This window comes from Rhamphochromis sp. 'chilingali' (assembly GCF_963969265.1).
Source record: "Rhamphochromis sp. 'chilingali' genome assembly, chromosome: 6".
Lineage (NCBI taxonomy): Eukaryota > Metazoa > Chordata > Actinopteri > Cichliformes > Cichlidae > Rhamphochromis > Rhamphochromis sp. 'chilingali'.
In genome coordinates, this window is record NC_137933.1 from 15742606 (window position 1) to 15862557 (window position 119952).

The following is a 119952-nucleotide window of genomic DNA, read 5'->3' on the forward strand; positions in this document are numbered from 1 at the left end:
TCTGTTTCAATCTAAGAGCAGCGTTCTGCTACTCTCACTAAAATATTAACTATCACCTCCCCTTCTCCAGACAGCTGTGTTTCCTCAGGCCAGACACCGTTTATACAACAATTCCAACTTAATCCTATCTGTACCGCCATTTGCAGGGCAGCAGTCTTTCCTGATAGCTCTCTTTCGAGCGTGGAAACCTTTTCTGTGTTTTTTACACTATGACATCAGATGTAAATAAGGACACCGTTAACAGGGCAGCAAATGTCTGTTTCCATTTCGGCAGTGAGTTGGTGTCTTTGTGTGAGAGAGTAAGAGACAAACTGGGCCTGATCAAGAGGACCTGTGGTCTTCTTTAACCTGTGTCCTCATGCACGCCATCCACAGCCAGGCCAATGTGAATCACTCCACGTAGAAAGGAGAAGCTGACTTCCTTTGGGGTTAATTTGCCCAGACTGTGCCCGTTATTTTAATAAGGCTGATGGGAAAAGTCTGCATCTTGTTTACCCACTGGAGTGAAAAAATAGCCACTTTGTTAGGGTTGCAAGAATGAGCTTCACAGACAGGCACAGAATTTGTGACCCATGCGAAAGTGTCTGTCCCTTTTCCTGTTGTCACACCAGCTAATAGTGATTAATTTGTTCATCACATTAATGAACTCGTGATTCTGCCGCCACTGAAAAGGTGATGATCTTCACATGGACAGGGCACATTTCCAAAAGACTTGCAGGAAGCCCTAAAGGCAGCGAGGTAGAGAGTCACTCAAGCCTGACCAGTTACTCACACTGTTTGGTGTGTGTCTGCAATGTGCGTTTGTGTGCGCACCGCTTGCCGCAGCTTGCTTGCTTCGTCATCTCTCATGGAGAAGGAGGTCCTCAGAAGATGCTGGAGGAAGCAGACAAAGAAGTGCTTTGAGTGGTCAGGACTTTTACTGACCTCCTGGAAAAGTGTCTGAACAGACCAAGAAAGATTCAGATGTGCTGCTGAGACAGAAAAAAAACACACACAAACACACACAGGCAAACACAAGGATGGCATTGTTGCTAATGAGTAAATATAGTTATTCCATTCTGCAATAAAAGCTCATTTTGCTCAAATGCTGATTGTTTTACTTTTAAAACCTTTAGATTTCCACTATTTTCTGTTTCACAATGTGTTTTACTAGTCATAGGGTTTTATTTTCTAAATCGGAGTAGGCCAGTGGTGCATACATAACATTCAGCACCTTAGAGTGATCCAGGTTTCCTGTCTGCATCCTGAAGCTTTCCACATCCACCACGTAAAGCCTTTTCCCAGTGTGAGCCCCACAGGGCAGCCAAAGGAAGGTTTGCAGTACCTTCATAAGTTAAAAACAAAGTATTTCAATCTTATCAGATCTCTTTCCTCTGTGTGTTTTCTCATTGTCTGCTCTCTGCCTATGTTCATTTTAATGCATAAAGATGACTATTCCCTCAACTTTGTGTGCAATAAATACCCAACATCAAGGATTTTTTTTCAGCTGTACCATGATGATGCAAACACACTTTCCAATCCTGTTAGGGGAAATGTCATTAACTGTGTTCCTTTTCTTAAGCATCACCATTAGTCACTCTCCTGTCTAGACAGCGGGGACATGCCAGCTCACCTGGGGCCGTATGGCGAAGCAGGACTACCTGCTTTATCCCAGGTGAAGTCAGCCTACGTAGGAAAATGTACGACATCAGTGCTGCATGATATAACATGCAGCACTGTGGCTCATAACATTATCAGCTCACAGAAACAAGTACAACCAGTGGAAGGTATGTCTGTTTGGCGTTTGCATGCTCTCACCTTGTCTGTTCTGGTATCCATCAAAACCATGACAGGTAAATTGGCCTGTTAAGTGCCCCTGACCAAGGCATACGCTCAGTGCTGGAGCTGTTCTCCATGACTGCCCACTGCTCCAAAAACTTGGCTTACAAGTCTGGTTAAAAGTTTACATACACTCGCCATGGGCATGAATGTCATGGTAATTTTGGGCTTTTGATAAATTCTTTGAACTGTTCTTTTTTCCAAGTGGAGTGATTGTACATTTACTTTCATGACCTTAAAAATAAGAATCGAGTGAACAAGTTAATTTAGGGGGGATCCACACAGGATCAAAACTATACATACAGGCTCAAATATAATAATATTTGGTTAAATGCCCTTTAGGAAGTTGCAACTCAATCAAACACTTTGGTAGCCATCAACAAGCTTCTGGCAAAATTTATAAATTCAGAAATGGTAGAGTTCATTCAAGTTAGTTGGTTGGCTTTGCAACATAGTCTACAAATTTTCAATAGGTCTGAGGTCAAGAACATAATTCCAAAGGCCTAATGTTAGCCTGCCTTTTCCATTTCAAAAAGCACGAGTTTTTATGTGTGCTTGGGATCATTGTCCTGTTAGAAAACCCAACTGTGTCCAAGTTTTAACCGTCTCATGCTGATTTGGCATGAAGTTGAAAATTTTTCTTTTGTTTCTTTTTTTTTTTTGCCTGTCCCATTTGGTTCTTTAGCCGTCAGAATTGTTGTCTGAAGACCAACAAGGATACCCAATGGATTTATTTTGCCATTGGCAAAATAAATCCATTGGGTATTGGTCCATAAATCCATGGACCAATACGGCAGTGGCATTGCCGTATTGGTCCATGGATTTACAAGCAAAAAAAACCCAAAGCAACATACTAAACACAACACCATCGCATTAATCTAGCTAAGTGTAAACAGCAGTAAATACTAAATATTCAATGTTGTTGTGCAGCACGCAGGAAAGTTGAAAAATTTTTCAAGGTATGCCTTCTTCATTATACCATCCAGTTTGTGCAAGGACCAGTACTACTGGCAGCAAGACAGTCCCAGAGCATGAGGCTTCCACCGCCATCTTTGACCATGTATGGTGATTTTAAGATTGAAAAGCCTCGCCTTTACTCTTCCAGACAAACCCCTTGTTATTGTGGGCAACTGCAAATTTCAGTCAATTTCAAATGTGTCAATCAAAGTTTGTGTCTTTTTCCAGACCTTGGCCAAGTGGTGACACATCAGAATACCTTGTACTTTTGGCAAATAAAAACTACCAGGTATCCTTGGCCTTGTCAAGTTAAAAGATACTGTAGAACCTTCAGCAGCACTTGTTAAAAGACTGAAACTAGTGCATATATATTTGAGCCTCTATGTCTACTCCTTACCCTAGATTAGAGAAAATTCTAAATAAATTCACATTTCTGCACCCAAGGATCAAAAACTGGACTAGTTTGAAGTAATCTTACTTTTCTGACTCTTTACTACTCTCCCAGAGGATGTTATACAACCTCCCTGATCCACCCAAGCACTTTCTTCTATGCTTCAAGTGCTTTCTATGTAGTATTCACACTCCAATGAATGCATCAGAGAGTTAGTATCCCAAGGATATTTGGCACACAGTGTGGGGCAGCCAGGGATCGAACCACCAACCCTTCTGATCAGCAGCTGACCTGCTCTACCTCCTGAGCTACAGCCATGTCTCACATTGTGCAGACACACAGTGTTTGCATTCTGTTTTGACACCACTACTTGAAATAATTCACTGGCTTCCATATCTGCAGTGCCAGCGTGGGCTGCTTGATTCAGAGATGTTAAAGAGAGGTGAGAGCAGAAAGGGTGTGGATGAGCAGTCTGCTGTAGTTGGTGAGTGAAGCTTGGATCACAGTTCACACCCACACAGTGATTTTACCAGTGGCTAACAGTGGGGATATAATGGCATCTCTTCAGCTTTGGTAGGGTCATGAGGATGTTAGGACTGTAAACTGTGACCTCTCATGCAAAGAGAATCACAATCCTATTTCTAAACCAGAAAGTCAATATTAAAGGAGTAAGCAAACTCGGATTTGGTCAGTTCTACATTTCTATTGCATTTATTTCCACCACTTTTGAACGTCTTTCTTCTACAGTATTTGGATATGGCATCTAGGGTAGTGTTAAACTAGAAGAATTATGGCTGTGAGCTATGGTTTAGGTGAGCTTGGTTAATGTTAGTGCATTATGCACAGAGAAAGTTTGTGATTAAGGGAAATTAGAAGGTGCCTTCGAAGATAGAGGCTTATCCACCATCCCAGCCTCCACCCTTCTGCTTTTTAATTGGATTCTTAAAGGAATTATGTATTTAATATTTAATTGTTTATCAACACAAGGAACAGTGTTAAACACCAACTACAAATTGCCCCTGTTACCTTTTTTTAGTCTGAATTGCTTTCAGTAATTAGAGTAGAAACTGGAATCATTTGAGGGGAAAACTTTCCACAAAGAACTACTAAAGCAGACGGCAAGATTGTTCACATTTCCCTGAAGTGGTTCAAGTCCCATTTATAGAGCAGAAAGTAATTTGTCCCATGTTTTGTCTAACTTACACATTCAAAAGGAATATGACGTAAAGCAATCTCCCAGGCTTTTATTCTTGTAATTTCGTTACGTCAAATAGTTCAAAGAACACTCTGAAATCTCATGTTCTTAATGTGTGATTTATCATGAATGCAACAATAAGGTTCTAAGAGGACTATACCTTATCACTATCAAGATAATGATAAGGTATCAGGTGATGAACACATAATTTCTTTCCATAATAGCTTAATGGGATGTTGGAGGTGGAAGGAAATGTGTTATTTATTTATTGATTGATTTGTTATGATATTGTTGATTTGTTAGGATTAAATGTCCTGCCAGCAATTCACCTGATGTTATAAGCTTTCATCACAAAAAAGCAACATTATGAAAGCTGGTAGATACTTAAGATTTCACCAAGTGCATCTTGGTCTGCTGTACGTTTCACGTTTGCTTTGTGGGGCAGTCATGCTGCATGTAAGTTTATTATAAACTTGTTTTTGAGTCAGGGATTTCTTTGCAGTTTCAAATTATTTGTATTGTGATTTCAACTTACTGTTACTTATAATTATGCATGTAATTTTTGGAAATGTGCTTTTGTGAATACTTTTAAGAAATTATCGGTCCATATTTTAAGAAGAGGGTAAGTTTGTTTGAAGATGTTGGTACTAACAACAGTATTAACAATATTTGCTGAGCGGGCTTAAGACCACCATTTCATCCATTTCGTACATTTGTGTGGCAACTACATTCCCGGGGAAACAGTAATGATAACTGTAGTGATTTAGTGATCCGAAAGTTGATTCTGAGTTTATATTTGGAAGTATTAAATCAAAGAAAACTGGATTTACTGGATTCGCTTCGGAAGAACTGGGCATGATTTATTGACATAAAAAATTCATCAGTTTAAAAAATTAAACTGATGATCCATCACATCAGAACAGAATCCCAGCGGTGACAGGAATTAGGACAACACCCTCAAAGTATAGGCGCTAGTGGTGGTGAAGATGAAGAAAGAGACCTGGATGGCGCTCTGAGTGACCAGGGTGAAGCGGAGAGGAGGTGGGTTCAACAAATGAGAGCCTGAAAGGGAAAATGACAGAAGAGCAGAGAGATTTAAAGTATACAGAGTGGAGGCTGATTGGCTGAAACAAGGGGGGAAAGAAAATTATAGTCAAAGTGATGTAAACAATCTCACAAGCTTCTTTTTTTCAGCCACATAAGTTGCCCCTTTCTGACATTTAAATCCATCTATCCATTTTCTTCATCTTATCCTATTATGGGTTGTGGGGGAGCTGAAGCCTATCCCTGCTGTCGTAAGGTGCAACCTGGACAGGCTGCCAGTCTGCCACAGAGCTAACACAGAGAGACAGAAAATCATTCATGCTCACATTCAAAATTTGGAGTCACCAGTTAACCTAACATGCATGTCTTTGGACTGTGTGAGGAAGGAAGGAGGAACCCACGCAGACACATGCCAGGAAAAGTGTTCGACCTAAATGGTCCTTCAGACCATCAATGGCTCAAATAGCGCTAAAGCAAACAGAAAGTGATGACGCAGTAGCAGCAGCATCATCAGGGAATAATTTAATGTGGGCGAGATATCATTCCACCTTTTCGTGTTTTATCCCTCCTTGTTTTGTTTTTTTTGTTGTTGTTGTTTTTTTGCCAATTTCACCATCCCCCACTCTCCTCTTCCCTTCTTCACTTACCTTTTTTGGTCTCAGTCTGAGTATTCCTCTCCATTTGGCTTCACTGACTGCACCGCTCCTCTGACCATTTGCCGTAGTGCTGTTGTCTGAAGGAAATCCCAGAATGTTTTACTGTCTGTGGCACAGAGACCCAAACTCTTTAACCACAACACACTGAGCTCACAGAATGTTTTGTACTTGAATGTGACTATTAGTTGGTTTACCGGAGCACATTTTCTGATGTCCTAAATAGACAAATAAACCAAATTTACTGTAATAATAAACTTTCATTTGGGTAACGATAAGCTGCAGCAGGTTTGCTATGACTCACGTGTATGGCAATGCAGCATGGCAAAATCATAGCCAAGCTGCGGGAGAATGACTCACAGTCTGTGGACGGGCACATTGACGGTCCTGATTACATTATTTCCCAGCAGAATAATTTTTTGCATGGAGAAAACATTAAGAATGAAATGAAAAGAGTTTCCTAAAGCTTTCCCTGTTTGACACAGCACTACACTTCACCACAGCAGAGTGGAGTTACAAGCCCTTTAAAAAGCCTCACTCTCTTGGAAAGGAAATTCTTTCATAATGAAACTATAACAAGCAACAACACAATGAATCAAACGAACAAACGAATAGAGGCCTTCCTAACAACATCTGAACCCTGCCTCACATCCACCCTCCCTTACTTTGCAATTATTTTTCAGACACAATACAAACTCACAGTCTGTCCCACTGCACAGCTTTGAAGGCTATTAAACAGATGAAGATAGGAGCTCGGAAAAAGCGTGACATCATCTCACCGTGTATGCGCATGCATTCGTTTGTTTGCACCGGTTTGATGTCTCTCTCCCTTTCTTACTTCCTATAATTACAGCTCTTGTACCTCCTGAAGACAAGCAGCAGATGTTAACATCATCTGACCATGAGTCATGTTATTTATTTCAAGGTGAAAAGTTGGAACATCTTGACTTTCTCACACATTAGACTGGTGTGAAGCATGGATCCAGGTAATAAGTCATATATAAGTGATCAGCACATGCTCCAACATGTAAAAAAAACTTTTGTCCTTGTGTTTATATCGACACAGTTATTCAGGCTGAACTACATTTGACCTAAACACTGCTGAAGTTGCAAATGGAAAACTACATCTTTGCTGCATGCATATATATATATATGCATGCAGCATATATATATATATATATATATATATATATATATATATATATATATATATATATATATATATATATATATATATAGTCAAATGCAATTAATTCACAGGTCAGGTGTTGCAATGATCTTAAAAGCACCATGAATAATTCAAGATCCCACCAAATTCATCCCAAGGTTAATGTTGAAATTCATGATCATACAGTTAGAGAAAACAGACAATTATAGCTTGCTAAGGTTGCCTGGAGAAAAAGGAACATTATAGCACCATGTTCCTTTTAGGTTTGCAAAGCTGAATCTGAAAAAACGAAAGGACATCTGAAAAAATGGCATATGAGACCAAAGGGGAGATGTTCATCTATAATCCACAGCAGCAAAAAAACACCACCAACAACAAATGTCATGTCAGCTCACACCTAGCACCGTTTGTTTCGCAGCCATGGGACCTGGACACCTGTCAGTCATTCTGTTGATCATGAATTCCTCTGTATACCAAAATATACTTGACTCAAATGTGAGGACGTCTGTCTGACAGCTAAACTTGGCTGAAACTGAGTCATGCAACATGGCAACGATCCCAAACATTAAGATGTTGATGTTTGATGGATGAATAAAAGTAAGTTCCAAAAAAAGAAAAGAAGAACCAGGTACTACTCAACTTTAGGGTGTACTTAGTTTTTCACACACTGCTTCTGTGTTTTGGTTTAGTTTTTGTGAGATAAATAATACGGTGTACATGGTCATATATGTCATGTGTTGTGGCTTTATTGTGTCCTCACACATACAACCTCAAAACTGGCAGAGATCATTGTTTCTTTTTGCCATGACTGTAAAAGATGGACATAACCTTTGGGTCTGAAAAATGAAGCCAGAGCAGCAGTAAACATGTGCCTGGTCATCTCAGAAAGGAGTTTATAGTTTTAATAGCTAGTTTCAGGCTAGAAGTCCATTTTTCAAAGCTATTTTAGTGGACAAACAGAAAACTAGAAGATAAAGCAGGGTGTGGTTTAGTGAGTAGCATTCACGGTCTCATCATTAGCTTTCCCATTCTCTTCTGTTCATAAACTAAAGCAGTGGTGGGAGAACTGGTTTTCTCGACAGGAGCATGATTAAATCTGACCCTGAATGCAACTGGGAGAGAGTGATGTAGGTTATGTGGAGTTTAAATTTTGAATCTCAGCTGTACTTCTGGGAAAACTCAAGAGGTTGTTTCTGAAAGAGACAAGAGGTGTTGATATTTTCTAACTACTGTTTTTTTAATCCTCTTCATCCAAACGACTCTATCAAAATATTCAGAAAGCATACAAATGTATTACCCAGCATATCACATGCCACAGCATCATTATCTGGCAGAAATATTAGGCTTAATAAATCCATGCACTGACATTTTAGATCCACTTGATCTGTGTAACAGAAAACTTCCCACCAGTGTCTCCAGACTTCCCCGAAACGACCATAAGCTGTTAGGAATTCCAGCTATATAATAAAAACTACAATATTTCATGCATCTAACTCAGAAGGACTTTTCTTTATTTGGCTGTACTTCCACTGATATCTTAAAAGAGAAACTTGTGTGCGTGTGTGTGTGCAGGAATATGCGGGAATATGTCACAAGTTCATTGTTGACTTAAATAACACCAGCCCAGACGGTGAGTCCCTGAAGGCTAGACCAATGAAAAACAGCACCTCTGTTTTGTGGTTCTGTTCGGCAGACCCTCTTCTCTGTGCAAACGCAGCTGGTCCGACTGCACATACAAAACCCACGCACACCCACTCACTTCCCCTCTGCAGGCTCTGTGCTGTGGTGGAAACTCTGTGGACGCTGACATCATCACTCCGAGACCACTGAGGAACATTACAGACAGAGAGTGGAAATATAGTCCCAGGCAACGACATCACACTACGGTTACTGTCATTGCTGTACCACAGAGATGGAAGCAGAGACTGCAGGATGCACCAATCACGTGCCCACCCCACCCCCACCCACCGTCCTCCTAAGGACCAGCGTACACAAACAAAGTGCAGAAATGCAGCCTCTAAGGTCCTCACTGCTTCTTGCTTCATGATAAAACCATCTAGAAACGAATCATCGTTGCTGCTTTAATTGCATGTTCTTATGACAGCTCCGGATGGCTTTTGTGTACTTGTTCACTATCGAATCCCTCCCTAACAATCATTTGTCCATCCAGTATCTCGAGAGGCACCTTTAAACAAACACTCCGGTGGGGGTGAGCTATTCCCTGATGTGTTTATCTGCCTTGAAAGATAACAGTTTCTGGTAAATTCCTGCACTTATTCACTCTCTCCTGTGGATTGGAAGCATATGGCTTCAAGGGGGAGAAATGACTTCACGTTATTAGAAGAAGGAGTAGGTATGTAGGCTCCCTTTGTGAATTTTAAGTTTGGCCATTAATCTTATGAGTATAACCTGATCTATTTTGCACATGTCTGAACACAAATGAAGTCTTAGTCAGTGTTTCCGTTTCCAGGTAATTGGCAGTTTAAAAAAAGCCCAGAGGACAAAGCATTCCCCATCAAAGTAGAACGAAAACAAATCGGGACAGTAACAAAAAGTTTAAGCCAAAAATTAGTCTCTAAATGTGACGTCGTTCTAACACAGATGGTTAAACATAATAATTACCATGTTTGCCTTTTGGTCTGGTCTGCTGTTACACCACTTCACTAAATACAGACCAGAAGCTTCATTTACTGGATAAGTATATTTAAAAAGAGAACAAATTCAAACAATTCAGTGTTTACACTGAGTCTGGCATAACACTTGAAGCATTTTTTATGTTATATTTTTAAACCTTGAAACATTCACATCATTTGCTACTATGGCCTTACTTTCCTTCTTATTTTAACCAATGTTCTGCATAGTACCAGGAGCACAAGCAAATCTATCTGATTTCATTCAGCACTCACAGTCCTTAATGAAAAGATCTAATCAGCCAATCAAACGGCAGCATCTCAATGCATTGTTCACTTCAAAATTCTACACAAAATACTAATAAATAATGACAAAGTGAAAAATGTTAGATTGAAATAATGCAAATTTATTAAAACCAAGAGACAAACATATAACATTTACCTAAGAATTCATGGCCTTTGCCACAACACTCAAAATTGAGCTCAGGTGCATCCTGTTTCCACTGATATCTGTCAGATGTTTCTTCAACTTGCCTGGAGTCCACCCATAGTAAATTGAGTTAATTGGACATGATTTGAAAAGTCTACATAAAGTGCATGTGAGAGCACAAACCAAGCCATGAAGTTCAAAGGATTTTCTGTAGACCTCTGAGACAGGATTGTATCAAGGTGCAGATCTGCGGAAGTGTATAGAGAAGAGTCTCCCAGAGTCTCGGTGCATAGTGGCCTCCATCAGTCTGTAAATAGAAGAAATTTGGAACCACCAGGACTCTTCCAGTATGAGTGATTAAAGTTAAAGTGTGTCAGACATGGAGGTGACCGAGGAACCAATGGTCACACTGACAGAGCTCCAGTCACCAATATTTCTGCAGCACTCCACCAATCAGGGCTGCCTGGTAGAGTGGCCAGACAGAAGCAGTAAAAGGCACATCACATCCCAGCTGGAGGTTACCAAAAGGCACCTGAAGGACTCTCAGACCATGAGAAACAAAACTCTCTGGTTTGATGAACTAAAGATTGAAGTCTTTCGAATGTGAAGCATCATTTCTAGAGTAGACCAGGCACTGCTCATCACCTGGCTAATTCCTCCCCTACAGTGAAGCACGGTGGTGGCAGCGTTATGCTGTTGGGATGTTTTTCAGCAGCAAGAACTGGGAGACTAGTAAGGGTTGAGGGAAAGATGAATGCAGCAATATACAGAGACATCCTTGATGATAACCTGCTCCAGAGCACTGTGGACTTTGGACTGGGGTGAAGGGTCATCTTCCAACAGGACAATGACCCTAAAAGCACACAGAGATGAATGGCCAGAGTGCCTCAAGCTGATACAAAGCCAACAGTAACTCAAATAACCACTTGTTGCAACCAAGCAAAGCGAAACAGTATCTCTGAACTTATAGCACACTGAACCTTGAAGCAGATGCGTTGTAGCAGCAGAAGACCAGACTGGCTGCTAATGTCAGCTAAGAACAGGAAACTGAGGCTACAATTTACACAGACTCAGCAAAATTTTTCAACTGAGCATTAGAAAAACTTTGGCTGATCTGAAGAGTCTGGGTTACCCCTGCAACATTTGGATAGTTAGGTCAGAATTTGGAAGAAATAAGGGACGAATAAAGTCATAAAACATGAATCCCTAGAGGTAGAATAACTACTTGCTTCCATCTTTGCAATTCATTTGATCTCTCTTATGCGTTTTGGTGAAAGAGGCTAGAAGGCAGGTGGTAACTGATGGTTTAAACTATGATCATTTTCTCTCTGACTTTGATTAATTAAAAGCTTAAGAGGAAGATAAACAGGGCTGAAATTTCACTAGCAGAAGTCACTGATGTCTGCTTTGTCAGAATGTTGGATGAAGCCAGGTTCAAACTTCTGCTTCTTTTCACTGACGCATTAGAGTCAAAGATCTAATTTATTTATTTGCCTATTGTGTCACATTATTGCTTAAAGTCCATAAAGTATAGCCCAGAGATGTAATGCCTTGTTCTAACAGTGGCAGGTACCATCTATCACATCCTGTATATGTTTGAGAGAGAACACTGCAGGTACAAAGCAGCCTGAGCTGAACTAAACAGGATGATTTAAGAGTGAGGCTCTGTTTATTTCTTGGCTGAACAGATTTGCTGAGAAGGGAAGGACCTTTGCAGGTTAAGGGCATTCTGCCTGGAGGGGCAGGGTGCACAAGAACAGACACCAAGCTGACGTACCACAGCTGTCTGACAGATTGCATTGCATTTAAAACGTCCAAATGTTTCACATTTACTCTGAATCATTTAAAAGATGAAAATGGAAATACAGTTGGGATTGCTCTAGGAAGACTCTGGAAAATCAGATCTGGGTTCACGGGCGGGTCCTTATCGCCTCAAAGAGACGCTCCTCCAGATGTGCAGACCACTGGCCAAACTTCACAGCTTCGTGCAATAACGAACAAGTAGAAATATTTATTCACACCTTCAGCATATTGTGGAGATCTCCACATGTGGAAGACAGAGAGAGGGCCCTGATATCACCCAAAGCTTCAATCGCTGGCTGTTCTGGAGTTTTTCTTGTTTGTCATGAAAAGGAAAATGATGCTTTTCTATCCGAGCACTTAAAGTAACTCAGTTTAGAGCTTAGTGCTAGCAGCTCTGTGAGGTTTTACAAAGGCTGCGCAACACTTTGTGCTGAATGTCAGCCTAATACCAAAAGAAGCAACATGATGCTAAAAGAATTTCACTGTGTAACAGTGGAGGTGGTAGAAGTATAACTTCCAGGCATAAAAAGACCTAAAACTTCACATTGGTGCAAACTCAGCAGTGTTTGAAAATAACTGGACATTTCAAAATAGATGACACAGTCACAACCTCCGTGCTAACTGATTGTGCAATTTAACATACCAGCATGTGATATAGGAGGAATTAACTCAATAAACCTGTACACATGTACACAGTATATATGGATCAATAATGTGATATTTTTGTGTCTGAACGCATAATTATATAGGTTCTAAAACGTGTAAAATATTTTCAGTGCAAATAATGTATATTGTTTTATATTTTGCTATCTAAAAACCATAAATATAAGATCACAAATTAACTTTGCTTCTCAGATTTTTTTTATTGTTAAAATAGTCCCATATTATAACTAATATTAATTCTAAAGATATTGAGATAATTTAATGTTGACCATCACTGTATGTCCTCAAATGTCATGGTGGCACAACCATAAACATGAGACTTTTATTATGAAGCAAAACAAACAAAAAAAATCATAGAGAGAACTCTGTGAATATGGATTAAAAAAAAATACCCTGCTGCTTCTCAGGTTGTAGAAGCAGTGTAAATCTGGGAAACCATCAACTTACCGTAAATATCTGTGTGTTCTTTCTGCCAGTCACGAGCCTTAATACATGTGTCCAAGTAAAATCATGTTTAAACTGAAAACAGCTGCCAAACTCAGGCGGCACAAGTGCAAGAAATGCTGCTTACATAAATCAATAATGTTATATAAACTCTGAGACGATCTATTTGGTTTCTAAAACATATAAAATATGATCATTTATCGAAAAGAAACACCTACAGATCATGAACTGAATAATTTCATTTAAACAGAACAGCTGCACTCAGACATTATCGCACCAGTGAAAAACTAAAAGTATTAAGCAAAGTCAAATCTTCCCCAATGCTGGCATGAGATCAAAAGCCCAAGAAGTTTATTGCAATTTATTGTTGAATGTGTGCACTAAATTTAATAGCAGCCAAGCTGGTGAGATATTTTACTAGAAATTCTTAGTCGTGCTGGAGAAAAAGGTATTTCAGATTTATTATCTGGAAACCAAATATGTCCATATCACAGTTTTTGCCCATTCATCAAGATTTTTCCCAATTTTCCAGAATCAGTAAAACATTCGACCTGATATTGGCTGGATGAAAAGTCCCTGGAGTCATCGTCTGCAGATGGTTTTGGCAAAGTTTTATGGCAATCAAATATTTGTCAAAATATTTCTGATTGGATCAAAGCGGTGAGTAACTGAACAAAAATCCTAAGAGCCATTCACGAGTATGGCTAAAAAAAAACGAGGTGAAGATCATATGAGATGATGAAAACCTCCACAAACCTAATAAAAGTTAAAAGTTATGAGATGTGATTTATTGATTTATTTGTCAACAGCATTTTAAGAATTTTTAAACTGTTCACAAAAACTTTTTTTTTGTTGCTATAATTTAAATTGTCCATCCGGCAGAACCGGGCAATTAAAAAGCTTTAACTCTGTCATCCTTTGGCTCCGGTCCACTAAGGTGGAGCAGAGTGCTGTGTGCTTGGCCGTGGCCCCATGGGAGTAATCTGTTTTCTTGAACCGCACCAAACAGCTCCAGCATTTATTAAAGAGCCTGCCTTGTTTTACGCCTCCCTCTTTAGCTCATCTCTTTGGAAGTCCTTTGGAAGCAGGGAGAAAAACACTTTTTTATGAGAGATACAAAAAGATGGTGTCTTTTCAGTTTCCTTGTAGGAGAAGATGTTGTTAGATTTGAGGAGGCAGAGAAGATGATGTCTGACCACGAAGGATCAGCTGCATGAATACTCAAACATGGAGAGGCAGCAAACTTCCCAAGTCTTCTAAGAAAAAGAAAGCAGACTTTTCTCATTCCCAGAAAAAGTGTCCAACAACAAATACGTTCAGCTCAGACTTGAAGTTTGGAAGTTTCTGGAGGGTGAAGATAACATTGTGTTGTTGTTATGGCTGCTGCTCCGTGCGCACGACTGGTTTTGTGCTGTAATCTCAGGGAGACATCTCCTGACATTTGCAGAAGAACATGTCTGAAAATGCTTCCAGTGCAAGCTAGCATGATTCAGCACTAGAAATATGAAGGTACACTTTGTACCTAAATACACAGACTTGCTGCATGTGAATTGGCCCTTCATGCTGACTATGTTTTTAGGTAAGTGAAGCATGAGTTATTTTTGAGATATGGTGATATCCATCTGTTTATACAAGAGAATCCATTATAATAAACTCCACTGAAATGCAAACATGTTATTACAATGTGATAATAATGCAATATTCATACATTTGAACTAATATTACAAAAGAAGCTATGCTTCTATGACTTATATAAATAGTAATTAGGCATTTTATTGCTACTTCTGTAGGCTTGTATTTTTGTTTCTGAATGTACGTTGTGGTGTAAATACACTGTGGTTTACAACATTGTTATCTGGAACTATAACTATGTCTTTATTGGGTGTGGAAACATAATATTTTTACAAGATGGTCTCTGTTGGTCTAATAGCTGATGAAAGATAAAAGCTCACCAACATGAACCTCACAGTGTAGCTTACATCGGAGGTCTCTTACGGAGATCTTTCACAAAAAGTAAACATTTTGGCCTGTTGGTGACATCAAAGATCTGAGAGAATCTGCGTCAGTAATCACTGATGTAATGTTACGGTTCATCCTCCAAGCACTAAGGAAGTTACCAACTGAAATCTTTCACCCTAAAGCTGTCAAGATGTTTGGTTGAGTTCCAAAAAATGGTGCACTACATGAAAGCGTGAGAGTCAAACACATTCAGTAAAAAAAAACTAGATATTACAGTCCCTGATAATGCATTGCTTTAGATGGAGAGACTCTTGAGGGATGGCTGTTATGAGGAAAGGCAGCCCAGAAACTTTGCCAGCAGCGCACGTTGTTGTGTGCCTCAACTTTCAGTCTTTTACCCAGGCTAATCTGCCATTTTCCTTCCTTAGTTAGGATTAGGGATTAGAGATCTGATCTAGCTTATCATTTTAAAATTTGGGACACATCGTCAGTAGTGGACATTGTATTCATCGGGTGTTTCGACCATTATCACTAGACACCCTCATCCAAGGAGGCCCTGCCAGGGTTGATCAGGCCCTGGACTGTGTCACTGGTATATGTTAACTTGTTATTTCTCTTCTTCTTTCTTCTGTTTAGTTTCCTACAGTTTATTTTCTATCTATTCACTGTAACTGAGAAATAATACTTACCTCTTTAGCATTTATGGAGCCTAATTTCTGCAAAGGGATAGATAGGCATAGATTCAGTAAGGTGATGGTAACATATCCATGTCCATATTGACATGACAACATCACACAGTCACTGTGTGTCAACTGCACCCATGGGATGCTCTATGCTATGGGAAGCAGCCATCAATATGTATAATCTGCATTCATAATGAGATGGTCATGGCATCTGCTTCTGCTTCTGTCTATTTCAGTTATTATTGCCTTTCTATCACCTCTAAGCAGTCTGGGTATTCTCTTCTGACCTCTGACCCTCATCAACTGCTTCTCACTGGATATTTTCTCTTTTTAAAATCGTTCTCAGTAAACCTTAGAGATGATGGAAAATCTGAGTAAATCAGCAGTTTCTGAAATACTCAGAACATCCGGTCTGGTACCAACAACCACGTCACGTTCAAAGTCACTTAAATCAACTGCACTGAGTTACTGCCATGTGATCGGCTGACTTGATATTTACATTAACAAGCGGTTCAATAGAGTGCTGAGTGTGTGATTGCATCAAAATAACCCCATGAAGAATTTCAGGAAGGGAATGACAAGGTAACGTTTATAACCAGGGATTATCATCCTTCCACATTGTTACATAAACTGACACTTTGAAATGTTTATAATTTTATACATTTACAGAATGTTACTGATAATTTTGATGTTCGCAAAGCTACAGCTTGAGTCGTTATCAATTATTAAGAACGCCAGGCTTTTACTGATTTCCTGTTGGCTTTTCATTAATTTTTCATTAATTTAGGTCAAAGATCTTGAAAGGGTACTCCAGCTTCCTCCCACTATCCAAAGATATTCAGTTAGGTCAACTAGTGTGTGTGCGTGCGTGCGTGCGTGCGTGCGTGCGTGCGTCCTATGATGACCTGGTGACCAGTCCAATGTGTGCCATGCTTCTCACTGTATGACAGCTGGACGAGGCTTCAGTTCCCAGCAACCATGAACTGGACGAGCAGTTGAGAAAACAGATGCTTTCCAGTCATCTGCACAGCTGTAAAATATATCTTGGAATATTATGTTTTTGATATCAAACTCTTTTGAATTATGTGTGGGCTTGCTCTGTCATTTCCAAATGTCTTTGAGTGTGCTGTTTAATTGAACAGCCCTTTTATAAAAAAAATCATTTTTCACAGCTTTGGGTTGCAGAGATTTTGGTGAGGAGCAAAAATGACGTAGCCTGAAATACCTTAAGGTTGACAGAAGGGCAGGAGACCGTGTCTGTCATAACTATCTGTCCAGTTAGTATATATTAGATGGAGAGGAGCGAGACCATATGCTCCACGTTCTTCGCCATCACTTGAGTTGATGTGATATATGTTGTTTGGTTGGCTGAGATCCTGTGAACCCATTGTGTCTTTTTTCCCTTTTTAATGAACTAAGACGAGCATCGGCTGTTAGGCTCAGCTTTTGCTGTTAGAAAATGAGTTCTCCCACACATAAACACGCCTTTGCATAAGCTGAGAATGAGGTCTTTGTCAAGATGCTATATGTTCAGCCATGTAATTTGTAAACTTTACAGTTCGAGCAGCCTCTCAGTTCACACCAAGGTCTAGTAATACATCCATCCATCCATCCATTCGCTTCCACTTCTCCTTTTCAGGGTCGCGGGGGGCGCTGGAGCCTATCCCAGCTGTCATAGGGCGAGAGGCGGGGTACACCCTGGACAGGTCGCCAGTCTGTCGCAGGGCCAACACACAGGGACAGACAACCATTCGCACTCACATTCATTCACACATTCACACCTAGTGGCAATTTGGATTATCCAATTAACCTATCCCCACAAGCTGCATGTCTTTGGACGGTGGGAGGAAGCCGGAGTACCCGGAGGGAACCCACGCAAACACGGGGAGAACATGCAAACTCCACACAGAAAGACCCCGGCCTGATGGTGGAATTGAACTCAGGACCTTCTTGCTGTGCGGCAACAGTGCTAACCACCGTGCCACCGTAAATGTGGGCTCATTGTGCTAACTGTAGCTACTTGTACATAATCCTTTGAAAAGAAGCACAGAGTCACTTGAGACATGAACTAAAGCATTTGCAATTTGATAAAACCAATGAGAAATGACATTCTGTTGTGAACAATTGCAAGGTGGTTTGGAGATCTGTCCATGTTATTTTGAGAATGTCATCTCGGTTTCAAGAAATGAGCCAAACCAATCGAGAAAAACTGTAATACTGAAGGTGGGGCTATTGGCCCTGTGGCATGAAACCCTGTCCCCATCTAATGGTCAAGAGAGGCGTTACATGAACATAGAGAGTCCCTGCTGAGTCAGCTCAGTGATATTAGAAGCTTTGGCACAAAACAAAGTTATTTGCCCTCTGCGATGTCTGTAAAATATATTCTGATAAAAGCGGTAACTTCATGGTAGCTTTTTTTTCCACTTTTTGTTTTAAGCTACTGAAACCTCCAACAACGGAAAACATCTGGCTGCTAATACTTGAATGTTCTGTAAAAGCTACAGTTGACCATCAGGAGTAAGGTGGTCATGTATATTGTGCTGGCACTTATTTATCAAATGTTCAGAGTTGTTTTTACAATCTGTTTTAGAATAACTGATTAATAGACTGCACTGCTTGGTGCAAACAGTCAACCGGACTCCAGTTTCTGACAGATTACATCAGCTATAAAACCTAATCTGACGTTTCTGGTTCTTTCCAATAAATAGTCGGGTATGTTTTTGCTTATTTACAAGTGGGCACTTTTTGCGTCGCGTCATCTGACAGGTTACTGTTCTTATATTTGTAACATTGTATTGGATTAAGCTTTTCCAAGTGCCCTGCGTTAATTAAACTAGATTTCTCCCTGTGGTGTATTTGCTGTGGTTCAACTTCCTCCAGTAACTGTTAACAGTTACTGGAGGAACAGTTAACAGTTAACTGTTAACAGTTACTGTTAACAGTTCACTACAAGTCAGTCCAGACACAAGCACAGGAATTACTGTCATACATACATTTATTTTATATAAAAGAAAACAAGGGTTGTAATATTAACAGTTATACACACACAGCCCAATCACTGGAAAACTACTGTATCCAACATGGCAGCTAGGCACTGAACAATGTTGGATGTCATTAAAACATCTACGTGCTCCTCCAAGTGCCTCTTGGGATCCTGTAGATTAAATAACAAAAAAGTTTTAAAAAGATGAAAAATGTAAACCACAGGGTCAAGATTTTCAGATCCTTTTTGAGAATTCCCTGGTTTCAATAAAGTTTATAATAAATACAAACAAAAATCTACCTGTTTTCCAACATTCTTGATTGCCAGCTGCTCAGGGGTCATTTTGTCCTCTTCTTCAACGGCCTGAGGTGGAAATATGACAGTATGTCAGTATTGTGGAACAGTATGGTAAAAAAAAATAATTAAAAAATTTAAAAAAATTATCTGCTGCTGAATTATTTCAAGTCGCACCTTATTGTAGTTCTTAGCCAGCTCCAACATTTCTTTGACGATGGTCTCATTGTGCTTGCAGTGCTCGCTGTAGTCCTGCAGGGTCAGACCCTCCATCCAGCTCTTCTTATGCAAGTTCAACAGCATCTGAATAAGAAAAGTCATGTGTCATATGTTCTACCACAAATTAACAAAAGTATTAACTCTTTAATAGGTTGTGAGACTCAAACCTTCTGCTCCAGCTCATTTTTCCTGTAATTGATGGTGATGGAGTAGTAGTGTCTGTTGAGTCCGTGAATCAGGGCCTGAAAACACAAGAAACATCAAGTTTAGCATTTTTTTTTCCTTTTTGGATAATGTCAGCAAACATTGCACAAAAAAAATCTCTAACACTGGATTTGTTTTGAATTTTTACAAAAAATCCTCTTTAGATCTTTTACACTGATTTAGTTTCAATACAATGGCTGGAAATGAAGTGTGATGAATGGCAGGGCACACAGCTGTTCCTGTTCTTCACGTCTCTCTGAATGCAACCTTACTAGTGCCAACTGCCTCAGGTATATGCTGTTATGCAACGATTTAACTGCATGTAAATAAAGTTAACTGAATTGTGTTTGTTCATGTTATAACAAGCTGATTGTTGAGGCTAACTGAACACTAACAACAAAACAAACAGCTGGTGTTGTCTGCAAATATTCAAAGAAAACGCTGAACATAATTTTATGGAGAAGCATGAGTGACTATTACTTTGCATATGATGTTCAGAAACTGGAGATAACAATACACGTTGCTACCATCTGTTAGGAGATTTTAAGAAAAAACCCATGTTCTAAGAACACAAACAGCAGGTTACCTGGATTGAAGGCTTGTTCAGATGACCCAGGTTGGATGTGGTTTGTCTTGGTTCATGACCCAACACCATCATGTTGGCATTGATCAATCTGAAGGCATCAATAACAACCTGAAGATGACAGTGGAGGAAAAACCGTTTCACAATTAAACGATCATCATCACTAATTCATTATGAATTCTCACTTAATAACTGATCTTGTGCGCTGCACTTGAAATAATAAGAGGCTGATTAGAGGGTTTCTCCTTGGTACCCACTCATCCCTACCTTCCCTTTGACGCTCTGAATTGGATCAACGACCACTGCGACAGCTCGCTCTGACAGAGCCTCAAAGCTCTGCTGTGTGTTGATATCCACACCAGATAACCAACAACCAAACCCAGGGTGACTGTGGTACCATCCCACCACCATCTCTGGTCTGTTAAACAGCACAGGAAGAGGACAGCAGACATATGTGAATATGATTTTAGAGACATTTAACGTAAATTTTTTCATAAAAACTTTTCATTTTCTCTTCTAAGCCTTCACTTTATGCATCAATTACTAGCTAAGCAGGTATTTGATCAAACTATCCTTTTGAAAATGAGTTTTTATTCATTTTATATAGTCTCAAGTGTTACCTGCCGGTCTGCTTTAGCATGTCCAACATCTTGGCCTGAAACACAGGATCCACTGCTTCGACACTCACACCCTGTGAGGCACAAAATTGTGATTTTGTGAAAAAGTATAAAGTCAACATTAATCATCACAAATTTATTTCAAAATTGGTCATATCATGATACAAACAAGGTGTTTATTATCCAACTGTGCACTCCTTGGTAATCTACAGGAGGAGATTGGGACAAATGAACTTACCGTTCCTGACTGCGGCATGGCAAACACATCAATCACTCGCACTGTGTAGTCATCAACAAATTCTCCCAGCATCAATCCCATGACCTCCATGGGTACACCAGCACGCCCGTGTTTCAACATCTGAGGAATAGCATGAAAAGTCATCGAGATGTTTTTTTTTTTATGGACATCACATATTTACTGCTGATGATGTGGTGCAGAGGTGTTACCTTGAGCAGGGCAAGAGAGGAGATGTACACCTGCTCTGCTGTGTCCACAGCAGGTGCATCTGTTGGGGGGCCCTGAGGAGCAGTGTTTTTTTTATTAGTTCAGGCTTTTGTAAGACAGCAGCAGCTTTTACTAATCACCACATTCCAGGTATCAGTTAGAATTTTAGAGCATACAATGTGCATATGCATTATATTTCTTTCTGTTAATATTTATTTAATGGCAGTAACCATCTGATAAAACCTGCAGCACACAAGCACTCCCCTTTAGCAAGTGTATTTTTTATGTAATGTAGTTATCTTTAGGTTACCTGGCCAAGACCTGGCATTCCACCTCCGAGCCTAAGCAGCCGGTCCATACTGAGATGTGTTAACTGTGAAACAGAAACAAACAAACAAAAAAAAGTTTTGTTAAACTCGTGATCAGGACATGGTTTGTGAAGATACAGAGTTATATGTAATAGTTCCTTCAGTCCACATTTATTCAAAGAAAACTTATAGAGATCAGATTTTACTCTGTTTGGACAATCTCCAAATTAATAAGATCACCCTATACATTATTTAAAATTATATTTAACTGCTAACATTAAAATAAATGTACCTTATGCATATTTTATTTTAATATTTTGGTTATATTTTGTTTTTATGAGATTAGACGTTATGTGTAGTCACAGTGTACGTAGGCCTAACGAGTAAACTCGAGTAGAAAATTCGGACTATTTCTAAGCTCTGTGTGCAGAAAATGAGCTAAACTGCACTTCCAGTAACACAAAAAATTACATTAATTAATCAAATAGCCATATTCCACAGAAAGGCTAATGACAGTTAGCTTCAATGTGCTAATTCACCCATAATCGTCAAACGCAATACGGCAACATCATAAGCCTGATAAAACATTATCGGCTCGTATGTTTTAGTTAATGTATCATTACATGCCTGTGGCTGATGACTATAGTTTTAGCTTGTTTACTGTTTTGAGCTGCTTTTAGCTCAGTTCACGGACACAATTAGCGTGATGCTAGCGCTAGCCTGTTTGTGCTAACTTAGCCTGCACCGTTTAGTACAAGAAAATGATTAACAAATTGTTTACAGTAATCCCCTTTCATCAGATTTAATGACTTCTGTGAGCTGTGTTGAACGTCTGCCTCCACTTACCTGTGTGGTATTCAGAAGAGTTTGTTTTTCTGGTCGTAGCCGAAACAAACCACCCGGCTACAATGAATCAGCCAGAATCGTCTTTTTTCCACAGAGTAACTGTCGCACTAATGACGTATATTGGTGGAGCCCGACTGGCATTTGCAACATTGAGACACTAGAGGGAGCCACAGTTATGCATGTTAAGTCATTTAGGACAACAAATCGATTATGTAAAGAATTCGACAAGAAGGAGAAGAAGGAGAAGAAGAAGAAGAAGAAGAAGAAGAAGAAGAAGAACCAGATTTATATCAAAAGTCTTTATAATTTATTATTTGTATTAACTTTTCTGTTAATCTAACCAGTTGAATTATGGGTACTTATATATCAGCTCTTTCTGTCAATATATACATATTTTGAAGTCATTTACATACCCTCATCATGGACATGACTGTCATGTTAATTTTGGACAACTCGGCCCTTGTGTATGCTGTATAGTTTTCCAGGGAGGAATGATTGTACAGGTTACACATTTAGTGACTCAAGAAACAATAATTGGGTGTACAGGCTTGAATTTATTTTGCATTTTCTCTAAGTCACACAGGGTCAGATATAAACATACACATCAACTTATATTAAAATGTCTATCAACAAGCAGCACCTTGACCAGATGCTTTTGCTAGCCATCAAGTCAACCCAAACTAACAGTAACCAAGTTTGAACTGTCTCACTGTTTTTGATGCTATTTGATTTGAGGTGAAGTGGAAGAATTTGGAGGTAGCCCTTCATTATTATTCTTCCATCCACTTCGTGCAATTTACCACTGACAGCAAAACAGCCCCAGAGTATGACGCTACAACCACCATGCTTAACAGTCAGTCCAATTTTTTTAGTTTGAAAGCCTCACCTTCACTCCTCAGTACCTACATACCTCTTGCCACTGTGACCAAATAGCTTAGTCTTTAGCTAATCTGACTAAAAGGCGTTTTGCTTGCTTTAGGTTTTTTGGAGCAGGGGCTTCTCTCTCTCTCTCAGCCCATGGCCATGTAAAACTAGCTTCGCTGTGGACAGTGATGCTGGTTTTCCAGCAGTTTTCAGTTAATAGAAGGCGTGAGCCTTGGTTTCTGAACATCCTAACCTATTTACTCTCATCTGAGGGCGAAAGTTTCTTTTTCCAGAACTTGCCAAAGTGGCGACACATCCAAATTACTGATGATCCTGGAATCTGCAGCTGTTTACAAATGGCCCAAGAGACCTCCCCAACTTGTGTAACTCTAGAATTCTCTTTCTTAGATCTTCACTGAGATCCTTGGATGTTCCCATTGTTCTAAGTGTTGATCAATCCAGTGAGTGCGGTCAAACAAATCCTTTTTATGTATTTTCTAAATGTAATGAATCTAACCAGTTGCCACCTCTAGCCCTCACATCAGTATCATTTCTATGGAAAACAGAAGTGTATAAAGTAAATAGTATTTTTATATAAAGGCTGAAGACTGCTGTGATGTTTTCATGGTTTCTCCTTTTTCAGCAATCAAGCATTTCATTGCTCCCAAAGGAGCCACAAACGCTGAGCCAAACCACACCATTACTGGAGTTGTGAAAAAGCTTTTCTGTTTGTTTCCTGTATTCTAGCCAGACAGGAGTCAGTTCTACAGAACAACTCGTATGATCTCACCCAGCACCGTTACTAGATACACTGCGATGCTAGATGCGTCAGCTGCCACGCTGATGGCGCCAAGGGGGTATTTCAAATTCCCTTATTCTTTGGTGGATGTGGACAGAGCAGATAATCATCTACATTCCTCAGCCCCTCCCTCTTCAAACCCTCAGACCCCCCCGCTACATCAACACAGTTCAATACACTCAGCAGTCTTAACCAGGATGTGCTTCCTTATGATGGGTTTCTCTGACCTTTGGGATCCAGGGCTAAATTAGTAGGGCGTACATTATTAACTTTGCCTCAAAAGTACATTGTTTCAGGGCTTTCTGCTGGCTTATTTTTTGTTATAGTTTTAATACATACAGTCATTATTCTACCAAAAATGATGAGAGAAGCAATTCTTAAAACATCTGGAGGAATTATTCAGAAAACTGAAACTAAATTCTATGGAACAATCGACCTACTGGATATTTTAATTATTTATAAAGAAGAGCTTTTAAAAGAAATAATTTAAAAAAAAAAGTAGAATGAAAAAATACAGAGATTTGACTCATCTACATTTGAATCTTTTGTGAAACCTCATCTGTCACCAGCACATTGGATGTATTGGATTTATTAATCAAACATGGCCTAACTTCATAAAAACAAGTGTACAAACACATTTATGAAAACAAATGGTGCAGCTGACTGTTCAGATAGGAATCATTGGACTTTTCAAGTCACATCAGAAGTGGCTTGTAACTCAAAACCAGCATGAAACCTTAATCCTACCAGCAGAGGAAATAAGGAAGAGAAATTTGATGCTTTAAGAGCTTCCCTGCACCCTGATGGGATTTGGATTTAGAGCTGCTTTATAAATCTCCAGCAGGACTTGCAGCAGGATGACTACTAGAGGAAGGCACTGCTTTGAGCCTTTAAACATTTGTATGTGAATGCAAAATGAGTGTAATTAGATCAAAGTAAAAAAGGTAAAATGGGTGCTCTAAAAGTTAGAACCAACAAATCCACAACACACATCTACACGTGTGTGGTCTCTGATACCATTTCCTCCTTTTTACATGTGTGAAAACCTCTTGGTAATGGTTCAGCTTGGGCCCAGGTTTGTATGCCATCATTTTCCTATTATCCCTTCATAATAATAATAATAATAATAATAATATTAATAATAATAATAATAACGATGCTAAAAATATAGCAGTTTCCTTCTTTAGAACCCCCCCCCCCCAAAAAAAGAGCATCATACCGTTTTTTTTATGTGTTTATTAATTATTATTATTATTATTATTATTATTTATTCCTTTTCTGTAGCAGCTTGTTTCTTTTCTACACTGAAATCTCCTGCATCGTTTGCACAGGTGAAAAACTCAAACTTAGTCCTGAAAAGATTCTGATGACCTGCACACTGCTGTGGACTCGTTTTCTTTCACAATTAAGGCAATGCACTGTGGTAAATGTAGTCATTTTGCGGTACTGTACTTACTATTTATGTCAAACTAGGCTACCATGACTGTAAATTGACCAATGTTTTGCTGTGTGGATCTGAAGTTTATTTGTCCAATAAATAAAAGATTTCTTTACTCAAAATTTCAGATTTTTGTACAGATAGTTTGGTTTTGTTTGGTTGTTTTTTAGAATAAAATTATCGCCCTTAAAGGTAGGAGACGGGGGACGGGACTTTTAAAGCGCTTGGTCTTTAAATAAAGTCTTCAATACACAGTGAAGCCGCTGATGAGAATCTAGAAAGGTACAATTCCTGTTTTCCCATCATTCAGTGAAGTGGTTAGTGTTAAAACGCACTTTTACGAAGGGTCCATGAACTCATCAATCTTGTAAAGCCGTTAAATTAAAAAAAAGTATTTCTTCTTCTGACTCATAATTATGTGATATGAAGTACACGAAGCCTTCCAGAAAACATCAATAGCATGTTTTTGTGTGTTTTGAATTCAATATTTGCTCTGTGTTCTTGCCTCCGTCCCACATTGTGCGGTTTACAGGGAAACTGTGACCTCGTCTCGGGGCCGGTGGCGACTGCTTATATATCACTGCATCCTGACTTCTGTGACATGTACTAGCCTATGTTGGACGGGGTGTGTGTGTCGGGGGGAGGTGGGGGGGAGGGTACAAAGAGGAAGAGGGTGTGTGTGTGTGTACAACTCTGTGTGTGTGGTTTCAGGAGGTGGGGGTGAAGAATGCTTGGTATGTGCGGACGACGACAACATGAAAGGCGGCGAGGGTTGAGCCCAAACTGATTGTGCTTCCCAAAATCAAACCCAAACCCGCTTTGTGTCTGAATTTCGACCGAGCCTCAGACACCACACGTCCGTTTATCGCAATAAGCAAGCGTCCGCTGCGAGTTTTTAGGTGGCGGCAACGCAGTTTATTTGATGTCAAACACCCTGCAGAGGCGGAGATGGTTTAGTCTGTAGTAGGTGGGACTGCCGAGCGGTCTGCAGCAGGACGTCGTAGATCAATGAACCGGACCGGAGGGCTGGTCCATCGCCTGGTGTGCATCTGACTGTATAGATGTAACAGTGTACCTATGCGGGACCGAGGGTTCTTTTTTAAAGTGTCCAGCAGCCGTTCATGATGCGGATGTTATAAAGCGACTGGGTATTTGATAGGCTCCCGAACCCCGCTCGGATTTCGTCTCTATAGTGGCTCTCATCGGTGCGATTTTTTTCCCTTTTTTCTGGGGGGGAGGAAGTAAAATCCATCTATAATCTCCAGGATGATCTTTGCAAACACGGGCAACCCGCCGAAGACAGCCAATCGTAAGCAGGTAGGCCAAAGACACACACATACACACATTGGGTTTAACCCCTTTCTTCCTACTTTTTTTTTTTAAATCACACTTTGAGGGGAGAAAATGGGGTGAATAATAGCACATGACATTGGAAAGCCATTTCAGGATTTACATGCGTTCACGCCACATTCTGGTAATAATTAAACCCCGTTTGGAAAACAGATCATCTGCTCTCAGCACTTGTCAAAAGGGGAAACCTAATAAGATGAAGATATTAAATAAAATAAAGATAAAATCCGAGCCGATCTGTAGCTGTACAACCGATACTTTAATTATTACGTCCGTATAACCTTGCTGGCCAACTCTGGTCAATGTGCATGACGGTTGTAGTCCATTTTATAGGTTAATGCATTCTGGTTGGATCCAGAGAGGGAGAGAGAGAGAGCTGGGATGAATGTCAGTGTGCTGGCTGAACTATGCAGCCTGCCTGCCTGCATTCTTCTTTTTGACCTCTCAGGTGAAGAGAAAAGGCTGGTCTGAATGAAGGCCGTGCCCCTGTGCTTTTCCATCTGAAGATGGAAGATGGAAGGAGAGAGGCGGCGGGTGTTTAACCTCTGCCGCTGACGGAAATGTGAACCCTGCTTCAGATAAGGTGGAGCGAGGGTTCAATTTTCTTGTAATATATATTCATCGGAAGGTACTGCACGTTACTTTGAGGACGGGGATGTGAATCCGATCTCCTATGAATCCCTTCAGGGGAAGAATGAGTCTTCAGTGTAGGTGTTTAATCAGCTATAAGAGGGCCCTGCGAGTAAAATATACCATAGCTGCCCTCTAATGGAGAAGCTTTGATGGGCTTTTTTTTTTTTAGCTTTAAGTTAAGCTTTGTAATTGCACACCAACAAAAGTGTAAGGCCTCTACTTGAACACATAAGAGACCTAACAGATGTTCCTGTGGCAGGAATCAGGTCTTCACGTGTGAAAGAATAATACCTGCTATGAACATTTAGCCATAGTTGGCCTTGTTTGGCCCATGTGCACAGTTTTGGCTCCTAAAATGTGGATTGTATTTCGGTTATGGACAGATGGTGTTATTTTGCCACGCTTTGTCTTTGATCTGAACTGGAGAGGGTTGCGGTGGCTGGTGGGGGGATTTTAATGAATGAGTAAAGGGAAGGAAATGCTTTGCAGGGCAGTGGTGTGGTTTGGTGTGCAAGTAAGAAAAAAAAATGGAAGTGTCTGTCTGATGTCAGACCCAAAGGCCCACCTATAAGAATGCAAAAGAATGCACAGGAAATTTGTCTTTTTACAGCTAAGGGGTTAAAGGGCAAACCTTTTGCTCAGTTTAAGAAAAGGTAGAGAATTCAAGGAGTTCCTCTGTGACCCTAAGTCAGATAAGCGAGTTAAGAACACGCATGGATCGATGGAAATATGGAAATGTACAAAATTATTATAAGAACATATTCAAGATGTAGGAAAGCTGCTTTTAGGCTCCTGTCCCTTTAAATAATTTAATTTGTTTGACTGCTTAATTTTAGGTACCTCTATGCACAACTGGGTAGTTAATTAGTAACATTTGTTAATATTTGTTGAGTTTTCTGTGATCGGCATCACTGCAAACTCACCAAATGTTTAGCATGCCTTATTCTTTAAAATGAATGTGAGTGGCATACAAGCAAATAACCTAAAAGCAGCTCAAAGTTGGCCAATCCTTGAGTCCTTCTTCTGCTACCACCGGACCTGTTGTGGTCTCAGGTGTGTCTCGCTGTAGAAAACCAACTGAAATGCAGCTCTTTAGCGAGCAGTGCTTATTGATGTTAGACGAGTACTGCATGGACTAGTGCAGACAGCGTTTTCCCTGTGTGTTTGTCACACTGATGAAATGTTCTTGTGATCACGCTTGACCTGAGTTTAAATTAGATTATCCAGCTCCCGTACATTTCCTAACAGTGTGTTTCCTGTGTGCAGTCCTACCCCATGACTCCGTCCAGTCCCAGCAGCAACAGCAGCAGCAGCACAGGCCTGGAGCAGCTCAGCAAAACTAACCTTTACATCCGTGGCCTGCCTCCTGCCACGACAGACCTGGACCTGATCAAACTCTGTCACCAGTGAGTTCGTGCTCATATACGCGTATGGCTGTGCAAACGAATGTTTTGTCACTTATTGTACTTTGCAAATGAAAGGGGTTGAATAGTAGCTCTAAAAAAGGACAGCAATTTTTAAAAAATACATTTTAATTGAAAGAATATATGACAAATTCAGGCTCAGATAATGGCCCAGAAAAGGCAAAATATAAGTAGTTTGCGCTAAAATAACTCACAAAATTGAAAATTATTTCTTAATTTTTTTATGTAAGGGATTTGTTATGGTACACGAGCAGCACTTCAGTGGTTCACCAGGTTGATAAGCCCCACACACTGGGAATCACTGATCCACAGGTTACTGAAGTCCTGCTATTGACCCATGAGTGTTTTCGCCATGATCGTCCTGCTGTTTAAATTTGCAGCATTAATTTGATCTTTTGTTCAGTGTAATCAGAAACTAGCAATTGTGACCATAAATGTATCAGGAACATGTAAACCGAGGTCCCAGTCCAGGGGTTTCTATCCAGCCCAAATTTATTTTGGAACCACAAGAGTCGCCCCCTGCTGGCTGTTAAAGACAATCCAAAGTAATTCCACCTTAGATTCACTTTTCAGCTAGCTCCATTGTTCAAGAGCTGTCCTCTTTATTGGACATCAAAAGGGAAAAAAATTATATTCCCCAACCATTTCGTAAGTAGTTGCTTTCTTGTACTACAAGAAAAACCCTTTAGCAATTGCTTTGGTCACTAGCAGTAGCTTGTCTGCAAACACTCTTATTACCTACTAGCCAAGTAGTAAACCCTGAAAAAGTGCTGCACAAACTGGAAAAGAATAATGTTCGTCTAGCTAAGACATTTTAAAAGGCGCATTTTTCACAGTTCTACTGCCATTTTTAGAATAGTTGGCCAGTGTTGGTAGACAAGCTAGCTGGGTTCATGCAGACTACAGGCGACTGCAGCATTCTGCTAGCAACCAAAAACCATCACAACAAAGGTTTTGCCTATCGGTCAGGGAATCCATTTTTCCCAAGAAATGGATGGTTGTCAGATGGTCGCAGACTGGTCTTTAGGCCTGTGTATCTGGGGTTTTATTCACTTAACTTTAAATTGTCAGCATGATTGTCACGCGTCCAAAAATGGCAGATAAGTTGGTATCTCATGGCTGCAAAATCTCAATACTTTCTATGGTCAGGGTCAGCTTGTCTTAGGACAGAGGACAGAAAATAGAAAGCTACCATTTGTACCAGCACAGCATGAAATTGTTACATTTAAGGTTTTTAAATCTAATTAGTAAGAATTTAAGAGTGGACATGAGACATATTTTGTTCTTTTGGGCAGAATATATATTTATTTTCAATTCATCACATTGTAGTAAGCTAAGCAGATTAACAGATAGCGTTAGCCATCAAACACCACCTGTGTTGTGTGGACTCCTGCTTTGATATTACGGCTTTTACAATCTTCAGTTTTTGAAGCCAGAGGTGACCATATTTGGACAGGATGATTGGATTCTTGCTACTCAGTGCTTGGTGACAGGAATATTTCATTCACCATATATTCAGCACACTTCTTAAAACGTTGGATAGTAATTAGTTTAAGTAAAGCCTAGCAGTCTGCCTGTTATTGCATAATTTTAAGTGTGAATGCAATATAAAGAGGTGAGTTATGATTTCTTGTTATTATTTTGTGTATAACTGGTTTCCTACACAATAAGAAGAGACCTTTCCTGAATATGCTAAATAAATAGCATAAGTGGTTTAATAGTTACTGGAATTAAAGTAAAATATTACACTCTTAAAAATAAAAGCCTGTTTGCTGTTTGATGCCAAAAAATCAATGCAGACATGCAAAAACCATGCTGGTTTAACCGTAGTGTCCACATAAAAGGTGCCAACCACCATAAAGAAACATATAGAAAAGTCACAGCTCATCTTTGGTATGCAAAGCAGATTGCAAAACTCTCATTCAACTGGTGAGAATGCCTTGTACGTGCTGATAGTACAGATGCCAGTCTAAGTGGTTAATGTGGTGGGTTGCCATAATTAGTGCTGTTTTGTCCAATCTTTTTCCTTCTGATTCACAAGCAAATGGAAAAGGACGTCCACTCATGTAACCCGCAGCAGCAACAGCAGCTGTTTGTGTCATGTTTGCTTGTGTTTTGTTCGTGTTCCCAGTGGTGTTTGGCAGCACAAAGCAGAAATGAAAGTGCTTTTCATAGCAACAAGGTCTGAATGGTGATGTAAGCTAGGCATTCAGTGTGTATGGTGTGCGGGTAGAGAAGCTCACAGTTTGTGTCAGAGTTCAACTTGAGTGGAAAGTCAGAGATAAAGCAAAGCCTGAAACATGTAAACTGAAACCAGTTACACATTGTGTGGTTTAATCGTCCTGTGAACTGTTCTTTTCTTTAACCTCACTGTCAAGTTGAATGAAGGCTCTCCATGTAGAGATTTCTCTGGAAACAAATCCAGAGAAATCTGGATCTGGAAATCTTAAATAATACACAATGAGAACAGTCTCAGCTGTTGATTCATCGTTGTCTTTAACGGTAGTCTACATCTTTTGTGCACACAGGTATGGAAAGATTCAGTCTGCAAAGGCAATCCTGGACAAGACAACCAACAAGTGTAAAGGTCAGTGAGATCAATAAGTTCTAGCTGCCAAAATATACTAGCAGTTCAACTTTAAATTAAGTACAGAGAGCCACCTAACACGTGACCTGAAAGCCAACTGTGAATACGCCCAGTTTATAATTTTGTCACACAACGTGTGCTGTTGGTTTGCTTCACAGGTGAAAGTGTAGATTGATTGGTAAAATCTTCATTGCATTTTAACACTATGAAGACAGAAGTGTGATAAGTATCACAGAGGTTTCACCAAGTCTCCGCAAATAGATTTAACAGATTTTTACACTTTATGGAAATAAATGGAAAACAGTGCATAATGGCTGGCTGTATAATAAGAAAGCAGATGGTAAGATTCGATGCACTGTTTAAAAAAATACGGAAAAACTTTCTTCATTTTAAAATGCAGAACATACTGTACTGCATTTTTACAGATCTTTTTCACACTGTTGGAATGTTCTAGAAAATGGTGAAAAGGCATGCATAGAATGTGGGTGAGACATAGATACCGGTTTAAAGGAATAGTACAGCATTTTGATTTCAATACTACAGAAAGGTGGCTGAAAACCAAAGGTTTTGCCCAGATAAACAGGATACAATGCATTAATTATATCCTGCTCATTCTGAAGAGGTCCTGGTAGACGGTTATCTTTTTATCTTTCAACAAAGCCAAGTATAGTTTTTAGTGTTTATTCTTAGCCGAGCTTACCCGCTCAAGGATCTTAGTGTTATCGAGCTTCTGGTCTAACTCTGGGGAAGGAAATGAATAAGCAGACTTCCCAAAGCAATTCCTTTAAAAGATTTCCCACACATCTCAATTACAAGATTTCTTTTATGAGTCTTTCACGTATAAAATATGTTGTTATATTTACGAGAATAAGCAATTTTTATATATATATATATCTCAGTAAGTGATGTTATCACTTACTGACTGCTGATGTAAATACTATTCCGCAAACTCCAGGTTACGGCTTTGTGGACTTTGACAGCCCAGCGGCTGCTTTAAAAGCAGTCCATGCTCTGAAAACCAGCGGCATACAGGCCCAGATGGCCAAGGTGAGTTTGGTACATGCACATGTGCATGTCTGTGCATATTTGTTATGCTTGCGAACATCTCTTTGGGGTTGTGCTTTTTTTCTTCCTTTGTTTTTTAATGCGTGCACGCTTGTGTCCACTGTGTGTTGGGGAATGACATTAGACCGGTCACATGACCTCAGCTGACAAGCTGTTCTTCCCGTGACCCCATTTACTTTCACTGTAGAAACCAGATGTCACATCTCTCTCTGCCAAATAACCTGTCAGTGCAACACATTACCCACTCTCCTTTATACACTATACAGAATTTTACCAGGAACTTTACTGCTATTGGGTATTTGCAGTTGCTATTTATACATAGTGATATCTGCAGCAGTGCTCTGTTATAGCAGCACTTTAAGCGTTGAGGCATTCTCGAGCCTCTGTGGCCAATTGAAAGTAAAGCACACAAGGATATTTTTGCATAATATCTGTGATTTCTCTCATAGTGGGCTAATGTCTTCCAGTCCTTTCCCTTTCACATGCATGCTGCGTGTGATTGAATTCACGGGTTAGAATTCACTGGTGTGCGGTGGCTCACTGGAGACCTGCATGTAGCTGCTTTGTTTGGAGCAAACATGGCTGAACGCAGTTTGTGTGTTGCAGTAGCTAGGCTACGCCGCTCTCCTGCTGTTTCTAGGGAAGACTGTGGAGGCGCTGAGCTGCTGCACAGTGCGGATGAAGTGTGTAACACTGTGTGTGTGTGTGTCTGTGTGTGCAGGAGAGCTTGTTTAACCAAATGTTCCTCTAGCCATTAACCACACTTTAGCTGATCTGCGCCCAGGCAAGTTTCATGCAGAGAATTTATTTTTTTTGTGTCATGCATTCATTTGTCAGTAGAGAAATGGCACAACACAGCCTTTGTGAGTGTTGATTTCATTTTATCGTGACATGATGCTAAAGCATTCAGTGCATTTCTTCTTTTCTGTCTCCTTCAACACGAGCAGCAGCAGGAACAGGACCCCACAAATCTGTACATTTCCAACTTGCCTCTGTCTGTGGATGAGAAAGAGCTGGAGAACATGCTGCAGCCCTTTGGTCAGGTCGTCTCCACGCGGATCCTACGAGACTACAGCGGCAACAGCCGAGGTGTGGGCTTTGCCAGGTCTGTCACAAGAGACTCACAGAAAGAACATTCTTTTCTTTTTTTTTCCTGTTTGATCGGTATTAAAGGAGGTGCAACATAAACCTTCAGCAAACCTATGATGATAAATTGTGTTATGAAGTAGCAGTGGCACTGTGCAGCTCCTGTCCTAGCACAGCAATCTGTAACCTGCCTTCCTTTATTAGACATAGAATTAACAGTGCATTAGTTACTGTTACCGTTTGCTTTTGAAATTGTGTAATACAATAGCTCACTTGAGGTACCATTGTATTGCAATGTAGAGCAAACAAGCCTGTGTTCTGCCCTCAGACTTATTAAATAGAGTCAGTTTTGGCTCATTGTCTGTGTAAGACATGCTTTTGCATAACACTGCTGTCAGTAACAGCAAACACGAAGCATACAGGCTGTGTTTGTGTTGTCTGTGTTCCTCCAGAATCTGGCGTTACAGTGCAAAACCCAAAGCAGTCATCGATAACTGGACATATAACCCTATACTGCCTCCTGTTTCACTTCACATATCTATGCCGGTTGTTGGCTATAAACCCTACAGAATGTAAATGGTCACAAAAATGAGAATCCGAGTTATTCCAGTCATGCCAGCATCACTGCGTTAAAGAAGATTGCACTTTAGATGATCTCTGTGTCACTTGATGATGAGTCTTTGTTGTTGTTTCATCCTCTCCTCCATCAGGATGGACACAACAGAGCAGTGCAATGCAGTCATCTCCCACTTCAATGGGAAGTTTATCAAGACGGCTTCTGGAGCTCTGGGTAGGGAAGAGTTTCCCCTTTCTGGATACTTTCCCACAGATGAAAACCGCAGAGGCGGTGATTAATAATTGTTGAGTGATTGTTAACATGTCAGGGTTTTTGTTTTTGTTTTTTTTCCACATCCCTCCTCCCCAGCACCCTCTCAGCCCTTGCTGTGTAAGTTTGCTGACAGTCAAAGGAAGAAACATGCTCATGGCGGATTTGTTCCCAACGGACAGACAGCGGATCTCAGATTAGTACGTAATGTCATCTATCTTGCATGTATGCCACCTCGTTTTTATTACTGAGAATCAATCTTCTTCTAACAAGTCTATCAAGAATATTGTATGGGTCTGTTGAGCCATACCGTTGAAATGAAAAGGTAATTTCACCAATTATGGTTTCATGGTGTTTTACTGTTACGCTAAAGTAGTAAGAACTAATAATTCAGTTATGTAATTCTACCTTTTTGATGGTTTTGTCATTTAGGGGGCAATGACTCTCACTTATGACCCCTCCTCAGCAGCTATACAGAACGGGTAAGTTGCACTCTGGTTATAACAGTTCATGCCCTCATTTTACACTTTACTAGCCTCATAATTCCCAAGCTTTGTTGTAAAATACTGTCTTGTTTCCTAGGTACTATGCTTCTCCTTATCCAGTCACCAACAGGATAATGACTGTGCAGCCCACAATGGCTCCCTACATGTCTCCAGTCTCTGCTTACCAGGTACTGCACAATATCCCTTTAATGGGCCAAGAAAACCCTTTCTAAGAGCTGAACCGCTTTCTCGATACTTGTCCGCTCCTCTGTATTCCACATTTGAGGTTACAGTGTGTGGGCTGGTGGATCCTTTTGCTTGTATATGCAACTTACACTGGCAGCCTAGTCACTGTGTACCCCACCTCTTGCTCAATGCTTGCCGGGATAGGCTCCACCCCTCCAACCCCCACATCCTAAATCAGTTAAGATAGATGGATGAATGTAATTTTCCTGGGCTGCCTCAGATGTTGGAAGCTCCATGTGGTTTTGCATTTTTTTTAATGTGTGAACAGAGCTCATGTTATCTGACAGTAAGCTTAGGAGTTCGCTGGAACAAACTCATCATTTGAGCAGGCACAGTCATCATCTCTGAGTCAAGGTTTCTCTGAATTCTCACGTCTTCCTTCCTGTTGCCAAAGAGTTTTAATGAATGACATTCTGTGTGGAAAATACCTCAAACCACTGAAAAGGTCTGTCACTTGCACAGGAGGGATAAATTAAAGTTTTGATTTGAGTTTATTTTTTTTCACCAGCCGTCTGCCAGATGGTCGCAGATAAATTCACTTCAGAGTTTTAAGAGCTGTGTAGTAGATACTCGGATCACGTGAGGAGTTAATCACGAACTCCAATAGATTCTTAACCTGTTTCCAAGAAAGCAATGCCTTTACATTTGCAACACTATGATCTTCTACTGCCAGAGCTTTCCTGTATATTGCCCATACCAAATTTAAATGATAACTGTTTAACATCTAACAGGCTTACATTTACAGTTAAACGAGGAAGGCAGCTGATTACAACAACAAATCAGCTTAAGCTTATAAAAAACTGTAAAAAAGGGTTTTCGGGAAAAGACCAGTTGAGCAGAAGTAGGGTGGACCTCACCCAGGCTGTTAGTAAGGCATATGAACTCCTTAATGGAGATGATTAGGCTCAGTACTGAAGGCAGAACTGGAGTTATGAAGCCACTGGTGTGCTTAGTGCCACGCAAGAGAAGCAACCAGGCTTTTACTTAAAAAGATGATGGCTTTGGATATTACTGGGGCTCTTATGTCTGAGCAGGAGTGTGCTGTCTTTATGATGATAGATGGCGTTTATGCTGATTCGCCTGTGGCTTGTGATTCAGACTGTTAGAATCATTCAATTTCTATCCTAGTATGCATCCTAGTTTCTTTGTCATATATATTAATTCTTAAATGGCCAAAGGTTCAAATGATCCATTACTTTTGAACTGTAAATTGTGCAGAGCTACTCTTATACAGTCCACAAATAAAACTACTGAGGTGGAGATGAGATAAATTGTTTTGCATTTGTAAATGGGCGACACGTTTTGCTGCTTTCATCCTCTTTCTTTGCATCTGTCTCTCATTCTGCCTCTCTCGTCATTAGGTGCAGAGTCATTCTTGGGTGGCACATCAACCATACATCATGCAACACCCGGTAAGGCAGCTGCAGCCACAGCTTTATAAACTGCGTCGTGTTCTGTGCACAGGAAATGGGTGTGTGGTGCCACTGCAGCTAAACTTCTGAGCTCATAGCCGCTCACAGTGTCACTTTATTCCCCCTGTTCTGCTGATGCAGACAAGTCCAGCTACAAAACTTCCCCAAACACATGAGAAGGCCAGAGGCTGAGACAAGTTCTGGGAAATAGCCGCTGCATGCTTTAAGTGTGTGTTGGACTGCGTATGAAAGAGAAATGGAACAACTAAAGAGGCTTCCAGCCACTGCCCTCCCCCCCCTTCTCCCGCTTTCTGGATCCAGCAGGAAATGCCTGAAGCAGAGACAGTCTTGTGACTCTTTGACTCTTCCAACAGATGGTTTCCAGTGGAACAAGTGTCTCTGCTGATCTGCCCCCTCCCCCATTTTTTTTTTTTTTTTTGTTAGGAAATGGTCCGTTCCCTGAGGGCATCATGTTTAAAGCAATACTCCATCTGAAAACTGGCTAGAGCTGGCAACACCACACCTTCTGCATAATTTACTAGCATAGAAGACAATGTTCTGAATGTGCAGCGTTTTCTTTCGACCTGAAACTACTACACCGTCACAGTTAGTGTTACGGATGTGTTTCGAAAGCCTGTCCTTTTCCCCAGCTCGCTGGCCTGTGCTGACCCGTATATATGTCAGAGAGTAACACTTGTTATTTTTGTACCAATCACTGCCTTTCCTGTGTGGTGTTGCTGTTTTTATCTAAATGACTTGACTCATGTGACGTGTGCCACAAAACTGAGCCACTTTGTGTTTTCAGGCCTCTGTGATGTCGCCCTCTGTGGATCCCTCCATGTCACTGCACCCAACAGCCATGATGACTCAGCAGATGGGCCAGCTGTCATTGGGAAACACTGGAGCGGTGAGTGGAATTCTGGGATATCTTCCATCTCTCATGCACACACACACACAGCACTAATCAAATGAAATCTGTGCTACCATTAAACAGCACACTAGAGGCAATTATGATTATGATTGCAACACTGTGCACAGATATCTGTGAATTGGCAAGATGAAATCTTTATTTTTGGTTATTACCAGCTGTAGTATAGCTGGCAATTGCACCTTGTGAGTGTGTGTGGTGTGTGTGTGTCATTATTGCAAATAAGGTCATGTTAATTTTTTTTAAAAGGGCCTTTGGCACACTTTTATTATTGAGCCTGAGCCAGAAGACACTTTTTTTTTTTTTTTTTTTTTTTTTGCACTTTAAGGAAGTTAAATTCATTCATACGTGACAGATGTTTTTGGTTCTTATAACTGCATCTGCATGTCCCCAGATGCAGTTATAAGAACATAACACGAGCTTCTAACTGCTACAGTTACAGGAGGTTTTTTGTCAACCAAACTTTGACATTCTCCTGTGGATCAACGTTGTCATCCTGAAAATGCTGTGCACATAAAGTTGAGTTGCCTAACTGTCTTTCATGCATCTCCATAGGTAATATACTATTAAATTATTTCCATTTTTTTCTTATCTTTCAGTATATTCCAGCAAACCCAGGTGTCCAGGGAGCTTACATGCCTCAGTATCCCGCCATGCAGGCAGCACCGGTAGGTTTATTCTATCTTTATCATATTCAACTTTTCATTTAAAATGTTCAGCTTCTGCCTTAACGGTGTCGTACGTCTTAAAACAATAAACCGCTTAAACAAAATTGCAACAGCCAGTCCAGTGGTCTGTCCTTCAAAAGGGCCTGGATTGTTTTTGAGGTGCTTGTCCTCTAAAGCTATCAATTATCTCAATGCACACACAGCGAGGATGGTTATTATCAGATTCTAAATGAGAGATGCTGATGTTTTGCTTTTCAGGAAAATGGCACGCCGCAGCAAGTGGATTCCTCCAACAACTCGTCCCCTTACAGTCAACTCAGCAAGTAGATGCAGGTATGCTTTGGTTTCCCAACGTAAATCTCAACAACATGAGTGTTTACTTCAGCAGCTTCACTGACACGTAACAGTCAAGTGGACATCCTAATAAAGCCCCGGGACGAATTTCTGTAATGATACAAAACTTTTGAGGAGAAACCTTTGTGCGAATGCAAAGTACTGTAAATGTTTATATATGCTACTCTGTTACAGTTGTCTCTTTTATTAAGTTAAGAGTTGGGCCTCACTCGGCTGCCTGAGTGCACACATAAAACCTGAGCAAAGGCATGTTGAGTCAAGCCCTACTGACTTATTTGCCACAAGATCAAAAACATACTGAAAATGTAGATTACAGACTCGTGGGAATGTATATGTCTGAGTTCAAATCGTTAATTTAGTCGGTTGTGATTGTTATGTCTGCTATGCTCCATTTAACCTTTGACTGTTGTGTTTGTGCGACCCTATGGTTTAGCTAGCAATGGGCCACCCTGAACGACGAGACTTCTGTAGTGATTAATTGCACCCGGATGTTCAGGATTGTTGTTCAAATCTCAAGTGTGTTTATAGATATACACCGGCCACTTCATTAGTTATACCTTGCCTGTACCAGGTTGGACCCCCTTGTGTCTTCAGAGCAGCCTTGAGTCTTTGCGGCACAGATTCAACAGGTTGCTGGAAACATCCCTCTGAGTTTTTGGTTCCATATTAACATGATAGCATCACAGCCAGTTTCTTCACTTTTGTCATATTCACATGGAAATAAGTTGACTGCGGATTGCATTTGAGTACAGTCAATTTATTTATGTTATTGGCCAATTACCGTATTTTTCGGACCATAAGGCGCACTGTTGATGAACGGGTCTGTTTTCATTAATAAGGCACACTGGATTATAAAGCGCATTAAGCGAAACAAAATCAGATAAGTCAAACTTTACTCAAATCATTCTTCTTGCTTCCTCCACTTCCGTACCACTGATTCATTAATGTTGAATTCACTCACAGCTGCTCTATTCTCATGTTGTTGCAGTATATTAATGACTAACCTCTTATTGTGGATGGATTATCTCAGTTGTTCTCCTGACTGAAGTTTGGTCCATTTACAGCAACCTGCAATGCGATTGCATTTGTCCCTAACCATCGGGAACCCTCACGTTAACTTTTATAGAGTGGAAAAAGTTAGCATTCATCCTCCAGCTTCACTGTGCTAATGTTATGCTAACATAGCTGTGTTGCTATCGATCACGTAGCACATCATTGTATACCAGCTAGCCCAACTTCAGTAACCCTGCAAAAGTCACTGCTGTGTAGTTTTCTGTCTTCATTTATGTTGGAAGTGATAGCAGAGCTGTACGTTTTAATTCTTTCAGCAATCTCTCAGTCAGAACATGCTATATCATGTTTAGGTAGAAACTAGCGAGCTAACTTCCTGCTAATTTCTAACTCCATTAAATTTAATAAATTCTGGTTTTATGGATGCCTGGATGTTAAACTTAATTGTTACACCCGGTAAAGCAGAAACGCTGATCATGTTATTAAAGATGATAGAATTTAGAGGGTTTTTAACTCGAAGCGAACGGAGTTTTGGACCCAGATTACTCCGCAAGGCTCCTGACTACGGGAGCCGTAATGCTCTGACAATCCGGTGCAGCTTCGTAGCTTACCAAGGTCGTACTAAAACATTTTTTGACAGATTTTTGAGCACCGTGTACCACATAAAATTGGTTCGAGGTCAGTAAGCACAACCAGAATTCATACATAAGGCGCACCGGATTATAAGGTGCACTGTCGATTTTTGCGAAAATTAAAGGATTTTAAGTGTGCCTTATAGTGCGGAAAATACGGTAGATATTTGCGTTAAGGAGCAGCTGACCTGTAGCAGTTGAGTGTATTTTTGTGGCCCCTGTTTAGTAAAAAAATCAAGTTTTATATCCCTGTTTCTGCTTTCTTTGTCTTTCAGGCCACATTCCTGTTTTGTGAGCCAGTTGGCAGGTGGGAAGTTGCTGATGACATCACAGGAATAACAGTCTCTGTCTGCTGATTGGACCAGAAACATGAACTTTTTTTTTTTTTTTTGCACAGCCCCAACATTTGTAGTTGAAAATGAGGACAGTGTAAACAGACTCAAGCAGCCAGCGAGTCAAAGTGGGGGAAAAGGAGAAAAAAAAAAAAAAGAAAAACCAAGATTTATTTTGATAAAAAAAAAATACAAAATGCTGTTCTTGTTTTCCTCTTTTTCAAGGATTCTCAAACACTTGCCAGATGACCCCCGTACCTCCCTCCATCCCCACCTGTGCCCATTCACCCTCACCTTCCCCATTCAAGTACGATGTGGTAATAAATGCATGAGATGGAGATATCACTCCCTCCCTCCTTATCCCATCAAGGTTTCTATGATTTGATAGTTCCTTTATTTGTGGTATATGGACAAAACCCTTGCAGACCTCGTTTGCACAGAATTTTGAAGTTTTAAAATAACTTCACTTTGGTTTTCGACTTTGCCACAGCTCAGAAAACTGCACTCGACAGTTGATACGAGTGACCATTTCATTAGGAATTTACTATTGGAAAAGGTGCCTTCCTTACGTGATATCGAACATTCTCCAACCTTGTTTCATCAAAACTTGATCAGGTGTCACATTTCTTATCGGACTGAGCAAAACGGTGTGTGTGGAATCACGAGGCTTCCCATTGAGCGTTGCGCTATCTAGTCGTCTGGTAGCAATAAAGAAAACGAGAGTCCCGCGGCAATACTGAGAAATGAGAACGGTGACAAACTCAGAGCAAGGGAAATCCTTATATTCTTCTTTCCTTTTTTACAAAAATAAATAAATAAATAAACAAAACGACAACAAATTCATGACATGATTTGAAACGAGAGCCGTACTTTTATGAAATTGCATGTATCTCACCCAGGCGGCATCGTTTTTGGGAGGGTTTTTGTTTCTCTTGTGGTCACTTTGACCCGTAATCTACCTCATGGTTCTGCTAGCGTCCGCTGGGGTGGTGGGGTTTGCAGGTAAAGCCCCTTTTCACCAGGGTGGACAAAAGGGGAACAGAAGCCACGCTCAGGAGCTGGCTAAACAGGACTTCTAACATTTTTCTCCCACATGCAGCATTACACTTTCTGATCTTCAAAAAGGCAACATTGTGCTTTATTTTTTATTTTCCATCCGTATTTGTCATTGCTTCTGTTCCGGGTTTTCTTTTTCTAGACATTACGAGTGCTTTTCAGGTGCGATGCTCCCCCTTTTCGAAAGCAAGACAAATGCCGGCTTCTCTGTAAAGTAGATGGCTTAGTGTGTGCTTGAAACATATGAAATGCAGGCAACAGGAATTTGCTGCATTCTTCTGCCTCTGACTTCTATTTTCCCTCTTCAAAATTAATATTACGATTTTGGTTACTCTCCATTTAACAATGTAGATCTCAAACTATTTGGGTGAGTGGGGAAAAACCCCAAATCTTGCCTTGCCTTGTGCAAAACAAAATATATGCAACAATCATGGATGGAATACTTAAAAAATAAAATAAAAACTGCGGTATTTCATTAATATTAGATGGATGGTGAAATCACACGGCTGATGTGTTTCTTAAGAATGCGATGTGTAAATTATATACGTTCAGGGCCAAAAGTGAACAGTTTTATTGTGTTCTTAGCTTTTCTTCTTGACATTTACGATGTATTACCTCTACACCACTCTGAGACAAGAGAAATGGTAAAAGATGTATGGTCACCGTCCATCTGCCCACAATCAATAGTAAGCATTAAATGCTCAATGTAGAAAAATACAGCCAGGCCTTACCTGAGTGTACTTTCCCTTACTGAATATTTGTTGCTGGAAAAAAAAAATGGAAAAATGGAAAAAAAAGAGAGAAAAAACATCATTGCTTTCACCTACCACCTTCTGCTGATACTCAAGTTTCCCCTTGCTCTTTCCTTGGAACAAAACCAGTGCTGAATAAAATGCTCTTTTCTTTTTCAGACGTGACTCCGATCTCTTTAATTTAATTGACTGACAGACTATATGCATTAGTTCATGTCTCTGTACTGTACTGTACTTTGGGGCTAGCTAACTGGACTTTTTAGGTATGTTACACTCACAAGGATTCCTTAATTGCCACATTTGAGTTACTGACGAGCACTGTGCTTGATAAGTAAATAGATTATCATAATAAATATAAATTGGTACAATATAATGCCTTGGGACCAGAATCAGCCTGGGAAAAACTTGGATGGCTTTGGGGAAAAAAAAGTTGGAGGGCATAAATTCTGGAGTTTTATCTGTATTTTTATAGGTTTTATAGCTTTTCTTGCTGATAAATAGCTTCCCCGCAGCCATCATACCACACAGCTAAATGTAGTTAAGTAATAGATAAAGAATTAAATGACAGAAAAGTACTTGTTCTTCATTTTATACTATAGAAATTTAGCTTAAAGAAAAAAAGGAAATACTTTATCAATCAGCAAAAACTTTTCCGTTTTATAAAAGTGAGCTACCAGAACCATTTCCTCTAGTTTTACACATTTATCATGTAGAAAAACTGAGACGTGCTGTTGAGATTGCACTTCTTACTACATAAAGATATCTCAGAGATTAAATGTGTAGTTAAATGTCTTTAACTACGTTGTATGTGGCTCTTGATGTAAAATGAGTTTGACATCCCTGGTGTAAACTGGACTCAAACCCTTGAGTGGAGGCCGTACCAATTATCTGCCAGCAGAGGGTGCTGAGAGCCAAAGCTGCCCAGCATATTTGAATCCAGAGATCATTTCTGAAGGACTGTAAATCTGCTCTTATCTATGCAACTTATACTGGATCAAATTAGCAACAAGTGCGACATGTGTGCTCGCACCCCAGCCCTTTCCTGCACTATTTTGGGCACACAGGCTTTGTAGTCTCACTCATGTGCCGGATCTCCCTTCTTAAGCTCTGACATAGCACAGCTGATCCCAGGGACATAAAGGCACCATGCGCGCATCTCTTACTAGTTGAAGGGATCAAAAGCACTCGGGGTGCAAGATTAGCCATCATCCCCACACCTCTCCGACCCCCACACCAGGAATATATATACATATATACATACATACATGTAGTTCATGCACACTCTCATGTCAATCAAATGCTTATTGTAAGGGAATCAGACCTTTGAACGTCACATACAAGACAAATCCCTCTCTCTCGTTCTCCACAGCTGAGAGGACACATGGCACTGATCCCTTGGGAAAGACCAAGGTCAGAGTTGGGGCATAGACACAGAGAGGACTCCTACAGTACTTGTTTTCATGCATTTAGTGAAATACGCATGTATCCAAAAAGTGAGATGCAATCAGGCTGAATAAGCCTGGTAAAGACTCCAATCCAGACCACTAGAGAGTGTTGGAAAATGTGTAGGAGATCATATATTTGTTATATCTTTTTGAGTTTTATATTTTCTCTTGCTGATAAAGACCTTCCCCATTGCCATTCAAAAAAAAGTAATTAGTAATAGATAAATAGTAACAATAAAAACACAGGTGGCATTTTCTGTCAATTAGTCTGGCTAGTGAGCCACCAGAACTTTATATATACCGGTAATTAATTCTATATAATTGTATACATTTATTTATTTGTGGTGACAAATTCCTTTATTTAATACATTTACTTAACTGTTAAAACTGCACTACTTTTTCTCAAATGGGATGAAATGTGTAGTTAAACATCTTTACACTGAGAAAAATGAGTTTGACTGGTACAGCCCAGATAAGATCAACAGATCTTATCAGTTTTAAAGTCGCATCAAAAACAAAAAGAAATCCATTCCAGGACCAAGAAGCTAGCAGAAGCTAGCTAACGGCGACTATTTGAGGGTAGAACAAAAATTATTATTATTATCTTTTAGTTATTAACAATAAAATTCTGATATATATACATAATTGTTAAGTTTATACGAGGTGCGGGCTCTGGATTATCATGTTGACTTCATCGTTAGTTTCAGTTACTGATAAAAGCATTAAGAAAAACTTGCTCGACCATGACCAAGTAAAACAGTAAAATGATGCTTCAGGCATCAGTAAAACAATATATAGAACAGACACAAGCAACATTTTTCTTCATCATAAGTTATTTTAATAGGGAAACTATATTAATATGTTGTTGTTGTTCAGTCTGAATACTTTCAAAAAAAATTTTATGATGGATTGTTCTGCTGCTTTGCCTAAACATCAGCTGAGCTCAATTCTTAAAATAGTTTATATTTAAAATATACTTCCACATCTGAGCCAAACTTTATTTTGTTTATGAATAGTTAAAATATTAATATTATAAAGAACTAATAATAGTCAGAGGAGTAATCATTGTCTTAAATAAATAACGCCTTTATTGTTTCACAGCTGAAACCAAACCTAAAGTAGAAAATTTGGACTTATGATGAATTGCGGTTTTCCAAATGTAGTCAACAACATTTTTCAGAAGTGTCACAAACGTCAAATGCTATTATAAACAAAGCATTGAAGGGAACATTTGTTATCATTTCTCATTCCTAGTTCCTGTTATGCAAGTCATGTTTATACATTTCCCCATGCTGAGTCACAATACTTAGCCATTAAAAGTATAGCCAGAAGCACCTTCTGACAGGTTTGCATATATACATATATGTATACATATACATATGTATGTTTTTACTACTTTCTACATTGTAGATACTTACTGAAGACATCACATACTGTATATGAAGCAAGATTATGGAATTATATAGCAAACAAAAAACTTTCATATTTTATATTCCCTTTGTTTTGTTGACAATGATGCAAACCTTTGGCCTTCATAATGGGGTTGGGACCATCAGTTGTGTTGTGCAGAAGTCAGGTTGGTACACAGCTGACAGCCCTATTTGACAACTGTTAGAATTCATATTATGGCAAGAACCAATCAGCAAAGTAAAGACAAACGACAGTCCATCAATACTTTGTAGAACTGAAAGTCAATTAGTCTGGAAAATTGCTACAACTTTAAATGTGTCCCCAAATGCAGTTGCAAAAACCATCAAGCCCAATGACGAAACTGGTTCACATGAGGACCGCCCCAGGAAAGTAAGACCAAAAGTCCCCTCTGCTGCCAAAGATAAAATCATCTGAGTCCCCAACCTCCAAAATCTCAAGTTAACAGCACCTCAGATTAGAGCCCAGATAAATGCCACACAGAGTTCCAGTAGCAGAGACATTTCTAGATCAACTGTTCAGAGGAGACTGTGCGAATCAGGCAGTTATGGTCAAATAGCTGCTAAGAAACCATTACTAAGGGAAAGCAGCAAGCAGAAGAGATTTGTTTGGGCCAAGAAACACAAGGAATGGACATTAAACCAGTGGAAAACTGTACTTTGGTCTAAAGATCTTTCGTTCTATCTGCCGTGTCTTTGTGTGACGCAGAAAAGGTGAACGGATGGTCTCTATGTGCATGGTTCACAGTCCACAGTCACCTGACTTAAACCCAGTCAAGATGGTTTTGAATGAGATGGACCGCAGAATGAAATGCAAAACAGCCAACAAGTGCTCAGCATCTCTGGAAACTCCTTCAAGACTGTTGGAAAATCATTTCAGGTGACTACCTCATGGAGCTCATCGAGAGAATGCCAAGAGTGTGCAAAGCACTAATCAAAGCAAAGGGTTTCTATTTTGAAACTCTAACATATAAAACATGTTTTGAGTTATTTCACACTTTGTTTGCTACATAATTCCATATGTGCTGATTCATAGTTTGGATGCCTTGAGTGAGAATCTACAATGTAAATAGTCATGAAAGCAAAGAAAAACCATTAAATGAGAAGGTGTGTCCAAACTTTTGACTGGTAGTTTATATATATGTATGTATTCTCTTCTTTTTCATTCAAATCAAACAATGGTCCAGCAAAAAAATAACATGTACAATTCTGTGAAACACTATGTGCTCCTTCCTGATTTCTTGTTCTGTTGCATATTTGTCACCCTACATACATTTTGTATATCATCAAACAAAAATAATAATATCAGACAAAAATAACCAGAGTAAAATCTAAATACAGTTTTTAAATAGTGATTTCATTTATTACGGGGGAAAAGCTGGAACTCCAAAGCTTTCCTTCTGTGAGTTGTGGATTGAATGGGTATTCAACCTAAGGACATTCACACTGATGTACCATCCAGTTAAATATCAAAAGAATAATCTCCACTTTATGTTTCAGTTTTTTCCACAGTGAATCAGACTACTGTCAAGAGAAAGAAACACTGTTGATGTACATGTCAGCACAGCTCCTCGGCTTGACCACCTCACATCAGTTTTGTTTGGCAGACAATGGGTATTGTTTTGTCAGTAAGCAGACTTCAAGACCAACAGCGATTCAGACTTCTGGAATGGATCATAATTAGGAACAACCACTCCTGTGACCTGATCCCTTCTTAATCTCGACGCAAACCGCAGCTTATCCTATGCTCAGACGTTTTTATATTTTTTGTATTTATATTTGCTGAACCCCCTGATGAGGTTGACTTTTTAGCCTCTTTTTAGCCTCACATTACATGGCATTCTGTGAAATTTAGTAATATGGTGATGATTAGCATTCAGCTCAAGTGCATTTGTTTGTAGACTCTTTAGATCAGAAATGAGGCTCAAAGAAAAGAATCCTTTGTTGTTGTCTTAACAGTAATAACTTACAGTTATTATTTTTCTCACTAACATATCCATGTACACCTGCATTCCTACCATACCACTGCAAGAAGGAGGCTGTATTACGCTCTGACACTCCTTCTCTTAGACACTCGCGTCCTCCTCCTCCTCACTGCAGGAAGTAATTGTAGCAAAACACACACACACAAGCACACACGCAGAATCCTGACTAATCACAAGGTCTTTGAGTCAGAAGTGTTGTGATCCAGTTCATAAAGGGTTTAGCCTCTAGAGTGCAACACTAGCACATCAGTCAGATCGACTCTTAATAAAGAAGCTGGATCTGGAGGTCTCACAGCCAGCAGTTGTTACCGTCACTCATTGTCGTTGCGGCCTCCCCCTACACATACACACAGATACACTCACACACACACACACACATGCAAGCTAGAGCTTGTACAAACACCCACACACGACCCCAGAATGCATACATGCACACATACTTACAAACTTCCAGACACACACACTCACACGAGCGCGCACACACACATGAGCCAAGGAGCACGGGCAGCAGGGTCATCCTAGCGCCATGCTTCATAAAGGGCGCCGTTACAATAGGTTTACTGTTACTCTGCCAATTGCTGGGATACAATAGGACTGAATGTGCTGGGCTGATGCTTCTCCACTTCTCTCCATTTTTCACTTGATGTCAAGGAAGAAAGACTGAGACGGGACAGCATGTTATCAGAGGACAGCCTTGAAGGTGAGTCGGCTCACTGCAGCATTACACTTGCGTATAATGCTGAGAGAAGAGAGATAGGGGAACGAGATCTCTGAATTTGTAAATATTGATTGGCCTGATACTCATTGAGAATGCTACTTTGTGGTTTAAAGAGTCCCACTGGGTTTAAAAAGCCTGAATATCTCTGAAATGCTAGTGAAGGGCTACAGGTTTTAAAGTCATTTTGAGACATGAGACAGCGAGGTGAGGTGCAGAGGCAGTGATGCTGCAGTACACCTCTCACACAGGACAAACAGCAGGACATGACAGGCTACAAAAGTGGTGTTGGACTGCATCATGTTGAGGAATTCAGAGGAGAGGAGTGAAGTGTGAGACAAGGGAAGAATTAAGCTGAAGGAGGCATGAATTAAATGGCAGAGGCTACTGGAAAATATGGATCACAACACAAAGAACTTGGGAGAAGAGAGCCAATGAAAGACAAAAGGAGAAGAGGCATTAAGGGGTGAGAGGGTTTGCTGTAAGAGGAGTGGAGGTGGGGTTTAACTCGGGGTGGCAGATGGGTCTCACAGATTCAGAAGGGGTGTGGTGCTGAATTGTGAGATTCCTCTAACTTAGGACATGCGGGGATATCTGCACTGCAGCTGTCAATAGTTCAACACCTACTCAGCCACACCCCTCCTCCCCTTCTATTACACACACACACACACTGATCATATTTCATATCTTGCGATAGGCCTGGTTTTCATCGTGAGTTAATCGTCAAGCTGGAAAATTCTTGTGAGACAGTGACACTGACTCATGTTCTCTGAGTCGCTGTGTTAAATATTAACATAACTTCTGTTATAGAGCCCACAGAATAGAGTTTTGAAGGATTTATTTGCTCATGGCGTGCCCTGTCTGCACTTTATTATTCCTCTCCACACACAATTTCAGCGATCCCATTTGACTGTAGCTTAATTCTAGCCTATTACACTGTAGCAGCATTGTAATGAGGGTATAAACAATCTCATATTTCAAATCCAGAGTGACAAGGTGCGCCGCCAGGGCCTCACAGAGAACAACAACATTTTTAAAAGCACAGAGACTTCAAGGGGATGGCCTAACAGAGAGAAAGAGAGTACATTCAAAAGCAACACTAGTTTGCTATCATTAGCTCATAACAAAATGGCATAGCTTAATATGAAGTATTAAGCCACATTTAATGCTTCATTAGAACAGAATGTTGTACTTTTACTTCAGTTTCAAATTTACAAGCAATCTAGCCTTAACAAGAAAGTCACTCACACTTACATAACACAAACACGACTATTTTTTAAAGGCCATTCATACTACAGAAACACTGTAGCTGATGCAAGGTGGAGCTAATTTTACCTACTTTATATACATATATATATATAATTTTTTTTAAAAGTAGAAAAGACATTCAATTACACATTTGTCACGCCTGAATCTGTGATGTACTGTAAGATTTTACCTCCTGATATTAAAGGGGAAGTACGCATTTAGCTTGAAATAATAAGCTAATTATTTCTAGGAGAAAAATAGGCCTTTTTAATATTTTTATTTACCTATTAATTTATTTGCAATGCCGTTTATTTTTGGCTTCACGTTACTTTTAACTAAGAATTCCTATTTCCTATCTTATTCCTTACTAATACACAGACACAGACGGTGGGAACAAACCTGATTCATTAACGAACAGCTAAATAAGAAGGGGAGACATCAGCTAGCGGTTTGCTTGCGGTTTGTTTTCTCCTCGCGCCCGCCTCGCGTTCTCACCTGGACGGAAGTTGACTTAAAAAGGCAGGGCAGGTAGAGGCAGCCCCTCACCTCCTCCTCCTCCTCTATCCAGGTGGTGGAAAGCAAACTCCTCTCTTATTGTAGCCTACGTTTGGCTGAAGAGAGGAGCCATGACGCTGGATAGGCTTCACTCCTGTTAACGCGCTATGAAATAACCTGAAACATTCACCTTGTGTTTCTTATCAACCAGTAACCTCACGGACTCATGGGGCTTCTACTGCTGAGCCTGATTCTCCGGTACTGGATCAACGCCGTGGAGGGTAAGCTGAAGTCCTGGCTTTCTTTTTAAAAGCTCATTTGCAAAGTAGTAGTCACTCAAGAGCAAGTCAACAATGCTGTCTTGGCACTGAAGAGTGGTTGGGATGTTTTATTGTGAGAAGGTATTAAAATTTGAAACCAAGAATTATGTTACATTTACTACACTGGACTACACATTTACTACTACTAAGGATTAGAATAAACACACAGATTAAAATAATCATATCAATAAGTAAATAAAAAATGACACCATAAATGCAGACTTTTTCTAGTGTTGGACTCTGGTCTGTGCTGACAACCCTTACCTGTTTATGTGCTGTGCAGCAGGTTTGTGTTCAGCCGGCAGTACTGTGACTTGTGACGACTGTCTGCAACTCAGCCCCCAGTGCGCCTGGTGCACACAGGAGGTGAGCAGCTATACGAGAAGACAGTCACATTTAAAGTGAAGTGATTTTTTGCAAAATATCTTCTCGTGTTTGATTTACATGATGACGCTGATGACAAAGTAATAATCTTTATGGCCTGCTGTAAAACAGCCTGCAAACTGAGGTTGCTACTTGTCACATGTTCCCCTTTGTTTGTCAGAATTTCACAGACTGGTTTTCAGTCACACAAAGATGTGACACACTGGATGTCTTACTGGAAAAGGGATGTGCCAGGGACCTGCTGCAGTTCCCTGTTTCCAAACACCAGATCCTCCAGGATCAGCCACTTGGGAAGAAGATGGGCAGCACTAATAGCACACAGATATTCCCTCAAAAAATGTCCCTCAAGCTCCGACCTGGTATGCAGTCGGACATCTTCTGAAGTGACGATTTGTCTTCTGAAGCAGTTTTTTGAGTTCAGAGAGATAAAACGTGGCCTGATTTTGTTTCTTGCACAGGCAGTGAGGTGACCTTCCAGGTGAAGGTTCAACACAAAGAGGACTATCCTGTGGACATGTACTACCTGATGGACCTGTCAGCATCCATGATCGATGATCTGAAGATGATCAAAGACTTGGGCTCTACTTTGTCAAAAGAAATGGCGAAGCTCACGAGTAAATTTCGAATGGGCTTTGGCTCTTTTGTGGAGAAACCCTTGTTGCCCTTCATCAAGATCACAGAAGAAGAACTGGCCAACCCGTGCAGGTTTACATTAAAATAAAAATCTAAACATGAGTAGAAGTTTGTTTCTTTTTGTTTTTTTAAAATGCTCTGATCTTGTAAATCTGACACTCTTACTCTTCTAACGCTCGCTTTTAATGTCTTGTTACATTACAGCCGTATAGACAACACCTGCTTACCGACGTTTGGCTACAAGCACGTCTTGTCTCTGACGAGCAACACCAGCAAGTTCAACGAGATAATCGCCGTGCAGCATATATCTGCAAACATTGACGACACGGAGTGTGGTTTCGACGCCATCATGCAAGCAGCCGTTTGTGGGGTAACATTTCCCATTTCAAGGTTCCAAAGATGCCGGCCGTTCGTTTGTGACGCCACCTCGCCAACTGTTTTTTTCAGAGCAGCTGTGTGTCTCCTGCTAGGACAAGATCGGCTGGAGGAACGACTCCATGCGTTTGCTGGTGTTTGTCAGCGATGGCAACTCACACTTCGGGATGGACAGCAGGCTGGCCGGTATTGTGATTCCCAATGACGGGCAGTGTCACCTGGATGCCAACAATGAATACTCAAAGTCCACAGTGCATGTAAAACCTGATTTTATCATTTGATTCATCTAGGATTATTATTTTTCATTATTATTTGGCTTTCTCCTCTAACACTGTGGTAACTCATGGTAAATAATCACCTGAAACCTCTTAGAAATGTAACCTTTTTTTTTTCAGGAATATCCAACTCTTGGTCAGCTGATTGATAAGCTGGTGGACAACAACATCTTGCTGATATTTGCAGTGACAGAAGACCAGAAAGACAACTACATGGTAACAGCTCCCTAGTTTTTTTCCCTGTTAGAAGAGATCAAACTAGAGAGCTGAATAACACAAGTGTTTGTGAGGTTAGCATATTTATCTTCTGAGTTGCATTCAACTTGTTACAACTGGCCCCGTTTCTCTTCCACACTCCTTTTCATACTGTTCTTTTAGGGAAGATGTGTGGTGATGAGCTTCCCGTATTTGTAACAGTGACATTACTGTTTATCTGTTTTTTTTGTTTTGTTTTCTGTGTCTCTTAGAACTATGCAGAGCTCATACCTGGTGCCACTGTTGGAGTCGTGGCGAAAGACTCGCGGAACATCCTGGAACTGATTGTAACAGCATACAAAGTAAATAAAAGGGCCTGATAATCAGGATGTGCTGGCAGAGTGGATGTGTGGCTTTGTGTGTGTGTGTGTGTGTGTGTGTGTGTGTGTGTGTGTGTGTGTGTGTGTGTGTGTGTGTGTGTGTGTGTAAAAGTCATAAGACAATTTTTTTTTTAAATCAAGTAATATTTAATGGTGCAGGCACGAAAATGTATCTATAGCAAACTGGTATGTTACTATTTTTATTTTCTCCACCCCTTTGTTATTATTTCTTTTCCTTCTTTTATTCTTTCTTCTATCACATTTTCCCCTCTACCTCCCAACACTCTGCATCAGCATGTTGGCCAGCATGTTTCTGCTTGTCCCAACCATTTCATCTCCTCGCCCCCTCCAAATCTGATTTGCTCTAAACTTCCCCTCCCTCTCCCGCACACTGCCTCTTTTTTCCTCACTCTTGGTCGTTTTCGTTCTGCCCATCTCATCCACCGTGCGTCGTTTTGTAAATCCCCCTTGGCGGCGATGACTGGTAGTTGTGCAGTCCTCTAATTACTTCATCGGTTGCGTCATTTAAACCCACATTTAGTCTCTGCCGCACTAGCAGAGTCCCTGTCATCACAGTGATTGTAGATGTGGTGCTTAACTGGAACGCAGTGCAAACAGGGGACTATTTAGTGATACTGCACAGGTGATGAGTACTTGCACTCACCTGTAATTCTGATGAGTAACAGCGAAGTCTCTTTAGATGCGTTTTATCTACTTAATCCATCCTCAGCTGGGTGTATCCCATAAGTGCTCCGGTTTTCTTCTTCCTTACCAACACTAAAGCCAGGAAGCACACAATATGCCCTCTGTTAGCAGTCAGACGGGCCGTTACAGAGTTCATTAGTCAGTCAAGCACACTATTTTCTCAAGCTGAGGTTAGCTGTCACACTTTCTTCAGGTGCTTTATACAGTGCAGCGCACCTGGGATGCTGACTCACCCCCCCAAAAAAGAATTAGACATGAGGTGTCAGGTCAGGTCAATGCAGGGTGAAAAGTATAATTCATCTGACAGCGCTGGAAATCCCACTTCATCTTGACTGAACAAAAGGAAAATCTGATTTGATTTTAGTTAACTTAGTTTTGCTTTTTTTTTTTTTTTTTGCTTTTTTTGAAGGACAAACCTGATCAGTACCGAGGTGTGCTGCCCATTGTGTTCTCATATGGCTCACAATACACATAATCTGTTTTCCAGGAACTTCGCTCAGAGATTGAACTAGAGGTCCTTGGAGCCACGAAGGAGCTGCACATGTCTTTCACAACCGTTTGCCCTAATGGAACTATCCTCCCTGATCTAAAACGCTGCTCCAACATCAAACCAGGAGAGACGGTGAGTTGCTGTTGTTACAAATTGCTTCATTTTTTAAAATTTTTTGAAGTGCCTTTCATTAAACTATCTCATCAGACAAGAACAGTTATTAACAATTCTAGTGAAACACCAAACATAACATAAAAAATGTAGATATTTAAGATTAAATGTGAACAAAAGTTGAAAGCTTAAAGGAAACTAAACAAAGGCATTAATTCTCACAAGGCATCAGGAGGGCATCATCCCTGGGTCCTGAAGGTAGGAGGGCCCTCTCCTCTAAAGTATACTGGAAGCTCATAATCATGGTGTTATGATGAAGTGGACATACTATAGGAGTTCCACTATGCCCATGGTTCTGTCTTGTGAATCAAAGCCTAGCTTTTATGCAGTGTACATTTTTCCTCACGAACTGAAACAAGGCTAAATCTGTTTTGAGTTTGTGGGAGCTTAGCTGAAGAAAATAGTGTTAGCGTTCATTCCCATGACATCTGACCCCGGATGTTGTCCATGGTGCTGATCAAAACGCTGGAATTATACTATTAAGAGTATCGATTATTATTGTATGCTATTTTTTTGCACTTGGAGCGTGTGTCAGAGAGAGAATGGCATGCTGTGTTTGTTCTGTTGTTGTTACGCCTGTGAAACTAAATAATGGAAGGGACAAAAGACTATTCTAACACACAGACAGTCCTAACAGCTCAAGAGTGTTAGGTCTTTCTGTGTTCGGTCTTTCACTACAACAGTAAAAGCTTAATTTTAGTGTATGCAGAGAACTTTGCAAGACCTGCAGTGCTTTATAAACTTGTAAAAGTATGTAAAAAAAAAAATCTATACACAGACTGACAGGTGAAAAATAACACAACGTGCACTCTGCCTCGTCAACATTCATGCCTTAGTTGTACCTGAAGAATTGTTTGGATTGGGTCAGATAGGAATGTGTTGTGTAAATCTGGAAATTTTTAAGTTGTTTTTTGTCAGAGACTAATGTTGATTAGAGGGAGACCTGGTGAATTTGAGGCTTTAGCACTTGTAACTGATAGATCAGACAATATTTCTGAGAGAGAAAAAAAATCAACCAGTTTGTCTGTCAAAACACAAATGCATAAAACACGCTAGGACAGGATAAGAACTTAGATTAGATAAGACTTCATCAATCCCTCGGGTGGCTTCCTCCGGGGGCATGTGCAGAGGAGGGATGGTGGATATATTGGACAAAGTTAAAGATGGAGGAACATAGGAAGATGACAGAAGATTCATGGATGTAGTGAAGGAGGACATTCAGAAGGTTGGTGTAACAGAGGGCGATGCTACAGATACGTGAAATGGAGATAGGTGATCTGCTGTGGCGACCCCTAAAGGAAGCAGCTGAAAGAAGAAGAAGAACGGAGGAACTAGTTTACTTACTTTCACCAACATCAGGGCTTAATGATCTTGTTTAGCTGGTTCAAATCCGAAGTTTTTCCTCTCTCTCTTAGCTGTGCTGTCTAAAACAGATGAAAAAGCCCCCAATTATCAATGGCGTTGCTGTGGGGATTAATAGCGCTGACTTTTCGCAGGCAGAATATTTGCAGTCTGTTCTTAGTTTGATCTTAATTTGATGCCCTCCTTGTTTTTGCTCCTCAGGTAGTGTTCAATGTGTCTGTGGAGCTTCTGGGATGCCTGTCAGGAGTTCGGCACTTTTCCCTCAGACCTGTAGGCCTTCAGGACAGTTTGGAGATAGAAGTGCAGTCCCTTTGTTCCTGTGACTGTGAGCCTCCAAAGTCAGACAGCAGCCAGTGCACTGAAGGCCAGGGGGTTTTCCAGTGCGGCGTGTGCATATGTCAGCCGGGCTTCCTGGGAGCGCAGTGCGAATGCAATGAGGAGAGCACTTTGTTGAGCAACTGCCTCGCAAACAATCAGTCTGAAATATGCAGTGGTCAGGGGCAGTGCTACTGTGGACAGTGTGTGTGTCATGCATCCAGTTTTGGGCGCATCTACGGTCCCTACTGCGAGTGTGACAATTACTCCTGTGTTCTCTTCCGTGGGGAGCTCTGTGGAGGTGAGTAACTTCATGCGAATGCTTCTGACTTATTCATGTGTTTTTGTGGAAAGCCTTTTATTATAAATGAAGATTTCTTGTTTGTAGGCCATGGAGTGTGCGACTGCGGAGAGTGTGTTTGTGAACACGGATGGAAAGGGCAGTACTGTAACTGCAGCACCAGCATGGAGGCGTGCACATCTAAGGATGGCTCACTTTGCAGCGGCAGGGGGAAATGTGTATGTGGCCACTGTGTCTGCACTGTACCCGGAGCATCTGGGGACAAGTGTGAGAAGTGTCCAACCTGTGGAAGCTCCTGTACATCTGCAAGGTGAGAGCGCACTCATTCCATCGCTTCTTTCAGCCGAACGAGGGTGTAATGTCGAGTATTTTGTCAGCGTCACCTCGGTGATTGGTATTTCTTTACCTCAGAGATACAAGATATCGTCTCCTTGCGCCGCGTGATCTGTCTGCTCTTTGGAGTTCAGGCATATCAGGTTCTGGTCCTGTTGTTCACATGTGTCTACACCTTCCATGTAACTTCAAAAGATACTAATGTCCCCAACACAGCATTGAGAGATTTCCTTTCTTCATTGTAAAGCAGCTGTCAGGGCCAGGACCATTTGATACTACTCTTACTGTGGAGGGGGGGAACCCGTGATAGAGAGTGAGAGAAGCCTTGGGAAAAAAGCTGATAAGTGACCACAACTGTGATTTCTCCTTTCGCCCCGTGTCAGTGATTGAAGCCTCAAGAAATGCTTGCTGCATCATCTTAACCTTTCGTTTTCCTGCTCATTTCAACACTAGGACCTGTGTAGAGTGCCATCTTCAAGATCAGGATGATGCTGAGTCATGTGATCAAAGGTGCAGCGCTACTACAATTTCCATCAATACAACAGGAGGTAAAGGATTCCCTAACTTACCTGTTGTTACTTTACTTTCATTCAGCTTCTTAGTCTAACTCACTGAACTCTAACCGTAACCTAAACTAAACTTACTTACCTAATGGGGTAAATCACTAAATCACCACATACAAACCTTCCCATTTGTCTCTAGTAATGTCGCTCTACAAGGTGCAATCGATACATTTTCTAACTCTGGCTATAAAAGTCATAAAACCATATCTGCTTTAAGTTCGGCCCTTCCTTATTCAATGTTATCTTGTTGGAAAGCCCCGCAAAGGTTTTCAAGACTACTGTTATTTTTAGATCACTCCTCCACTGAGTCAAAAATGATGACCAAACAGTTTGACTTGCATTTCAGACAAAAGGACAAAGTCACAGTGAGACTAATCTGGCAAGTTGAGCAGGTGGTGTGGCTAAAAAACCCAGTCCTGCCTTTTCAGGGTGTTACATCAGAAAGAGCTAGCTGGTATTTAGGCCTTCCAGGTATTCCTGGTTCAGTAACACAAAACAATTATTCTCTCCCCCAAAGAGAAGGAGGATGTAAGCAGCCTAGTGTCCACAGTTTTCAAGATATCATTTTCAAATATTTTTTTGTGATTGTAGATGCCAGTAACAGCTTGAACTGATTTCATTTTGTTGAAAATCGGGTCAAGGTCACTCAAAATGTGAAAATCAGTAAAAACTATCACCCACAATTTTTTATGGATCATCTTCAAACTTCACAACAATATACTAGGCCTTGGGGGATATGAGTACCTAGGTTGACTAAGCATTTGACCTTGACCTTCATTTGTTTGAGTCCTGTGACACCTTTAAATCCACAGGTCTCTCTGGCCTGATAGTACAATACACTGCAAGCGACGGTATGAAAACTGTGTGAATCCACAGCTAGAAGGACAGCCTGTTGACTGTTGAGAGAAATTGCTTTTTCACTTCTGTTTGGTTACTTTTTGCAATTCATGTTCACAAACTCGCTGTGGGGTAAACGGCAATTTGACACCTAAATCTGTATATCAGACTCTCTTGTATGATGTTCACAAGGAAGAATTTGCAAAACAGGACCTGCTTGCAACTGTCAACGAATGTTTCAAGTCTATGCATGTTAACAATCCTTAGTTACTGGTATTGATTTAAATCAATCAAATAAAGCTGGTTTTTAACTGCCACCAAGAGATACTGGATCTCATGCAGGTTTTAAGTCTATGCAGGTTAACGCCCCTTAGTGGGTAAATAGTAGTTAATGAAAGAAAACCTTCAAAACATATATGACATATTTTGAAGAATGGCCAGGAGCAAAATATTTAAAATAGCTTTTTTTAAATGTGCTAAAATGTAGCAACTCCTTAAAACCAAGCAAAATATATTAAAATCAAATAACATCAAGTTTTTGCCTCCCTGTCCTGCAAGGGTTCTTATTCATGGTGGTGCTATCAACACAGAGGCCTGCTAAGTTTCAGCCAGGGTCGCTGCTTTGGAGGAATGCTGACCTCCATTGACTCGGGTGTCTCTGTGAAGTCTGCACCCCCCCTCTCTAACACAACGCCATCCATGTCCTTTTGGGCAGTGTGGAACAATGGGGAACATATTATTTACCTTGTTGTACAGGCAAAGCTATTATGGTGCCTGTGAATAGCCAAAGAACCTGGTCTTCCTTTGTAGAGGAGTTGATTTTAAAGCCGCTGTACTTGTGCAAGCTGAGAGGCATATCTGATTATCACAGAAGATTTTCAAGCTTCAGATGTGAAACACAATGGTTCGGTCCACACACACCAGATTCTAGTCTTAGATAATGAAGTCACACTGACAGCACAACAGAGCAGAGTATATCATCTGACATTCTCAGCACAATGTCAAAGGGAAGATGATAGCCTTACCTTATGGATATGTATGTTCACATTTCCTCACAGATTATGACAAGAGTCCTTCTATGTCGTGCACGTTTATGATGAAGAATGAGTGCTGGGCGTCATTTAAAGTGGTGGAAGGTGAGACGGACACCACTGCCTATGATCTGCAGATGTACGGTAAGCTTGACACCAACGTAGACGACTAAAGTGAAAGATACTCCCGGTGCAAGTCTCATCTCGCTCTTATGTCCTGTCTCAGGATGTCCAGAGCCACCCAACATCCCCATGATTCTTCTCGGGGTCTCCCTTTCTGTCGTCTGTATCGGCCTGATCCTGCTGGGTGTGTGGAAGGTGTTGGTGTCAGTCCATGACCAAAAGGAGGTGGCCAAGTTTGAGGCTGAGAGGGCAAAGGCAAACTGGCAGTCGGTAAGACCGTGGATGACTTCGCTTTTATTCTTTCTAATATCTTTTTGTTGGGCTCAGATGAATAATTAAAAAGCAAAATAATGTATTAGACATTCATTAGATATTCAAAAGGGTGGACAAAGTCTGATGGCGAGGTGTCTCTCATAACTAAACTGTTCCCACTAATATTCACTGACATACATCCCGTGACTCGGTAGCTTGTAGAAACACCTTTGGCAGCAACAAATAGAGAAAAAAATTCTGTGTGACTTTATCAGTCTCTAAGATTGTTGCGGTGGAATTTTTGCCCACTGTTTTTTACAACTGTGCTTCAGGTCATTGGGGCTTGTAGGTATTCATTAATGCACAGTCACCTTTTCCACTCTCTATGTGTTTATACACGTCTCTGGGTTTAATCATTAGTTATTATTAATCTCCGGCTCTCTTCCACAGCATGTCTTTTGTCTTATCTTCCTCCCTTCACCCCAACCGGTCGCGGCAGGTTGGGGCCGCCCCTCCCTGAGCCTGGTTCTGCTGGAGGTTTCTTCCTGTTAAAAGGGAGTTTATCCTTTCCATTGTCGCCTTGCTCATAGGGTATCGTGTGATTGTTGGGGTTTTCTGTGTTGTATTGTAGGGTCTACTTTACAATATAAAGCACCTTGAGGTGACTGGTGTTGTGATTTCGCACTATATAAATAAAATAGAATAGAATAGAATTGAAAAGTTACTGTAACAGCATTTCAGGCAGGTCGAGGTCTGGACTTTGGTTTCAGCCATTCTGTTGTAGATTTACTGATCTACTTGGGCCATCTCTCTGAAACTTTAGCTGTCAGAGAGATGGCATCACATCTGACTCTAGAACACTTTGGTATACAGAAGAGTTCATGGTGGACCCAATGACTGCAAGGTGCCCCGGTCCTGCGACTGCAAACCGAGACCAAATCATCACCCCTCCACCACATTGTTTGACAGTTGGTATGAGGTGTTTGTGCTGATATTCTGTGTTGTTGTTTTTTCCAAATGTGGTGCCGTGCATTACAGCCAAACATCTGCACTTTGGTCTCATCTGTCCACAGGACATTGTTCCAGAAATCGTGTGGTTTGTTCACATGCAACTTTGCAAACCTAAACTGTGCTGCCGTGTTCTTTTTAGAGAGAAAAAGAGGCTTCTACTGCAACCCTTCCATACTTGTTCAGTCTTTTTTTAAACTGTGCTATCATTAACTTTAACATTAAACAAGCTCACTGAGATTTCTGATTTGGGCCAAATGAGCTTCAGGCAGTTTGGAAGGTTTACAGGACTAGTGTGTTGTTGGTTTTGGTCTTTCTGTGGCATCTGTAAAAATCTAAACGTCATTGTGTTCTTTCTTTGTTTTCTTTCAGGGGACCAACCCTCTGTTCAGGAGCTCAACATCTACATACAGAAATGTAACTTATAAAAATGCACAGAAAGAAAAGACTATCACAATGAATCACTACTGATGACGAACTGGATGCGTCTGAGTGCACTTAAGTGTGTGACTTTGTGTGTGTATGAGACAGAGAATAGTTTTTGTACGAATCCCTGTGTTAATTCAGAGATGTCCTAGCACAGTAGACAACACTGTGAACAGACAAACACTGCGAGATGAATTTGCTGCTGTAGAAGTGCACTGTACTGTCAAACACTGGACATTTCTATTGCATGGCCCTACATGTACTGCAACTTGCAACTTGGTAAAGGAGAAGTCTACACTACAAGTGATCTACTACTGAATGAAAATGTATAAATATACAGGTGTAAGAGATGTTTTTTTGGTAATAATGTGTCGATTGTTTTACTGTAAAACAAGGCTGAGCCTTTAATTTTAATAACTGTTGTTCTGAGTTTTTTTTTTTAATGGTATGTGGCACATAATTAAAGTTGGATTTGGCATTTTTGAAATGACTCCTCTGCAATTTGGGTTTTAATTGCAGGTTACAACACAGTTCTCACAAAGAGTGAGCAGACTGATTTGATTTACCTGCAAGAAACAAAATTTAAAATTTATTTTGCTTACAGTGGGATCACACAGTGCTCAGGGTTTCCATTTTTTAACAAGGCAACTTGCCCTGGATACTAAGGCCCTTTATTCAATGTGTGTCAGTTTGATTACTTGTTTGCAAATCTGACTGAAATTGCAATAAGCTAGGGTGCTTTATTTATCCCCACAGATGGGAAATTCCTTTCACACACAACCTTTAACTTAGTATAAAGGAGCAGGTTTCATAGGGATGAGGGAATGGGGAACGGGGCTGGAACAGAGGAGGATTCAGCGCAAATAAGATATACGTGAATCCCAACATAAATGACTCAATATCCTAAAATTGCCAGAGGAATCCTATCATAAAAATAACACTAATCCAATACATCCAGAGAGTGGCACAAAAAAAATAATACCATAAACTTCACATAGAGAGTTGTTAAAACTTTTGAGAGATCCTTGCCATACAAGGTGCAGTATAAGACATATTTTAGCGCAAGTGCTGTTGTTTTTAGCTATTCCAAAGTTGTGTACCTTTACAGGTCACACCAAAACCTGTACGCTTAATTTTGTTTTTTGTTTTTTTACGTGTTATATGTGTTGGAGGCATTACACATTGTGACAAGCATACAAAGTCTTTTGTTAACTCTAAATATACATAACAGAGGCAATATGAAAGATAGATTTTCTTAGCATAGCCTAACTCCAGAGTACTTGTTGATATCTGAGTGCCTGTCCCAGACATGACACAGCTGTAGGCTACAGTTTGCTGTGTGTAGTTTACCTGAGAGCAGTCTGTTCACAGTCATGTACTTTACACAGCTTACAGACAAACTGTCTGTCTGCCCTCTGTCTGTTTTTTTCTTCGGTCAAGTCTAAATACAGACTTGTGGCTCTGCCCCAGCGAAAACAGTCCTGAGCGGCAGGAATGCAGCTTTCAGGCCGGACAGCAGCGGCTCCTCCGTCAGACGTGACGTCGCTGTTTCCCCGCTGAAAAACCAGACTCGACGGAGGAAGTTTTTGTACGAGGGGAGGAAAGAAAGAAAGAAGAAGGGAAAAAAAGAAACCCCCCAAACACCCCCTGCGCCTCTGATCTTCGGAATGTGCGGACATTGGCTCTCCAACGCTGCATCCCGCTGTCGAAATGTTCATCCAGTTGTACCGCTGCGTGGACTCCGCGCCTGTTCTGGCGATTATTTGCGTGACTGTGTTGTTGGCGAAAGGCTGTGTGTGTGTCACTGAAGACGAGGACGATGAAGTCCTGGAGAAAAAACAGCTCGTGGAGTTTTACAGTAAGTTACCAGCTGGTCCCTTAGTAGAAGTTTAATTGCCTACATGATGGGACGCATAACGCATGTAGTAGTTCCCTTTTTTCATATTTCATGAAGATGTTGTTTAATATCAGGGAATTGTGCATGGAGGGGGTGATCTAAAGACTCACCTAAACTCTCCTCAGGTCTGAATAGAGGTCTGTGGACCACAGTTTGAACCCCACAGCTGCACCAGGCTCACATTTCTTGCTGTTTTTTTTCTCAATTCTCCCCCGTGTTTGTGTGTGTGTGTGTGTGTGTGTGTGTGTGTGCATGTGAGCATGCAGTCTGTTTATTATGAGCACAATAGGCCAGTGAGTCATTCGAGTGATAAGCAGTTGGGTTATTCTGGGAAAATGTCAAACATTCACCTTTGCATGTGTGAGACTGCTGATTTTCTCCATCTTTCGCCATCTTACATCCCCGCGTTTTAGAGAGCTTTGCATCATATTGGCATATCCAGCTTCTTAAAGGTGAAGATCTGGGCATGTTTAAACGACGAGTTAGTCAAAAATATCTGCAACTTACTGAACTGTAAGGAAAGTTATGAGCAGCAACCACAGTTTGTTTACTTTTGTTCAGATCAGCCCATGTTCTCGTCCAGAATGCAATCAAATACAGTGTGCACATTAAAAACGCAGAGGAAGAATATCTGGACACTGAAAATGCCCTTTTGGTGATGGATGTGCACACCAGCATCTTTTTTTTTTTAAACCAATTGAGCCATGTAAATTCTCACCGAACAATTTTAGTTATTTGTTTTAGATCCGGTAACATATAATGCTGATTTTCTTTGTCTGTACAAACTAGCAAGATGCAGGAAGAGATGATTCATTCACACTCTTTTCATCTCCGCTGCTTGGAATCATCCTCTCTCTTTGTTTGAGTATCCAGTTACAAAAGACCATGATTTGTTTCTAAACACAAGGCCTTCCTCGAGCTTGAATATTGCTCCGTCAGATATGGAAATGCGGAAAAGCATGTCTTTGTACTTTACTTTTTGATCTCTGAAGCTGAATGCATTCCCTGTTGTTTACGGCACACGTTCACATGAATTGCCCCACATTGCCCCGTTTTCAATCACTTCCTACCAGAGAAAGGTCTGTTTATCCTGGAGAGTGAGCCGCTGAAGCAGTGCATCTCAGCAAATCGCTCGAAACTAGTGCTGGAGGACTGCGAGCGTCCGACGCGCCGCATGCTGTGGAAGTGGGTCTCCCAGCATCGTCTCTTCAATCTGGGCACCAGCGCGTGCCTGGGCCTCAACATTTCCGACTCGACGCAGCCCCTCGGGATGTTCGAGTGCGATGTGTCCCTCCCCGTGCTGTGGTGGCGCTGCAGCGGAAACACGCTGTATGGAGCGTCCCAGTGGAGGGTGACTGTGGTTCGAGGTTTAGTGGCGGTAAAGAAAAACATTTACCATCAGTGGAAGAGGTACAACACTCCCAGAGAGGGTCCCTGCTCATATCCATATGAAGGTAAACAACCCAAAACTTCCTGTGTGCCTTGTCTGCACAAGATATTTCTGACATCAAGTGAAACTTGGCATGTTTTGTTTACAGATATCCACACTTTGTTGGGGAATGCACATGGAATGCCTTGTGCCTTTCCTTTTAAATACAACAACCAATGGTACTCTGAGTGTACTACTGAGGGGCGTGAGGACCACCTTCTGTGGTGCTCAGCCACCTCTCGCTACGATAAAGGCGAAAGATGGGGTTTCTGTCCAGTGCAAGGTAAACCAGACACACAGACGCACCAGTGCAAGAAAGGAAGACAAGTCATCACAGGCCGTTGTTGCTGCGTGCTCATGTTATCTTCGTCACTTTACCTTTGTGCTTATCAGTTTTCATTTGTCTGTTTTTTCATAGTTTCCGGTTGTGAGCACTTCTGGGAGTCAAACCAGGAGTTGCGCGCATGTTACCAGTTCAACCTGTACACTATCCAAACCTGGAGTCAGGCGCTGTCTACCTGCCAGGCCCAAGGTGGAAATTTGCTCAGCATCACCAGCCTGGCAGAGCACAAGTATATCAGAGGTACCGCACATGTTAAAAAAGACACTAAAACTGTTTTTATCTAGGATGAGTGCCACCCAGCGTGGTCTTCTGCTGCTGTAGTGTTGTGCATTCAGAGATGCTCTTCTGCATACCTTTGTTGCAGTTACCTGCGTTACTCTTGCCTTCCTATGAGCTCAAAGCAGTCTTATCATTCTCTGCTGACCTGTGGAATCACAAAGGCATTTTCATCCATACATTCTCGTTAAACTACCTTTCTTCCCCATTCTAATTATCCTCGTGAGCATGTGCACGTCTACATGCATTGAGTCGCTGCCATGTGATTGGCTGATTAGATATTTGCATTAACAAGCAGCTAAACCGGTGTACCTAAAAAAGTGTCCCATGAGTGTATATTCAGTTATGTCCGAAGTGTATTTTAAGAACTACTACAACACTTTTCTGTGTTTGCATCTTGTGGTAGATCGAATGGCGAGCGTTGGGGCGATGGTGTGGACCGGGCTGAACCACATTAAGGATGGGCATGGATGGGGGTGGTCTGACGGAGCCCCTCTGTCACTGGTGAATTTCACCACAGGTACTGACTACTGGTTTATCCAGGACCAAGTGAGAGGGAAATTTAAAAAGTACCCCACATTTTCACTAATGAGAATATTAGAAATGCCTCTCCAACAAAGGCAAAAAAGAAGTCATTTTATCATGAAAATAAAGCATAAAAGACTTATTTTATAAAACCTATGTTATAGAAGTTTCATCTAAAATAGCCTTTTCATCTGATGTACATCGACAGCTCTGTCAGGACTTAAACATCCTTCCATCTTAACACTTTAATGTTTAAATATGTCTAGCTGCAAAACTTTAACTTGTGTAACTGATGAGGAAATAAAGCCAACAAAGCTTTTTTACCATTTGTGCCCGTCAGATCTCCCAGCCAGCCCGCTACAGGACAATAAACAGTGTGGGGTGTACTCAGGATTCGAGGGTCACTGGCAGAGTCTATCCTGTGAATCTGCTCTGCCTTACATCTGCAAGAAGACACCTAACGACACGCGTGGAGCTGAGCCACTAGGTGAGAACATGTTAACGCGCAGGAGACACAAACATATTGGAGACCTCTCTGCATCCTTGGAGGTATCTGTGCTGTGCTGTGCCCTCACATATCTGAACCCCCAAAATCCAGTTTGTTTGAGTTGTGAGGGTAAGACCAGCTGCAGTTCAGCTGGACTCTGGCACATGACTCTATCCATGCCCCGACATGGATCTCAGATGTTTCCACAGCCATAGCTGCATCTGTAAATACTGCTTTTTTAAGTAAGAAATTTAAAAAAAAGTATAGGGCAGTGAGAGTGCAAGCCAGGGGAGGAATGTGGACAGGAAACAGTCGTGCTCGAGCTCAGTACAAGGCAGCTGCGTCCAGTGTGAATATGCCCTTAGAACGTGACTGGGCAGCTGCACTGCACCTGGGGGCCGAACCTTTGGCCTTCCTCTGTGTTGCGCTGTTGGCAGCTAGACCAAAAATAATGTCTGCAGCTTTGAATATTCTGGTCTGGCTTATGTCTCCTCTCCCTTTGCAGAGAACTGGCAGTATATCGATACCGAGTGTGCGGATGGCTGGTGGCCTCACAATGGTTTTTGCTACCGAGTGCTGCCAGAAGCAGAAGCGGGAAGCTGGGAGGAGTCTTCTCAGGAATGTCATTCTTACGGGGCAAATCTCACCAGCATCCACTCCTTGTCTGAGGTGGAAATGCTGGTCAACCTCCTGGCTAACTGTAAGGAGTGTTATGCAATCCAGATATTTCGTGCTGTGTTTGTTATCCACCCTAAATGCTAAATTCTGCGGCGTGTGTGTGTGTGTCCTCATATTTGACAGATTCTGGGGGGAGTACAGAGGTGTGGATTGGACTTTGGAAACAGGCGTTATTGCCAGCTGTAGAGTGGTCTGATGGCTCACCAGTAACTCTCACTCTCTGGCACCAGTATCACCCTCTTCATAACCTGACGGATGGAACACTGTGTACCAAAGTGGACAGGAAGGTGGGAAACCCTGTGTTGGTGTAAGAACGCTGCAGTATTTACATTTCTGATTAAGCTGCCCGTTTAAAAAACAAACAAACATCTAATTAAATGAAATGTTAAATATGCCCACTTCTAGCCTTTTATTATTACCAACAGTTGAACAAAGGATATTTCACCCTAATCTATTACCAGGAAAAGTGCCAATCTCATTTTTCAGTAGCTGAATGCATTTCCATCAGACTCCATTAAAGCAGGTTTTAATGGACTCGTGATTAATAAGCTACAGAAATAGCCGCCAATTTATTCTCTGTCAATTAGCTAATAAATTAACCATCTAATTATGTCAGGGTTAATCACTTTATAATGTTTGAATGCATTCATCACGGAACGCATCATCTTTGAACACATCTTTCACAGAGTGGCAACTGGCTGCTAGCGTCATGTGACGAGCGACTGGCTGCTGTGTGCAGAAGAGAGAGCCAGAATGGCGTTCAGCACCACGGAACCTGGGATGAGGGCTGTCCTGAGGTAGGGAAACAAGAATACCCCCAAACACACACAAGTTCAAATGTGCGATTTCTTTGAGCAAGATATAAGAAGTCATCTTTTGGCAATATGTGAGCTTTAAACTTTGTCACATTATATGACGGCATGACACTAAAACGACCTCCGATAAACATTTACTCGCAGCAGGGCAAAGCTGAGAAATCAAAAGAAACATCTACAAGACTTGGGGTTAGAACTGAATCATTATGGTACTTGTCTTTACTTTCAAACATGAAAGTATTGCTTTTTTACAGAAAAAAATAGCTATATAGTGAACATTGTAAAAATTAATATTAATATGTAATATTTAAGTATTTAGATTTTTTTCATTCTGATGAGAAACTTGACACTAAAAAAACAACTTATTTCTAGTTTTTCAGGCATATTGTGTGCTGTGTAGCATTAAAATAGCTCCACAGAGATCAGGACTTGCGTTAGAAAGTGCCACATGTCTGCTGTGGTTCAATTTCTGGGCATTCTGCTCCTTCAAATGCACAATTAGCTGACTCATTCAACCTCTGACGTGTTGTCTGGCATGCATGTTGCTCCTTGACTGTGTTCAAAGGAATATCAGACTCCTGAGTCATCAGGGTGCTTCATGCCCTGAAACAGGAGGCCAGAAATTACCCCGATGACACAGTATCAGTGGACATGCTCGAGTAGTCTGTGAATTTTTCTGACAATATTTAAAGAATCAAAACAAACTAGACAGGAAACAGGAGCGACGGGGGGGGATGTGGGGGTTTTCTCACCTCTTGTCCAAGCACGCTCACCACATTACACACACACGCACACGCACAGGCGTGTATTCTTGCTGATATGCATATTATTACAGTATTATCATGTTAGAACAGATGTAACAGGTGAGTTTTAGCAGTTATGTCAAAAGGATATTTTATTTAACATAACTGGCTTAAGTGCGATTTTTATAAGGCAGAAATATGATTGTTGAGTGCTTTAATAACGAGTATTAGTTACACTATATTGCTAAAAGAAGCAGTCTGCGTGTTGGACCAAAGAATTGATTGTGGACTTCAGGCGGACCAGGAAACCCTTGACCCCTGTTTCAATCCAGGGGTCGATGTGGACATTGTAGAGGACTATAAATACCTCAGATTACACATAGATAATAAACTGGACTGGGTTAAAAACACCACTGCGCTCTACTGGAAGGGCCAGAGTCGTCTCTATTTTCGGAGGCGGCTGAGGTCTTTTAACATCTGTCTGACAATGCTCAGGATTTTTTACAAGTCAGTTGTGGTCAGTGCTGTCCTCTATGCTGGTGCATGCTGGGCCAGCAGGTTGAGGGTTGCAAATGCCAACAGACTCGATAAACTTATCTACAAGGCCAGTAATCTTGTGGGGACGGAGCTAGACTCCCTTAAGGTGGTGTTGGAGATCCGGATGTTGTCCAAGATAAGGACAATGCTGGATAATGCCTCCCACCTTCTCCATGACGTGCTGGCCAGTCACAGGAGAACATTCAGTGAAAGACTGAAATGACCCAAACGACCAAAGAACAACACAGGAAATCAATCCTGCCCATCTAATCCACACTACAGAGTGCAATAGTTGCATCCTTTTGCACACGCTCTACAGTAAAATAGCAAATCACAAGTTTTACAGGTTAGAGTAAAATGTCAATCATATATATTTCATCTGTGTGACTGTAACCACATAATTTCATTAGGGATTAATAAAATATTGTGATTCTGATGATTGATGAGAGCAGAGTCAGGCAAAGCATAAACAACTAATCTACAACTTGTAACAATTAAACTAGATTATTTTTAAACTGCTCTGTCGTCTTATCTTAGCAAGGACTCATAAATAGCAACACATAACAAATGGTAGGAAAATCTATTTATGTTTCATGTGTCTGAAAGAAAAAGATATCGGCTGACATATTGTCTTCTTATGTCACCAAATATCTATATCGGTTTTGAAATTAGTCAGTCACCCTATCTATCTCTGAGTGATCAGTGCCACCTTTCAGTTCCTTGAAGGCTACAGACACATTTCAGTTGTTCACTTTTAAATGATTTAGTTTGTAAAACGCCTTCATTTGTGTGCACAAGCTTAATTTTTGGAGATTATAGAGAAAATAGTAACTGTAGCACTATTTGGCTGAAATGATGTTTTCACAGAAGAAGCATCTCAAATTCTGCCTGTGCTGACTGATCTGTTAATAAAATCTTCATTTTTTTTCTAAACCCTGAATGTATTGTCCGTGTGTAATAACCGTATATGTAACTACAGCAACCGATCGAGCATGATAATTAGAGATTACAGCCTCTGCGGTAAAACCAAAGATCAGTTCCAAGCACCAAAACAATAACTGCAACGTTTTTTCCAGTCTTGTGTTTTGGAAAACCTAATTTTTCTTTTTTTGGTTAACAGTAGCGGCTTCGAGTGTGGTCTTCTGCTGCTGTAGCCCATCTGTTTCAACTTTCTATGATGTGTAGCAAGTACAGAGATGGTCTTCTGCATACTTTGGTTGTAACGAGCGTTTGTTTGAGTTACTTTTGCTTTCTTACCAGCTCAAAGCAGCCTGGGAATTCTCATCTGACCTCTAACATCAACAAAGCATTTTCTCCCAGAAAACTGCTGCTCGCTGGATATTTTCTCTTTTTTTCTGGACCGTTCTATGTAAACCATGGAAATGGTTGTGTGGGAAAAAACCCAGCAGATCAGCAGTTTCTGAAATACTCAAACCAGCCCATCTGGCACAAACAACCATGCCACGTTTAAAGTCACTTAAATCACCTTTTCTCTCTACTGTGTTGCTCAGTTTGAATTCTGCAGGTCATTGTGACCATGTCCACAGGACTAAATACACTGAGTTGCATTTAGAGTTTTGCATTAATGAGCAGTTGAGGAGGTTTGTCTAATAAAGTGGAACGGGACTATATGTGTGAAACTGTCATACTTTTACTTACATTACCATAACAGAAAAGTATAGAAAGCCATATTCTGTTGCAGTCTGTACTGAGGTCCTGACCACTCGTGTCTACACGTCAGGGATCATTATTCACTATAAGTAAATAATAGCTGCTGTGCCATGTGCTTAAATATACCTTTCAGCTTTCTGTCTCAGAAAATCCCGTTGCTTTATAAGAGCTGCCTCGATTTAATAAAGACGGGGGAAAAGACTCCTACAAACAGCTGTAGGCAACAACCAAAATGTCAGCTCCTGTTAAGCTTCTGGCTAAACCTGGATTCGAATCAGTGGCATGAGGGGATGATTGTTCAGCCTCATTAATCTAACCTGTTACGGCACCAGGGACATTTCAGCGAGTAATAGATGGAAAGCTGTAGAGCAAAGCACATGAGGCAAAACCCGATAATCTGTAAATAGAAGCACCATGCATATTTACCTCTATCGCTGCTCTTTAAGATAAGATAAGATAAGATAAGATAACCTTTATTAGTCCCACACGTGGGAAATTTGTTTTGTCACAGCAGGAAGTGGACAGTGCAAAAGTTATGACGCAAAAATTAGAATACAATAAGAATAAATACAGTACACAGCTGTACAGAATAGAATAAAATAATATACTATATACAGTAGAATAAAATAGAATAAAAATATACAATAAGATAAAAATAGAATACGAATGCTATATACAACTGAGTAAAAATACAACGATGCCAGAAAAGATTATTGCACTTAGTGTTATTGCACATGTGTGGATGTGTGTGTTTGTTCAGTTAAAGTCTTTGTTGTGGAGTCTGACAGCAGTGGGGAGGAAAGACCTGCGAAATCTCTCCGTCCCACACCGTGGGTGCCGCAGTCTCCCACTGAAGGAGCTGCTCAGTGCTGTCACAGTCTGCTGCATGGGGTGGGAGACGTTGTCCAACAGGGATGACAGCTTAGCCGCCATTCTCCTGTCACTCACCACCTCCACTGGGTCCAGAGGGCATCCTAGAACAGAGCTTTAGATAGTTTATTGAACAGGAGTGCTGAAATGTGAACAATGATGATGAAAGGCAAAACCTGTCTAACCTATAAATCCGATTTTTCTTATTTTGGAGTTAAGCAGTGAGAGAGAGCCTGATAACGGGTGTTTTTGTGGGGGTGGTTTTAGGGCTGGAAGAAGCACGGCCATTCCTGTTACATGGTGACAGGTCAAGAACAGAGCTACGAAGATGCCCTGATGGGGTATTACTGCAAGGGTTCTCTTCTCACTGTGGAAAACAGGTGATTTATCAATTCATTTTTGAATTTGTCATTTTAAGTTTTTACTCACATTTTGCCATTCTTCTTACTTTTCTCCTCTCTTGCTCCACCTGCTGGCAGGTTTGAGCAGGCATTTGTCAACAGTCTGCTGAGTGAAAGTGGGGCCAAAAGTAGCATGTATTACTGGATTGGTCTCAGGGACCAAGACCAGGGGAGGAAGGGAGAGTACAGATGGCTTCATCATAACGGCTCCTCTCTGCCTCTCACCTTCACAAACTGGAATAAGCACCAGCCAGGTAGCCCAGTGTTTGGAAATGTTTGTTTTTTAATTTGACATTAGTAATACAATCGGATTCGTAAACTTTTTCACTCTTTTTTTTAATACTCCTACATCTTCTGCTTTCACTAGTCAGCACCGGTGGCTGTGTCGCTATGTCAGGAGGACCTGCTCTGGGCCGCTGGGAGGTGAAAGACTGCAAGGTTCACAAGGCCTTGGCTGTGTGTAAGCAGAACATCAGGAGCTACCATGATGTTCAGCTGCCAGAGCATCACATTGATGCCTACGCCCCGTGCCCCCCAGGGTGGGAATTAAACTCTGGGCTGCTCCACTGCTTTAAGGTTAGATTATCCTCCTATTTTTTTATAACACTAAACAAATCACCATGCACTCTATCTGATGTGGATATTTGCTTTTTTGTTTTGTTTATCACGCTAAGGATCACTGGGGACGGTGTCCTATCCCATCATGCACTATGCAACAGGCAGGGCTACCTGGGGTCTCACACATTCACACTGACAGGCAATTTATTTTCCTGATTTCCAATTTCAACCAGCTCTACATTTAATAGTTATTTTCATTATCAGTTAAAACGTCTCCTATAGTATCTGTTTACTCCAGTTTACAGCTGCAAGATATTTACTTCAATACAATAGACAGATCCTAAAAGACATTTTAGGGTCTAGAGCTTATTAACTGTCTGTCGCTTGACTAATGAGTCGATCAGCTTACTATCCCAGCTCTGAAAATGCGTCTCAGTGTGTGTTTGTTTGATCAGTACTGCACTCCCACACTGGTTTTATTGAAAACCCATCCCCCGGATGGCTATAATTTTGCTGTTGCCTGCCTTCTATGAACATCTTCTTTGAGCTGTTCCCTTATAAACGAGGGATCACGGCATATTTGATTTAACACATGTTTACACCACGCTGCCCTTCTGAAGCAACTCACAGCAGGATCAGTGTCCCCCCCACCCCGGTCTCAAACTGGAACCTTTAGGAAGTTAGGCAGATGTGTAAACCACTTGTCTATCCCCGCCATACATCATGATTGCTAATAGGATTGATGTTTTGATATGTTTCCTCTCTTTCTTGTTTATAGAAAAAGGTGTGGAATAGCTGAAAAAATAGTTAAAATGCAGCACATCTTACTATAAAACTGACGCAGCGCTACAAATCAAAAGCGGGATGGAATAAACCATTATTTTTAGACATAACACCCCACTGCCAAATTGTACCCCAGCTATCAGCATGTTTCCGAGCAACGAGCTCATAATGGGATACATTTCTGTTCTTTGGACCCTGTAACCCTCAGCTGACTCCAAGTGTTGCTCTTCCAGGTGTTCCACAGTGAGAAAGTCCTGATGAAGCGCTCCTGGGTGGAAGCAGACTTCTTCTGTCAGGCCCTCGGGGCTCAGCTGGCCAGTTTCCAACACTATGAGGAGCAGGTGTTTGTTAAACAGCTCCTCAGTACCATGTTTGAAGGGTTGGTACTCATCAGTACAGGAATGTTATGGGACGATTGAGATGATTTTGTTTTATGTGCTTGGAGGAGTGAATATAGAGTTTAATTATTTGGTTTTGGAGAGCAGATGTCCACCTTTTTTATGGTGTTAGTTTTTTAGTTGTGTGTAGGAGACTTAGATTTGAAAAGTTATTTAACGCAGCAATCTCGATATCAAGAACAAGGACAAGGTGACCGCAGATTCTGAAGTTACATCAGGGCGTCTTCATTTCCAGATAAGACTGATTTAACTCTCTGACGCATATTTCTCAGATTCACGTAAGAAAGACGTCACTCAAATTAGAGATAATTAATCTCAGGATGTCTTTGGGGTCACTTTGACTTTTTTTTTGGTTCATGTTTTCTTAAAAATATGTTTTACATTAAGCTTAAAAAATGTGCAGACACAAGTTGTAAAATGAGTTTCTCATGTAGATCAGAGCAGGCCAGGACTTTGAAGCCCTGAAGTCATACATTTGTCTATTTTTACATGTAAACGGAAAAACAGTCATCAGGTTCTCATGTTTGTTTTGTGGCAGCAGCTCGGAAATATAAACATGAAACAAATGGTCAGCCAATGCAGTGTTGCTAAGGGGGTGGGCTATGACTTCATTTCTAGGTCTTGGGAAAAAAACGAATCAAGGTTTATTTTGTATGACTGCAGAGGATGAAACCAAAAAGAAATTAACACATTCAAGTCCATTTTACAATCTCAGTTTAAAATAGCACACAGCTGTCAATCTGATCATTACAAAAAACATACTTATCTATTTTATATAAATGTTTTTATTGATGTATATAAATGTTCCCCTCACATATTTGTTAGTTTTTCTTACATGAACAGATACAATAATACACACACACACACACACACACACACACACACACACACACACACACACACACACGCTTATATAAAATTGAGAAAAACAAACAAAACAAAACAAAAACTAAGATATTAATCAGCTGGTAGAACGTTTAATTACTTGCAATAGTTTACGAAGGGGCCCCAGATACGATAAAATTCTCTGTATTTGCCCTTCGCCACAAGGCCTATCTTTTGCAATTTAAAAAATGACATCACATCTCTAAACCAAAAGGAAACTGAAGGTTTCCTTTGAAGATTTCCAAAGGAGTAAGATGCAACGTCTAGCCAAAAGTGATGTAAAGGCTAATATTTTGAAGTGTGTAGGGTCGGTTAGACCAGTGTTGACTGGAAGCCCAAAAACAGCTAGAAAAGGGTCCGTGCAGATTTGGGTCCCAAGAGCCTTGGAAAGAATAACTGACTCCAGAAGCCATGGAGTCTTGGGGACAGAAAGAACATGTGACCTAGGTCACATGGGCTGGCATGACATCTCTCACACTGATCCATCACTTGTGGGTAAATCTCAGAAAGACGAGACTTTGAATAGTAAACCCTGTAGCACTTATCTATTTTGATGTATATATACAGTTTTGTTTTGCACAGCAAAGACTTTGATGGGTTTTGAGGATTTTAATTGAAGATCATTTGTAGACGGAGGATCTTTCACTTCTAGGAGAACTGCCTGGCTCTGTGGCAACAAACTGCACAATCCAAATAAGATGGAAATGATGAGATTAAATCTACAGCTAAATCCAAAATATAAAACAAGGGAAACTGTTTCTCCTCACAAAGGCTAGACAGTCTTCCAAGGGGTGATGGGAGGAAAATCATTGCCGAATATCCGAGTCCTAAAAGGTTAGAAGACCCGTTTATCTGTGGCTGTGTTTGTACTGTGCTTCTCTTTTTTCAGAACAGAGGTTCGTCGGTTCTGGGTGGGTTTAAACAAGAGAGACCCTGAATATGCCGGAGCTTGGGAGTGGTCTGATGGTTCTCCTGTGAGTACACAGAGACATTCACGGAGTGTCCTGGTGACCCATCAACGCTCCGTGGAGTGTTACAGATTTGTCTTTGTGCAGGTGGTGATGTCGTTCATTGATGATAAGAGCGAGGAGGATGACAGGAGGGACTGTGCTGCGTACAGTGACCTGACCAACACGTTCATGCCGCAGCTGTGCGACTCCAAACATGAGTGGATCTGTAAGCTTTCCAGAGGTAAACACGCACAAACACATTCACCTGCACTATCTACACACACATGCTGCTTATACACACATCAGGACTGCATCATTTACCAAACTCTGTTTTACATTGCAGGTGATAAACTGAACAAACCCTACTGGTACACTGAGGGTAAGTAAAGATTGTCTTTAGTTTCAACATTTGGGAACTTCATAGAGGGTTTCCTTTGTGTGTCTACAGTCTGCTGCTGGGTACGACTACATCATTATCATGTGACCTGCTAGATTAAAAAAAAAGTTTTGAGAGAAAGTGCTAACCGACCATTTAATGAGCATAAAATCCAGCTCTGGTAGCAGGCTAAGCCAGAGCCACTTTTTCTATATTTGTGTCATAGCCAGGAGTTTGTCTATATGTAGTCCTATCTTATTACGTGAATTTGTGTCCTGTTTCTGTGCTTGTCCTCGGCCACAGAGAGCGAGCCCTGGGTGTTTTACCGTGGAGCTGAGTACCTGCTGGCCAAGCAGCCCTTTGACTGGCAAGCTGTCTCTCTGGCATGTCAGATGATGGGAGCCTATCTGCTGTCCATTCACTCCAAAGAGGAGCTCAACTTTGTCAAGGAACGCTTGCGGCGGGTCTGTTACTGCCGCTGCTCATAGACATGGATTCTACTTTAAATCTTTAAATTCACAACCTGTTAAATTCAATTCAATTCAGTTTTGTTTATCTAGCAAAAATCACAAAAACATATTGCAAGATAAAGACCCGACAATAATAAAGATCATCAAATGACCCCCTATGAGCAAGCACTGGGTGACAGTGGGAAGGAAAAACTCACTCAGACAGAACCAGGCTCAGGGAGGGGCGGGGCCATCGCAGGCTCGGGGAGAAAGACGGGACAAAATAATGAGATTCCACAGAAATCAGTTTTTATAATCACTTTGAGGTGGTAACAGAATTTATTTCCAGATTACTTGTTAGCATTTTATTTATTAGCATTTGTTTCTAACATTAATTGTATTATAATAGTATTTGATGCAATTAGTTAAAATATTACACAATTTCTTCTTTATTATATTCTAATTCCTACCACTTTAATAATTTAATTTAAATGTAATCAAATGGAAAATTATTCAATAATTTATTGAATACATACATAAATACAGTAAATATATATAAAAAATGTATTTTGATCATTTTAATACTCCTGATGAAGCTCGAATGGGCTAAAAAGTTGATTGTATTAAATTGTTTTTTGTCCCTGCATCACACCTGACCCTCAGTATACATTTTGCATCAGATAATTTTAATTTGACAATTTTTTTTAACAAAGTGGCATCAGCTGTTGTTGTTATTTTTTAATTATTGTTATTAAATTTTATTTATTGAAGTTGCAGGTCTAACATATCCCCACTACAGAACATGAAAGACAGACAGACTGTGTCGCTATTGTTGACTTCCAAACTTTGTTGGGCTTTTATAGCCACAGTAACCAGATAAAATTGAAAGTATTCAGTTAAATAACTCCACAATACATTAATATTGTAAAGCTACAATAAATACACATTAGCTGCAGAGAAACAAAAAAGCAAAACTGTTAGGAAATACAAAAAAAGGAAATACATTTTTATTTTATTTTGATGATTATGATGCTTTAGTATAATTAATTAAAATGGCTGCAGCTCTAAATGTGCTTTTAGCACTAACCTTTGACCTGAACTGTGAAAGATGTAATATTTGTGACTGGTGTTAGTTTATTTCACAGATGGCAGGCCTTAATGGAGAATGCTGATTGTCCATATTTAGATCAGCGATGTGGTATTTCACAGCTACCGTTCACCATGCTCCTAGCATCTCTAGCACTCTCTTGACTTTGGATGAATCTACAAGGAGGCTCCAGGGCTAGATTTTTTTAAACAGTTGAAATGTAATTTAAGAAAACAGAAATGAATGAAACTCAGAGCAAAGTGGTTTATATTTCTTTAAGATGTGTTTTCAATGATTTCTAATGTTAAACACTATTAATTCTCTTAGGATTAATGGTCCAGCTGAGTAATCCTACTTCCTAATTGCAGTGATTTCAGTGAAATCAGGACCTTTTGAGGCATTTTCTTGTTTTCAGAGATCCAGACAAACAAGCCAAATGAATGCGCTTAATCACAGAGGTTTGTCTCCATTGAATGGGCCACTACATCCATTCTTCAAACAGTTTACGCACACACTGATTGTACAAGCATGAACACAATGGATTTCCTGACTCGAGTGTTTACAGACGCATAGAGACAAGCTAAAATGCGCCTCATATGTGGACCCTTTAATGCTCGAGTGCTCCCAAAAAGCCTTTTGGATCGGACTAAAGAAGTCTCTTGTGGCGTCGAGGCTTGTGAGAGGATAATGAGAACAAAACAAGGCAGTGAAAGAGGCCAAGAACAGACTAAGCAGGGTGCCTGAAAGGCCCCTCATGTCAGGAGCTCTGAAAAGCCAATCTTCCAGCCTGGTGAAGGATGGCTCGCAAGTTTTCTTTGTCATTTATTTTCTGTTTACTGTGTCTCTTCAGCTCTCGCTGGGCCCGACTGAGTGGTGGATTGGCCTGTCCATTGGTCCGCCTGGACAGGAGGTCAGGTGTGTGGGGATTTTTTTTTGGAGCTTGTATCCCGTTTCTGTTACTGTGAGTGAAAAAATGCTGATGTTATTTTATGAATGTCAGACGTGATTTATAAAATGCAGGTCTTTCGAAGGCCTGTGCGTAAAGGTGTGGTGTTCTGTTTCAGTTTGTGAAACTTGTAAAAGCGAGCAAGAGGAAATGAACTCACGCTGCAAACTATTGCAGATTTGGTGAAATGGGCCTTACATGACTAAGGAAAAGCAGCATAAACAACTGGCCTTTAAAGTGGGGGGAGGGACATAAAGTGGGTGAAAGACAGTGGAAAAAACAGAAAAAAGCTCATTTTTTTAAAATAAAAAAACTTAAACAGAAGTTGGAAAAAGTCACAAAATTGCAAAATATTTCAAACGTTAATAAATTAGAATTGTGAATAAAATTTAAAGCTAATCTTCACTGTCCATCACTTAAGTCTCTACTTAAACTACTTCTAGTCACTTACATAAAGTGACTAGAATAGCTGCAGTGAAATCATCTGTGTGGTCTCATGAGGAGACAGTAACATAAAGAACACGTTTCCATCAGTAACAACATCATCTCTTTAAGTTGATGTTTTGACGTGGAGAAAATCACTGCGTTCGTACCTCAGTACTGCATTTTCTTTTTCTAATTTTGGGTTACAATTTGTCCAACATTTACATGGAAACATGACCGATATCGAGGCTCACAGCTGCAGCTTCAGGCGTTTGAGGTACGGTGGCTCACAGCACAGTTTGTAATGGGCAAATCTACTCCAGTTCACTTGTATGAGCATGACTGCATTTACATATTGGCCAGCAGTTGTTAATATTAGCTTTAAAGCCAATTATATTAAGTATGAAAACAGCAGCAGTGAAACCCTGTCAGTCACAGGTAATGAGGTGGAGGTTAGTGCCAATGAAAAATGGGGTTATTAAGGTGAGAGCACTCAGGCGTGTAACAATCGTCATTAACAATTTTTTTTTCATGTATTCATTTGCAGGTGGAGTGACAAGACTACAGTAGACTTTCAGAAATTTGATGAAGTGGCTGTTGGCGATGATCTTCGGAGAAGAAGGGCGTGTGTCACCATGTCTTCTTCGTCAGGTAAGCGCGTGCACATGGAAACGCTCGCCCTCGTTTGCGTGTATTACCCTATGCCAGCGCTGAGATCTGCTCTGCACGTTGCAGGGAAGTGGGCACTGAGCAGATGCAGTGATCTCCATGGATACGTGTGCAAGAGAGAAACTGTATCTGTGGTGGAGACCCCCCGGGAACCGCACTACATTGGACGATGCCCGGAGAAATGGCTATACTTTGGACACAAGGTTCAGATAAACGCTTGTTGTCTGTGAAGGTTCTCAGTCATCCAGGTCATCGTAGTCTAAGGAGCTTGGAAAGAAAAGCGTCTGGACTTCTTTAAGTTGCTTGAAGACGTTTCCCTTCTCATCTGAGAAGCTTCTTCAGGTCTAAGAGTCAAATGGTGGAGAGTCCCAGATTTAAACCCAGTGGGAGTGACCCCCCAAAGAGGGACAAAGGATCCCCTGATGATCCTCTACCTAATCACATGAGCCAAGGTGTGAAAACGGGTGTGGGTCACAATCAGCCATGGTGTCGGGTGAGCTCATTGTGAAACCTGGCCCCACACTATCATGTGATTTCCTGAGGTCAGATTGCCCAGGGCGTGAGTGGGCGTTAGCGACACGCTCAGACAAAAACTGGTTCACCCAAAAGACAAAACTCCAAAACATAAACTTAACAATGTGGTGTATGCTGTACAGTGCAGCGAGGAATGCCCAGACCTCTACATTGGAGAGACCAAACAGCCACTTCACAAGCGCATGGCACAACATAGAAGAGCCACCTCCACAGGACAAGACTCAGCAGTTCATCTGCATCTTAAGGATAAAGGACACTCTTTCGAGGATGTCAGTGTTCACATTTTGGACAGAGAGGACAGATGGTTTGAAAGAGGAGTGAAAGAAGCCATCTATGTCCACTGTGAGCGACCATCTTTGAACAGAGGCGGTGGTTTACGACACCAACTCTCTGCCATCTATAATCCAGTTTTGAGTTCCCTTCCCAGACGCCTTAACACCCACTCACACCCTGGGCCATCTGACCTCAGGAAATCACATGATAGGGGGCGGCCAGGTTTCACAATGAGCTCACCCGAAACCCTGGCTGAAATCTGGGACTCTCCACCCTTTGACTCTTAGAAATGAAGAAGCTTCTCAGATGAGAGGTGAAACGTCTTCAAGCAACTTAAAGAAGTCCAGATGCTTTTCTTTCCAAGCTCCTTATAAACACTTGTTCACACACATGCACGCATATATTCAAATACAGATAATGAGACATTTGCATTAGTCTGTGGTAACTCTCCTAATCTGGTGATTCGTGCAAGGACACTGCAGCTCTCTAAGCTTGTTAAGTTGGCATATCTTTAATAGCAGCAGCTCATAATGTGTGCATATGTGCGCTTTTATTAATGCTGTTGTCAGCAACTAAAATTTTAGATATATATCTATAATACTTTTGTGCAGTGTCATACCTAAAATACATTATATCTTCACGTGCAACATTGTAATTTTTAGTTTATCCCACCAGATGAATTTATGCCACAGTCAATTGCTGCTCCTCATGCTGGTCAGGACTGAATCAAACTTGCACACAGCGATTGCCTAATGCGAGGATATCAGAGCCATTTATATGAGGGACCACACACAGCGGGCTATGATCTTAAGTGGGCCGGACCAGTAAAAATCCCCTTTCTGTCAGTATAAATAACTTTAGCTACATATTTAATCCCTGCAATAGGTCAGTATAAGAAAAAGAAGTGCAATTTCAACAGTTTAACCACATGTTTAAAAAAAGCAACCAAAGCAATCTGTCAGCATGACTGTCAGGGCTTCAATTCTTAAAATAAATATTTAAAATTACAGAAAAAACTTCTGGTAGCTCATTGCCCAGACTCTTCTGTTATTATAAAGCTGGAAGTTTTTGTTAATTCACAAAACTTTTCTATTTTATTTATTTATTGTACTGTGGACACATTGTAAAAAAAAACCCCCAGAAATATCTATTGTGGATAGATTATATTCAAATATAGATTTATGAAAATACAGTTAAATGTCCAAAGTCTTTTCCCTCCTTCACATTTCCCAAAGATGTCCAGTGGGTTGGGTTGGAGTATTGGCCGATTCTGACCCCCGGGCCTAATGTTTGACACCCATGGCCTTTCACAGCTTTCCCCTTTTCACAAAGGTGAGAAGGTGAATACTTGCAAGATAACTTCCCAAAAACCTGCAGCTGCACTTTAGCCACTTCTCTACAAATACATTTCGTTTACTAGAAGAGCTCACAGATGCTGGCAGGGATACCAAAACCAAATGTGTGCAAGTATTTCCCACAAGTAGCCTAAACACCCTCGAACACCGAGTAAAAACCACTACAGCGAACATGAAAGGCAGGAAATAATAGTCGCTCTTTTCAGTAAATCATCTGCTTTGGCAGTTACTGCCTCTCAAAGCAAACCTGCTGTCACCGCCCTAATCACAGAGGAACCGGGCAATCTGCCAGTTCAGTCACCTCAGCAATCTGTAACTGTTCACTGTTAAGTAATATGTACAGTATATCTTATTAATAAACTGTGTTAGGTGTGTAGGAAATAAAATGTTTGCATCTGTTGACAATCTGTGTATTGCACACTACTCGACACTGCTACCACATTATTATTACGAAGAGCAAACTGCGCAAAAGTGGCTCATTTTACCGTCTGTGCTTCCTCTAAATTCCCAGCTGCATTTGGGTTTAAAGTAGGATGTTTGTGTTTCCATTCACTGTTTCTGGACTGTTGTGTTTTTAAAGAGCAGCTTCCCCCCACCCCCCACCCTGACAGCACTCGAGCTGCATCAACCTCACAAGAACCAGCACATGCTCACATGAAGCCATATCAATCGATGATGAATGATTGTTTAAATTGTGGATTTTTTGGCATCATCGAAACGATTATTTTGAAATAAATGCAATAGGAAAAATTCTGGTAAAGACTTGACACAGGATCTGAGAGATGCATCTGACCCTTCAGTTCATCCATCTACTTTTTACTGAAGCTTCAGCAGAAATGTTATCAGTGGAAGGGTGGCTGTCAAGAAGCCATTCCTAAGGAAGGGAAACATGGAGAAAAGGCTGAGGTATGCCAGATTACACAAGAACTGGACTGATGAAGTGAATCCAAATTTCAGTGTTTACACAGAAGATCAGGAGAGGTACAACATCTGTAACATCTGGTGGCATCTGTAAAACACGGTGGAGACTGGACTGGATTTCAGACAGGGATGTTGGGAATGTTGTCAAAATTAATGCAATTATGAAGGCAGAAAAGTAGCGTTGGAGTTTGATCCAACATCTAATGCCATCTGGAAAGTATCTAATTGTTGCCTTTCTTATTTTTTTTGCCTTATATGCTATAATTCCATGTATGTTTATGCATTTAAAAAATTGCTGCAATTATTTCCTACTTTCCTCGAAAACTCCAAAAAAATGAGAGGTGAGAGAGGCTTAAGACTTTTGCACAGTACTAGAAGGGAGAGAAACACGATAATAACAAAGAGACTCAACCTTTTGGTTCATAGTTAATGGGGCTTGAACTCCTTAGTCAGAGAAACCTTAACTGCTTTCAAAATACAACAGAGACGCTGTCATTTCCTCGTGTAACGCGACCAGATTTCTCTCAAATTGAATCAAGAAGCAGAGCTCTTGTTGCTGAAACTTTCCCTTTTTGTTAACCAGTAACATTGTGGTTGCATTACCTCCTCCCTCCTACATGCTTTGACTTCTGTATCTTTGAGTCGTGCACACTCCAAACAACAGTCCTGTCAGTGATCTGGGATTTGCATTCATGTTTTGTGTGTGTGGTTGTGTGTGTTGGCAGTGTCTCCTGCTTCACCTCCCTACCAGTCCAAAAGAGGGAAAGAGTTGGAAAGATGCCCAGTCCATCTGCTCTTCTTTTCAAGGCTCGCTAGTTGCCATAGAAGATGAGATTGAACAAGGTAGAGTCTTAGTGAACTGCACAACCATGCGTCAATGATTCGCTGCACAATCACTGCCTGAGAAGACAAACAGCTTTATTTCCACTTTTTTTCCTGTCATGTCATCATTTCTGTAGCCTTCATCACCATGTTTCTCCAGGGAAGCGCTGTAGGTGTGTGGATTGGGTTGAGAGATGAGGACACCATGAAATGGACCAATGGGAGGCCAGTCAGCTACACCAACTGGTCTCCAGTAGAACCAAAGAACCCTCTCAATGTAAGCTGTAGAAAATACCTGAAGTTCACTTTATTAACTGCTAGAACTGCTAGCATATTCTTAATATATGAGCTTGTGACTGTGTGAATATGTAGGAAGTACCTTGCTTTTTGTCCTGTGAGAGCTTAGTACATCCAAGTTACAGTCATTTTATATTAGATAAGGAGAAATAGCACCTCCCACTGCTGTAAAACTGGCCCTTCCAGTGCAGAGATTTGAAGGAAGGCACAGATGATTTGGGCATGTGCAGAGGAAGGATAGCGGAGAAAGGATGTTGAATATGGAGCTGCCAGCCAATTAGGAAAGGAGGAAAACCACAGAGAAGAGTAATAGATGTAGTGAAAGAAGACGTGTAGACTGCTGGTCTGATAGAGGAGGATGAGGGGAAAGAGTGAGATGATGGCAGCCCTAAAGGGAGCAGCCAGAAGAAGAATACAAAAAAAAGAATAATTCATTAAAGCTGTGCAAAATGTATTCGTTCATCTCATTACTTTGGCTTTAGACACTTGGAGTATGAATAAAGTTGATTTGATTGCAGTTTTTGGGCTCAAGTCGTGACATTTTCATAGTTTAAGTCTAAAATTTTGTTTGACTTTATTAAATATACTAAAGTTATCGTATTAAAGAAAATCAGGTGATTCTGGGGCAGTCAACTGGGAGGTAGTGATTCATTGTTCCTGAAACGAGCTTGTCGTGAACAGAGGTGACACATGCTAATAAATGTGCTATTGTCAGTAGTTCTTTAGTAGTGGTTCTTTATGTTCTCAGGAAGACACGTGGCTCCAAGGATATACTGATGAGCCTCTGTGTACTGTCCTGTCCAACAACCACAACTTCCACCTGACGGGGAAGTGGTACGACGAGAAGTGCAGCGAGAGCGGGTATGGCTTTGTATGTCAGAAACCTCAAGGTAAGGCTCCCTCAGGTTCTCTATCTTTGGTTTTTGGTTTTTTGCTCTGAAGGTTTGGATGGATGGATGGATGGATGGATGGATGGATGGATGGATGGATGGATGGCAAAGCTAATTAGCGATCCATTAGCTGTGTATGAACTAATCCATCATGCTGAACCTTGAGTTCTCCCCACACTCCTCCCTGCTTTCTTGTCACAGATCCATCCAAACGCCCCACCCACTCGTATCACCACCTTCTCCCAGAAATTATTGAGTACAGGAACCGCAACTACAAGGTTGTGACTGGCAACCTGAGCTGGTACGACGCGATGAATAAGTGCAAAGGCCATGATTCTGACCTTGTGAGCGTTACAGATGCCTACCACCAGGCTTTCCTTACTTTCCTTGTCAATAGATTGGGAGCGCCGCACTGGATTGGACTGTACAGTGTAGACGTATGTACCTTCTATCCTCTTATCTGTTATGTACTGTATACAGTGGGGCAAAAAAGTATTTAGTCAGCCACTGATTGTGCAAGTTCCCCCACCTAAAATGATGACAGAGGTCAGTAATTTGCACCAGAGGTACACTTCAACTGTGAGAGACAGAATGTGAAAAAAAAATCCATGAATCCACATGGTAGGATTTGTAAAGAATTTATTCGTAAATCAGGGTGGAAAATAAGTATTTGGTCAATAACAAAAATACAACTCAATACTTTGTAACATAACCTTTGTTGGCAATAACAGAGGTCAAACGTTTACTATAGGTCTTTACCAGGTTTGCACACACAGTAGCTGGTATTTTGGCCCATTCCTCCATGCAGATCTTCTCGAGAGCAGTGATGTTTTGGGGCCGAGCAACACGGACTTTCAACTCCCGCCACAGATTTTCTATGGGGTTGAGGTCTGGAGACTGGCTAGGCCACTCCAGGACTTTCAAATGCTTCTTACGGAGCCACTCCTTTGTTGCCCGGGCGGTGTGTTTTGGATCATTGTCATGTTGGAAGACCCAGCCTCGTTTCATCTTCAAAGTTCTCACTGATGGAAGGAGGTTTTGGCTCAAAATCTCACGATACATGGCCCCATTCATTCTGTCCTTAACACGGATCAGTCGTCCTGTCCCCTTGGCAGAAAAACAGCCCCATAGCATGATGTTTCCACCCCCATGCTTCACAGTAGGTATGGTGTTCTTGGGATGCAACTCAGTATTCTTCTTCCTCCAAACACGACGAGTTGAGTTTATACCAAAAAGTTCTACTTTGGTTTCATCTGACCACATGACATTCTCCCAATCCTCTGCTGTATCATCCATGTGCTCTCTGGCAAACTTCAGACGGGCCTGGACATGCGCTGGCTTCAGCAGCGGAACACGTCTGGCACTGCGGGATTTGATTCCCTGCCGTTGTAGTGTGTTACTGATGGTGACCTTTGTTACTTTGGTCCCAGCTCTCTGCAGGTCATTCACCAGGTCCCCCCGTGTGGTTCTGGGATCTTTGCTCACCGTTCTCATGATCATTTTGACCCCACGGGATGAGATCTTGCGTGGAGCCCCAGATCGAGGGAGATTATCAGTGGTCTTGTATGTCTTCCATTTTCTGATGATTGCTCCCACAGTAGATTTTTTTCACACCAAGCTGCTTGCCTATTGTAGATTCACTCTTCCCAGTCTGGTGCAGGTCTACAATACTTTTCCTGGTGTCCTTCGAAAGCTCTTTGGTCTTGGCCATGGCGGAGTTTGGAGTCTGACTGTTTGAGGCTGTGGACAGGTGTCTTTTATACAGATGATGAGTTCAAACAGGTGCCATTCATACAGGTAACGAGTGGGGGACAGAAAAGCTTCTTACAGAAGACGTTACAGGTCTGTGAGAGCCTGAGATTTTCCTTGTTTGAGGTGACCAAATACTTATTTTCCACCCTGATTTACGAATAAATTCTTTACAAATCCTACCATGTGGATTCATGGATTTTTTTTTCACATTCTGTCTCTCACAGTTGAAGTGTACCTCTGGTGCAAATTACTGACCTCTGTCATCATTTTAGGTGGGGGAACTTGCACAATCGGTGGCTGACTAAATACTTTTTTGCCCCACTGTATATATTCACCTTGTTTTCCTTGCTCCTTTTAAATGTACTTTAAGATCTTTGTAGTCCAGAAAAAATAAAGCATCTTGGGATCTGCTTGAAAGAAAGGCAGACATGAAATGCAAAAGTGATATCAGACATCAAATATGACATGATATTTGAAGGAAAACTAAAACGTGATACTTAGAATCCCCATACATTATTCTCTGTATGCCTCTATGTTGTCGGTACAAACATTGGCAGTAAGAAACAGTCTTAAATAGCTCCATAAAGCTGTTGATCACATTTTAAATCTTTATGCACTACTTTCTATATGTTACACACAACACACTTATAAGGCTTTTTGTGAGTTTTAAATAAATCATTAAGTTGGCCTTGAAGACTTCGGTGGATGGAAGCCAACCTTTAATAGCTTCTTAACATGAACCCACACTACATACCTTTTAGCAGAATGCATTAAAAACTTTTCAAACCGTTATGTTTACAACCAGAATGAGCCTCACACATGTAAACACAACCAAAAAAATATATCCTCCTTGGTGTATATATAGTGTACTGCTGTCACACAGTTGAGATAGCATTGTGTGCCAACTTCCTACTTTCTAACAGTCTGAACAATCAGATTAAAGGGACCTGTTTCAGTGTCATGGGATCTGATTTGTGACTCCTGATAGGTGAGGCTGTGGACTTCTGCTGACAAAGGGAAGTGATATTTAGACGTTTCTGGGTGTGTGGGATTTAGCGGAGTTGAAGCAAAAGCATTTGATTATCGTTTACTAGAGGACGTCACTCTAGTTAATATCACTGTCTTATTCCTTAGTGAGACTTCTGTTGGCGTGTTGCCCATGTAGAGATCTCGTGGGCACGTGTTTTCCCGTCAGTCTTCCTAGCCACTGTAAAATATCGTGAGCGTCGAGACAAATGAACACAGTGTGTGTGAGGAGCCGATTTCCTCTATTATATGTATTTTATTACTCATGTTAAAGATAAGCCAGCTACTCATTTTTATTGTAGGGTCTGCCTTACAGTATAAAGCGCTTTCAAGCGCCTGTTGTTGTGATTTGGTGTTGTATAAAGAAATTGAATTAAATTCAATTAGCAAATTTTAGTCAGTAATACATTGACCGGTAGCTAGATGCTTCCTCAGAAACATATATCTCCTTAAATAAAGTTTTTTTATTTTTAAATATATAACACAACAGATGGCTTTATGCAGTAAAATATAGAATAAAATGTGTGTTGGGCTGAAGAAATACACCTGACACACTGGTAGAAAGCCAGCGCTAATGACAGTTTATCCACGCCAGCGTCAGCACTGATTGCAGGAACATTTTGGTTGCTTCTTATATAAAGTTAAGTCATGACTGACACTTTGTGACTGTGCTTCCTTACAGAGCGGCATCAATTATCAGTGGTCGGATGGCAGCGACACAGTGTACACGCACTGGGACGCAGCCGACGACGATGACGACTTTGAGACCGGCGAGTGCGTGTACATGGACGTGAATGGAGGCTGGCGGCGAGCTGACTGTGAAACACTGCTGCCAGGAGCCCTGTGCCATGTTCCCCAAAGTCCCTCCAAGCCAAGTCGGTGCTACTTCAGTGAAAATCCGTGCACCCGACATTGCATCTATTCAGCTTTTGGTTTCTGTAGTTCACAGCGGAATGTGTGAAAATACCCATTTCCTGCCTTCTCCTGCTGTCCCTCGCAGGCAATAAACCGTTAACCGCGAATGTGATGGCGTGTCCCTCCACATGGGTGAAATTTGGACATGGTTGTTACAGCTTTGAGTCCGTGGCGGAGAAACGTAGTTTTGAGAAGTCAAGAGAGCACTGCAGGAATAAAGGTAAGCTATTCGTCGGATATGACTTACAGTCACTACCAACGCAGCTGCTATCTGTTAATGTTTCCAGACCGATAGCTGTAAATTATCTTATTTCTCAGCTGTTTTTTCAGACTGTGACATGACGTGTTGCTTTTTGAGTTTCTTTAACCTGCTTTACTTTGTCAGACAAGTTCTATTTAAGTGATTTCTTGATTCAACAGGTCTGCCAATAATCAGGCCTGGGTGTGGCTAGTGAAATTAAGTGTGGTTAATCCCAGTTCATTCATGATTCACCAAGGAGAGGAACTACTTTTTCAAATAGGGACAAATAGATCTGAAGAGCTTTTTTCCCTTAATAACTGAAGCCATCATTTTAAAACTGCATTTTGTGTTTACTCGGGTTATCTTTCTCTAATATTAAAATGTGCTTGTTTATCTGAAACATCCGAGTTTGACAAAAAATCTCGAAATCAGAAAAGGGGGAGATACTTTTTCACAGCACTGTAGGACCACATGCAGCACCTAGATTAATGAAGCTTAGCTGAACTTGGCAAGAAGTTCAGAAGCAGGATGAAACAACGAGCCTGTCTCTCTGCAAAGATAACATCCACCCACAGCAATAAAAAGTAAAGTGTAAAGTTAAGCTGTGTTTTGTTTTGTTTTTTGCGGCGGGTTATTTGTCTGGTATTTTCTTTGATTTTTTCCTTAAGACGTCTCTTCTCGCCTGCCAACTTCACAGTTATAACAGGACAGAGCCAAGTTGTTGTTTCACCCTGCTTCCTATCTTCTATCTCTTCTAAGTCAGGCTAGCATTCTCAGCGTATCTGCTCATATATTGCATTGAAAAATGAAGGTTAAATTCAAACGTCTGCCTTTTAGTAAGAAAGCAAATAAATATTTTCGTCATATTCGCATTCCTTTGCAACACTAATTATCATGAGTGTGTCATGTTTCTGTTTTTGTCACCCACTAGTCAACACCTCCGATGTCCTGACCATTGAGGATGAGACAGAGAACCGTTTCATCATGGAGCAGCTCTGGTCATCGAGGCTCCTTCCCCAGACCTTATGGTTGGGGATGCACTTCAATGTTGACAGTAAGAGTCAGTCGCTTTTCTGTACCATCAGATAAACACAATGTCGTGTCATTAAAGTGAGGAATCTGCTTTTAGCTGACTCTATGGCCTGGGTAGATGGTTCACCAATGGAGTACACCAACTGGCCCCACAAAGGTCCAAACCCCAAGCTGCTGACTGAGGATTCCTGTGTCACTACTAGGGTAGTTGATGGTACTTGGCACTTTACACCGTGCACAGAGCGGCTTGGCTTCATCTGCAAAATCATCTCAGGTAACGTGAATCAGAGGCTCCCAAAATCTGCACCTAAGTCACAAAGAAAATAAAAGAACTGACATTATAACAAAAGTGGAGTACAGAGAAGATTAGATACAAGACATAAAAGTAAACTCCTTGTTCACTCTGCTGGAGGAAGATTTGAATCAAACTCTAAATATTATTTCTACGTCTTTCAGCTCAGTGTTTTGGCTTTCCAACTGACAGCCAGTTTTCAGTGTTTTGGGTGAAAACAGTAGAGCAGCCAAACAGCTCCTTCTGAACACAAATCAAGCAAGCAACTATTTGGTGAAGTATTTTGCTTTCTCTTGGAAATCCATCCATCCATGCTCATCTGTGTTTGCAGCTCATTTTAATGCTCTCAACGTGGACAAGTCAAACTTCAAAACAGGGAAGGCAGGATAGTTAAAAGTGCTATAACCCTATGCAGAAGGTTGTGCTCATTCTAAACAGATAAACAGCCTGGAAACTAAATTTGTGGCTCCTAAAGAACACTACCACAGGAGGCATGTGTAGAAACTGTGAGCATTACACTCACTGCCCACTTAATTCATTAATATATGAATTTAAATATCTTATTAGAAAGTCACATGGCAGCAACTTGATACATATAGGAAAGTAGACGTGCTGAAGTTCAAAACTGAGAATCAGAATGAGGAAGAAAGATGACTTAAGTGACTTCAAACGTGTCATGGTTGATGGTGATGGTGATGGAGTAATCTGAGTAATTCAGAAACTGCTGACTAACTACTGGGATCTGGGCTTTAGCGAGTATGACCCTAAAAAGAGCAAATAGCAAGCAGCAGGTTTCTGCAAAAATGGTTTGTCAAGTCATGTCAGCTTTATTTATATAGCACATTTAAAGGACATCAAGTGTCGGCCAAAGTGAAAGTGAACAGAGAGACAATATAATCAAATAAAAATAGATAAGATAAAAAACATTGTAACACATCCATATATACACACACAGGCAGACTCTTATATATACTTGTTTGTAGAAATATACATGTATGTGTACATATGCACATGCATATACAAAAGTGTACACATACACACACAAGCACACATACGTGAACATAAAATACATGTATACATATACACAGGCGGAACAGGCTTGAGTGACAGATGCCTAAATAGAGAGAGTTACAGTAGTCAAGACGTGATGATATGAAGGCATGGATAACGGTTTCCAGATCTTTAGATGATATTTTTGAGTTTAGAAATGCTCCTGAGTTGGAAAAAAATGCCACAAACAACTGAGTTTATTTGTTTGTCCAGCTTGAGGGTAGAATCGAAAATGAAACCAAGATCTTTTACATGGGGATGTACATTAGCTGATAGTGGGCCCAAGTCCTTTCTTATGAGACTAACAGACTCTTGCTTACTGAAAAACTCTGTCGATGTCAGAGGTCAGAGAAGGGTAGTCAGACTTGTTCAAACTTATAAAAAGGCAACAGTAAGTCAAATAACCACAGGTTACAAGCACATCTCTGAATACACAACAAAGGGTTACAGCAGCAGAAGACCACACCAGGTGCCACCCCTGTCAGGCTACAGTTTGCGCAGGTTCACCAAAATTAGACGTTAGAAAATAGGAAAAATGTTGCTTGGTCTGATGACTCTCAATTTCTGCAGCAGCATTTGGATGTTGAGGTCATACCATGGACTAAACAACATAAAAGCTTAAATCCCTCCTGACTTGTATTTACTGGTTCATTGTGGTGGATTCACAGGTTTCTTTGTTTGTCTGTTTGTTTTATATATTTAGCTCTATAGAAATGGTTAGAAATCATTATTGAGACCTAAAATAAATCAAATGTTCATATTGATTCTTTTGATAATTGTTGCTGCACCGTAACATAACATTTGAAAGCATAAACTTTTCCTATTTATTGATCTTTGCTGCATATTCTCACCTGATGAGTTCAAAACGGTTGTGCATTTCTTTTCCAGATGGAAATACTGAGGTGGAAGTGAAACCGCTGAATGGTAAAGTGCATTTCAAGCTAAATAACTTAAAAACATTGAATGTTTTTCCGTAGGTTTGATATGTGTGAGGACGCTGTTTCATGTTGCAGGGCCGCGTTCAGCTGGAAGCTCAAATATGTGGCTAAACATGCTGACCGCGATTCCTGCTGCAGTGTTTAAGCCCTTTGCATGCTATTTAATAAGAGGTTCACACATTAAATTTAGAGCACGACTACATAAGAGCTGCTGTTGTGCGTTTCAGGTTTGCATCACGGTGTCATCCCCGCTGCTGTGCTGGCAGCGTTGCTAATCTTTATCCTGCTGGCAGGGGTAATGTGGTTTCTGTACAAGAGGAGCTCCGGACGTTTCCAGCGGCTCCCCACGCTCGGCAGCGCTTATTTCAGGCAAACGGACTCGCAGGCTACGGAGTCAGATGGAAACGTTCTCATCGCAGACCTGGAGCCTCCCTCAGGAGAGTAGCACGCGTTGACTTGTTTCTTCCTCGAAGCCTCTGCTGTCCTCCCGTGCTCCGTCACCTTGTCACCGTCAGCTACGGATGCCGCGCTGCACTGTAAAACTGTGATGCTGACTCCTCAGGACAGTGGTGAGATGATGACGGCAAGCAGTTTCGAGCGCGTCTCTAGTTTTCATTTACTCGCACCATTTAGGTCACCAAACACTTGCAAAGACACTTGAAGGCCACGGACTAAGAGATCACACAGACCAAGAAGGGACGCTAAAGAGCTTTGGACTTGTTTGAAGAGGTTCCGTTTGATGTCATCCGGGATTTATTCTGTTATGATTTGTAAACAGTGTTAAGGAGAATAATTTAAGACATGCTCTTGGGCTTCTTTTCAGGGCAAAAAGTCACTTTCATTGTCAAGCATGAGTACGATTCATGATAAAATATTCTTTACAATGATGCTTTGTTCATTCAGACTTCTGTTGATGGGTCTGTATGCATGGTACAGTATTTTGTCAGTATTACTTATTTTGTCATTTTTTATTCTCTCATGTGTACGTGCTGTATGTTGGTCATGACCAAATAAGTACTGGGACTGAATGGATTTGCTTGGTTCTGGCTGCTGACGAAAAGAACACAGAGGGATATATGTTTTGCACAGTTTTATTTGTGTTTTAATAAATCGAATTTGGTTGAATGGTTTCTGTTAGTTTCATTATTACTTACTGTACTTTCAATTTGCCTGGTGTTATTTTCTTTGCTTCATCACCTTAAACCCACACTTCCTCTTAGACGGCCAACTTAAAAGATGCCAGCAGAAACCACAGTGAGGTTGTGCATCTCGTATTTAACTATGTTTTGTCTTTTGGGCATTACTATTTTTACCAGAAAGAAATCTAAAAACTTAGATTGACGTGAGGGACAGAGATCAGAGTCCTTACAGACTGCCTGGGGAATAATGTTATTGATATAGTAATGATGTAGGGCCATAAAGGTCATTGTCCTTTTTTATTATCAAAGGAAACCATTCGTGCCTATCGGTTTCCCTTGAATGTTATCTGTTATGTTTTATGATCTCACCCTGAAACAATTTCTTGATAAATTTCTTCACTGTCCTGAGGGCAAACTTTTTTCCTGACATGGTGCCCTTTAAGTAATAATTTAATAATCACCCGGTGTTTTGTTGATCTCTGTAAAACGCACAAACGTCTCGGTGTGTGTGCAGTAATTATCGGTAACGAAGCTGGTGAAATAATAGAGAATAAACAGAAATGAAAGGACAGGTGATCAGCTGTTAGCTGTCACGGGACTTTCATAGTAGATGAAAAAACACCCGAAAGCCCGATTATTCAGGGAAACAACCGAGTGGGTGCGAAATACCTTTCTGGGCAGGGTATGTGAAAGGAAGACGCCAGAAAATAACCAGAAAGTTCACGGTACTTGAGGGCGAAACCGGAAGAAGAACGTCACCACCTTCCAAATTAAAATTTAACGGTTGACTACGTCAGCTTTTTTCTTTAGGTTTTTTTTTTTTTTTTTTTTTTTTTTTTTTACAACACCGTAATTTAAAAATATCCGATTTTTGGCTAAGTATTTAAATTTCTAACATAATTCTGGAACATGTTTTACTCCTTTGTCCTATTTTTATTTTTTATTTAAAGTTTCTCAAATGGGATAGCCTAATATCATTTTTAAACTCGTAATTTGATATGTTTTTAAATGTAAATGTGTTCTAATATTTTTTTAATTGTATCTGATAATACTGATTTTGGTAAAAAAAAATAAAATAAAATTCAAATTTGACTTGGGGTTTCACTTTATAATGGAGTTGGTTTCATTTCTTACCATGTTGGAAATACCCCTTTTTATATTTATGTAAATTGCATAATTATTGCATAAACATGGGCCTGAGCTGTAATATTTTATTTTATGTGGATGTGGTTTTACATATAGATTTAATATATAATTTTGACTTCTATTAGAGTCCTTCTGCATGCGCCTGTAGTGTCTGCTAGTCTGATCCATCGTGCGTAGCAGCTGTTTATTTCATAACGCTCCCTCTGAAAGGTTTCTCGTTGCTGTTGTTTTATTCGTTAAGCGGAAGTTTGTTGCTAAATTGACTTGGACTCAGTGGATGACAAGACTTTCAACTGGGAGAACTGGGTGGCGTCGGCGATCACTTTCGCTTTGGAGCTCAGTTATCAACCGGCCTAAACTAAGTGCGCCACGCTCAGAGGAGGCTTTATGATTATAACAGAAAGACTCGGTCGTGACCATGCCGAGTCTATCCAGAGCGCCTCTTTGTCTTTGTTTGTTGATATTGTTGGAGGCAGCTGTTCACTGGGGAACTGGTTCACCAGCTGCAGGTTTAGGTGAGTAGATCCGACACTTTGCTTTCATTTCTGTTCACTTGCCACACTCTCATTAAAGTCGCGTCTTCATTCCTCACTTGGCGCAAATGAGCAAAAACTTCTCCCATAAAAGCGCGAACCTAATTTTTAGGATGCGAAACACTTTTAACTGACAAGATTTTGGATTGAGATACAAACTCGGCGTTTGCTTATCTAGATGAATGCTTGTTTATTATTATTATTTTTACTTTGTTTGCTTGTTTTGTTTTTTGTTGTTTTCTTGCCCCCCAGTGTTATGTCTGACAGGTCAAAGAAATCGCTAACTCATCCTTCCCTCCCTCCCGAGCAGCTCCGTAGAGCCAAAATATCGGCATATTACTGCCGTGACACCAAGTCGAAACTGTACTCTGATAGTATTCCTGCTCAGTTGTTCTTTAGCTTCAGCCTGTAAACATTTACCCAGATCACCTTGTCCCCGCCTACTGTCCTCTTTTATAGTTCCCCTCTCTCAGCATAAATATGAAACTCTTTTATGAAGTCAAATGAATAATTCTCGGTGCGGGGATATTTGTGTATATATATTTATTATGTATTCATTTAAACGAGTAGTTTCACTCTAATAGAGCTGTATTGGTATGCATTTACACTGCATATATATATTTTTTTAAATAGCATTTTTTTATGTGTCAGTCTCAGATCTCTAAGTGGTGCGTGCCCACATTAATCATGGAAACAAGGTCAAAGTTTGAAACGGTGAGGTCTGCCTGTGTGCAATTAAAACCTGTGAGCTAAAGTGTCACGCTTCAGACTGGTTCAAAGGCTTGGTCTCCTTTGAAAAAGAGATGTTAATCTCGAGGGACGTCCCGATTAAATAAATGAATAAATAATAAAGTTTTTGTCACAGCTGTTAAAATTTAGTGAGACACAGTGAACATGTAAGTTAACTTCCATGCAAGGAATGGAATCCAACTCGTTAAAGGTGCTTTCCGGACCTTTTTTTTTACAAGTGTCAGCCAATCAGAATAAAGTTGGCTTAGAGAGGCTTCAGGTTTTATTTTGTGCTGAGTCATGCAAAGCTACTCTAGAATTAAGTTCAAAAATGAGGATAAAGAGCTGCAAACATCTTCACTTTAATAATGTCTGAGAACTGGTGACAGTGTGGGAACACAGTAGCGATGAGGGGCAGCCGATCAGAGCAAGGCTGCCTTAAAGGGAGTTGAGGGGGCGTTGAAATGGATTACTTGAGAAGTGGAATGAACTCAGAGGAAGATAAATGATGATTATTTTTGAACTGTGGCTCATGCCAAGCTACTCTAGCACCGTCTGGTGCAAAGCTAAGCGTAATAAGTCCCCTTTAAACTTGTGTTTTCTGTCCTGTCATCACAGATGAGGATGCTTTCACCATTCAGCACCAGAGCACAGGGAAATGCCTGAGTGCATGGGGTTCAGCAAACCTGAGCCTCGCCACCTGCAACTCAAACAGCAAGTCCCAACAGTGGAAGTGGGGTTCAGGTCAACGGCTCTTCCATGTGGGAACATCGCTCTGCATGGCGCTGGACGTCAATTCCAAGATGTTGACTATGTTCGACTGTGGCTCCAACATCCTGCTATGGTGGAGCTGTTTGGATGGAGTTGTTTACACTGTTTATCAGATGGGCCTGGCGGTCAACAACGGCAAAGTAGCGCTCAGTCGGGAAACTAATGACACTTGGGTAAGAGGAGAATCCCAAGACAACATCTGCCAGAGGCCATACCGCGGTAAGTGTGGATTCCTTTCTCTTATCTAAGAGACAGAATTGCTTACATGGACTGGCTGTTTTCTTTTCTTTCTTTCTTTTTTCTGAATAGTGCTTCAGGAACTAATTTGTCAAGAAATTAGTTAAAGTCAGCTTGTGCTTCTGTTGTGTTCACTTCTTGAACTAAATGTGAAGACAGTCCAGGCTTGTAACACATTACACCTCTGGCTCTTGTGTCACCTGACCATATAAATTCTGCTCCCTTTTAAACACGCCCTGTCAGCTTAATTGTTGTCAGGCCTCTCAGTTATTGCTTCTTTGCGCTGGGCAACAACACAGGGTGTCAAATTCCAGGTGTTAAACTTGCTCTGAAAACGTAGAGTCTGCCTGTTCCGTTTCTTTTGTTTGTCGTTGTGGTCGTGCAATCGTCTGCAGCATGTCTGCAAGGTGCAAAGGCTCCGTAACGCAGACTTTTACTTTCTTTTCTGCGTTCATTCCTGTTTTGATACACATTCCACCGAACACTGCAAGGTTAAAGAAATATTCAGGTAGTGACCGAATGTTTGGCCATAACATTTTAAATAACTGTGTGTTATTAAAACAGTTTAAGCTCTTGATTAAGGACACTGAAGCTTAGGAGGTGCTCTAGAAGTACATGATGCAATACCAACCAGACCTGATCGACTGCCACGTCTGATCCACGTATTTGAAACAGAAGAGCATCTTGTTTATTGTCATTTTTCATGTCTGCAGTAACATTTAGAGAGAAGTTCTTCTTCAAATGGCCCATTACAGTTTTTCTCAAATGCTAAAACACATGTCACAAACGTTACCACCAGGTCCCCCAATGTCCAAACACAACACCCTTCTCTAAAGCTACATAAACACAACCACACCTTCCCACTGCAAAACTCAAACTCCCACACCAAGAGAGCAGCTCGAAGCTGTCAAAACTGTAAACACTATACACAGCATTACACACTACAGCAAAACAATTGAAAACACAATGCTCAATTTGTGAGAAGGTTCTTTGTTCCATAACTGCCAATGCATATTTTAGAAGCTATACAGTAACGGATCGTCGTAGATCTCTGCAGAGGATTAGGCATTTAGATTTGTGAGTTTCATATGAGTAGTATAAATCTATAGAAAATCCTGCATGTACGTACACTACTGTAACACAACTCAATGCAAAAACAGAATCTATTGCACACAACAGTAATCTTGAAAACATGATCAGGGTGTGAAGTTTTTTTTATTTACGTTATTCACACCACACACACACCACAATCACTGTGCGGCATCATGTCGCTGAGCTGTTGCTCGCATCTCGTCCGTAATGATGGTGCGAGGTTGTCTTGCTCTCCCTCCTGGACCTTCTCCTCTCCCATGTTGGCCTTCTCCTCTTCCTCGTTGGTCGCTCCTCTTCCTCCTCTCATTTGAACTCCTCTTCCTCATTGGCCTGCTCCTCTTCTTCCAGGGCCAGCTCTTCTCAAAACAAATTTCCCACGTGTGGGACTAATAAAGGTTATCTTATCTTATCTTATCTCCCTCCTCTGCATCAAATTCCTCTTCCCCTGACTCTGCCTTCATCCATTGTGTTTGTTTGGAATCTTCAGCATACTGTGCACTCTGAACTTGCTTTTACATGTGGGTACAGCATTAGCAACAAGTGTCTTCAATTTTGAGTCATTGTGTGTAGTGAATGACGCCAGGTGTGTTCCCTGTGTTCAAAGATTGGTGACTGTGGCAAGCATTTTGCATCACATGGGCTTTCATTTGAGGATATGAGCAGAGTTGTTTTGCAACATGTGTTTTAGCAAGGAAAAATGTGTTTAGATTTATGAGTACAGAGGGTTGTGTTTTGTGAATTGTGTCTTCATGTGACATGTGTTTATGGTACTGGAATATGGTGGCTACATTTAGTAAATGTGTTTAGACTACTGGTCATTTGGGTTACAGGATTGGCTTTTGTGTTTTAACATTTGAGAAAAACTGTATTATGTGTTCAGATCCTTTTTGTGGCAATACAGGAAAATTAGTTTGAGTGCAGAGAGCATGAATATTAAATTCAATCACAATGATGATGCAGACTGAGCTGAAGATGCACTTACATGCTACTTTTCGCATTTAACTGAATCAAAACTCCTTTCTTGGGACTTTGTTTCTTTTCTGTCACTTTCTGTCACTGAAGCAATAAACAAAGCACAATTTTTGCATCGTCTTTGATTTCAGTTTCTCCACAGACTTGTTGGGGGTGCAGGAAGGAAGGGAGACGTTGGCTTATAAACAAGCCTAACCTCCCCTTCTTCACATTCATTTATTTATCAGTATACAGGAATTGATCTAAGGAGTAGGATGAGCTGTCTATATTGGAAGCTCACGTTTGATTGTGTGTATTACGGTACGAAGAAGGTGCTTTGGTGTTTGCAGGAGGGCGTCAAATTTCATCTCATCCGTCGCTGCTGCGAGATGATTTACGAGTCGTCGAAATGAAACGACTACCACAGGCTTGAAATAGATCTTTGACTTTGTTCACTTCTTCTCTCGGTGCAGTCATCCATACCATGGATGGGAACTCTGCCGGCAGCCCCTGTGAGTTCCCCTTCAAGTACAATAACAGCTGGTATCATGGATGCCTCCCCGATGCAGAATTCCCTGGAATGTCCTGGTGTGCCACCTCCTCAGACTATGACCAAGACAAGACGATGGGACGCTGTCTGAAACCTGGCACGTTGTATTTTTATTTACTTGTAGTTTTAATGGTTTAATGTTTTTTAACTGTTTCTTTATTCACCAAGCCACTAACATATTTATTTTTGAGAGCATTTAAAGCAGAAAAAAAATTTGTGTGGTCATTTCCAAATGATGTCGTTGCACAGTTTAACCAACAGGGCGGGGTCAGCTCCATTAATAGTTAGCACTGTCTGCAGCACATGTAGCGGTATAACTTTAGACTCATGTTATATATAAAGAATATATTCTTATATCAACATCAAAATATTTACCCTATTTAAAAAAGTTACCCTAATAATCTTTTTGTATATTGTTATATTAATATAACAGTTCACGTTCATGATATTAATGACTTAAACATTCTCGTTGCACATAAATGTGTCCAAGCTTAAATCCACTTTTATTTGTTAATATTGAATATCCGAAGCTACATGAAACACAAACTGTTGATACTGATACTGTTGTTGTGTCTTTGACTTTGCAGAGGAGGGCTGCCAGACTCTTTTTACTGGTCCAGACGGCGATTCATGCTATGAGTTTGTCACCAACGGTGCGGTGACCTGGCACGAAGCTCTGGATTCGTGTCGCAGTCAGGGAGCAGATCTGCTTAGTTTCTCTGGGCCCGATGAGCTCAATTCTACAATCTGTAAGACTGACTTACTACTAGTACTTCTATTACTGCGGCTACTTCCATAATACAATTAAAAAAACACAAAGGTTTAAAAAAATAAGTACATTCAGATTGTCTTTGTGACAGAAATGTCTCATTTACAACAAAAAATTGCAATAATGGTGACATGAGCAATGCTCGAGATTTTGATTTTAAAAGAAGTATAAATAAGTAATGAGAAAAATGATTCAGATCGTCACTGTATGAGCAGGCCTGTGCTTCTCAAGGTCTTGAACTATTAGTCACACAACCTGGAAATAAAAAACACACACACAGAAACACACTTTTCCTACCTTTAGTCAGTCAGAACTAATCCTTCTAAAACAATCCTGTCGTAATGTGAATATTTTCTGTACTGTGGTGATTTCTAAATGACTTTATTTAAAGTTTCTTTCTCCTTCCTTCTATCGCTTTGTCTTTTATTAGTTTATTAGTCTGCTTCTCCTATTTAGTGTTCCTTGTGTGACAAGTAGAGATGTACAGAAAGGAAAAGAATCTGTGAACGACTGCAAACTTTCAGTCTAAATAAGTCCTGGGATTTTTGTTCTTACTTTTTTATTTCTGAATTTTCCAAGTATGATGTCATAGAAGCCACATATTTTTCATTTCCTCAATTTGTTTTATTTATGTCCTTTGCTTCTTAATCGTCATTCTTTGGGATTTTCAGTGGATGATTACAAAAGGGTGAACTGTAAAATGTTCGCCTATACAACCCCATTTCCAAAAGAGTTGGAGCACTGTGTAAAATGTACATTAAAGAAACTGAATTTAATGGTTTGCAAATCTCACAAAATCTTACTTTATTATCATCAGCCTGCAACTGGATGCATGTGATCTTCAGGCCATCTTTTTGGAATTGAGATTGCATCTAAAGAGTAAATGAAACAGCTGTGGAGGCTCAAAGTTCCAACTTGATGATTGAAACTGCATTAGACTTACAATTTCCTTCATTACATTTACTTGTCCTGTGTGCTGTGGTGTTGCATTGTGCAGTGTTGGACGGCCTTGGCAGAATGCCGGAGAGGATGTGGATCGGCCTTCACCAATTAGATACTTCTCAAGGATGGCAGTGGTCAGATGGCTCTCCTCTCTCCATGTTACGCTGGGAACAAGGTAACAGTGAATATGAATGTATTTTTCACCTGTTACTTACTACTCATTCTCTCTGAGAACTGTGCTGCACATGTTCTCATTTTGCAGCCTCGTTTGTAGGCTTTGTTTCCACAAAACCAGAATAACACAGTTTCACTTGCCAGAAACACCTGGTCCTCTCACCACACCAAATCTTGCATCAACGCTGTGTTTCTGCTCGTCTATGAAAGGGAGCGTTGGTGTCGGTCAGAGAAACAATGAAACTAGTGTTGTGAAGAAACCCACTGTGCCACACACTGTGACACTGGGACTGCTAATGTTGTTGAATGACCCATTTACAGTACTGAGTAATGCCTGCTAGCTTTTGTAATGTGTATTTCTTCTTAACGAGAGCAAGCATGAATGTAGCATGAAGTATATTGCAGTCATTTAGTTTTCCATTGATATAAACTCTTTGTGATTGCTCTCATCAGCAAGATTGTGCTGGATCAGAGAACTCTGAACTTCTATGTAAAGCACAGTTGATATGCTAAACTTTGAATGATACCCACATCTCTTGTCCTTCTCGCAGTGACTGTTTATTTTTATTGATATTTGTGTGGTTATATATGTAACAGGAATGCCCTCCACCTCCATCATCATTCTGTCAGACTGTGGAGTCCTGAACTCCAAGAACAACTATGAAACGATGGCGTGTAACAGGCGGCTGCCATACGTCTGCAAGAAGAGAGTCAATGCCAGTGAGACAACAACAACAGGTGAGCTGGCTGCTGACGCTCAGCAGTTACACTTCTATTGAGTCATACTTACAAAAAAAAAAGAAAGAAAAAGATTTGAGCGCCGATTTGGTTCACCACATATACCGCAGGGCTTGTTGCGGCAGTCTGGGTTTGGTTTGGGGCTCTTTGTTGCGTTTCTTCCCCCGCTTTCTTTCATCGCTTTCCTGTCTAAATCTTCACTGTTCTGTCAAATGAATGTAAAAATAATGTGCTAATCCTAATGGCCCTGCTAAGCTGTGCTGATACGCAGTAATGCTTTTGAGATGAATTCTAATGTTAGCCTGCTAATAGGTTTACAATAACAATGCTAACAAGTATTCTTAGTTTAGTTTGTCAGCTTGCTAAGGTCTCAATAACAGAGGGCAACTATCTGGCAACTACCACATACAAAAGAAAGATGTATATTTCCCAACTGACCAGGGGTTGCAGCAGGTATACAGCGCTGCACCAAAGATCTTTTCGTGATTGCTTTGACTGCTAGCAGATTGCCACGGTTGCTGATCGTTTGTCTGGAAGTCTTATCAGACTGCAAACAGTCTTTTAAATACTTCTCAGACATCGAAAAGTATAATGCAAACTGGAAATGGACAACATTTGTCTTCAAAGTCAAAGCTGAACCTTTTGAAATGTGCTGGTTGCAGTGGGGAAGTGTTGTAGAGTTAATGGCAAGCATCTGAAGACAACTTGGCATCTTCCAACTGTTGGCAACTAAGGCAATCACGATCTGTTGTTGGTGCAGCACCCTCTTCGTAAACATTTTCAGCCCAGAAGCTTTATGACCATCTGCCCAGCCAGTAGTCAGCGAGTGTTTGCAGACACGTTGGTGTCTTTTATGCAAATAATGGGTGAACACAGTAATCTGCTAGCAACCAAAGCAATCATAACATTTTTAGTGCATTTCACTAAGCAGCTGGCAGCAACCTCAAGCATCCATTCACCAACAGATTGGGGAATATACATTCTTCCTTAACATAATACAATAATATAATAAGGTTGAGCCTCTTCTGTCACTTTTTTCTCACAAAATATTTTCCTTTTTTTCTTTCAAAGTAATGGTTTAAGGATAATACAGCACTGTGGATGTTGTACAAAATATGAAGCCCTCTAAGTTAAATAGCCTTGATCTAAAACGCCCAAATCCCCTCAAGGCCTCTGTGTGACTTGACTTCTCTCTACAGATTCTTTTGTCTATAAAGAAACGTTGTGTAAGGATGACTGGGTGCCGTGGAACGGACTTTGTTACAAGTTGATGGAGCAGCCAAAGAACTTCAACGCTGCCCAGGAACAGTGTAAAGCTGAGAATGGAGTGTTAGCCAGTTTCCACACTATTGACAGCAAAGAGATGATCAGCACTAATTTCCACGGAGGTAAAACTGTCCAAGTTTCTCTTGTGTTATAAATAATTTTATAATTCATATATTAATGAGTCTTCCTAACATGTTCTCATTTTCTCTATTTATGTACAACATGCATTTTTTTATTTTATAATAGAGCCATACAGTTAGTACTGAAGTATCGTGATTTACACCCTACTGCCTTATTTTTGATGAGAATGATTTCCAGGCCTATGCTTTCACTGTTCGAGTCAAATTTAAAGAAAGCCTGAAATTGAAAATGTTTGTGTGTGTTACTGCTCATCAGATGGCAAGACTTTAGATGTGTGGATCGGTCTGGTTGGTGTTGGCACAAACCCCACCGTTTTCAACTGGACGGACGGAGCACCCATCACCTTCACTTACTGGGCTCCATCACAACCGGTCCAGCCCACTTCGGATACCAGCTGTGTCTCGTACACTGGAGAGGTCTGTGTGTGTTGGTGTAACACACATCCACTGTACTCAAGCCTTGTGTGCACATTTGTGTATGTACTGCCAAGAGCATTACATTTGTCCTGTTTGAGGTCTTACAGAAACGCACGCTGTCTGTTTTTCCACAGTTTCATAGTTGGCGGATTGAGGATTGCACACAGATGCTGGCCTTCATGTGCCAGAGGAAAGGAGAGGTCAATGAATCAGCAGCACAGGTCGGATGTAGCTCGAAAGATGTGAGTATTCTCGCAAACAGCAGTATTTTACATTTCCTACTAAATGTGTGGTGAGATACTTCTACGCCTCCACACCAGCAATTAAATTTCATATGTTAGAAGGATGTAGAACCCATGCATATGTTTGGTGGTGTTATAACGAGAGCTTACTGTAAGGGTCAGATGATTTTTATGGCACTATGGAGTCATAAAGGAGTTGAGAAGCAGATGTCGAGCTCTATTGGCAGCTGTTGCGGATAGAAGCAAATAGATTTGTAAACTGAAAACAAAACTGTAATCCTTGATGGTGGGGGGGGAAAACACTCATGCGACTGTTGACAAGAAATCCTGTTGCAAAAAACAGCATGCATGTCATAACTTGAATCGTGAAAGAGACGTAGTTCTAGCTTGCAAAATATGACTGTTTTTAACTGACCAGGGTTGGAAGAGACATGGAAACTCCTGTTATAAAGTGAACATGACGCAAGTGTCCTTCAAGGACCGTTGCTACGTCACCATAAGAAACAGGTAATCAAAAGGGTTTTTGTTATCAGTCCAAAAGATGACCTATATTACATTTCTGTGGTTTTGCAGTTAAAGAAACTCACTCACATTTGACTGTTCTTTCCAGGTTTGAGCAGGCCTTTATTAATAGTCTGCTGCAAGAGACGGCAGGCAAGGAAACTCAGTATTTTTGGATAGGGTTGCAGGACATCAACAGCACCAGAGAGTACAAGTGGGTGAGGGCAGAGGGGTCGACGGATGTGGCAACATACACCAACTGGGGCGTGTTTGAACCAGGTACAAAGACTTGGGGCTAATGGCTAAAGTATCTGTATATAAAATGTTATAGCAGACTATAGTGTTACAACACATTGTATTTAATTGTGAACCTCTAATAGTAGTTTCTTTATACTGTGGAGGCTCAGATTTACTGATTTTTTTATTTTTTTTCTCGACCATTTAGGTTTTTAGAAATGTGAAATTTACCAGACACACTCATATATTATACCCCTATAGCTTGGTCATTAACAAAGAGCCTGCCATGAAATGAGAAGGCTATGACGTGTGAGCCTAAAGTTTGATGAATCTGGCCTTTATAATCAAAATCCATACCTAGTGTAAATATGGCCATCCCCCTTTTTATATGTTCCGTATACGCTATTCAGAGAAATGTCTGTGCACCTCAGAATACTCGCTAACATGCAGTCAACATAATAAAAAATGATCTAGTTCTTAGCATTCCTTAAAAAGAGGTAAAAAAGAGGTAAATACAAGCCAAGATGTTTACATTTTTCCATTATTTATTTAGCAAAAACAAAGCCAAGATGCAGAAGTGGTATAAAAATCAAACCACTTTTAGCAGCAGTCACTTTGAAGTAATTATTATTTGACTTTACCAGTCTGCCATGTTGGTGAGGAGGAATTTTGGCCCATTCTTCTTGACAGCGTCGCTTCAGGCATTTGTTTATACACAGCAGTCTGAAGGTCCCACCCAGCATTTCAATCAGGTTGAGGTGTGGATTTTACCAGGGCATTGCAACATCTTGAGTCATTTCTTTTTCAGTCATTTCGTTGCAGATTTGCCTCTGTGCTTTGGATTGTTGTCCTGCTGCATTATATTATTTTGGGACAAGCTTTAGCTGTTGGACAGATGTCCTCATATTTGACTCTAGATACTTTGATATGCAGAGGCGTTCACGATTGACTCAATGATTGCTAGCTACTCAGGTCCTGTGACTGCAAAACAAGCCCAAGTCATGACCCCTCCACCACCGTGCTTGCCACAGTTGGCATTCTGTTGATGTGCTATGTTTGGTTTTCACCAAACATGGTGCTTTGGATCATAGACAGATATCTTTACTTTGGACTTGTCTGTACACAGCAGATTGTTCCAGGGGTCTTGTGGCTTCTGGCTTGATTTTGGTGACTGTAAAGATAAATGATATAAATCCCTATTGGGTGGTATTGGTTACACCAAAAGATGCAGAGCTGAACTTTCTTTTACTTCTATCAGTATCTTATATGTTTGTGTGAGAATATATGTTATATATAATCATATATGTTATAATAGATGTTTAACAAATGAAGACCCAAGTAACTTAATCGACTGCTCCACCACAATATGTCATAACATCAATGAACTGGTTATCGTAACAGACACAATCTACGTAATAAATGTCACTTTTAAAGATTGAATTTCATTTTGCTTCATTTTCTTTATAGATCGGCAAGGAGGGTGTGTTGCAATTTCCACTGCAAAGCCTTTGGGTAAGTGGGAGGTGAAGAACTGCACTCTCTTCAGGGCCGGCACCATCTGTAGAAAAGACCTCATTACACCTCCTGCCCCAGAACCAGAACCAAACCTTAATGCATCGTGTCCTAATGGCTGGGTGTCCAGGCCAAACATCAAATACTGCTACAAGGTGTGTGTATGTGTGTGTCTCTTTAAACAGCACCAATAAGAGATGGCTCTTTTGTTTTGGTTTTGGTTTTTAGCAAAAGTGAAAATGGTTGTAAGTAGGAGTGGCAAAAGCACTGCACTGATTTTACATTTTGAAGTCTTTTTACAAGGCTTCAAGATCATTTCTCCTGAAAGGAAGTAATATGTAGTTTGGTTATAGCTAAACTGAGTTTTTTCACAATCTACACCATCTAAGCTGTCTTAAATTCTTCTTTCACCTTGGCAGGTGTTTCATGAAGAAAGGTTGAGCAGGAAGCGCTCCTGGGAGGAGGCCATGAGGTTCTGTCAGGCTCTAGGAGCCAATCTTCCCAGTTTCACAAACTTGGATGAAATGAGAGCCCTACACTTCATTATGAGAGAGACTATCAGGTAGGCACACAATCAACACAAGTTGTGTTTCCTGTTATAAGTAACAAAGGACTACTGTCATGCATCACTGTCACAAGAAGTGTCACATCATTTATGGAAGTCACAAGTCAAGCACAGGAACACAATACTATCTAAACTATTGTTTGTATACCAGCAGAAAGAAATGTATTTGTTTTTGTCACATTAAAGAAAAAAAATTGCCCAAATTGAATTATTAAAAAAAAAAAGAGCAAATGAGGTTTCAAAATTGTGAAAAATGAGCATCATTCCTCGCTCTGGATATCTCTGGGGTTGTGTCTGTTAAGATTGCTGATTGACAGCAGAGGTTTCTTCCTGTTAAAAGGGAGTTGTTTCTTCCCATTGTCACCAAGTGCTTGCTCATAGACTGTCATCTACCGGTAATTCTTGCCATTTTCTCTGTGTTATTGTAGGATCTTTTGTAGGATTTCAGCTGACTGTTTTTGTGAATTGGTGCTCTATAAATAAAACTGGCTGCTGAAACCAGCAGGATAAAGCCCGGTGAGAGCTGGCTCACCAGTAATAGCGGATTGTCTGTAAATCTCATCTTAGTTAGTGAAAATTTCCAAGTGTAAAGTCATTATTAAAGAGACAGCTGTCAGCGTGGCTCTTCTCAAAAGCAGTTCTGTTCTGTATTCATAGAAAATGTATGACCAGTTGCAGGAAAAAGGCAAATCTGTATAATCAGGCCCCATCTTTTCCTAAAGAGCTCATAATACTGGATTATCCCAATAGAGCACTTAGTTCTCAGACTGCTGGCTCCCTTGCGGCTCCTTGAGTTAACGGTAGAATGGAAGGCAGAGACTTCAGCATTCACATTGCTGGGGTTTTGCCCAAACACTGTAGGGTCTTTACCCTACCTACATTATAAAATGTGTGAGCCTATATTAGCGCTATATAAATTTGAATTAACTGGCTAGTTAACCATATGGTAAATGGCCTGTATTTGTATAGCGCTTTTCTAGTCCGTAAGGACCCCTTTACACAACCAGTCATCCACCCATTCACACACTGGTGATGGAAAGCTACATTGTAGCCACAGCCACCCTGGGGCGCACTGACAGAGGCGAGGCTGCCGGACACTGGCGCCACCTGGCCCACTGACCACCACCAGTAGGCAACGGGTGAAGTGTCTTGCCCAACGACACAACAACGAAAACGGCTCGAACCGTAGTAGCTCAAGTTCTATTAATAGAAACACTAATGCTAAAGTGGTGTAGCATTTATAACAGTTATATTGTTAATGGCTTGGTCATGCTGAAGAATCTGTCCTTCTATAGTTTTCTGTTTTTCTAACATGTACAATGTGTCAAACTCATGTCTGATAGTGTGATTGTTGGCAGGAGTCTTTGGAACTTTCCTGTATGAACAAATCAATATTCGTTATGGCTTTAACCTTTATACACACTTCAAACAAAGAGTGTGTACGGGAGGTGGTGGGGTGTGTACCGGCAGCCTTTTCTTTATCAGACCGGCACATCTAGTCGCTTTAACGAGGAGACGACTTGTAAACATGCTGCTTCGTCTTCGTGGGAGCATACCTAAGAGTTCAAACTTGTCTCTTTGCTCACATAAACATTGAGCGCACTCGGCTCGAGCATTGAAATAAACACATACCATCTCCGGTCTCACATTTCGCACGTTGCAGTTGAGTCAGCGAGGGGGGAGAAATAAAAGCTTACGTGAAACATCAAACTGTCTTAATGTTTAATTCTAATTATTATCTTCCTACTTGAAAGAAGGCTGGTTGAGTAACACAGTGTCCTCCTCTTCTTGCAGTAATAATCGGTACTTCTGGATCGGCCTGAACAGGAGAAACCCCGCAGATCGCTCGTGGCAGTGGAGTGACGGCCGGCCCGTGAGCATCCCAGCTCTAAACACACGTACCCCAATTTTTGTAAAATCTGGTGGAGTGTTTCATATCATGTTTGTGTCTTTAATAGGTATCTCTAGATATTTCATACAGAAATTTCTACGAGGACGATGCGTACGATCGGGACTGCACTGCATTCAAGGTGGGTCGCTAAACTGAGACTTTTAATAAAGATGGAAACATTTGGCTTACACAGTCGTGTGCTTTTCAGAATCTGTAGTCTCTATCCTTTCTCTTACAAAAGCTCAGCATTAAAAGTTGTTTCATGTTGTCAGACACAAACAGCTCCTGCATGTTTTTTTTTCTTCTCAAACAGACAGTGAACATGATCTGTGATGTCAGAATTGTGTTGCCGATTTTTGTTCATTATTGGTGATGTTTGTGCAAAACCCATCTGTGTCCTCAGACAATGACGAACAGCTTGAAACACGTGTTTTACTATCTGCTGCACGACTTGCCTCCCATACCTTTCTACCCCAGACCCTTTCATTGTGACGCGCAGCTGGAATGGGTCTGCCAAATACCCCGAGGTGAGCTTATATCTGTGACCAATGACGTATAGTCTGTGTGTGCACCAAATAAAGGCTGGTACTGGTTTGGGAAGAGCTCAAAACACTCATTAAGCTAATTAACAGGAATTTGAAGGTCCACAAAGTGAAAGAGTCATTTGTACAGCAGTGATGTCTCCGTATAATTTAAAAACCTGATGGACTAAATCTACTTGAATTCTTTGTTTGATGTCTCAACAGGAGTGACACCGAAAACGCCAGAGTGGTACAATCCCGGTAATGCCCTCATCATCATTTGTTCAGTGTGATTGCGTCTATCATTGGCTGTAGCTCAGGTGGCAGAGCAGGTCAGCCACAAACCAGAAGGTCGGTGGTTCGATCCCAGGCTGCCTCCTGGCTGCATCCCAAATATCCTTGGGCAAGATACTAACCCCGTATTTGCCTACTGGTGGAGGTCAGAGGGCCCGGTGGCGCCAGTGTCCGGCAGCCTCGCCTCTGTCAGTGCGCCCCAGGGCAGCTGTGGCTACAACGTAGCTTGCCGTCACCAGTGGGTGAATGACTGAATGTAGTGTAAAGCGCTTTGGGGTCCTTAGGGACTGAGTAAAGCGCTATATAAATGCAGGCCATTTATCATTAGTCTGACTTTTTTTTTTTATTCAACTTTTTCTTCTTTTGTGTTGTAACGTTAGAGTTGTTTGTGTTGTTTTTCAGATGGGCATCATGACTCGTCCATCTTTGTGGATGGAGCAGAGTTTTGGTTTGTTAATAAGCCACCGCTCAGTTTTCAGGAGGCGAGGCTCTTTTGCGATTCAGAGAACGGCACACTGGCGGCTCCAACTAGCACCGATGCTGCTATTAAAATCCAAAATGCAATATATACAGTAAGTGGCACACTATTACAAGTGGCAAACAACATCATCAGAAATGTTTGATTGAAGTTTTGATTTTATTTTGAAATATTGGACTGTTTATTTGAGACAAGCATAACAAGAGCAGCATTCTCATTTCCTTTTGCTCCTTGAGGTCCCGCATTAACATTGATGTTGAGGATGAGGTCCTGACTTTGACTGGGCCGTTGCAACACTTTGATTCTTTTCTGTTGTGGATTTGCTGCTCTGCTTTGAAGCATTGTCCAATTGTTTGACCCGTTTTGGGCCAACTGAACAAGGCTGTTAGAGACGCGGAGTCACATTTAACTCTAGAATACTTTGGTATACAGAAGAGTTCATGGTCAACTCACTGACAGAAAGGGGCCCAAGTAATTCAGCCCTCCACCACCGTGCTTGACAGTTGGTGTGTTTATGGTGCTGTGGTTGTTTTTGACCAGATGTGAATTCTGGCTCTTCTCTCCAAAGGTCATTTCCCCCAGATGTCTTGTGGTTTGTTCAGATGCAGCTTTGCAGTCTTAAACTGTATTTCCATGTTCTGCCAGCACCTGGTTGCTACTTACACTCTTAAATGCTATAGAGACAGTAAGGTGGTACTTAGTTCTTCTTCATTTTAAGCAGATATCGGTATGAATCAGCAAGTTTTGTCAGGCAGGGAAAAAATTAGTGCTGGAAGTTTCCTGATTCTAGTTATTTCATCCAGTCAAGCTTGAGTAGGCTTCACCTGCACATAAATTGTCTATGCAGAGAACTAAAGAAGGATCACATTTGCTGAAATACAACCTTGAAACCTCTGTTTTTGTTTCTTGCTTTGTTAAGATTTTTCATAATCATCATTTATAAAAATCTAACTAATAATAAATGGGCAGCTAACAATGAAGAAGTCTGATCACAAGAGGAATTCTTCCCACTATATTCAGGTTGTGAAAAGCTGTAAATGGATAACAATATGAATGACAAATCTTCCAGCGCTAAAACGGCAAAAAAGAAAATGACTCATTTATGGAGCACAATATACGGTTAGCTACTCACAATTAAACAGCAGTTTCAACACTTTTTTTATTTATTTAGAGAAAAAGGGGGCATAAGTCCTATTAACCTGTAACAACTGTGATACTTGCTTCTAATAAAAGATATGTGTCAACATCATACTTCTTAGATACATACTTACTAAACACAGTAAGGAATATAAGTCACCTCAGACGTTGATACCACCAATTTCAATTGTGTGACACTTAAACCTGCATGTTTTAAACAGATATCGGATTCCAACAAGCAAAGCTGGTGGATTGATATGAGCCAGCCTGGACGCATATTCCCTATGACGTAAGCCAGTCTCACACACACCTTTTTGAACTTGTATAGATGTGGTAAAATGTGATACTGAGCTTCATTGAAATTCTGTTTGATTTAGGTACAACTCTATTTTCCATAACCATTTATTTCCCCTGGGTAACTGCACCTACATCACTCCTGAAAGTGTCTTTCCCGGTGAGTAAACACCAGAGAGTTTGTGTAAGGCTGAGAATGATTAAGGTTTTAAATTTGTTGTGAGAACCTCTACGCTCATATTGTGCTGAGGAGCAAAGAGCAGTCATATCAAATATTTACCTGCTAAAAGTTAAATAACTATTGTGTTAAAAAAAAAATCACTTTGCTTTTAGTGCAATGAAATCATTGACTTTTTTTTTTTCCCAATTAAAAACAGTGAAAACCCGTTTCAGCCAAATTACATAGTGCACGAGTGACTTCTTGCTTATTCTCTCCTTACACAGAGCTGTGGGGTACCCTTACAGTCACTACTTCTAACACTTATACACACATTTACTGTCCTATTTAAACTTGCAGACTCTGATCAGTGCTCACGGAGGTTACCGTTTGTGTGTGAAAGAGTGAACATGACATTAGTGGAGAAAAAACCCCTGGAGCCTCAGCCTGGAGGACTGCCCTGTGGGAAGGAATCTATCCCCTTCAGAAATAAAGTCTGACACATTTATTACATACATATTACATTCTTGTCATTTTTTACAAGTCCTAAGTGATTAAAAATCAGGAAGCAATGATAGTTGATAGAAGAAAGTCAAATCAAATTTACTACTGCAGTTTCATAGAGAGGATTTTAATTATATGTTTCAATGTTAATGCTTCGTTTAATGCTTGAGTGATAGAACATTGGTTGTAAAATTATTTCTGATAATGTGGCTTTTTTGCCATCAGTCGCGTATTTTATTTATAGATTAGTAACCCCGTGCCTGAGTTGCACTAATGGCATTTTCTGCTGTAGTGATTATGATGCTGGTGTCTTTTTGCAGTGCTACACGCTGATGAAGAATTCAAAACCTTTTAACTTCAAGGGTGCCAACGAGGAATGCCAGACAGTAAAGGGAACCTTGGTCACCATCTCCGATCAGATTGAGCAAGGTGAGAACGTTAACATGCTTCTCATGACGAGCTGAAATATATTTGTTTGACAAAGTTTTGTAGTTTATGAAAAGCGTGACAGAAGTCCCCAAGAGTGTAAATGTGAAACTCCTCGGTGCAAAATATTATACAATTCATATGTGTAACAAATGTGTGTTTCAGATTTCATCAACACCCTCCTGATGGACACAAAAGACATGGACAAAACATGGATTGGTATGAAAATCCAGAACAGTGAAGCTTCATGGATTGACAGTTCTACAGTGAACTACATAAATTTTAACCCTCTGCTTCTGGGCATGCACAAGGTCGTGGCTTTTCATGTAAGTAAATTGCTTCAGCTGATATCTCTTTTAGGCGCGCCACATATTTGACAGACGCCTGTATTTGTACAGTTATGAACCATGACTGCATTATCGTAATACACCCAAATCTCCAACTACCTTATTTTCCGGACTACAAAGCGCGCCCGAATATTAGCCGCACAAGCTAAAATCGGGGGAAAATCCTGTTTTGTACATACATTAGCCGCACCTGACTAAAAGCCGCAGGTGTTTCAATGTTGACTTATCATATGTAAGAGAATATGCACAAAGGGAATTGTCAGGAAAGAGATGGCTGTTTGGAGACACACCCCTTTTATTAATATTTTGAAAAACAAGTTATGGGTACATATTTGCAAATGAGTAACAAATGTGGTACATAACAATAACCTACAGCACACCAGAAAAATAGATTCGGACTACCTTTTAGGCTCAGGTGCAGTGACACAGCTTTAACAAGAAGAAAAGTCAGTCATTCACCACCATCTTTCTCTTCTTCCTGCGCACTAAAACCACCAAAGTCCTCTTCTCCAGTGTCGGATACAAACAGGCTCAGGATGGCTTCGTCATCCACTCTCAGCTTCCCTCCTTCGTTGTCACTTTCAAAACCAAAGAAATCCTCATTGTCAGTGTCAGAGTCCTCCTCTCCATCATGCAGCAGTCCAGCCCTTCGAAATCCGTTGGTGATCGTGGATGTTTTCACACTTTTCCACGCTGTCAGAATCCACGGGTGGAGTTGGGTATAACTTGCTTTTCGCAAGTTTATCGCCGCTCGTCATCCACGCCTCCCGCTGAACGCGTAGCGCTACTTTGAAGTTTGTTTTTCGCACTACTTCGTACGGCACTACGTTGCCTGGCGGACGGACATGTGACCAACATACCACTCTTGAACCCCGATACTGTGTGTCTGATCACATGCCCTTCCACCAGGCAACGTAGTGCCGTACAACAGCGGAACAAACAAAACAAATCATCTTACGATATCACAAAAATCCTGGACAATCCATAGAAAAGCCGCAGCTGACTAAAAGCCGCAGGGTTCAAAGCTTGTGCAAAAAGTAGCGACTTATAGCCCGACAATTACGGTAATTATTTTAATGCAAACTTCAGATGAATTATTTGCTTTGTGTCTCTTGATAGCCATGGGATCTGGAGAGTTTGGATTTGTGCGTGTTCATGCTCCATAACGGCAAGTCTGACATGCTGGGTACCTGGGACTACACCAGCTGCACAAAGATGCTAAATGTGGCTGTTTGCCAACACTATGCAGGTGAATCTCTACTCCTGTCACTTTATTATCCAAATCTCATCCAAAACATGCATGTTTATCCTGAGATTTAATTTTATGAGTGCTTAACTCGTGAACTTTGATGTACCTGATGTGATAAATCCTGATAAATGAGCAGCAAAAACTGCAGTAGGGCTCTTTTTAGAATAGTAGTGTAGGGGTTAATGTTATTAACTGAGACATCCATGGAGCCAAAAAAAAAAAAAAAAAAAAAAAAGCGTGGACCTTCCTTGCATGTCGTTTCCCATCGCTCTCGCCTATAATTTCCTCTCGTATCTCTACAGCAATCTCTCCATTAAAAGACAAAGTGCAAAGCAGATACATTTCTGTGTCACAAAGGCACAGAGAATCAGGTCTCTTGCAGCCCTGTCATGAGATGATAAAAGACATGTATTATTTCTCATTTCAGATAAGCTAGAGGAGCCACAGGTCCCCATGAAGCCTTTCATTGTCAATAACCACACCGTGCTGCTGCTCGTCAAAAATCTCACCTGGTTTGAGGCTTTAGAGGAGTGCAAAAAAAACGACATGGACCTGGCAAGCGTGGCTGATACCTACATGCAATCCGTCCTCAACGTGCACGTGAGCCGTGCAAAAACACCCATGTGGATTGGACTCTTTAGCGAAGATGTAAGTGGACCAAAAGGGATTTCTGTTTGAACTCATCACTTGTACAGTCCTTAAAATGATTTCCCGTCTCTTTTGCACTCAGGACGGGAACCACTACCACTGGACTGACCAAAGTCACACTGTGTTCAGTCGCTGGTCTTCTGATGTCACTAGTGGCCAATGCGTTTACCTGGACACCGATGGCTTCTGGAAAGCCACTGAGTGTCTGGACAGTCTAGGAGGCGCTGTCTGCCACAAACCAAGCAGTAAGTGAGGATATAGTAATGGCTGCACATCAGTGCAAGGTCCAAAAAAACATAGATTAGCGAGTTTGGTGTGGAAGAACTTGACTGAAATGCACAGAATCCCAACTTAAATGTGACAGGACACCTTTGGGATGAATTAGAGTGGAGACTGTGAGCCAGGCCTTGTTGTACAACATCAGTATCCGAACTCACAAATGCACTCAGGAAATAATGGTCACAAATTCCCATAAAATGTTCTGGAAAGCCCACAAGACCTGAAGCTGTTATAGCTGCAAAGTGTGGGCTGACAGTATATTAAACACTATGGATTAAGGATGGGATGTCACTCAAATTCATATGCATGTGAAGGCAGATGAGCGAACACTTGAGCGATATAGTGTAGCTTCTAGACATTAATATAAAAATAATTTGTTCCTGATTTCTTTGGCTGCAAAGCAGTTTCTTCCTAATTTCTCTAGAAACGATAATTATCCTTTATCATCCTTTGCTTTTTAATCTCGTGGTATCAAAGCTTTTATCTATTTTTCTTGTAAGGCATCGTTACGCCATTTGTTTTTTGTCTTTGGTTTTTTTACAGAGCACAAAATCCCCACACATAAGGATGTTTTAGTGAAGTGCCCCCATAAAAAAAATGGTCCAAACTGGATCCCCTGGAAGAATAACTGCTACTCATTTCAGCTGGTTGGCTCCAGATGGGAGTCTTATAACCAAGGACGTATTGAGAATACCTGCAAAAATCTTCGTAAGAATTTGATAATATTAGTCACACGGCATTCTTCAGCATGGCTAAAGTTACTAATGATGGTGTGTGTATATGTTTCAGATGCAGATGCAGACATCCTGACTATCCGAAATACACAAGAGAATGAGTTTATAAAGAGCCAGCTGCTGCCCTTTGAGTCATTGGTCCAGTTTGTATGGCTGGGACTGTTCAAGGATAACAATGGTGGGTATGAGTACCTGTGTTTAGTAGATGTTTTATTTTTGGTTGTCTTGTTACCAAAGCTCTTGGGAATTGACCCTTCTTTTTCTCCTCTAAGACAAATGGGTCAGTCACACCAGGGCAAAGAAAAAAAACAGGAACATCTTTGTGACTAGAAAAAATTGGAGGTGGCCCAATCATTGGATTGAAATGTTTTTTGCATTTGGTGACTGATTACAAGCAGATGCAGCAATGAGCTGGTTGCCCACACATTGAGCTTGCCACACTCTCTCTGAGAGATCATTTTTGATCGCAAGTTGATTATGCAGGTCGCCCAGGAAGAAGCAATGTGTCCAAATAATCGTGGCCCAACTTGGTCCGACTGGATTCTTTCTCAGACATATTGGTGAAGGTTTTTAATAACTGCCATCTAATTTATACACACAAATAGATTAGCAACATGCTGCAATCAATCCGAGTCAGTCCGCCCCAGTGAGAGCGATTTATTTACAATGTGACTCTTTACAATAGGGCACCAGAATCAGCGGTTGTATTGTGGTTAAATTCCAATATAACGGCAAGGTTACTGAGTCTCTAGGTCATTTTGCAGTTACATCACCATTCTTTATCAATCAGTAACAATTGTAAAAATCCGATCCTGTGATAGCAGCAGGCTAATGTTACCTTGCCCCGTGTTTTACATACTATACAGACACTGACAGTAGGTCCTATTGTGTTTGTGTATGTGCCAGAGCTAATAGTGATTATCTTTTGCCATAGATAACCAGACAAGGTGGTATGATGGCACAAATGTGCAATATTCCAACTGGGCGAAAGGCCGACCTAATTTAGAAAACCCATTCTTAGCCGGTCTCACGACTGATGGCACATGGATTCTCGTCACAAAGAAAGAGCTACACCCCGTGTTCAAGCAGAGGACAATTGTGAGCTGCAAGCTGGATTATGGTATAGTAAACATCTACATTTTAATAGTATTTGCCTGTTTCTGTTCTCATGACTAAAAATTCATGATGCTAAAAATAACACTTTATGTGTTTAATCCTTCTCCCCTAAGAACCCAAGAAAGAATACAACCAGTCAGCCAAGGATTTTCAGCAGTATGGTAACTTAACATACAGGGTTGTTACCCAAAAGTTGAATTGGTCTCAGGCTGTAGTCGAATGTGATAAGCTTGGAGGCCACCTGGCAAGCATCCATGACGTGGAGCACAACGCACACCTGAGGCTCATTTCCAAGATGGATGGCTTCCCACTCTGGATTGGCCTGTCAAACTATGCTGTAAGAACTTTTGGCAGCCAGAAACTGAGCAAAAATATTCACTTCATCATAGTAGATCCAAACTCATCTCGTTTGCACTTCACCCATTTGTTTTTACCTCTTAATAACATCCTGACATCCACAATGCTTTGTTTCTGTGTGCAGGTCAGTGGCTCAGCCTATGAATGGTCTGATGGAACAAAATTTGACTACCATCCCACCATCTCTGACTCCCAAGACACACCGAAAACCAACTGTGTTTATATAAACCCTGCTGGAGACTGGAAAAGGACCAGCTGCAATGCTATGATCGATGGCGCCATCTGTTACACCACCAATATTACCTCTTCTAGCCAAAGTGAGACACTAACTTTCATAGAAAAAAATGGTACTTCTTTGGTTAAGTATGAAACAGAGCTTGTCTATAATCCAACAGTACTGAATGGTTTACAGTAGTGAAAACACTCAGCTTTGAATCTTTTTTGGCTTTGGGTGAAACTGTACATTGTAAAAGCAGGATATCTACCTGTGATTTAGTTCATTTTGGTTAGTCATTAACCATTGTCTATCCTCTATTCTCCGTTTTTGTAATCAGGAGCCAAACTACAAGATGGCCCAGAAACTAATCATTGCCCTCAGGTCGATGGTAAGTCCAAGTGGGTTCAGCACGAGGATCACTGTTACGCCTTTGACATGAGCTTCTACAACTACAGACTCTACAGCATGGAACAGGCCAAGGCTCTCTGCCGGGAGATGGGTGAGTTGTTGTTTTCTGTGTAAAGAAACCCAAAAAGTCGAGCTGAGCTGAGAAGGTATTAGTGGAAAAGAAGCTTTAGACATTGAGGATTTTGGGGGGGAACTGTAGATGATGTCGCGAAATCGATCATTGTAGAGCAGTGTCACAAACCACGGAGGCCCCAGAAAAAGTGCAGTCAAACGTTGAGTTTATTAACAGCCCAGAGACAACATCAACATATGTCTTCTGACCAAAATACATGTTGTGGACACTTATAAAGCAGTGGGGTACACGCCCATATGTAAGCATATATGTAAGCATTTAAACACTGCAGAGAGTAGAATTAACAGTATTGTAGAAATTCATTTCACCGAAACAATAACGTGGCACAGTGTGACGCATGCACCAGTTTATTGTATTTCCAGACTTGCTTTCGGCACAATTTACAGTGCACGCTACTCTGTTTTTTGTCAGACTTGAAATAGCCGAAATACCTTCACACTACGGAACTTCTATGGCTCTTCCGTTCGACAATCTCTCCGGCGTTGGAACCATCATCTGTTTTCTCTTCGGTCACGCTCGGTTGATTTTTCTAGTCGGCACACTCATTTCCTCCATTACCCGCTGGCTGCTTCCCAAACAAACACACGTGCGGCTTGGCACTTGTGCTGTACGTAACAAGTCACGCGACGTGATGCTGCGGCTGTGATTGGTTCGGCTCTGCGCTACTTAATTTGGATTGGCTGACCTTTTTTTTTTTTTTTTTTTTTTTTCTTGAGGACAAGAGCGGCGAGGTCTATCGCGATAGCTTAATTTCTCTATCGAGTCAAAGTTATATCGCGATACATATCGTTATCGTTCTATCGCCCAGCTCTACGAGACAGGGGAGCAGGCGAGTCTTCATATACCCCTATTTCGTGCACCCTGCCTGAGGCGGGGGGGGGGGGGGGTTGGATCCCAGATCTTTGCCAGTGCATGCATATATATATATATATATATATATATATATATATATATATATATATATATATATATATATATTAGACTTGCCTTTGACGGTGCATTATAATAAAATATACATAAGTTCATACATAATATAGAATCATAACAAAGCACATGTACACACATCACAAACAGCTGTTTAAAACACAAAGTATGCCCCATTCAGGGTGAGCCTTGGCAGCATTACATTTAAATTAATGATCAATACTGCAACAACAAAAACAAAAGTCTAATCAAAATTGTCCTCCTGGGGTCTGTCTGGTAGAATATTCATGTCTATCTTCTCTGATATTTTTATACAAAATAAAATTTGAATTTTTTGTGTGAACTGCGGCTTCTCTTTACTGACAGATTCTCATCTACTAACCATCGAAACCAAAGACGAAAATGATTTTCTGGCCAACTACATCACTGAGCACCCTCTCATCACCAATCAAGTGTGGCTCGGCATAGATCTTGATACTCAAGGTAAGAATCGCAATTTAAAAATAAAAGCTGGACAGTAATATGACATTAATTCATTCTTTTTTTCATTTTTGTTTGTCCTCTTAGGTAAGCCTGTATCCTCGCAGGATGGCTCCCATCTGGATTTCTCTAACTGGTCATCTACAGCCGGAACCGGGAAGAAGTCTGGGTCCCAGTGTGCCGTCATGGTGGCAGGCAATGGTGGAAACTGGAATCTGGTCCCCTGCGAGAGTAGCTACAGTCGTGTTGTTTGCAAAACGAAAGCAAGTGAGTATCACAACAGGTGTCGAGACAAACCCTAACACTTTGTGGGAATTTGTTTTGCTGCTGACTGAAGGATGAGAGCATTCCTCTGTTATTTGCATGATAAACACAGAAAGTACGGCGACTTTTTCACTTTTTCTTCATTTTATTTTGCTGTAAAATTAATTCACACTAAAAAACCTGTAATAACAGGAGGTTTTAGTTGAAACATTTTTTGAACTTAGTTTGTGTCTAACACGCTGCCTCTTGGACTTGGGCTGATGATGTGCTAACGTTTGTTCCTCAGAGTCTGCAGGCTCCCCGGTGGCACTGGGCTTCTTCATCGTGGCGCTCATCGCTCTCATTTTAGCCCTCGGCTTTGTCATCTACAAGAAAAAACGAGCCCACTTCCCTTCTACCGTCCGCTACGAGAGGACCTTAGACGATATGGACACCACCAGTATAATTGATGCAGACTGAGCCTGCTTCAAGTTTTCAGCCTCAGGAAGTATTGATATGTCTGCCACAAGTGATTTTTTTTAATGTAATCTCCACCCTCCTCTTTTTTAAATTATTTATTTATCTTTCTCAAGCCAATTTTTTTCCGTGTGAAGTTGTAAATATTGTTTGAGATTTGTGAATATCTCCCAATCAGTTTCTTAATTTGGGTTCACATTGTGTTTAATAAGAGCAGCACTGTATACTTAATTTTAATGGGTGGGCTTATTCTTCTTGGTCTTTTTTAAATTTTTTATTTCAATTATAAAAATGGGATTTTCAGATGCTTTACAAACATATGCAACCTGCAGCCTTAACAGCTAAAATTGCACTGATGCATGAGTGACTTCAAACATTCACAAAAGTGCTTTTAACCAATAATCTACTGTTTGATTTACGTGTGTGTGGGAGGGGAGGGGGTGTCAGTATATGAATATGATTTTTAAAAGCACGGGTCATCTGAAAATACAGTAACAACCTGTTTTCTTTCAAGCGTTTTTGTATCTAGATGGATTGTATTTCAGATAACACTGCCACGTCCCCTGTACTTTTGTCTTCAAGCAAAACAGGGAAACTAAAGGCTGTGGATCTTGAATCTTTTTTTTTTTTTGGGGGGGGGGGGGGTTTGTTTTATGCCAACTGCAACTCAGCTGTATTGAAAGCTGATTGGTTTGACAAATTAACACTGGCCTAAGAAAATACATGTGTATTTTAGTTTGACTGCACTTTAAAATAACATTTTTTAGTGTTTTGTTTTTAACTTTAAAACGCAGTCAAACATGATCTAGTTTAATTTTAACAAAACTTAAGATTGTTATAAACATGTATTCATGTCTAACAATGGTTTTATTAGTGTAAGGGCAAAAAGGAATTTGAAAAAAAAATCTTAATCCTACTGATAAGCTTTGAAGGATACTCTCCTATCTTAAGACTCATTTAATTTAATTATATTTAATATAGCTCTGACTATACTATATACTTGACTACTGACCAAGAACGCACTTTAATACCTTGTGGAGAAGCGGCTCCCAAATTCAAGCACAGTGAGTTTTGGAAAGAGTTTTTTTTTTTTTTTATGTTTGCAATCGAGATTGCACTGCTGTTTCTTGTAAATGCTCTGTAAATAAGTGATGTGTTTATTACTGAGAATGAACCAAAGATGCTCTGACTCATTTTGAATGTTAAAAGCCAGAAGAACTGCTTCCGTGTGGCTTGTTAACCTCTCTTTATATCAAACTGCAGACCAAATGGTTTTTTTGCTCTGTTTACTTTCATGTCATTGCTGCTCAAACTTATCAGCTCAAATCAGGTATGCTTCCAATAAAATGCACCGCTTTCAATGGCTTTTATTTT

At 40.8% G+C, this 119952-nt stretch overlaps 5 protein-coding genes and 1 long non-coding RNA gene across 7 annotated transcripts; 4 read left to right on the forward strand and 2 right to left on the reverse strand.

Annotated features, from left to right (window-relative positions):
- Positions 1-18815: 18815 nt before the first annotated feature.
- Positions 18816-22436, reverse strand: psmd14 (proteasome 26S subunit, non-ATPase 14). Its single transcript, XM_080884894.1, has 11 exons — positions 22338-22436; positions 21494-21556; positions 21186-21257; positions 20977-21096; positions 20742-20812; positions 20389-20539; positions 20125-20232; positions 19502-19576; positions 19293-19418; positions 19122-19184; positions 18816-18992 (listed from the first exon to the last, which is right to left on the reverse strand). The coding sequence occupies exons 2-11, from the start codon at positions 21539-21541 to the stop codon at positions 18894-18896; spliced, it is 933 nt and encodes a 310-aa protein (XP_080741020.1). The 5' UTR covers positions 21542-21556; positions 22338-22436; the 3' UTR covers positions 18816-18893.
- A 3757-nt stretch (positions 22437-26193) lies between these two features.
- On the forward strand, positions 26194-42443 carry rbms1a (RNA binding motif, single stranded interacting protein 1a). The gene is made up of 14 exons (XM_080884283.1): positions 26194-26755; positions 28688-28827; positions 31374-31432; positions 32388-32479; positions 33445-33602; positions 34294-34373; positions 34509-34609; positions 34842-34891; positions 34992-35082; positions 36502-36552; positions 37358-37459; positions 38080-38148; positions 38407-38481; positions 40421-42443. Exons 1-13 carry the CDS (start codon positions 26705-26707, stop codon positions 38473-38475), a joined length of 1113 nt encoding a protein of 370 aa, XP_080740409.1. The 5' UTR covers positions 26194-26704; the 3' UTR covers positions 38476-38481; positions 40421-42443.
- Positions 42444-47549: 5106 nt separating this feature from the next.
- On the forward strand, positions 47550-60551 carry itgb6 (integrin, beta 6). 2 transcript variants are annotated; one of them, XM_080885436.1, is made up of 16 exons: positions 47550-47842; positions 49812-49881; positions 50207-50286; positions 50465-50663; positions 50763-51009; positions 51142-51307; positions 51408-51569; positions 51708-51803; positions 52055-52144; positions 53355-53489; positions 55092-55506; positions 55594-55816; positions 56293-56387; positions 58298-58414; positions 58497-58663; positions 60026-60551. In XM_080885436.1, exons 2-16 carry the CDS (start codon positions 49827-49829, stop codon positions 60122-60124), a joined length of 2346 nt encoding a protein of 781 aa, XP_080741562.1. In that variant the 5' UTR covers positions 47550-47842; positions 49812-49826; the 3' UTR covers positions 60125-60551. The 2 variants fall into 2 exon arrangements, with proteins under 2 accessions (XP_080741562.1, XP_080741561.1); XM_080885435.1 differs by having other exon boundaries at positions 47551-47842; positions 50204-50286.
- An 888-nt stretch (positions 60552-61439) lies between these two features.
- Positions 61440-91738, forward strand: pla2r1 (phospholipase A2 receptor 1). Its single transcript, XM_080885429.1, has 30 exons — positions 61440-61937; positions 63050-63430; positions 63515-63688; positions 63824-63988; positions 64431-64544; positions 64890-65036; positions 65542-65736; positions 65838-66001; positions 66401-66511; positions 70618-70730; positions 70830-71005; positions 71119-71327; positions 72326-72471; positions 74265-74349; positions 74431-74566; positions 74669-74704; positions 75005-75165; positions 77088-77152; positions 78154-78257; positions 78342-78478; positions 82084-82201; positions 82318-82457; positions 83226-83367; positions 83569-83804; positions 86828-87020; positions 87146-87280; positions 88233-88355; positions 88431-88607; positions 90564-90599; positions 90841-91738. The coding sequence occupies exons 1-30, from the start codon at positions 61790-61792 to the stop codon at positions 91056-91058; spliced, it is 4485 nt and encodes a 1494-aa protein (XP_080741555.1). The 5' UTR covers positions 61440-61789; the 3' UTR covers positions 91059-91738.
- Positions 61779-63186, reverse strand: LOC308398679. Its single transcript, XR_013972003.1, has 3 exons — positions 63047-63186; positions 62327-62436; positions 61779-61906 (listed from the first exon to the last, which is right to left on the reverse strand). It is a non-coding gene; the product is annotated as an uncharacterized lncRNA (long non-coding RNA).
- Positions 91739-93158: 1420 nt separating the features above from the next.
- Positions 93159-119206, forward strand: ly75 (lymphocyte antigen 75). The gene is made up of 35 exons (XM_080885428.1): positions 93159-93413; positions 94779-95150; positions 97685-97858; positions 98349-98510; positions 99528-99647; positions 100244-100384; positions 101584-101772; positions 102047-102207; positions 102342-102449; positions 102868-102956; positions 103060-103229; positions 104655-104854; positions 105119-105261; positions 107059-107137; positions 107223-107294; positions 107559-107682; positions 107902-107937; positions 108373-108542; positions 109807-109874; positions 109963-110039; positions 110397-110530; positions 110861-110969; positions 111132-111292; positions 112433-112562; positions 112990-113210; positions 113293-113455; positions 114033-114197; positions 114279-114401; positions 115158-115343; positions 115453-115676; positions 115821-116013; positions 116251-116412; positions 117745-117861; positions 117946-118125; positions 118409-119206. Exons 1-35 carry the CDS (start codon positions 93317-93319, stop codon positions 118579-118581), a joined length of 5193 nt encoding a protein of 1730 aa, XP_080741554.1. The 5' UTR covers positions 93159-93316; the 3' UTR covers positions 118582-119206.
- Positions 119207-119952: the final 746 nt, after the last annotated feature.

Excerpts from the sequence above, each read along its gene's own strand:
- psmd14 (XM_080884894.1), bottom strand. The coding sequence starts at position 21,541 with ATGGACCGGCTGCTTAGGCTCGGAGGTGGAATGCCAGGTCTTGGCCAG. Across the intron at positions 21,097-21,185 it reads CCTCTCTTGCCCTGCTCAAG|ATGTTGAAACACGGGCGTGC; the intron begins GTAACACCTCTG and ends GCTATTCCTCAG. Across the intron at positions 20,540-20,741 it reads ATGCTAAAGCAGACCGGCAG|ACCAGAGATGGTGGTGGGAT; the intron begins GTAACACTTGAG and ends GCTGTTTAACAG.
- rbms1a (XM_080884283.1), top strand. The coding sequence starts at position 26,705 with ATGATCTTTGCAAACACGGGCAACCCGCCGAAGACAGCCAATCGTAAG. Across the intron at positions 33,603-34,293 it reads CGAGGTGTGGGCTTTGCCAG|GATGGACACAACAGAGCAGT; the intron begins GTCTGTCACAAG and ends CTCCTCCATCAG. Across the intron at positions 36,553-37,357 it reads CATACATCATGCAACACCCG|GCCTCTGTGATGTCGCCCTC; the intron begins GTAAGGCAGCTG and ends TTGTGTTTTCAG.
- itgb6 (XM_080885435.1), top strand. The coding sequence starts at position 49,827 with ATGGGGCTTCTACTGCTGAGCCTGATTCTCCGGTACTGGATCAACGCC. Across the intron at positions 50,664-50,762 it reads GTCCCTCAAGCTCCGACCTG|GCAGTGAGGTGACCTTCCAG; the intron begins GTATGCAGTCGG and ends TTTCTTGCACAG. Across the intron at positions 55,817-56,292 it reads AGCTCCTGTACATCTGCAAG|GACCTGTGTAGAGTGCCATC; the intron begins GTGAGAGCGCAC and ends TTTCAACACTAG.
- pla2r1 (XM_080885429.1), top strand. The coding sequence starts at position 61,790 with ATGTTCATCCAGTTGTACCGCTGCGTGGACTCCGCGCCTGTTCTGGCG. Across the intron at positions 78,258-78,341 it reads CACCATGTCTTCTTCGTCAG|GGAAGTGGGCACTGAGCAGA; the intron begins GTAAGCGCGTGC and ends TGCACGTTGCAG. Across the intron at positions 82,458-83,225 it reads AACCAAAGAACCCTCTCAAT|GAAGACACGTGGCTCCAAGG; the intron begins GTAAGCTGTAGA and ends TTATGTTCTCAG.
- ly75 (XM_080885428.1), top strand. The coding sequence starts at position 93,317 with ATGCCGAGTCTATCCAGAGCGCCTCTTTGTCTTTGTTTGTTGATATTG. Across the intron at positions 107,138-107,222 it reads AGTGGAGTGACGGCCGGCCC|GTATCTCTAGATATTTCATA; the intron begins GTGAGCATCCCA and ends TGTCTTTAATAG. Across the intron at positions 110,970-111,131 it reads CTCCGATCAGATTGAGCAAG|ATTTCATCAACACCCTCCTG; the intron begins GTGAGAACGTTA and ends TGTGTGTTTCAG.